Below are 144,179 nucleotides of genomic sequence, written 5' to 3' on the forward strand. Positions count from 1 at the left end.
GGGACCCTACAGAAAAGCTGGGGAGGGCCTGTTTACAAGTGCATGTAGTCATAGAACAAGGGGGGAACAGTTTTAAGTTGGAAAAGGGTAGATTTAGGTTATGCATTAGGAATAAATTATTTCCTGTGAGGTTGGTGGGGAACAGGTTGCCTGAGGACCTTGTGGATGTCCCATCCTGAAAGTGTCCAAGGCCAGGCTGGATGGAGCTTTGAGCCACCTGATCTAGTGGGAGGTGTCCCTGCCCATGGCAGGGGGAGTTGGAACTAGGAAATTTTTAAGGTCCCTTCCAAACCAAACCATTCTGTGATTGTATGTGTCACTAGATTTCTGGCAGATGCTTTTGGATAGGCAAAAACAGATGAAGTGTTTCACTCAAGAAGTTCCTTGTGAAATATGGTTTATTTAGATTACAGTTCAGGTTGCTCTGGACAGCTGACTGATACACTCTGAAAACAGAACTAATTGTAGAGGAAGTACTAAACCTTGCACAGATGATGCTGTCATCCAGGGGAAAGGCAGTACACCTGGTAACACTGACACATGAACCCCTCCCCAGCAGGACACAGCATGTGGGAGTGAGGACTGACCCAGCACCCCAGGGGGACAGCCCGAGGAGAGGACTTTTTGGGCAGGAGGCAGGTGTGCTTGGGGCTCTTCCTGCCTTGCTAAATGAAGGAGGACCAGGGAGCCAGCCCTGGTGCCAGGCTGCTGATGGCACTCAGCACCTGCTGTGCTTTAGCTCCTCAGTGCAAAAAGCATTCACTGGATAGGAGATAAAAATATGGATGCTGAAATGCTGCCCATAGAGAAATAAGGAACAGGGTCACAGGCTTCGGAGAACACTGTGGAAGGTGCTGAAAAACAGCAGGTGCATCACAAGCTGATGGGGATCACCCAGTTCAGCATCTGCCTGTGCAAAGGCCAGTGCCAGGAAAACCTTCCCGGTGACAGGAGACTAACATTGACTGAACAGGCTGAGCAGCTACTCATGGCTGTTACCAGAGTGAACTTGCTGACTGGGAACCAAAGGTGTTTCTTGGATGAGCACTGTGGGAGGGGCAGGGCTGGTGGCACACAGGTGCTGATGGGGGAGAGGTGTACCCTGTGGTACACCTGCTCCATGGGGAAAAAGCGAGGTAGCTTGCTACTGGTGGTTATTTCCACAGCTCTGGACCTCTGGTATCCCCAGTGTAGAGGAGCAGTGGGACTGGTTTCACTGTGGGAGGTACAGAGTTGGATCCTGGTCCATCCTCAGCCCAGTTCATATGTAAAAGGCACCAGGCAAGGAGAGGCTGCTCGTTTCTCCACTCATCTGTAGAGTGATGTGTTTGAGGCACCTCTGCCCAGCAGGCAGGGAGTTGTGAAAGGAGGCAGATGCAGCAGAAAATACGTGAGATATATCACATATCTCTCACAACCTATGGGACAGGTTAACTGGGATGTAGGAGGGGAACTGGCTGCACAGTTGCAACCCACCAGCAGCACTCCAAAATCTGCCAGCTGAGATTAACTGAGCTCAGTTGAAGATGAGGTAACTGCAGTTCAACAGGTTTCAGGATATTTGCTGTTCTGCCCCTGCATGGATTCACACAAATCTACTTTTCAAGGTTTATGGTAAAACTAATTCATGCAGCTCCAGCCAGGCTGAAGCTCATTTCTGCATAATTAGTTCCTTGGCTTGTTTTTCTTTTTCCAAAGTTCTCTGCAGGTCATTCCCCCCCCTCAAGTGCAGTGAGGGATGGAAGAGCATATTGAACTCATTATTGATAAACAGTTACATCTCAAAGCTACACAGAACCATTATTTCACAAAGATGTGAACAAAATGGATTTGCATTGTGTGAATTATTTTCCTATTTGAAACATAGAATGTCTCTCAAATAGCTTTAAAACCCATATTGTAGTGAAGCATCTAGTTTGTTCCATTAACTACTCACGGAGTCAACTGGAGAACCACTGTTATTAATTTCAGTGGAAAGCTAAAATTCAGTTCATTTTCTGTAATTGCAGGCCCATCACCTAAAGACCCAGGAAAAGCTTTTAATCCAAGGCATTTTTAGAAGGGTATGATTACATCGCATATCTTCATAAGGTGCATAATTACCAGGGTGTCAATCACAAAGAAACACAAAGAGGCAAACCTTCAAGGCTGATACAGAGCAGTCCCCTGCCACCACCCTGGGGACCACTGGTGTGTGGGGTGGGTGCTGAAAGTGGGGGGGCCTCTCTGGGACCCAGCTGGGTTACTTCTCATGTGGTGGGGAGCAGCAAACCTGTCAGCTGTTCCAAGGCTGCACCTCCAGTGACAATGGTTCTGGCCCAAAGCACCCCTTAGACCTCCCTGAGCTGCAAACAGCATGCTGCTTGTCAGAGGACAATGCAGAGACTGTGAGCTTGGAGGATGCATTGGTGGGCTGGAAGATGTCTTGGAAAAAGCAGCACTTAAAGGGTTGTAGGGAAGTGGCCGAGCATGAGAGTGGGACAGGGACCAAGCAATAAAAGTCATAAAAAATGATGCAAACCTCGAGAAGAAAAATCTATGGGTAAATACTCTTTAGTTTAAGGATGAGAAAGACTGTGAGGTACAGAATATTCAGGAGAATAAAATTTCACCCCAAGGGCACAGGAGAAGCCACCACAGCTGGAGAGCTGACGCAGGGCCCTTGGGTGAAGGCTGCAGCAGTGTGGTGGCTCCTGTCCAGCTGCCCTCCAGGACATCACCCTGTGCCACGCTGCCAGCTGTGCTGGCGCGGCAGCCAGGGGGACCGCACGTGGTAAAGTCAAGGTCTTTTTGCTACCTTGAATCCATTAAAACAAACCAAATGGCATAGCTCCTCCAGCCTGCCTGTGGGAAGAGGAAACTCCAGCTGGAGAGAAGAAAGGAAAACTTTTGGGTTTGAACTATTGCTTGGCCATGTCACTCCAGGAGGGAGAGCTGTGAGCGCCTGCTGCGATTCCAGACTGCTGTGGCCTGAGGTGTGGGCAGCACCAGCAGCCACCGGCAGAACTTCAGCTCAACGCCACCATTTCCAAGCGGGGTCCTTTGTACTCACAAATTTGAATCAAGGAGGAAACTCGGATTGGTGGAAACCCACAGATGCCAGAAGATGGAACCACTTAAATCAAGCATCTGACCTACATTAATAGCCCCTTTCCTTTGGCTTTTGTCTCCAGTCCACTCCTGCTTTAAGCACTGATGGACACTGAGTGGTGGCTGCAACAGCAGAGGTGTGACAGAGATGTTGTTTCTTTCCAGGCCTGCTTCACCAGCAGAGATGAGCCACTTCTTGTTATGTCCCACAACAAGGGACCCTCTAATTGACTGCAAAAAGAGCTAAGTGTACTTAGCACCTCAGTGGATGAGGACTAAGGTGGGTAACGGTGGCAGAAGTAGCTGTTTGGGAAGCAATTTAATTAATCAAAAAGTAAGAAGCAAAAAGGTCAAGCCTTGCCTCTGCTATGCTGCAGTTAATCTGCACATGTAGTCAGGACTTCATGCTCCTGAGTGCTGTTTGTTTTTTTTTTTCAGCTGGCACATTTCCCCAAACACAGGAACATTTTTTAACTTCAGTGGATGACATTTTGTAATATGTTTAAGAATCTGTAATACTTTATGCTTGTAGCTTTTTGTGATTGTTGTTCCAATATGGCACTGATGCCTGTATTAAAGTTTAATATGATTAGAAAGCTCAATTGTATAACTGCAGGGTTACACTCTTTATCTATTCTAATCTGATTAAAATGCTTCTCTTCAGTAGCTTTCTGCAATCGCTTTATAGCAAAATCCGGGAGCAAAGCCACCAGCACTTTGGATTGTCCCAGATGGAAACAAATACCAAATGGGTTCCTTAATTGCGTATTTCATTTGTTATGGTACAAAGCAGGGTCCAAACGGCAAACTCGGCTCCATTTAGCTGTAGTGGAGCTGCTCACTGAGAAAGGGCTTGCGCTGCTGTTCACTGAGAAAGGGCTTTGTGAACTGGTCTGATGCCCAGGCTCACCAGGAGGCTGGTTTTGGTTCCACACCAACCTGCTCTGGGAGCAGGAAAAAGGCATTTTGGGTCTTGCTGCCTGGTGCCGAGGTTGCTAAGCAATGAAGGCACTACAAGTAGCTAATGTCATGGCTACATCTAAACCCTGTCATAGCATTAAATTAATAATCCTAATTAAATTCTCTCACTGCCTATGATACCATCTCCCTTACATGATGTATCTTGTCCAGTCTAGTGGTAAACTAGTTAATGTAAGAGAACACATCCACTTCCAATTTGCATTGCCATTCACTGCTCATATGTCACAATTTATTATCAACCTGAAGGGACAAGACAGAAAATGTGCTGCAGAGAATGCAATAGTCTATTAATAGGAAAAAAACGGAAGAAAGAGCTCTGTTTTTAGTAAAACTTACCTCCTCTCCTTCAACTGCTCCACTAATGATTACCAACACCAGCATGGCAGGAGAGCCGTGGAGGACCAAACACAGCTGCTGAAACAGTGGTGGTTTTGCACCACCAGACATTGTGCTTTGGGGGCAGAGCAGAGCTGCTGGATGAACCCTTCACACAGCACAAGTTATTCTCTGTGCTGTGGATCAAGCCCATGTGCTATGGATTGCAAGATGCCTGAGAGGGAGCCACCACAGAGACCAGGACCCCTGCCTCTGGCATAGCCAAAGCTGGCACCCACCACCCTGCCAGGCTGTTGTGGGCTGCAAAGGGGCTTTGCTGCCACTGCCTCTGCTCTCTAAACCTCAGCCATGGTCTCCACTGCTGGTTACTGTAGCTAAGACAGGGTAGGAAAGATCTGGGAGTTGAGGTGTTTAAGGTAGCTACTACTACTTGGGAAAGAGAGTGAAGAGGGACAGCCCCTCCTAGATGCAATATTTGCCCCTAAGAGTCACAGAAGAGGCTCTCCCCTTCATGTCTTGCCAGTTCCTCCCCCTCATGCAATGGAAACAGTTTGCTCTCATTCCTTCTTTGGAGAAACAAACTTGGCTTTCCCCACTGAGGAGTGTGTGGTGTCTGCTTGGCTGTGCTTGCAGCCCACAGATTCCTCCAGCCAGCCTCCACCAGCACAGTTAAACAAGAAAAACAACCCCTAAACCCAAACACATTCCTTCTCTTTCTAAAACAGCTTCAGGCACAGTGAGTGCCACAGCTGATGCCAAGAAGGCTGCGCACCTTTGATGGGACTCTCAGACCTTGTTAATTTCTGCGTTCTCTGAAGTTTTTTGCATCACTCCAGGGAAGGAAGCTCATCACCATCACATCAATTGCAAAGCATCACTGACACAGACATTGCATCTATATTGCACTACTAATATTCAGGGGACCCAACTATTTGATAACAAAAAGGACATGAACTTACAAGGAAGCTGGAAAGGGACTTTTTGCAAGGGCATGTAGTGATATGACAAGGGGTAATGGTTTTAAGCTGAAAGAGAATGGATTTAGATTAGATATTAGTAAGAAATTATTTCCTGTGAGGGTGGTGAGACCCTGGAACAGGTTGCCCAGGGAAGTTGTGGATGCCCCCTCCCTGGAAGTGTTCAAGGCCAGGCTGGATGGGGCTCTCAGCAACCTGGTCTAGCGGAAGGTGTCCCTGCCCATGCAGGGAGGTGGGAACTAGTTGATCATTAAGGGACTAGATGTCCCTTCCAACCCAAACCATTCTATGAACACCATTTAGGTAGAATTAAGCTTTCCTACCCATATAACATTACTTTAATTGTTCCAGAAACAAAAAGCCTAAGGACTTCTCCATCCTCTGGGCAACAAGTGATCTAAGAATTGTTCTTCAGTAGCTAGACAAATTTATATCAGGTGTGGTGAGGCCATTGCAAATAATTTTCTGTCTCTCCTTTTTCTATGTGTTGGGGGAGATCTCCTTTTTAGCCAAGTAAGCTTACCTAGAAGTTGCTTGAGACACTGGGATGAGGATGTTTGCTGACCTTCTTGGGTGTTTCATCATCTTCTTGGGTCGTGTGTCATCCAACATGTGTGGTCTTAACTCCGTGTTTGCCACCATTGCTTCCCTGCCTGACATATTCATTCTTTTAACTCACCAGGACCTCATACCTTAGTTTATTAAAAAATCATCATGATCTATTAAAACTGCATCACAAGTAAAGGGTTACATTTTTTAACTAAAAGGGGCATCCAATATTATCTGTGTCACACTATATCTGAGAACAAGGCTTACATTTGCATTATACATGCCCAAATCTATTAGGGAATCTGCAAATAAAGAATTACTCTTTTCTGCAATGTTGAATTTGCCCCTCAGTTGTAACTGACTCCGAATAGAAATTTAGATCAGCAAATTAAACGTCTTCAGATTTTGCTTCATTAGCATGCCATGAAGCAGAAGAAACTGTTTTATGTTCTTCATGGGGGACCACAGGATTGTTCGAGGAAGGTGTTCCTCCCACGAAGTTCCAGCACACAGTTGACTAGGTCCCATCACCTCACACAACAGCTCTGTGCACCTTCAGCTGCAACAGTGAATTCATTAATCTGTCTATAAATCAAAACTGATGGTCTGTCTCCCTTACAGGAAGTAATAGAGCTAACAACCTACTGCTAGACATGGCAGGTTTCTTCTGTGTTTCTGCACATAGAAATGTGTTTTTTTTTAAGGAACTTGTCTGTTCATAGCCCACTAGCTCCTGCAAGGAATAAGTAGCCAGGTTCTCAGCAACTATACTGCAAATGATTAAGAAACTGCTTTTAGACGCACTCCAGCTTCGCAGACATCTAAAGAGGGAGAATGCTTGCCCACAGGAGATGGGGACTGATTACCAGGAGGCTCAAGTTTCAGCTGTAGAACTGATGTTTCCAGCAAGACTGTCTCCTTGCATCAAATCTATGCTGTGAAAACATCTTCCAGCTGATCAGTACCAGCTGGTGTTGAGGAAAGAGGAAACACTGCTTGTGACAAAGTTCCACAAAGCACAGACTTTACCTCCTCTTTAGAAAGACTTTTCAACACTGGAATTACTGGTTAAATAGCTGGTAGATTTTCCTGGCTAGATGAGCATGCCCTCAGACTCTTTTGGTACATTCACTAACTGTAATTTATGACAAATCACAGCAGAAAAGAAATATCTTTAAACTGAGTCTGCACTGAGCCACCCATAATCTTTTGTAAAGAGCAAGACAATACTTTGAGTTATCACAATGGGTAGAATGAACTTTTATTTTCATTCATCCTTCATTAATACCATACAATTAGATAGCAATATCTGGAAAAAAATGTCTTGAAATAATTTCAAACAGAAGGCACAGAAAACCAAACCCAACTACGCAGCTACAAGATAAAGAGGAAAAATTATTCAGGAAGGGAAATAATTCAGAACAGTTTTATCGCTAGACTTTCTGATCAAAAGCTACAGCACACAGAAACAAAACCACACAGTTTAAGCTAACCCACTCTTTTGTTACACACACATATAAAAGAAAAAAAAAACAAGGAACCCTAAAATTCTGATTTCTGCAGTTTTGAATGAAAATTGTAACTTTAAAAATAATAATTAAAAAACACTAAATCTAGTACGTATGTCAAAATCATCCCTAAAGTCTACTCAAAGGTGTACTTTAGAAAAAAACCTGCATTAAGAGCAAAGTAGAGAGTTAAACATCATCTGGGGATGGGAGGAAACTTGTTCTCAAATCAGACTATCAAAAAAGTTTGGTGTTTGCTTCAGAAAGATCCTCAGTACAGTAATATACTGTAGAGGACATTCTTTTGTATTTTAATATTATGAAATTAAATTGACAGCGTACATTACAGAGAGGAATAAAATCACTCCATTCATATAAGATTTTAACAATTTTTTTTGCAAAAGAGAACTTTATTTCTTTTGAAAACAAAGCTACTGGAGTTAATGACATGCAATAATATGCCCTGATATTACATCGGTTTGGTCTGAAAACAAAATTCATGCTTCATAATTGAAATATGCTGTGATTCTCAAATACATTCTCTGGTAATTAATAATACAATACAGAGGTCATTCATAAAATCAGTTCAGGTTGGGAACCTGGTTTATAAATGAAGCTCTTTTTCAAATATGTAGAACACTGACTACACTCAGGGTTTGCTCCAGGTCAGCACACTTCTTTCTGCGCTCCACCCTGCTTTTCTTAAACAAATGGGTGCTTAGCCTGCAGGTATAATGGAAAGGCAAAGTCTAGAAGTTACAGGTTCATTTGTAAAAATACTAAATACAATCCAAGATAAATAGTATTACTCTTACTGACAACTTAATAGCAGGTCCTCTCTAAAGGAAAAATATCCTGAAATACAGGAGATCGTTTCAGCATTTGATATCAAGGCATTTGCACATTTGTCAGATGACAGAATAAGAGTGAACTTTGCAGCTTACTTTGCAGTTGGACTTGAATTCAAAGAGCTTTCCTTCCAGCCTGCATACCTGTAAACCATAACCTATGTTTTCTTAATAGCTTGCTTTTTTTTTTTTTTTTCCCCTGGAAATAATGCTCTCATTTAGAAAGTACAAGTTAAATTATTGATTCCATACATGAGTAAAGAGAGCCGACAACTACAATAGAAACAGTAAAAATGATTTTTGTAAAAATGTTCATCAAAATTCTCCGACATAGCAAAACATTAATTTGTAAACTCAAGTCTAATACTGCAAGTCATTCACTCAAAAGCGACCTCGGGCACGTGTATTCTTGCCAGCGTTGCAACAGTAATTACCTCCATATTTCTTGTCATTATAGGATACAAACTCTAAACGTATTAAAGTTTCCTAACAAAGAGTCCAGTTATTGCACTTCATAAAAATTCCAGTAATATCAGGCTTTTGTCCTACTTTGCTATGAACTCTGATGCCCTGCAAGAAAAATTTGGGGGATCAAGTAACTTCTGAGGAATAAGATGGATTTCTGGAATCAGTCTGAAATATTGACTCAAAAATGGAAAGGCTTACAAAACGAAGAGACATACCTTTGGAAACAGATTTTCATTTATAGTAGCAGCCAGATGTTTCACTGCCATACTGATGCATGTTCTCTTTGCAGGGAAGAATGGGCACCAGGCTATTATGTTTATCTATCACACACAACTTGAGGACTGTGCAGAGACACCCAAAGAACCACTGAGTTCTTCTGCTGACTCTCCAAGCCTGATGGGGAAAGCTCCATGACAGCCATATTGGAGTGGGAATTTCTCTGTGAGCTCATGTATATTTGCACTTGCATCAGCAATGGATACAGCAAACAGAAATGGCTATTTCAGGATGGAAAGACATACCGAGTGAATCTGAGAGGCTCATTAAAAAAAAAAAAAAAGAAAATACAGCAGTTTTGGCCCTGCTTATAACCAGCTGTATCAATAGGGAAAAAAAGATAAGAGGATAAGAGGAGACTTTTTTTGCCAGCTACCTAGAAAAAGAAGCTGCTTCAGCTGAAGTGATTCACAAATCTATATGAGGCTTCCAGGCCAGCAAATCACCGTTAAAGTCACTTTGTTCCTCTGCTCCTTCAGCATGGGAACCAGTGCAGAATGGCTCATTCCAACTGTAGACAGTCCATTTACAGCAACAATCATATCACCACACCTAAAAACACAAGAAAAAAAAAAAACACAACCCAAATGATGACTACTGCTCTGCAGTAACTAGTACATACCAACAAAGAGCACTTCACCCCTGGGGTGACAGGTTTCCATCAGGTTCAAAGTGTAGCTAAAAAAACCCCAGAGGGTTCAATTTTAAGGCAGTTTTACTACTGAAACTCATCTGGAAATTTCCCAGATCACTAGGATTCAATTCTAGTACAAAGATAGTTCTACATTAAGAGGTGACCTGTACGGAAACGTGAGAAGAGAGTTGAAAAGATCTAAAGAAGTCAAGAGAAGATAATGAGATAACGTTTGCATGACAGAAACATTTGTTTGTTTGTCTGAATTATAACACATTTACACCAAATATGTCTTTACTGTAGGAGGTGTAAGTAAAGATACTTATGGTTACCAATCTCATTCCAACTGAGAGCCTTGTTTTCAATGGCTTATGATTTTGTAAAATGTAACCATTTGGCTTGAAATCTCCCTCAGCAGATGGTTCAACTGAGAAGCTGTAGCAACTCTATTTTGAAGCTGGGAATAGAAACTCGGGAAGGTGCTGTTTGAGAAAATTGACCTTAAAGGGTTATACTTCAGTTTTAACAAGCTCAAGAGAAACTTCAAAAAAGCACCTAAGTTCTTCCTACATTAAGCATGCTCCATCTCCAAGCATCTCTTCTCTGTAACTTGAGTGTGTATTTGGCATCCCCCAGAGCAGTGGGAAGTGACTCTGAACTTTTCCTGAAACTGATCTCCCCAACTACTAGGGGCACCAAAATGAATGGCAAAAAGATGCTCTCCTGAGCTTTCCTGGTGCCTTGGCTGGCACAGAGCAGAGGAAGAAGAGGTGGCATGACCAACACCAGTCAAACATGGATTCAAAAGCCTTTATCTGCCTGAATCAAGGTACCCCATCACCCAAACCACAATGCTACAGTTCACTGAGCCTTTCTGCTGAAATAATTCCAGCTTCTATAAAATGACACCAGACAGATAATGTAGGCAGAAAACTGTTAATTATTGAACAGGGAGGTTATTTTCTTCCTTCCTCTCTAGTCTAACAAAACATTTAGATAACTTAAACAAAACAACTTCAAAAATACCTGCTGCACAATAACTCATGGTGCAGATTCTAAGGAGTTCTCCCTTGTTGATGGCTCATTTATAAGTCCATATTCTCAGTTTACAATATCACACAAGAACATCTTTGCCATTCCTTAAAAAAGGGCAAGTGTGACCACAACCACACTTTTTCTCTCTTCTTAGGAATGACGTTTAAATTTCCATTTGTGTAAAGACTTCTAGTGATTCATTCCCAGATCTGAAATTATTTACTTTAGGCTGAACTGAAATCCTTCATTTAATCCAAACTGTTTCACAGTTGTCCAAAAAACTGTAATTTTGTGTTCAGCCAAGCTATGTTTTTAATTGATTTATTTAGTCATTGAACTGAAAAATCAGTTACTGGCAAGTAATTGATATGTCTACAATGCTGTAGGCATAACTACATTTTTTAAGTTACTTTTTAAGTAAATCTACATGTAAAAATCATGGCATAAAACTTCAGGTTACGTATTCTTTGCTGCCACCTTCACAAAAAACAGTTTATGAACAAGAGAACCTTTAATAGGAATTGGAAATCCTAATTCTGAAATAACCCTACACAAGGCTAAGATGCATATATGCATTAATAGACCTGGAGGTTGTGTCCAAACATAATATGGAAGTAGAATCATATAATCTTTAAGGTCAGAAAGGACCTTTAGTCCCACCATCTGCTCAAAGCAAGGTCAACTGCAAGATCTGATGAAGTCTCTCAGGGCTTTATCTAGTCAGGTGTCAAAAATCTCCAAGGGCAGAGACCATGCACCTTGTGCCACTGCCTGACCATTCTCATGGGGAAATAGTTTCTCCTTATAACCAGCCTCAACCTCTTACACTCAACTTGTGCCTGTTGTCTCTTGTCCTCTTGCTGTGCACCACTGTAAAAAGCCCAGGCTCTGTCTCCTTGATAATCTGCTAGTAGGTACTGGAAGGGGATGTTAGCTGACCCTGAAGCCCTCGCCTAGTAGGGCAAGTGCTCCAGCTCCCACCATTTCAAGGGCCTCTGCTGAACTCACCTCATTTACCAGTGTCTTTCCTGCCAGATAATGAGTCTCAGGGAACTGGCCCAGGGACTCCCTTTGTTAACAATCTTTTCAGAGATCTTTTTCACAGAATCACAGAATTATTGAGGCTGGAAAAACCTCTGAGATCATCAAGTGTGACCTATGACCTAACACCACCTCATCAGCTAGACCACGGCACTAAGTGCCACATCCAGTCTTTCCTTAAACACTTCCAGGGATGGTGACTCCACCACTTCCCTGGGCAGTCCATCCCAATGTCTGATCAGACACTGTCTGTTTTCATCTGCTTTCTTGCCCTTCCATTAAAGCACCAGCACCCATCTTCAGTACCAGAGTTTCCAGCACTGACTTCAGAAGACTATATGAAAGGATAAAGCAGTTTTCCCCACTTCACACAAGTAGGTCCTAATTTCCTAGTGGTTCTCTAGGAAGACAAATATGTTGTGCACTAGCCAGTTCTACACATATACATTTTGCAGTGTCTCTTGACCTAAAGAAAGAGGGAGATTGAGACAGTTGGTGACACCAGCACTGCAGCTGGGAAGGAGGACAGGAGATGGCAGAGGTGCCTAGGGAAAGACACCCTCCCCCTAGCAATTAGTTGCACCAGCATGTAACTATTTAAAAGTTGTTGTTGCTATTACTACTACTACTACTACTACTACTACTACTACTACGACTACGACTGTTATTTTAGCTTACTTTAATCTTCCATCAAAGTATGCAGGAGTTCCAAGAACAATTGTTTTAATGAAGAAAGGCTGGTTGGTGTGGTTCTCCTCGTAGCCACCGACAATGCTGAAACCCCAGCTCCCTAAATTGCTCCGCCGCAGCACGACGTCGTGGCAGCTATGTAGGCAGCTGTGGAATGGAAGCACAGGATAGCAAGAGAAAAAACGCTGTGTACACCACATATAGATATTTTTATAGTAGGCACAACACCTGCTGTCTCATCATTACCACCACGCTAAGCGTGGAAGAGAAGGGGAGGGATGGTGATTAGACTTCTGCTCCCACAGCAATTTCGCAATATTCAAACCAATTATAAAAAAACCTCCCACAATCCAGAGACAGAGAAGTGTTTTAAAAGAAATAAGGCAGTGCTAGAATAATTACTTAGCCACAGTTAACTCTGCAAACTGACAGTAATAGAATGGCATTTTAGGGATTTCACAGGTGGCAAGAATGTGGGTGGAAAACGGATACCCAATACGTCTAGTTTGCACGTCAAAAATGTGGTGTGTTTCTCTTCCACCCCCAGCCAGTTTATGCTTTTTCTACTTTAAGTAAAGATCTAAAAATCCAAGTATAACCTTCTCTACCTCTGATATGATGCATCACCAGTAATGAAAGCAGAAATGATTAACCAAATTCATTACAAAGAATGTAAAAAATCCAGATCATGCTTCACTAACTGTACTAGTACATGTCATCTCCCCTACTGAAAATTAACTCTTGCCAGTGAAGTTAGCAATAACTGTAATTAAAAAAAACCCCATCAAACCCACATAGAAATTAACTTTTGGGTTTAAAAGATGCCTAATTCTTTACTGATGTACAACATCCCTTTAAAGAACAGCAGCACAATGCATAGCATAACTTTAGGAGCCATGCGTGGGCATCTGTAGTGTATAAGGATTAAATAACTGCTGAAGCATGAAAAGCAAGTTCATTTACGAAAACTGAGAGCTGTTTATTGTGATTAGGTAACTCATTAATACTTAAATGGAAAATAAATTAACTGAGAGCAAAACTCAGAAATATTAAATGAAAAAGTGTGAAATCTTTGGAGGGTCAACCCATGGTTCTGGTGCCTGCAACTGCAATTCTGCTGACAATATGCCTGGTTGTTCTTGTGGTTTTATGCTTGAACTACTGACCTGAGCCTGGTAACTCTATCAGAGGGAGAGCAATTAACCTGAATGCCCTGACTGAAGTTAATAACACTATTTGCTGTAGTGGGAGCTGTTCTTGCTAACAAGTAATGCCAGAATGAGTTTATAGCTGTAGCCAGAGGAGAGTGAAAAATAGGAGAGTAAAAATGAAACATGGTGATGTGCAGCAGGCTGTAGGTTAACCAAGAAGAGGGAGCTCACTGCAAATCTTGAACAGTTTTTGTGTTTGGCAGAGACAGTAGTGGGTAGTTCTAAAAAAAAAATTTTTTTTAAAATGAGGATTTGTAACTACAGGTTGATACATGTGCATGAGACCCATGTCCAGAGTCTGTCAGAATGGCAAGTCTGATCCAACATGCTAAAATTATGTATTTGGCCTTGTAAATTTAGGTAGCAGACTAGCAAAACAGACACATGGGCAAATACTTCCTGTTTCTATTAATAACACACCTGGTTTTGGATATTCTACTGGAAGTTACGATATGCTTAAGCAATAGAAAAGATGACTTGTTTTCAATGAGAAGAATCCATGTGGGTAGTTACTACAGTTTGTGAAGGGATAAACCAGTATATTCATCTTCCAGTTTCCTAAGGAGACACTGCTCCTGTTCACAGTCCACTGGGCAAGCCCGCTGCCAACTGAATAGAGTGGAGATCATCAGGCAGGCAGAAATGAGGGCAGATGTGCTGCAACTAATAAAGTTCCTGCTTTTGTCACTCTCTTGGGCTTAGCTTAAAACTGTTAGCTAATTACTTTATCAATCAATTCCATACCTTGGAAGTCCCAGCCACATGACCCATGATGGTGACCAGCTGGCATCATACTCATTTTCACTGATGGTACTCAATTGCTCTTCATTAGCCTGGGGCTGTTCTTCTACAATCTGGACTTCCAGGGCTTTCAGGGCGACCACCGAAGAGGCAGCACTAGCTTTCAGCATGGCCACTGCCTCACTGTGACTTAGGTTAGTCAAATCAATGCCATTGATGTTCAGCAGCACATCACCTGTTCAAGGGCACATGTGAGAACATATCAGTCTGTCAGAGCCACTCCTAATGACAGCACTTCTCTCAACAGGGTCTCCTTTAACACTATTTTTTGGAGCTGAGACAGTCTGAACTAACAGCCTGGGAAGGTTCTGCAACCATATACTGCTGGTTTGAAACATTAATGTATTGAATTATTAAGCTGGATCAATATAATTTATTTCCACACAGTGCATCAAATGCTGCAGTTTCCATGGTATGTTGCTTTGAAAATTTGAGGTAGAAAATAGGTAAGCACGTCACCCCCTTGGCTGCAACTGTTGTTGCAGATGCCACAAGATAACAGTTGCCAGTGGTGGATCTTAGGCCCACCATAAATTTAAAAGGGAAGGAAGAATGAAGGAAGGAACAATACAGGCACCACAAACTCAGAGAGTAATCATGGTTGGAAAAGACCTCTAATATCATCTGGTCCAACCATCCACTCGGGAGGAGGGGGAACAACACAACCCACCCAAACAAAGAACAACAACAAAAAAACCCCAAACCACAACCACACACCCCACAAAACCAATAAGGCTCCATAGAGTGTTTTACATCTGCTTTTTCTAACATGTTACTTGGGAGAGCAAAATGGAATTAAAAAACTAATGGAAAGGTTGGTACAAAACCCAATCCACTAGAAGAAAGAGAGAACATCTCTACAAACATAATCTGTAAAGAGTCAAAGCCACTAAAAAGACTGCCACAATTTTTAAGTTATTTCAGATTATTTTTTTAAAGGCCTCAGGATGAAAACAAGAATGTTATTTACTATCCAAGCAGTGACAGTCTCCTCTGCCATGCAATGTCTCACTGATGAAAGCCAGAAAAAGCAAAGCAAAAGTGCAAACACCTGGGTCACATTTGGGACAAAACTCATTTTTTGAAAGCTTTTTCCTCTCAGGGAAAGCTGAAGTCGAGGTGCAGCTTAACTTGAAATTACTCTGTTGCTGCTGTGGCTACTTTAACGTTACACAATGAAAGAGCAATTGTGACTCTTCCATTGAGCGTGTTTTTCGTAGTAGTACAGAAAAAGAAAGCAGACCCATTGGTATGTGGGTGTAAATCTCCCTCAGAAGCATACAAGGATCTCCCACACTGTTCTTCTTAAATTTGTTATCTGTTAAGCTGTTTTTTTTTCCTAAGTTTCTCTCCTAAGACAATCTGTAATGCTGTGAATTCCGAACTGCAGAGACCCCACAGGCAGTCTTTGTTTCACATACAGTGCAGTATGTTTTAATCCTCAAATGCTTTGCTATCGATCAGGCAGGATTCACCTACACTGTCTCCATCTCCTTCCCTTTTCCGAAGCCAAGGACTGCAGATGGGTGCTGCAGCACCCCTGAAGACTGGGGAATGCAAGCTGTCCTAAAGGATAAGAAAGCATTCAGGAACCAGGGTCAACATCAATGTAGCTTCTGGGGTAAACTCAGCTCGGGTGATCTGTGGCCTGTCATCAGAGCATCTCTGCTGTTCAGATAATGCACTGACGAGTGGAAGTTCCTTGGACAGAGATGGGGCCCAGCCCACCACATTAAACACAAAAACAGGATGCGTGTGCTACAGTACAAAGCATCACACCAGACCCTCAGCTCAGGGGATTACCATAAGCTTTCAAGAATTTAATCAGACATTTCCTGGTTTTATCCTCTTCCCCGGCTATCATCCTCAAAACATTCCTCTCCTAGAAAAGGTGGAAGTGTGATACTAAATACTCTATTTCCATTATTGAAACGTGAAGAAAAAAAAAAAATCCACCAGTGCTTCCTTACAGCTGTGAATAGTCTTTTTGACACCGCCTGACTCCAGAGAACATACTCATCAAACACCAACCAGAGGTCACCTGTGCCACCAGGAGAGCCAAGCCCCACCTCGTTTAATCCTGCCGTCTCTTGCCAAACACCCGTGCGGCTGCACGCTGGTCACAAAGATGGGCAGCTCGCCACTTTTGCTGCCTCTGCCTCCTGCCACTGTCATTCCCAGAGATTCAAGGGGCTCTTTTTTCACCGTAATGTGCTTTTCTTGGCATGTAACACACTGGGAGAGATCCTATTTGACAAAGATAAATAACATTGTTAAAACTTTAGGAAAAAACAACAAACCGGGACAAAACACAACTAAATACACCCCAAAGCTGTACTTTGGCACTTTAACAGGATGGTATAAAAGGACTAAGTGCTGCAAATTGGCTTTGGCTGGATTTCCTCCATGTCAGAAAAAAAAAAATATTAAAATAAAATCAAAAAGCCACTCATGTAGATTCTTAAATATAGACAGAATGTTTGTAAAGGCCCATCTTGAAAATCTCACTCCAGCTTTTCTTAGCATCCTGCATAGGAATAGGTGAAATTTTAGGACTGGACTATAAAACCTCATGGTCAGAAGAGTGGACACAAGCCAGAAACAAGTATTTTGATGTCTTGCTGAACATCAGCATTACCTTATTTGTCAGCAGAATAACTACAAAAAAGCTCCTAAGAAATGAAAACACATGTGCTTTCATGCTGACAAAGAGGGACCATTTAAAGCCCTTATATGTCAAGGTTTCTTTTGTAGCTGGCATCTAGAATCTCCCAGAGCACAAACTGACTAAGGCTAGTCAATGCCATAGGCTGATAATGGGTCCCTTGTGCAGCCTCCCTGATGGTTACAATTAAGGCTCAAACTTGAAGCTGTTTCTATATTTAATTTTTCTAACAATTGGATTGTAAAATTTAGCCTGTATTTAGTTTTATCCCATCAAAAGACTCTCAACCTGAATCCAAGAATACTTTATTTGCTAAAGCTCTTCTTCTGCAGGATATTTAGTGATACATTCAAACCAGCGCACAAATACCTGAAGTAGCATCTTAAATCAACAGAATACTTGCAAGGAATCCAAGACAATGGAAGAAATAACTTGGGAGATTCTTCCAACTACAAACACTTATTTATTCTGCTGACTTCTGGAAAATGGCAACATTGCTCTCTTTGACCTCCAGTGCCACATGTTTCTTCTTACTCACTCTGCTCCTTACACATACATGTTAATCACATATGTAGCTATACATATGCTTATAAAGACAGCCTCTTCTTAAGTCTTCAGGCTTTAGGCCTCACTGGTTGGTGACAAACAATTATATAAACATTTTTTAAGCCACAAGACTTCTAACCCAATGGTAGGTTAATGAGACAGAGGCGAAGATAAAAGGTATGAAGCATGGGAAATGTCCACTTGTGGCTCCATGGGACCTCCCACTTTGAAAGACCCCATGGTTGGTATTGACACGTGAGGGAAATCAGCTCAGCCAACAGATCAGCTTTTGAACTGTGTCAACCCATGCTGGCATAGATCTACATATATATATATATATATGTATATATATGTATATAAAGCTCTGATATGGATTGAGCTGTAATCATGTTGATAAGGCCTAATCTTGTGTCAAGTACTAAGAGCTACCAACTGTATTCAGGAGCCTCACTTTTGCCCCTCAGAAGGCAAACAAGCTCCCTAGAGCCTCAACTGTTGATTTCTAAAATTATCCAAATTTTTATAAGAAAATACTATCAACTCATGTAAATCCTCTCAACAGAATCACAGAATCATATAATGGTTTGGGTTGAAAGAGACCTTAAAGACCATCTAGTTTCAATGCCCTGCCATGGGCAAGGACAGCTCTCACTAGACCACATTGCTCAAAGCCCCATCCAACCTGCCCTTGAACATTTCCAGGGAAGGGGCATTCACAACTATCCTAGGCAACCTGTTTCAGAAGTGTGACGGTGAACACAGATGCCAATCGAGCAGACAGGAGGAAAATGGCTTGGTTGACGTGGTCAACACCAATAACACATGAGCCACTGTCTTAGACACGGTCTAACAATTATGGCTGTATGAGCTCAGAGAACTTGCTGCTTTCACTGCAGTCAGCAAATCCAAATATTGCAAAGCTGGTGCATTTATTTTTTTTTCCCCACTTCAGACATGATACAGGACTTGAGTACTTGGAAGTTGCCTTTTTTTTTCTTAACTTAAAAATAGGTAAAGAAGCAAATATAACCCATTCTGCCAATCTTGCCTTGCTACACATTTAGACCACCACAGGACTGAAACTATGTTTATACCTCTTAGAAGGAGAAACACCAACCTTATGTGAGTTGGGTCTGCTGTGAAACAGCTGCTGGGACTGGTGTTGGTGTGGGTTGCTATTGTGAGTCCCCGTGTCTCGGATAATACTGACGGTCTGTGACTTCAGGGCTCTAGAGACAATCAAATTCACTCTCTCCCCACTAGCCTGTTGAATATATAAAACAAAGTAATGAAGTTGATAGGATATTGATGATTAGCACCGAGGAAGGAAAAAATGAGATGAAAGATGTAACAAGATAATAGCAGAACTTGTATTCCGTTCCTGGAGGTGCATAGACTGCACAGCCCCTTACTTGTTTCTTGCTGCAATTCCCTCCAGAATGGAGGGGATATTAACACTTCTCCTTTTCCCCTGGTGTTACATCTGTATTACCTGGAAATCCACTGCAAAAAGGACTGTTTCTCATTTTGTGTAAGGAAGCCTCAAACATTAAAAATCACCCAATTCCACTTGCAGCCTTTGTGAACTTCTGCCAACATGTAGCAATAAAAGAAAGAAATGCCCACACAATGGCTCTAGGGCCTGTGGATTTTGGTAAAAAGTCCCCAGTACCTCTAGTTTTTCCCAGAGTGACTTCTGAGAAAGTTGTATATGAGCAGACCATCGAATTACGGAGTTTGGGCAATATCAGGAGACTCAGGTACCAGATGCTAAATTAAACATCAACTAGTTCTATTGCCACAAAAACATAACTCGAGATAAAAGTTACCCTGTGCAAAACTCTGACAACCTCATTGTATCCAAAAAGTGGGAAACTGAAATTACAGTCCCAAAGATCATTGTTGTTTTCCTTTAACTGTGATAGAAGCTGTTAAAATGATAACTGAAACAAATAATAGAATCAAAGTATCACAGAATGGTTAAGGTTGGAAGGGATCTTAAAGATCATCAGGCTCCAACCTCCCTGCTATGAGCAGGGACACCTCACACTAGGCCAGGCTGCACAAAGTCTCATCCAACCTGGCCCTGAACACCTCCAGGGACGGGGAATCAACAACTTACCTGGGCAACCTATTCCAGTGCCTTATTAGCCTCATGGTGATGAATTTATTCTTTATATCTAACCTAAATCTCCTCTCTTTCAGTTTAAAATCATTACCCCTTGTCCTACCACTGCCCTCTCTGGTGAAAAGTCTCTCCCCATCTTTCCTAGGCTCCCTTTAGGTATTGGAAGGCTGCTTTGGGTCTCCCCAAAGCTTTCTCTTCTTCAGGCTGAAATATTTACTACTCACTTGTATTGCAGCTCTCTGTGTGCTGCGTTAAACAGAAACAACTGTGCTAGACTGAAAGAACCCAAAACTGGTCTATTCCAACTTTTCCTAAAACCAGAACAATTTCACCAACATCCCATCAGCAGGAAGCAGCAATGTCCTGCAGCTGTTTCCTTACAGACTGGGAGAGAGACAAGGAGTAAAGTTTTTCCTGTGGGAACAGGAATGGTCATATATCAGACTGCATCAAGCTTTGGGTAATATTTGTGTCCAGAGCAGAGCCAGATATTTGAAATAGCTCTTTCTTAAACACTTAGAAATGAGTTTTACTACACTTTTGTATTTTAACCCCAATTCCATGCACAGGCAAATCAATACAAAACAAAGACCACTTTTATCGAGCTTAGTGAGAGATTAAAACTACAATACATGCATAAACATAATAATAATAATCCTATTTATTTTTTTTTGTCTGCTAAGCTATAGGCTACGTGGTACACTATTTGTTCACATGAGCAGTCTAAGCTTCAGGCTGTATGCCAGGCTGTATGCTAAAGCACTTTTCACTTCTAAGGAGGTGAAGTTTGTCTGCTAAGTGTCAGAGCAGAACCTGCTTTGCAGTATTATTTCTAGAACAGAAATCACAGTAAATTGCATGGCTGCAAGCTTTCAGGTGTTACACAAGCTGCTCTATCTGGGACAGACTTTGCCCAAGAAACAAAGCTGAGCCAAGGACTTAGGTGGGGAATGCAAATTACCTGTATAACCTGAGCAGCAAGCTCAGGTGTTCCGTGCTTCAAGTCATGTCCATTGATGGCAAGGACTCGGTCATTGCTGCAGAGCCTGCCGTCTTGAGCAGCCAACCCCCCTTCCAACAGGTCGAGGATAAAAACTCCCGGCTCATCTGTTCTGCGTACAAGTTTAATGCCCAGCTGCTCGCTGGAGTCGCGCTTGTGCAGGGTGACTTGGAAGCTGTCTTCCCGCAGGGAGCCGGCGCCGTCCGCCTGGCCGTGCGCGCGGGGCCCGAAGCGCCGCTCCCGCAGCACCGTCAGGTGCAGCACCGAGCAGGGCTGCGACAGCACCGCTCGGGCCTGGTTGTGGGACACGTTGCTGATGTCAAAGCTATTCACCTGCAAAACAGCAGCAACAACGGCCAAGTCAGAAGGGTGTTTTCGCGTGTTTCGTTGTTGCTGGTTATGAAAATAAAGTCCTTTCGAAACTAAATTCGGAGCTCACTGCAAAACCAACCTTGGAGCAACCTCTGTATCTGGCTCTACCAGGCTTCCTCTCTCATCCCTCCATCCTCTACAGCAAACCTACTTTGGCTGCTCAGTCTACAAACCTACATTTAGCTTGGAAAAGGCCCTTAAAATCATCAAGTCCAACCATTAACCCAGAACTGCCACGTCCACCACTAAACCACATCCCCAAGTGTCACATCTATACATCTTTCAAATACCTCCAGGGATGGTGACTCAACTGCTTCCCTGGGCAGCCTGTGCCAGTGTTTGACACTGGTAAATATTTTTCCTAATCTCCAATCTAATCTAAACCTCCCCTGCTGAAACTTGAGGCTTTTCCCCACAAAGGTGACAACATCTCTAACAGTGCATAAGTCCAGGGTTTTTGTTCTCCTGGTCTCCTAGACTTGTCTTCCTTAGATCATGACACTATTTTTTTCTCCAGGACAAGAATTTTGCCTGTGCTTTCAGTGTTACACACAGAACCACTTAAAACTATAAAACAATAGCTTAAAAAGAACACATCCAAATGTCTGAAGAAAGCTCATGTCTAACAATATGCAGTACTCATATGATGTGAAAAAATCTTGAAATCCAGAATAATTAATTTTGTTCATTTGTAGAATAAGATGTTTGGACTAGCTCTAAAGTCTTGGCATGAACTTGGGAGATTTTCCATATACTTCAGCTAGGTCAGAGTTTCAGGCTTATAACCTGTCTCACTCAAAATTCAGTTCTAAATGAAAAACAGATTAAACTCCCTCCCTGTTAAGAAGCATTTTGTTTGTTAAGTGGTCCACTGATAGAAAAATCAGTAATCTTCAGTAATTTCTTGCACTATGAAGTTAAAGATCAAAACTGACAGTGCATTCCGATTTGGCAGAAAACAGGAGAACCACAAAAACCAGCACAAAAGCTGTATTTTCTCTTTTCTATAAGAAGGAGTTGAGAGCTAACACTACAACTCCATCCTTAGCATGTACTATTGTGCTTTGAAGGAGGAACCCTTGCCCTGTAACTTCAGCAGATAGAAACTAGCACCAAATGAATTATATTGACCTGCCTTTTAATGCTCCCCATTGCAACCTAATTAAAAAAATAAACTTGCAACTTTCACTGTCTAATAGTAATATTAACACTTAAAAAAACAGGAAGAGAAAGGACACAGAAATATATGTACAACAGCCACCACGTTTACATCAGGCATCTGAGCTGAGGTGCTCTGAGAGGTCAATGCCAAACCGTTTGGCCACGGTGGTTTCAGCAGGAGAAAGGGCAGCTGTGCCCTCGCTGAGCCACCTCCACCCTGATGCCCAGTAGAAAGCCTCGGCTCCTGGCAGCACCATGAGCTCCAACACTGAACCACGGCTGTGTCCTGCTCTGCCACTGCCCTTGTCCCAAGACAGGCTGTGACCTTGGGTGGAGGGAAAAGAGGCACAGCTAGGAGAAATAACATTTAGAGCTGTCACCTGCAAAACCCACCAGGGGTCATCTATCAGAGCCCTTAAATTAAATCCAGTTTAATTTTTAGCTGTTGCTAGCTGAAGTAAATACATAAAATATGGAAGCATTCAAAGGGCACTGAAGAATATATGCAATAAAACGTAACTCTTCTTTCCACGAGAAATAAATTTTCAGAATAAAACAGCCTTAGCATTTCTTGGGCAGAGAGATTCTCATTAGGACATGTTTACATGAATTACAGTCACAGCTCAGCATAAAAAAAGGGACAATTTGTAAAGCACTTTGAAAACGTTAGGCACCTTGCAGGCAACACATACTTTTATGTAGCTGTTACTAAACGTTGTTCCCTCAGATCTTAAAAGGGTAATACTTCTTGTTTGACTGGGCAACAAAGTGCTGAGTTTCACTTCACAGTCCTTTCTGGTTTTCTTTTAGTCCTGCACTGTTCATAAAAGGCTTTGAAGACATTTTGAGAAATGTCCTTGTGTCCACGCTGAACTGCATCTAACTCTGCACTCAATTACAGCCAGCAGAGACCAAGCCTGGTTATTTTAATACAACAGCTCAGGACCTGCACAGGTAAACTCAAAGCAATAAAGATACTGTATCTTCCAAGAAGTTTGGCTTTTACCTTCTGTACCTCTCCCTTGGCATGACAGGAGGGCAGAGACCCCCATCTGACATCCCCAGTGCCAGCACACTTACAGGGAAGACTCACTGCAGCTTATAAATCCTATTTATAGTCAATTTATTGCCATTTATGGCTCTGGAAACTATAATTGACCCTTGTTCAAACAGCAAGACTTTCCAAAGCTTCACTGGAGCTCAATCTCCCTATTCTGGCAACCAATGAGAACCTTCGAGTATCAAAATAAGTTAGGCAGCATTCAACCAGTGTTTGCAAATGCTTGTTAAAGAGGCAACATTTTGGAAACCTCTTGGGTTACTTTCTTGGTCAGTCACTATGCTAACGCTCCAAGCAAAGCAAAAGGCACATTTCTCAAAAGGGACTTTATTTTCTGAAGTGCAAACTAACTTCATTCCAAGGATAACTACAGTATTTAAGCTACTTCTATTGGCTCAAATTCAAAAAAGTGAAAAGAAAAAGGCTGCTATTATCTTTTGGACTGAGGTTATAAGATCAAAAGTAAACATTGTTACTGAAGTAATTTTGATATGATGGTAATAGATTAGTTTCAGGTTAAATGATTAAAAACAGAAAAAAGCTGGAGAACTGTCTTGTTTATGTAGAACTCAGTTCCTGCTACTCTTACGAGTCCTATAAACACCCCTTCCACCTAGTATAAAATTAAAACTTCAAAATTAATAGATTTTGATCTTTTTACACTGTCTGTGGCTAATTACTTAAAACCATAACAAAAAGATGTACTTAATAATAACCAATTTAAATTTCAATGGACTAATTTTTTAAAACAATAATTAGAGAATCATGCCAGTGGAGAACATCACTGACTCTTTTACACATACTGAAAGATGCAGGTCAACTGTCTAGGCCACTGCAAGGTAACATCAAAGCCAGATTAAAATAACACTTTAGATTAAGTCAGCCTTACTTCCACTTACAAATCCACAAATTGCTTTCTACATAGGACAAATTACACCAGCTTATTATCCAGTTAAAGTTCATATAAAGACCAAGTCTCACAACATTTAAAAACAGAAAAATAAACTCGTATTTTAAACATTGATAAGAGATGCTAAGGAGGTAAAATAATTCCAGGGTCTGGTCTGACAAACAACATAAAGCACCATAGTCAAAAGTGCTAGAACAACAGGCTCTGCTCTGAATATTAATTTGCCTTCCAACTGATAATTGCAAAGCTAACATTTACACAACATAGTCTGACAAGTAAAATCTCCCATCTCATTTAACAGGCAGTTCTGCAAGGAGTCAATGGAAAGCAAGCAGACAGAATACATGATTAGGCTCCATACTTGAAGTATCTGGTCTCCAGCAAGAAGTCTTCCATCTCTGGCAATGATCCCATCTCGATAAACCTCTTGAATGACGATGTTGATCAAAGGCGTTTCATTGCCACCCACTATGCTAATTCCTAATTCGATATACGGATTGGATCGATGAATTTCAATAGTAGTGATCTCTCCTTCAGGCAAGGTAGGTGGCTGTTGATTTGCTGCCAATTATTTTATAAAAAGAAAAATTATTAATATCCTTTATACCTCATTCACTTTCAGTAAAGCAAATCACCAAAGGACAATGCAGACAGGCCAGACAACAATGGTTTAACAAACTAAACAAGTGTAATTGGACTAGTTCCACTACTTGTTGGAACACCTAGCTCATCAAAAGCAGCTCTCTAGTGACTTAGTAGCATCCATGCTTCTTGAAATGGGGTTGTTTGTATTGGAAAAGGATATTTTGAACCTTTTTGATCCTGTTCTAATAAATTTCAGACACTTCTTTTCCAGTTGGGTCACTTGTGTATTCACAAGTGATGTGATGATGATATAAATGCATTTTAGGGGTTATCCCATGATGACTTGGTTATGCCTCTCCATTAGCTGGTCTTACAGCTGCTCTAGGAGCTGCGAGTAAGATACTGGGTCAAGAGAGTGAGTCCATTTCTGAAGCATACATGGAGACAACTAAAGAGGAAAAAGGGGGATACTAAAGGATGGCAAATACAGAGAAGGAAGGGGACAGGACCACCTTCCTCTATGGTAAGGCTCAGTGCTTCCTCTCTAAAATCCCAGATGCTAGAGATGTTACTGCTCATTCAGCGCAGATGGATGCAGGAGCTATTCAGCTGCCTTTTCATTTGAGAAGGACAGCACTCCATGTGTGGCAAGGCTGCTGATCCGGGCAGCAGAGAAGGGGGAAAAGAAATCTCATCTTAGAAAACAACCTTTGTAATTTTACAGAAAATACACTCCTTCCATTTCTGCTGCAAGGCCAGTGCCACTAGTAGATCAACATGAATTACTGCACCATGATATGATATGATAAATGATGACACAGCACCATGATATCCAGCACACACTCCAAGATGTTTCTTCCTAACTGTGACCTTAAACTAGTTGTATACTTGCATTCAGCAGAAATCCACTAATATTTTTCCAGGAATTGCAAGAGAAAAGAGCAGAAGATGAAGACGCGCGTTTACAGTTGGCAAGAGACAAGCTCTGACACCACAAATGTTTCCACATCTGATAAAAGGGACTTGAGAGTGCAAGTGATGACATACTGTCTGCCACTGTGTTCTCTTCAAAAGATGGATTGTCGATGCTGGGCTCATCTGTCCATGAGGGAAGAGAAGGTGAGGAGAAGTTCTGCTCGGCTGGCACTACTCCCTGATCTGCATCCGGAGACACACGGCCAGGCTGCTCCGTCCCACCAGGACCACTCTCTCCCTCCACTTCTGCTTGCAGCCTGCTCGTTTTCCTTCTCTCCAGAGCTACCCTCCGGTGAGAAGCGCCAGGACACCTGTGAAGAAAACATGGATACCATGCTTCAAGTCTGCAGTAACATTTGTAGCACAAAATGCCCAAGTACTCCATCAAACAAAATCAGTCTTAGAAAACCATAGAACGGTTTGTGTTGGAAGGTACATCTAGTTGAACTCTTTCCACGGGCAGGGACACCTTTCACTAGATCAGTTTGCTCAAAGCTTTATCCAGCCTGGCCTTGAACACTTCCAGGGAGCTCTTCTTCAAAGCCACAGCTTTAATCTAATAATAAAAAAATTTAAGTATGCTGGATTTCAAAGCCAAAATTTGTTTTTGTGGCCAGAACCCCCCCAAAATACGGCCTTCTTCACAAAACTTCTACTGCATAGTTTTTTGGCCATAAACCAGACGTGCTGTGTAATGTGGACTTCCTGTGTTATGTACATTCCAATTTCTGGAAGATATCCTTGCTGAAAACATTAAACAGGACTGGCATAAAACTCCACATAAAAGAAGCCCGCTTCAAAGACACATCTGGAAACCCCCTGAAGCAATCTACATGCACCTTAGTGAGCCAAGAGAGAAGGAAGCATCGTATTTTCCTGGGCTCATTCTGGGGGAAGAAATAGAGCTGAACTTTTTAGCTACACTGCCAGCAAAGAGTTAAAATATTGGGGAAAAAAAAAGTATGCTTGTCTAGAATTCATATGAAAAATTTAGCAAAAGTAACAGCTTTACTCATAATCTCTTCTTGAACCTGTAGACTGTGTTTCATTGTCCTCCTGTCTCTCTTTTTTCTTCCTGACTTCACACAAGAAGTGCAGGTTTTTTGCTTTCCCTCATGTAACAATGCTCCATCAGCATTTTGCTCTTCTCACAGTAAATTTATTTTTGTGTGTTCCTGGGGTTTTTTCCAATGATTTTTTTTTTCTTACATTTAAAAACCTACAATAGTTTATTGCAAAGAAGGGCTGCAATCTTGCAAATTCATGGAAAGCCTTTGTTTATCAAATGGTCTTACATTTATGTGCAGATAACTGGATGTGGACACCAATCTTTCATCTGCCTGTGTGACAGTTTTGCCAGCATCTGTTATTTGCCTCCTTAGAGTATTCAATGGCCTTCTTCAAGTTCCTGCTTCTGGAACTGCTGACCACCTAAAGCTGCTCCTACTAGAGCAGTGTCACAAAAAAGAAACTGTATCCTTGAAAGCACTCTCTGTTTGGGAACTGGACAGATTGTTACAGTAAAGGAAAAAAGGCTTTATTTTTGCAACAGGAGAAGAAATGTGTTAAAAGAGAAAAAGACCAGTGAAGTCTACTGGTGTCCTAACTTGTTAAACCAGAATGTTTTCAGAAACACAACTCTGTTCTGACATTCTGTGAAGGGGATGGGATAATTGCATGGTTAGACTGTTTTGCCATGAGGGTCTTTAAAGAAATGTTAACCAAGTGTTCAGCTCCAAAGAATGTTGATAAAGACACCTGTATACCTTTTGTGACCCCCAGCAATGTTACACATACATAAAATTATATATCTATATAAATATAGATATAAATCATCGTATGTATGTTTAGAAGAATAGCATAAGGTAACCCAAATGTGCTGTGAAATATACATAAATCAGAGATTATTTACATTATGAAAAAACATATTTAAGAAATAATTTCTTGAGGTATTCCCCAAGGTGACTTCTTGGTCTCCATGTTCTTCAAAGTTAACAAAGTGCAAGCACGAAAGCTGAAAATTACTTGAAAGGTTCCAAATAGAACTTTTTCTGATTTTAATGAAAAACAAACAAACAACCCCACTTCTTGGGTTTGCTCAAGTAATATTTATTACATAAAATTTTTGGCACAGTGGAACTGATCAGCTAAGAAATATCATAGAATCATAGGGGTTGGAAGGGACCTCGAAAGATCATCTAGTCCAACCCCCCCGCCAGAGCAGGGTCACCTAGAGTACATCACACAGGAAGGCGTCCAGGCGGGTTTTGAATGTCTCCAGTGAAGGAGACTCCACAACCTCTTTGGGCAGCCTGTTCCAGTGCTCTGTTACTTTCACAGTAAAAAAATTTTTTCTGATATTCACCTTAAACCTCCTATGCTCCAATTTGTATCCATTACTCCTTGTCCTATCACTGGTCATCACTGAAAAAAGCTTAACTCCATCTTCTTGACACTCACCCTTTACGTATTTGTAAACATTGATGAGGTCACCCCTCAGTCTCCTTTTCTCCAAACTAAAGAGACCCAGCTCCCTCAGCCTTTCCTCATAAGGGAGATGTTCCACTCCCTTAATCATCTTTGTGGCTCTGCGCTGGACTCTTTCAAGCAGTTCCCTGTCCTTCTTGAACTGAGGGGCCCAGAACTGGACACAATACTCCAGATGCGGCCTCACCAATGCAGAATAGAGGGGGAGGAGAACCTCTCTTGACCTACTAACCACACCCTTTCTAATACACCCCAGGATGCCATTGGCCTTCTTAGTCACAAGGGCACATTGCTGGCTCATGGTCATCCTCCTGTCTACCAGGACCCCCAGATCCCTTTCACCTACACTGCTCTCCAGCAGGTCAGCCCCCAACCTGTACTGGTACATGGCATTTTTCTTCCCCAAATGCAAAACTCTACACTTGCCCTTGTTGAACTTCATCAGGTTTTTCCCCGCCCAAGTCTCCAGCCTGTCTAAGTCTCTCTGAATGGCAGCACAGCCTTCTGGTGTGTCAGCCACTCCTCCCAGCTTGGTGTCATCAGCAAACTTGCTGAGGGTACATTCTGTACCCTCATCCAGGTCGTTGATGAAGATGTTGAACAACACCGGTCCCAGTACCGACCCCTGAGGGACTCCACTAGTCACAGGCCTCCAACTAGATTTTGCCCCATTGACTACAACTCTCTGACTTCTTCCTTTCAACCAGTTCTTGATCCACCTCACTGCCTGATCATCAAACCCATACTTGATCAACTTATCTACAAGGATGCTGTGGGAGACGGTGTCAAATGCTCTACTGAAATCAAGATAGACCACATCCACCGCTCTACCATCATCTATCCACCTAGTAATTTCCTCATAGAAGGCTATGAGGTTAGTCAAACATGACTTACCCTTGGTAAAATCATGTTGACTGCTCTTGATGACCCCCATCTCCTTGATATGTCTAGAAGTAGTGCCAAGGACAAGTTGTTCCATCACCTTTCCAGGGATGGAGGTGAGGCTGACCGGTCTATAGTTACCCGGGTCCTCCTTCTTGCCCTTCTTGTAGACTGGAGTGACATTTGCTATCCTCCATATGGCTGGTCTTAGTTTATTCTAGTGGTCAAAGGCATCAAGTTCCATGTGAAACTCAGCAGAAAGTTTTTATCATTGACCACTTCATAATGCCAACCTCAAAATAAGAATCCCAAAAGGCCAATAAAAGGAGAAATGTAATCCCTTCCCTCAGAATTTCTAAAATAACTTAACTTGATGGGTCAGCCTCAAATTCCTGCAAAACTTAGCACTGGCAACAGGGGGAAAAAAATGAATAAATAAAAATGACTGATCTCCAGCATCACTCACTCCTGCAGCAATACTCTTGCACAGGAAATCTGTCTACTGGGAAGCTCTGCCAGATATGCTTTCCCATACTGATCTACAAGAGTTTAGGACAAAGCCAGCCCAAGCTGCACCTCCTTGGTCTCCCTGAACTACTCTGCTATAGAAGAGGTAATTTTCAGCAAAGAAGTGAATGCTCAAAAGTGATGCTGTCAGAGGACCATGCTTCAACACCCCCAAGTCCAGCCTTACTGGACTACTTCTGTGAGCTTCATACTTCCTTAGATATCTTCTACCAAAATACTGTGCTGCTGAGTCTTAGCCAGTTCACGAGGCTTGTGGATCCCAAAGGAGCTGGTGGAGATGGCAAAGCACACTTTGGAAATTTATTATTTTTTAAACTGCATGAGACCAGGATGGAATAAAAATCACCCCTAGAAGTGTCCTATTCCTGTCAAAGCCTTCCAAACCCCAGCCATGTCCCTTCCCAGAGCACCTTCCCCCATCATCACCTGGCAGGTGTGTGGCATCATGTGAAATATAAATAAATTTGAGGTTTATTTTTGCCAGTGATATTTAATTACCATTTCAAAGACTAATATCAAGAAAAGTAAACTACCTCCTGAGCACACCTACTCAGCCTCAGCTGAATCCCTTTTGTGCAGCACTCTACAAGGCAAAAAAAGGAAAAAAAAAACCCACTAACAAAAACCAACAGAAGTAACACACTATGACTTTCAGCCTGGTGTAGTGGATCTGCATTGCCAGGAAAGCAGTTGTCTGAGGGAGATACTAATTCACAGGATGCCAATTCCTTGGTCTTTAAACATGGTATGCCACCTTACCAAGCCACAGAGCCCAGTATTGGTATTTGAGCCCATCTATAAGGAGATTTTTCATTTCCACTTGCAACATAAAAATATTTTTATTGGCAGTAGGAATGTATTATTCACAAACAGCAAAACCATACAGCAGTTGTAACATTTAACAAGTGCCAATAAATCTCTAAAGGTGCACACCTCCGCTAATACTGTTTTTGCCAAATACCTGGGATAAAGAGCATTTTGGACTAAATCTTGTAAGAAGTATGCAGATTTGCATACCAGGATCTAATCAAGAATTGAAGATTGTTTTTACAGGTACAGGAATCCATTCTCATAAAAAAAATTGCATAAATAAGGGCTGAAAGTGAGACTGAACTTTGTCTTACAGGAAGCGATATCTACCCTACAATGCCAGAATATCTTGGCCACGAGCTAGCAAAAAAGCAAGCATGTTTTTTAGAATCCAGAAATTATTTAATTTCTTTCACAGAATCATAGGGGTTGGAAGGGACCTCTGAAGATTATCAAGTCCAACCCCCCTGCTGCAGCAAGAAACCTAGGACAGATCACACAGGACTGCGTCCAGATGGGTCTTGAAAGTCTCCAGAGCAGGAGACTCCACAACCTCTCTGGGCAGCCTGTTCCAGTGCTCTGTCACCCTCACAGTAAAGAAGTTTTTCCTCATTTTGAGGTGGACCTTCCTGTGTTGTAGCTAGGTGCTGTTTCCCCTCGTCCTATCACAGGGCACCACTGAAAAGAGACTGGCCCATTCTTGACATCCACCCTTCAGATATTTATAGACATTAATAAGGTCCCCTCTCAGTCTTCTCTTCTCAAGACTAAACAGCCCCAGGTCTCTCAGCCTTTCCTCATATAACAGATGTTCCAGACCCTTAATCATCCTTGTAAGCCTCTGTTGGACTCTTTCCAGCATATCCCTGTCCCTCTTGAACTGGGGAGCCCAGAACTGGACACAATACTCCAGATGTGGTCTTACAAACGCAGCGTAGAGACAGAGGAGAACCTCCCTGGACCTGCTGGCCACACTGTTCTTAATACATCCCAGGATACTATTGGCTCGCTTGGTCACAAGGGCACATTGCTGTCCCACAGATAACTTGTTGTTCACTAGGACCCCAAGGTCCTTCTCCATGGGGCTGCTTTCTAGCAGATGTTGAATAAGACTGGGCCCAGTACTAAACACTGAGGAACATCACTAGTCACATGTCTCCAACTGGATTCTGTACTGTTGATCACAACTCACTATGAATCAAGATGAATCATGAATCAATAGCAGAGATACTGAAACAACCAGCTAAAGCAACTGAACAATGTATTTTATAGGGAAACCCAAAGGGCAGTTGCTCCTGGGATGTCAAATAAGCTTCTGCTTATATTCATTGACTCCCTCCTCTCCTTCCTTCAGCACCAGCTTTTGCTGAATTCTGGATGCTGACAAAGCATAACTTTTACCTTCAACTTCTCTTAATCCATATCAGACATAGAAGAAAGGTTTGTTTCCTGGTTTTGGTTTGTTTTTGTTTTTTTTTCTATTACAGCTGAGTCTGCTGGATTTCTCATTTAAAAGTTGACTTCTTGGAACACTAGCAGCAATCCCTCTCTGCAGATAAAAAGAGCTTTCATACAAAATTAAGACGTAGTTTACAGAGTACTCCATGGAATAACAGTAGGGGCTCAAAAACACATTTGCTCACTGACTACAGAAAAGAAAGATTTCTTTGTAACTTATGTCACCATCTTTTGCCCAGCCCAGATGGTCGATAAAAGCAAACACACCAAATTGCCTCAAACCAGTTGCACTGAATTGTTTTCCAAGCAGGAGCTGAATTCAAGCAAAGACTGCAGAGAAGGAACCCAAATGTCTTTGCTGTTGCTTGTAAAACTCTGCCAGAAAAGTGACCTAAAGCAGTAATTCTGGTAAGATTTACAGCTGCAATTCGGAGTACAACACAGTGCTGCTTTGGAAAGTTAAGTGTTTGGGTCTTGGTTATTCTTTTGTCAGACAAAAAATTAAAAAAAAAACAACAAACAAAAATAAATAAAAACAAAGAAAAGGAGGCACTAGGAGTTATCAAGATCTGGGAATCAGAGAAGACTCAGGAAAAAGAAAAAAAAAAAGTGCTTTTGTTGCACATTTCTCTCTCATATCCAATGATCTAAGGAGCCTACAGGGAGATGAGTGGCTTTGAAGCAAAGAACCACCACAGAAAGATCCTGCACCTTTCCAGCAAGGAGAGAGTCCATAGGGCATGGAGAAACTGTGAATCTGCTGTCTATCCATGATTCAGGTCTAAGAAAAGATCTGCCAAGAGAGTGTTAAATCCTACAGATTCTCTTCATTTCTCTTTGAGCTACAAAAAAGCAGGGTAGGGACGGTGCTTGAGCTAACATGGGGCCAGGGGGGAAGAACAGGACGCAGTAGCACTGTCATAAACACCAACTGGGATTGCCAAGAGTTTGAACTATAAAAGTTTGTATTTATACAACTATTGTTGCTCTGGAACTTGTTAATCTAAATCCATATATTAAGCATGTTGACTCACACAGTGAATAGCTCAATAATTTCTTCAGCTCCACAAAATACCATCCCATATAAAGTTCAAACCTAACTTGACATAAAATTGGCTTCAGCGTTGGTCTTAACATCAAAAATTTGGAAAATGTTTCCATCCAAAATAACTACCATGGCTGAATACAGGAGGGGAAAATTGAAGCCCAAGTCAAAAGTAATACAGAAAAGCAGTATCTAACCCTTGTACTAAAAAGTTGTACAGATTTCAGAATACATTTTTGTACAATGGAGTTTTTACAAGTCTGAATAATCCACAAGAATTAACTAAATTAAAATAATACACAGAAAAGTTAAGTAATTTTTTGACAAGTTTCCTTCTGATTAATTACCTTTGATATTTAGAAGTGAAATTGGCATCTACTTTAATAAGCATTAGCTATTTTCTAGACCAAGTAACTGGGAAAAACAGTACAACTCAGCACTACTCGTATTTTTTTTTGCTTTAAATGAGATTATGTGTACTACCTTTAACTTTAAAAAACAGTTCCCCAGTGAATGTGATGAAACTGAAGGACTGATAAATCAAGAACATTTTCTTTATGCAATGTTCTATCACGGAGTGCAATTAGTCACCGTGAAGTAATCAAGTTTGTGTCTTTTGCTTCTTATCTCCTTGCTGGAGAAGCCTGCAGTAACCTTACACTCCAAGATGTCTGGTGGATACGGTGACATTTTCTTTCAGCTTTTAGGCTCAAATGGAGACAATTACAGCAATGCTGGAAAACCCAAGTGTGAATGTTTTCAGACAGTGAAAACTAACCAACCATACTGAATTTCTTAGAAATACTACCTCATGTAAGGGCTTGCTGAGACTGGTTTATATTAACCTATGCTGAAAAATAATAATACTGAATTTTATATTTCTTTCCTACATTTAACGATCAGTAGTAAAAATTTTACTGGATTCACCAATCCATATAAGATACAATTCAGACTATGCAGTTGGTGCCATCCTTTATGTCAGCAGTGATTATTTACAGGTGTTCAGAGGTTTGCAAATAAGCTTAATTGAAAACCGTAAATCACCATATACTCAAAATGTGTATCAGCATCCCAAGACAACAGAGGGAATTGAAGATGAGCGGCTTTTTTCAACTGAAAGCTTTTTTCCAGCCGACAAACAGGAAAAGCTAGTGACTCAGCTCATTCAGATTTCATAACAACCTTGTGCATTAAGTAAATGAATTTTTCATATATACCTGAAGTGAGCATACAATAGTGTTCCATGGACAAATAAATTGTGTGAACCTGTTATAAACAGCCCTAATATTACTCAAAGGGATGCCAAGCAAGGAAAACTGACTTATATGGTGAGGGAAATGACAATGCAAAACCAGAAGATGAGCCAAATATGTAGAAGGAATCTTGCTAACATTTTGCCTTTTATTAAAATCTAGTCAGCTTAATACGAGGATTAACTGAACCAAAAGTTAGGTGGTCTCACCACCCCCAAGTCATCATATAGATCAGAAATTAAGTTTCCTGGTGGAAACAAGCCTAACCTCCACATGGGAACCACATAGAGAAATAAAAAAATGGAAGTAAGAGAAAAAGGCTCCTCATTAGTCCCCATACTTCCCTGACATAGGCACCATTCATGCTGTGGGTACAAGGAGCAACAAAACCCAGACAGCTCCTGGACCACCACAGTCCATTGGGTTGCTGCATGTCCTGCACGCCCAAGGTGCTCCCCAGCTCCAAGTCCTTGGAAGCCTTCAGGATAGAGGGAAGAAGGAAGAGAGCATGCTAGAGATACACAGATGAACCAGCTGCTTCCAAGGCAGGCAGTCACTGCTCTCTTCCCCTCCTCTGCAGAGCACCTGCCCATGCACACACAGGCACAACATCTGGCTGCCAAGCAACCTCCTTCACCATGTCACCCTGCACCCCAAGATGGTCTCCAAGAGTCTCTAACTGGCACAAAGACCTAGACTTGGGATGACATTCATGGGGTAGATTCATGCACCTCTCAAATAAACCTTTCCATCTGGATGGCCACCAGTGTTGCACACAGCTAACACCACTCTCCTTCTGGGGAAAGACATAGGAAAGGAAAACACTCTCTGTCCCACTGCAGCCACCAGTGTTCCTCCCTCTGAGCCAGGGTTTTCAATCCCAATGGGGAGGGCTTTCTGCCTAAAGAGCTGGCACAGTTAAGACTACCAAACCATGATGAAACATCCTCATGGTACTTGCAACTGCTGAAGTTTACATTGGCTGCTTTAAAAAAAAAAAAAAAAAAGTATTGAATTGAAACAAAGCAAAGCAGGTAAGAACAAAGCCCATGATGAAGTATGAAGTCATGGAAACAAAAAGATCTCATTGCAGCTGGTGACCAAGGAGACCAGAAAAGTTAGGACTTGCACCATCCATTTTCACACAGAGTTGCCAGACAATATGCTTGTTTTTACAAATGCTGCTGACAGAAACTCTCACATATTGAAATGTTATTTCACTAGTGCCCTTTGTCTGTGTACAATGGTTATGTGCAATGCTTATTCTTCTGGCTCTCATGCTTTTTTTGCAGGCACAGTTACATAATTTTCTGAAACCTCTTTCAGCATAATGAACATAGGTTTTCAAATAGCATTGGGTTGTACACAGGGAATATTTTCTGCTAGCAGATACAATTCACATGAACTAGATCCTTCAAAGTTAGATGCATTTCCTTTGAATTTTTTTTTATCTATGTAATTCTTCACTATGCTCCTCTTATAATTTCTTAAATATCTGAACAGTTTAAAGTTAGTGGGTATAGATATGCATAATATTTTTTTAGCCCTGACTCATTAATTTCACCCTATTTTAGCTTTAACATAAATGGCCTGTCCAAGTTTTTGTTCATGATTCATGCAGTAAAATAGTTGATGCCTAAAAAAAAAAAATATTTATTTCCTGAAAATATTCTCCAACCTATAGAGGAAAAAAAAGAAGTCAAATGTACCCCTCAAAACAGGTTTAACATTTTTCCATTAGAAAAATGGAAGAGAGGAATGACACATCATGTAGCAGGGTACTGCACACACGATACAGAGGCAACTCCTTTGCTGGAAGAACAAAGTGCACTGGTCTGCATTATATGAAGTATAATTCTATCTGAATTTGATAATCATAGAATGCCAGGTTGAAAGGGACCTCAAGGATCACCTGATCCGACCTTATAAATAATCTTATTTCCCTCTTTCTAATATGGGCTCCTTTCAACATTTAAATAGTTTGGGTAGGACAGCATAAAGCAGAAAGAACTACAAGAGACTAAAGACTATGAAGAACTATAAAATTATTAATGGTTCAAAATAAGGTCCTAAACATTTAGGTGCAAGGAATATGGAATGTATCTCTCTGACACAAAATCACTTATGAAAGCTGCACCAAGACTTCCCACTAGTGTGAAGTGATTAGTTTCTACCAAATTAAGAGGGTGTTGAAAGTGTTTTATAAGCAATCAAAACAAATAAAAAAACAATCCTAGAATATACAGCACTTGACATACCATCAACTTGTTCAGTAAACAGATATTTTTTTTTTAACACAGAGAAAAACAGGCCTTGCAAGAGTCTCAAGAGATACCCATTCACCTGCCTACCTCGAAGCAGAATCCATTCTGCAGTAACCATTCCTGATAAAGGCTGGTTTAACATCTTCAGAAACACTTCTGAAAACAGGGAATACACAACCATCCTCAAGTAAACTGTGCCAGTGCTAGACCATTCTAAAGCTTTTTTCCCTAAAATTTGAACTAAATCTCCTTTATTCCTATTGCACTATTTCCTTCCTCTTTGCATATGTGGTTTGTATGTCTCTTATTTTTCCCTTCTGTCAGCCTTTTTTCCCCTACCATAAACAACCCTGTTTTCTTCAGCCTTTTCTGCTAAATCATGTTTTTCAAAACCTTGAATGAATCATGTCTTTCTCCTCAGGACTCTAAGTGCTCCTCACTATTCTTGAAGTGTGATGTCCAAAACAGGATTCAGGGCTCCAGCTGTGCACAGTTACAGACTCACCATTTCCTGTGGTATTCTATTGCAAAATTAAAAACCACCAACAACCCTCTCCCCCATCCTGTGCCCAGTTTCTACTGCTACACAAGGGGCCTACCAAGCACGTAAGGAGCATGCAATGCAAGCACCTGCACCGCTCACCTGTTTTTGAGATGTGCTGCCAGGTCACATCGCTGCATGACTTCCTGACACACAGAAGAGAAGGGGCACAAAACAAATAGCTTGTCTAACAGTTTATGAACAAGAATGCTGGATTTTTTGCAGAGTTTAAAATGCAGTCTCTTTCGATCTAGTGGGCAGAAATCCTTCTCCTGCAGAAAGTTCCTTAGGCACTTGTAGCAGAAAGTGTGTCCACAAGGAGTGTCCAATGGCTGCAACAAGGGCTGAAGGCAAATGTGGCAGACCAAGTCATCGTCCACTTCATTCTGGTAGTTGTAGAGGTGGTTCTCCCTTGTCCAGTGCTGCTGGCCACACTCAAAGCACAGAGGGTTCAAGGAGGCATTCTGCTCCACAGAAGCCATGTCATCTCCAGTAGTCCCCATTGTACAGCTAAGAAGGCTGATGGATCCTTCTCCTGCTAGGATGGGCTTGCTCAGGTGAAGCTCAGAGAGAAGCTGCTTCTTCCAGGGTGACTTACACTCTTCAGACAAGTCTCATTCTCTGCAATAAATAAATAAAAATTTTTCATTTTGCATTAATTATGAAAGACCTTGTCCGAACTTTTGACTTCTGGGTTTACCAAAATATAGCAACTAGATAGATTAAGAAGAATATTTCTGTTTTCTGTAAAGCTGTCATAGAAAGCAGCAACAAAAAAAACCACCTGCAAGTACAATTCCTTTTACAGCATAAACGTTTTATGGCTTCATAACAGCTGCTGCACTGCACAGCTTTCACCTGCAAGATGACCAGTTTGTGAAAGTAAGGACACCACATTATGCAATGTCACACTACAAGGATGCAATTAGCAGCTAGCACAAAAAAAATACCCTATTGTGGAATAATGATTATATGACTAAGTAATTAAATGTGTTCTTTAACATGAGATTATGATTTTAATCTGGTCCTACTTTATTTTTTTGGATTTTGACTATTAATGTAGAATATTCCACATTACAAGTCTAAATATATCACATTAAAAAGAAAGCAACAGACCGATTACCCCATTCTCTGCCATTAGTAATATTGCGTATGTGTCACCTCTTACTTTCAAGTCTTCTCTGTGGATTGGTACACAGTAAGAGGGACTGACTCTATCCAATACACCACATTCGATTTAGTACAAAGGTCAGTAATAAAAATATTGAATAAACTAATCATATGAAGCTATTGGTTCCAAATGACTCATCTGTTTTGCTTTTTATTTAAAAAAATTACAGCATATTCAATGTAAGGATAATCATGTCAGTCAAAGGATGGTAGGTCTGTCCTCATGGGATTTATTTTCTACACTTTGTAAGCTATTAAACTTTGCCCCTCTTAAAATAGCTACCTGGCCAGGAAACTGTGCAGCCATAAGTCTGCAATTTCAAACACTAAATCCCTACCCCTCCCAACCTTATTTACCCTTCTCTCCTTTACAAAATCACATTGCTTGACACTCGTAACAGGATGATTTAGAAAATAAATCAAGTTTCCTCACATTCTTAAGAGACCTCCTAATTTGTTAGTTTTGGCAAATGTTCTCATCAGTGGGGAAAAAAAAAATAATCAAATTTAAGCAATGCCTACTTTGTGTCTTAAATTCTTTACTGCTATTCAAGAGGCAAGACGCCTGAGAGACACTTACTGTATTCTAGCAGAGTAGTAGCAAGCATATGGAGAAATAAAAACTGCTAGTGTAGGTACCAGCCCATCATCTTTAATTTTAGCTGCTGAAACATAGTCATAAATATATTCTGAAACTCATGTGGAGCACATGCAGTTCACCATGTCTTGCTTTTTAAGAGAATCTCTGTTTTGGTGTTTCTCCCTTAACCTCACACAGCCAAGCACAAGACTTAAAGCACATTTTACAAGGATTATTATATCCTTTGACGCAAAAAGGATTAAACAGTAATTTGTAATCCAGGCTTCTATTCTGCTGTGGAAATTGATGCTCATCATTGCCCTGCCTCGTAGTAGATAATGTGCACCTTCTGGAAAGGATTTCACGAGGGAAGAGCATAGTGGTTCTTTGTTACTGGAGACTAAGAATGCAAAATGAGACCCCAGAAGAGATTACTCAAAAAACAGTCTAAAACGTATTATGTAAGAGCTGCAAGATTGGAGAGCAGATCAGGAGAGCCATGCACGGGGCCCTCACGCTCCAAGCACAGCTCTCCTGCTCTGCCTTCATGCTGCTGGATTAACAGAAGGGATGAGACCCGTCTAATGGTCGCCCTTTACATAACGCACAATAAACCAGACACACGTTCTAGAGAAACACTCCACTGATTTGTGACTTTACCAAATTATTTTGCTTCCTAGGGCACTAGGAGAGGAACAGGAGGCACACGTCCTGTTGTACCTGGGGGCTCTGGCAGCACCATCAGGCAGGGCAGAGGAAAGGGAAATGCAGAATGGAGAGAAAAAGCCATTTTAAGTGTCTTGCCCAAATTCTAGACCCACTCCTACTATTGACTACCATTGGGATTATTCCTCCTCCAAGTAACCCAGGTCCCAAGAAAGGAGCAGGTCCACATCAGCAAGGTTTTGGAAACACATGGAGACCATTCTGCACACTGCAGTTATGAAGCTTCAGATACAGACGTATGACAGTGACCATCCTGAATTCCCCTTCTTGAAGGCTTCTGGCATTACTTTGAAGTCTATAGGGCAAGCTGTTTCTGCAGGCTGCTGACATTGCCTCTAGCCACTTCTCAGCACTGTCAGTGCCCTGTTAGCTTAAATCATCAACAAATACCATATAAACTAACCCCACCACCTCTTTTGCAGCTGACATGGCCACCCTTCCACTGCCTGCTGGCAGAGCTGCAGGAGATCTAGACAGTTGATTAAAACATAAAGATTAAAAAACAAACAAACAAACAACAACAAAAAACCAAACAAAAACAAACAAAAAACCCCAATAACCCACTGCTACCCCCCAAAAAAACCAAACGAAAACACAACAAACCCACTACCAAAACCCCCCCAAAAAACCAAAACAGAACCCAAAACCCAACAACTTAAACCCACTGAGATTTCTTCACTTTGGTGCTGCTGCCTGCATCCTTGACTGCTGTGCTGCATTTGGGGCCAGCCTGTTCCATGACTGAAGAACAGTCACCGTGATTTGTATTGATTATATACCAGAGCTGCCTAATTATCAATTCCAAGACCTTTCACAGGCTGTTCCCAGTACAAAACATCAGCTGATTTACAAAGCCCATAAACACAATATTTGTTGCCTGGGCTACAACTGGGATGGCAGGCAGGCTCTAAATTTCACTGATGTAAAGCACAATATCCCTGAAATCTACAATACCAGAGCACTGCCATTTATAATACCCTACTTCAGCTCTCCTTATGCATCTCTTGTATTATCTGCTGTATCTCTTATCATTGCAGATCATCAGGTCCACAGAACGGTATCAGCTCAGGAAGCTGCAAGCAGGAAAGTAGTCAGAATTACAAAAAAAAACATAAAGAGGGTAAGAGAGCCAGTCAGGCCTGTTATTCAAGTCATGTAATTCCCTAGGAAATAATTCTCCCAAGACTTCATTACAACAATAGAGCAATGCAGGTAGTGCCCTGCTTTCAGTTTTAAATCACAATCCACTTGGGAACTGAGGAAGTCTGGACATCCAACTGTAAAATTTATTTATTTATTTATTTAAAGTAGAGTGTGCAGGAGAATGATTTTAGACTGAAAAAGACAGTCTTATTGTTAGGCCTCCTCTAGTTCTGACTTATTGATTCAACTAACATTCTTTGGAGAAGCTTAACACATTTTTACAAAAGCATAAGATGTCAGGCTTTATACTGACATCAGATTTCACAATATTTACTCCTTCTGTCTGAATGGGCACTATTAAAAAAAAACAAACCCAAAACAAAACAAAAAAAACTCCACAAGCAAATCAGAAGTGTAGTAATAACTCAGCCCTTTTATTGTGGTTGTCTTTTTTTTTTTTACGTAAGTCACAAACAATTAACACTAGTTTCAGATTGAAATGAATGGAGATATGTATTTTGCAATTAATGCTGTCAGAGATTTAAATAATCTATTTCTAAATATGGCAAGTAGTTTCAGAGAAGTTGTGGATGCCCCACCCCTGGAAGTGTTCAAGGTCAGGCTGGATGTTACTTCAAGCAACCCTGTCTAGTGTAAGGTGTCCCTGCTTATGCTGGGGGGTTGGAACTAGAAGATCTTTAAGATCCCTTCCAATCCAAATTCAATGATTCTATGATAACAGTTACAGCAAAGGTTTCATATGACTCTAAACTCAGGCAGTCCCTTCCTGTTCAGTCAGATTTGTACTTGCAAGGGAACACATAACATGTATTGATCAGTAACTCTGAACAACAGTATGGTCATCATCCTGGATTTCAGGAAAGACTGGCTTAATTTTAAAATGTCACAAGATTTCTGAAGTCTTTTCTCCATGGCCACGGCACTTGAAGCTAGCTAGGAAAAATCTGGGGGTTCTCAAATTCCTCTGCCTTGATCAATTGCTGGGGCTGTGCACAGGATCTCTTAGTAGCCTGTAGTCGATCAACACAATCCCCAGGAGAGAGAAACCAGACATTGGTTACATTGTTAAAACTACATCATAAGAGATAAAAAAATGAGTTCTTAGTTCCCAGTCCAGCATCCTTCACAGAAATCAGGCTGATGATTCCTAACTGTTTTTAAAGCAGACCTTAGCTTGAGTGGAAGAATAAAAGACAGCAGAAACTGTAATAAAAAACATGATGAGAACAAATAGCTGATGCACAGCACTAGAGGGGAAAAGTGTTATTCCACATTTTCCAGTAAGCATGACCTAGCTCATTAGATCCAATCTCTGCTTTAATATTAAAGCCATACAGCAAACAAGTGAAGCAGAACTAGCAACTTGTATTGACTTTACAATATCCATGTTAATTATACTGGTATCTGAAGGCTGCACTGTCTTCAAACCCCAACTCAGTTCTAGACAAAGTTTATGAGAAAGTAATCCTGTTATGACTCTTCGTCTTTTAAAAACACAAAGACCTGACAGTGTTGTCAAAAAAATGTCATCTGGCAGCTCGAAGTCAGGAACAAACCCGCAAGAGATGGGCAGAGCACAGCATTTAGACTGGGACAGATTTAGGCTAATGCTGCAGCCACACTGTCACCGCATGCCAATTATTGTATGAATTTGTATGAATGAGCAACCCTCTTCTGTGATTTTTTAAGCTGTTCAGCAGAATGACTGGAATTTTTATGTTCAAACTAAATAAAATTGTGCCTGAACAGTGACTTGGTTCCACTGAACCACAACCGGGCAAGGCTGGGCTCACAGTTAAACAATCTCTCCACCGATCATTTCTTTGCCGCTGTGCTTGCCTTTGCACTCCATCAAAGCAATGCCCATCCAGCAAAGGTGTCAGCCCTATACCAGGTGTTGACATGGCACCATCACTGTAAAGGCAGTGGGTTGCAGGTGAACCTTCTCCTTCCCCACCTCGGGTGTGCTTTTTTATACGCCACATCCTAAAAAAGCTGTGCACACGCGCTCCCCTTGCTGGGTATTTCTGGAGAGTGGCATTTTTCCAAATTGTGGAATGAAACCCTGCTTAACCCTGGTGAATAAGGAGTGTTTGGGAAAATTAATAGGACCATAAGTTGCGTTCGTTATTTGCGGAGTGCTGTGTTTCCGTGGCGACAGGGGACTATGGGCTTTAATTACTGCCGCAATGTCAAGGGCCCCTGCTGAACAGCAGCGTGTGCGAGAGACGCTCTGCAGGGGGGACCGGCGGGAGGGACAGGCGCCTGCACTGTCCCCTCTGACCCACGGCTGCTTGAGGAGGTATGGGGGGGTCTGAGCAATGATCTCAGCAGGGAAGGAGGAGATGTAAAGAAAGGGGAAACCAAGGGGAAGCTTAAGACCATCTGACCAGAGAAGAAGGATGATGCTCACCTCCCAAAACCAGCACTTCAAACTAAGGGATGCTCAGCATCAGGGGATGACTGGAGGAAAGAGAAGGATGCGGAGGATGGAGATAAAACAAGTGGCCAGAAGGTTTTGCTCAAACACAGGAAGATCATCCTGCAGCCATTTTCTACAGCACAAACAGAATGGCTTCTATTTTGGGACCAGGAGATTAAAATAGCTTTACTTCAGTCAAATTGGTCTCAAATGAGACAGGCAAGATCAGGACTGTGACCCTACAAAGGTCTATGCAACAAAATATCCATTCTTTATAGCAAATACAGAGCTATATCTGACAAATCATCTCAGAATAGAATAAGACAAGAGTATGAATCTTTAACAAAGACACATCTATGCACCTGCAGATTAAACTTTGCATATTCCTACTGAACAAGAAGTGCGCTGAAAAAGGAAGAGGTAAAATGTGCAGGGCAAGCTAAATGGGAGCTGCCCAGGTTTGTATGGCAAGGCTGCTCTCCTGGCCTGCAAGAAACCTGAATTTCCCTCGAGGAGAAAGGACCTGACCTTGTACCCCCTCCTCCACAAGCACGGCAGCTACTGCTGCTCTACGTGAAGCCTCACTCACAAAGATTTACCCTTCTCTGACATTCTGTTTCACAAGAGAGGCAGTGGCCACCTTTACAATTTGCAAGAAGATCCATTTTCTGTGGGTAAACTAAATTTTCTGCTCAGTGAAAAAAGAAAAGCCTGTTTTGGGGGGCTAACTCTGCTTGGTTTCAGAAGCTGCCCCACTGCAGGAACCCCCAGAAGTGGGACAAGGACCTGGGGGCTTGAGATTCACCCAGGTCTCCCAACAACCAAGCAGGTTTGCAACTTTTAGGCCTGAGTGTACAAAAAAATTGCCCTCAAAACCTCCTTCAAGCTCCTAAAACCCTTTTGGGATTTTGCAGCAGTGAAAAAAAAATAAATAAGAAGCGAAGTGAAATGAAAGTGAAAACAACCCACACTTACCTGCTGGTAGAGCCAAAGACAAATTTCCTTCCTAGTGCAAAGAGCATAATGAAAAGAGTATCTCATTACCACTGTGGTAAAAGGTGGGCTTTTATATCCCGTGGAAGTAAAAAAATAACCCAACAGTCAAAAATCCACCACAAGGACACAATTAGCAAGGCTTTCTTCTCACTGACGGAGCAAAAGAGAAAGGTAAGAAAGAGTAAAACATTTGCTTCTCTGCCATGGTTATTTTCTGCAGTGCAATCTGTCTACCATCCCTTGCCATATGTGCCACCCTTTCTGTTTGGAGAGATGAAGGCTGCAGAAAGCTGTCCATCAAGATGCTAAACCCTCTGGAAAGCCCTCCCCTGCCCACTTTGTTCTGAAATGGGGACTTTTGTGGATGAACAGAAAACACTTAACTAGATTAAACGTAGCTGGTTCCCGGGTATGCACAGAAACTATTTGATTTGATTAATTCAAATTTTAACGAGCTGAAGCGATTCAAAGAAAAAGAAGGAAGTGGGGAACTATGTTCTCTTTTTCAGCTCTTCTGTACAACAATCCCCATCCCTATGGGTGTGCATGGAGAAAATTCAGGGAGATAACACAGCACTTGGATTAATCACAGCATGGCTTTGATGACAGAGAAACTAAGGGTAAAGAGATAGAAAGAAGGATAAAAGAACTTTATGGGTAGTTACATTGCAGGAATAACTATTTTCAGGGAGTAACACCAGCCCCATCTCTTCCTTCAGGCTTATGCTACCTAGCACGTGTTACAGCTTGTTTCTCCCATCAACCACAACCTGAGTGATGGTGGAAAGCTATTTTGAAAGGTAAACTATGCTGTTACTAAGCAGTTCTTTAACTCAGCCACACTATGAATAAAATTAAGCCATCCCTACTAAGCTAACAAAAAAGTGTGAGATGGACCCAAGAGGACAGGCTTTAGAGATGACTCTGATAATGGCAAGCCATATGCTGTCACTGCTCTGCATGAAAGCAGGTACAGTCCCTTGCAGGACCAAGTGTTCATCAGCTGTGAGGAACCCACGACCACCTATGCCCAGAGGAAGAAATCTGAAAGTAGAGAAGAAAGAGTGCAGGGGACGGTTTAGACAGGTTTGTGCCTTCAGCCTCCAGCCTCAACTTGCCAAACAGCACCCTGGCAGCTCAGAATTATCACTTGAAGAGCAAAGGCAATCCCCTAAACCAGTCTGCCCAGCCTCAAAATGGCTTATTTTCTCCCTGATCAAAGAAAACAAGTATAACCACATCAGAAATCTTCAAAAAATAGGAAAAAAAAAAACTTCTTGAGTCCACAGTCAAAATTATGTTTAACTCAGGCTACCTACCTGCAGGCCATATTAGCCAAGAGACATGGGTTGCTCGTGAGCAGGGGTGCCAAACGCAGAGTGACCAGTTCACCTGAGAAACCATCTCACCTGATCTGTTGCCCAGTGTGACCAGGCAGCCGGGAAAGCTGTGCCAGCTCCAGCCACCCCTTGGCAGGCAGGGCACTCGTCCTGAGCAGCCCCTGCCTGTGCCTGGTTAGCATGCTATCTGCTAGCTGTCACTTGAATTAACTCCAGGATAAAAGGAAATTCTTGGATTCTTAATGCTTTAGGGCTATGACTGCACCTCTCCCTATTAACTCTGCTGTACACATTTCACTTTGCCGCTGTACATAACATAATTACACCTAATTTCCAAGGAGGACTTTTCTTCTGATCCATGTCAAAAGGTTCTCTTCAGAGCCAGACACCTGACACAAAACACGTTCCTATTGTTTTGAAGGACACTTGTCAAAAAATTAAAACTTCACATTCAGATCTTCGACTTTTGTCTTCTATATGTAGGTGTACTGTACCTCATACACATGTATTCTGTACAAAGACACTGAAAACAAATGGCTTCATTCATCATCAGACTTTACATAACAGGAACTTGTTAGATCTAGAAGTTGTAGTCTTAAATATACAAATATTACCTTAAATAATTTCGGTATTTTGTATGTAAACAGGTCTTTACAGTAGACTAGTACTTGACCTGGGGCCTCCAGACAGGATTCAGAGGGGGAAGCAGACAATGAGTTGACTATGTAAAGTCAAGTCTGGTTATACAAATTTGACAGAGACAAAGAATATGGAAGCAAAGACAGCACTGCATTTGTTTTCAGTCCAAATGTAGGAATCACGTACTTTCTGCTTTGGCCCTTATAATGCCACAGTCACCAAGAAAGTGTGGAGACAAAATTTGTTGAATAAAAACCCTAGTTGTTTATTTCAATTACTTTCTTTACTTCTTTACTTTAGTTTGGCTCACTGAATGTTAAAATACCTACACATATGTATATATTTAAAAATCAGAATTTCAGCACCTATTAAAAAGGAAGGCTTTCACAGTACAGTTATTTACCTGCCTGAGGTGCAAAGTTTGGCTGCTGAAGTGTCCCGCCTGAATCCTGTGAGTGTTCTTAGAAACTACATCAGTAGGACTGTTGAAAAGCAGTCCTTAAAGATTCAAGTGAAAATCTTAGCAAAGATGCATAGTAACACACAGTAAGCCAACAGGTCCTGGTGTGTGTTATCAAAAGAGTGACAGGGCCCAAATATTAAGCAGCAATCTTCTACCTTCCCCTTGCAGAATGAATAATGTGGAGGAGTGAGCGCTGAACTGCTGTTATAGCATTTCTCTCTGCTTTCCTCAGTAGTCTTGTTCTCTTTGTTTAAAAACAAAAAGCTTCCTAAACAGAGGCAGACAAATGAAAATTATTACCTTTTAAGTGAGTAGTACAAATTAAATAAAATAAAAAAAATTACACTAAAGACACATAACTGGTAGCACCGACGTAAAACCCCAAACTGGTAGCCATACACAGACATTATATAGAACATAATATATTTATATAACTATAAAGAAATAAGCTAGAATAAAATTGTCCAAGAAAAGCACAAGAGGGCTAAGTGTTCAGACATGGATACTTGCCCTACAAGCAAACAGAGGGAAGGATCAGGAGAAGTTTGGTGGGGTGGGGAGGCATCAGGGCTCCAATTGCTATGCTTGCCTAGCAAACAAAAGCTGAGTTGTTAAAAACATGAAGACTAAGATTTATGAAAGAAAAATGTATTTCTGTTCTCAGATACTTATTCATGAATTTGCAAAACGTATAGAAGACATTTACTCACATTAGTAGGGAATTCTGGTTCACCACATTTTGGGAAGAGAGTGGGAAAGGAGCGATGCACTGAAGAGCCCCACCAGGTAGGACGTTCCTAACTTCAGGCACCACTTTTCTGTATCCGTGGTCAAAATGGCTCCAGCAACAGAGGCTGACAGAAGCATGCTACATTGGGAATGAGCCAACCTTCTCCTCCTCCTCCCTGTCCAATCCCTTCTCAGCATGCTGAAATTTTGCATTTGAGATTCTGTGGGGGTTGATACAATTTTCACTTCCTCATTTATTCTATGTATTCAACCCTTAAGAGCTAGCTCTTAAAATACCAGTCTTGCTTTGAAGGATATTACTTCATTAGCATTGCTTTCAGAAAAAGGTCTTTAAGACGCAGACGATTCAGCCTCAGGAGTGCCCATCTTTTTTGCACTCCCTAACCACAATGCTCATTTTCCCAAACCAAGCACTTCTCAACAAGTTAGGTTAGGTTCACAGACATAAAAAAATTCAAACTCTCATTTATTTCCATACTTTTTTTTTCACCCCTAGCCCATGCTAAATACTTTCACATGTTTTATGCCAGATCCTTAGATGAAACATTTTTTAAACTTTATAAACCTTGGTTTTTTTTAAATTGCTATATTGTCCAAGAGCCAGAAACCATCACAGACAACACTCCTACTCCACTGGGAGCTGTGCAAATGAACCCAAAAGATAATGCTGTCTCCATGAGATAAAGACTCATGTTCCCATGAGATACATCTCTTTTTCATAAAAAGGGACAAATGCTGTGCACCAAGATGATGAGACCCCAGAAATGCTACACAAGGTCCAATGCTCCTGTAGACACTGGCTTACCCTTTGCACAGAAGCAGCAGCAGTAGCAGCTGTGCTGGTAAGGCCAGGTTAATTTAATGCAATGGCACTGGTATATGATGGAGCATTTGGAAATAACATTTCCAAGCTAATCTGCTCCTCTCAAACTGCCAGTTCATTAAATCTTGTAAGAAATGGCTCAACTTTACTATCAAGTTCAGAGCAGTCCAGCCATTCACAGGAACAGGGTTCAATGAGTCAAAGAGACTCTGCCACAAGTCACCCTCACCTGGCAAAGTCACTAAAAAGCTAAGGAATACCTAGAAAATGAACACGCATTTAATCCTGAGACAGCTCCCTTTTGCATCAAGCTTGTAATGTGGAGAAGTACAAGGGAATAAACACAAAAAACCTAGTCTGATCTATGGTTATTAGATTCCAGCTAGATGTAGACATTTGGATCAGAAAAACATGTCACATCTCTCTAAAGATCTGTTCAGTATTGCAATAAAAAGCAGCCTTGATTTTTACTGGCTTTGAGAGTAAAAAATCTAACCATTACAATTTAATGAACAAAGAAGTGGGCAAACAGGGTCATTAAAAGCCTTCATCCTGTCCCTTCTGTGTGCAATCTGAAAACCAGAAGTGCATTAAAGAACATGATGTGATTTTCATTCAAAGGAGACATCTTACTGTAAAAGCAGTAGACTTAACTATAAGCAACACTGTCTCTTATTATCAGTTATGGGATGAGACCAGAGAAACAATAAATAAAATCCCAGGCAACCAGTCTGCCTCCACATGCTGAGTGAATGTAAAGAAAACATTCAGGGAAAGGAAAGAGTCCTGAAACGACAATCCTAGCTGAACAGTTTCAAGGTGGAAAAGGTAAAAACCTTCACAGAACATAGAAGTTACACTAGAAAATTACTGCAATAATATAATGTAATTTGGCTAAAAGGAGTAATTTGCATACATTTCCCTTTATGAACTTCAAAATGGGAAATATATGAACTTGGATTTACTGCTTGTCCACACAGACCGGTTTAACTGAACACAAAGCTTCACTAAAGTTGAATTCTGAACTGATACTTATTTAGTTGTTAAAGCACATTGCGTTACTGTAGTTTCAGCCAATCCCTACTACTAAATTGAAATAAATATATACTAAAAGAGTTTACAAGGAGTCCTGCTTTTCTTTTTCCACTAAGTATATGAAAATAAATCATTGCAACTTTCCCACAAGCAATACAAGATGGATTTATTTATTTTTTTTTTGTATGCTGGATTTGGAGAACAGCTCATCTGCTGAGGCTCTGGCTGGCTGGAGAGGCACATTCTCTACTGCCATCCTGACTCCCCTTCAGACTTGTGAATGAAACTGAGAGGACACTTTGGCTCAGAGATTCCTATTTACCTGCAAACTGGGGTCAATGCATGTGACGAACTAGCTATAAAACACACAAACAAAACTGCTGAACCTCACCAATGATTTTAAATCTTCAATTAAAAAAAACAACTCCCAACAGCCAAACCTGTCACCTCACTTGCTCCCCCATTTTTCTCTCTCTCCTTCCCCTCCCCAAATCCTGGAAAAACAGCAAAGCAGGACTTACTCTTCTAGGACAAACATTTCCACTTGAAAACATTGAATACAGTTATTTCAAAATACCTACACACTAGAGATCTTAACTTTTGTTTTTCCACTAAAAACTCTTGAAAGCCAACAGATTTAGTAAAAGGAAGAAACAAATGGGTGAATGATCTTCTGTTTCTCATTCTGTTTTTAGAAGAATATAACCTCTATTTGTTTTTACAGAAGTCTTAACTGGAGGACTTGTATTACTTGAAGTCTGCATGCACTGCAGAATGTCCAACAAAATGAGAAGCCTTTTTTGCAAGGTGGTTATAAATGCTACCCGGAAGTTTACCAGGGTTTCTAGGATGCCTGTTGGAAAACCTTAAGGATAACTCTACAACTATTACTGCATACGTATCCTAGGAGACCAAAGAGCTTTCACATTTAAGAGATTATTTCCTAGCCATCCTCTTGATACACATCTCATGCATTTATAAATAATACAAATAGCCATGAAATAGGAGGACATTGGTTTAATTTCAGCCAGAACATACACTGACCTCTGCTTATGTCAGCATAAGTGTTTCATTTTATTTCACTACTTCTTTCTCACCTTCTGACTACCAATATGGTCAGAAATCTCATGTAATTCATTAAATGCATTTTTAAACTTGAATTTTACAACTGAGCAAATAAAAAAAATAAAATAAAAAATAAATATACATACATGCAAACCACCAGAAAGAGCCTTTGTGTTCATGCAACTAAAATCTAGATTCCTGACTACAACATTCTGTAAAACATCAACCTGTTAAATCCAATGTATCAGAGAACCATGTAATTTAGGAAAAAACCTCAGAATGAGAAAGCAAAGAAAGAAAAACAAGAAGCACAAACCAGCTCTTTCAAGAGAGAGTCACTTTACACTTCAGATTAGAATAGCCTATGCATTTGGAATAAGCCATATCAAAAGCATTCCCTTCTTGTCTGTAATTCTTATTACAGGGTCTAGCCTGCAATTAAGCACTCACTGCCCAGCCTCTGAAGAAGAGCATCTAAAAAATGTCAAGCAAAGCCCTAGAAACACCCAGGTACGATTCCTCAGCAGTCGGCACAGAGGATCTGTGACAAAACCTGCAACACAGAGCATGACAGACCCTTCCCTTCATCACCTTTTTAGTCTACATTTCTTACCCTTCTGTGCCAGTGGAGGTGAGGAGAGAATACAGCATACCTGCCCAACATAAAGGAAAAGAAGAATATATTGTTGTTCTCCTGGAGGAGGGGTTATCACATGACAACAGGGAACTTCAAGGAAAAAGGCTGTCAGCATGCCATGCCGGGATACACAAATTAATTCACCGGTGGGTAATTCAAACAGGACCAGCCCCTCCTATAATCACAAAGCAGCTCTTGGGGTTTGCTTTATTTAAAGCAGTAAATTCATCTAATCACCTCGCATGAATACGAGGGAAACCCTAATCGCTGTGGCTCAGCAAACAGGAACCGGAGCAGGAGCCAGCATAAAAGATCTGCAGGCACTCTCTTCTTACACCGTGTTCTTTTCAAATCCTAAACCTAACACTAAAATTAACCGCAGGCTAAAATGCCGCCAGCAATTTCTCATTAACGCGGAATGAAACGGTGCTACTACATCTAGCACATCACAGGTCTGTAAGCACACCCAGGGAGCATGTGCAGGAGACACACACGCAGGAATACTTACGGTAACTCCACATTATATACAGTGGCTTTACAACATATACAGGACATTTCAAGCCCCTGTCATGCTCACTATGTGCTATATTATGTAAAGCAACACAAAATTTGCAAGACAAACAACACATTCGATTAGATAAGGTTATTTTTCTTTCCTCCCCCCCCCATTTAAGAAAATTCTTTTAGAAAAGAAAATTAAAATGAAAGGTTGAAACTGTTACCAAAATGCACATTCTTCTGAAAACATCTCAATTTCTGTATAGTTTTGTAATTCAGTATCTCAATACTAGGGGAGCATTCAGTGCAGAAAATCACTTTTACATCCTGAAATTACTCTGCTTTTGTCAATTAAAAAAAGAAGTGTGTGGGGGGAAAAGAATATTCTGTTTCTCTTTCAAATTAACTAACTTCCTGGGTTTTTGAATACTAGATATACCTTCCACAGCAGCTTTCATCAAGTCCAGTATCCTGGAACTTGAACAATTTTCAAATAAAATATTTAAGTATTATATTTCCATTATACTGGGCATAAAAAAAAAAAAAAGACACACAAGAGATTCTACAGTGAACACCACCATATTCCTCAAGACACTGTCCTCTCCCTTTACTTACCATGATGTGGATGAGAAACCTCATTAACCTACAAACACCACCATAAATCAGAAGTAGACAAGTATGCTCCTGCAGCGAAGGGTTCAGTTTGAGGTCTCAGTGAATGCTTCCGAAGACTTCAGGGTGGTCTTTAGACCACCCTTCTCTTGAAAAAACATGATTGCAAAGTAAGTTACTCATCTGAAAAACTACCAAAACTGTTTTTCTTGACTCCTCTTGGCTTGGCATGGTCTTAAACAGACTTGGATAAACAGTGTGATGAAGAGGACTGATGCCCATCTGGTTCACAGGACAGCTGCATGGCCTAGATGAGACATCACCCCTGGTGAGACCACCAGACCAGTTAAATAAACTGTCTGGTCAGAAGCAAGACCCATTCTGCTCCTTCCCATGAGAGAAAATCCACAATGGTATTCAAAGACCTAAAGAGCATTATGGAAACTTATGACATCTACTAGACACTTCCAGTGGTGCTAAAATGACAGCGCCAATTATATTTATGCTGGGCTATGGGCACTTTCTTTGGGTTTGAGCATTTGCCAGTAATATACCATTTCACCCCAGGAACCAATATAAACCAATCCTGGCAGAAGCATTCCTCTGTCAGCACACCTACGTTGCACCTACATGGGCCTCCTCTAGTACACAAGTGTCATTAATTAAAACAGAAATAAATTCATTGCTGGAAATGGCATTTGCTAAGATACCAAGATTTTTAGCACAAAAATCTTCTCCGTACTGCAAAAGAGGATGGTGGAACTCCAGACAGTAAAGCACAGGGGTAAAATCAGAGCCCTTGCCCTGCAGTATTGTCACAGTTTAACGCTGGGCCGGCAATTAAACAACTGACAGATGCTCTCTATTAACCCCTCTCCACTCCCCTATAGGAAAAGGAGGGAGAACAAGGGAGAGAGACTGAGGGGTTGGAAACTATACGACATCTTTAATGAAACAGTAGTGATGAAAATAATGAAATATGTACAATTATATATAAATATACACAAAACCACTGTCATGTCCTGTGTCCCATTTCCCCCCCCATAACACTCACATCACCACCGAGGCTGCAGGCAGGCCCTGGAAGAGTCCAAGACTTGACTCCCGGAGTCAGCAGCAGATGGGAGCTGAATGCAGGAAAGCACGGATTTGGGAATGCATGGTTTGGGATCAAAGGCAGATGAATGGATGGCATCCTCCAAGGACGCCATGGATGAAGAAGAACTTGACTCTTGTGATGCCTCAGATTTATACCAAGTATGACACATACAGGATAGAATACTTTGTTTGGTCAATTTTGGTCAATGTCTGGTCTGTTCCTCCCCAAAGGAGGGTCACAGGTATGACCCCTTTATACTCTTCTGATTTCAGAGCATAAGATGTTTTTCAGAACCAAGCAGTGGCTTTGGTTCTGCATACCATTGTCTAGCAGTAACTACAGACATCAAACATTAACAGTCGTGGAAGGAGACATTAACTGAGAAACATGTCGTTAATTTCAGCAAGTGGAGCTACTTAGAACAGACTTAACTGAAAAGTAAAATCACTAGAAAGAAAATTGGTTCTATCCTGGCTCAAATCATGACAAGCATAAAAGCTGCTCCCCACTCCAGCCCTGCAGCCACAGGGCTCCCTCTGAACCCCCAAACACCAGCACTGCTGTCACTGCTAATTAAGGTGGAGTAGAACAGCCAGAATCTACCTGCTCAGCCAACAGGCTGGACCAAAATTCAGGATTTGAGCCCCACAGTTGCCTTTGGGAACCATGTCTTCAAAATAATTAAGCATGTTCTCCTCCTGAATGATTAACTTATTCCCTCCATCAACAGTTTTAGCAGTGCTTTGCAGAAGGAAAATAATGATTTTTAAATTGGATTTAAACTAAGCATGCACATGATCTCAGTGAGCAGCTGAATAATAAGATTTCCTTAGAAAGAAGGAAAAACCCACCACAAAACCGCATATTATACTAACCTCAAGAAAAAAAGAAACAACAACAAAACATATTTCCAAAGGAAGAGGTAAATAATTTTTACCCTCATTAAAAAGTTGAGAAGTATGCACACCACCACTAAAATATAATTAATACACAGCCTTCAGAAAAGTCCGAAGGAGTCATTTAATTAACCACCCACTGATTTAATAAATGACAAGAACACACAAAGGTAATGGCACCTTATAATTGAAAATGTCCTGTTCATTTAGCAGAGCAGTTGTGCTTTTCTATGTTGTGCATAAGTATGAGGTACCATGTTTTGAACTGGTGACACTAACTTCATAAGCTGTGACGGAACAATGCACTGCCCATGACACAGTCACTGTACACTCCACTTACTTAATGCATCTACCTAAGAACCTCAAAGTCAATGACTACCATAAAGGTCTTAATCTTTACAAACTCTCTAGCGGGTTTTGTCCATGCCCTCTTCAAAAACACAGAAGAGTTGGGAGGAAACAACCCAGTGTTTTATTGGTATGTCACTTCAAAGTATTGCCTCATGTATAGTTGTAGCTTATACCTATAGTTCTCGCACTTTCATAGAACAGGATCCTCTGTAAGCCCCATGAAATATTTTTATTGAAGATCTCGAAAACTCATTTTGAAATTTCTCATCCTTGTCCTTCATGTGGTAAAAGCTTCCTTTCAGCTACTACATTCTTTATTAAAGCTGAAGAGAAGCAGCTTTTACCAAAGTAGGAAAACAACGTAACATGATATGTAAAAGGCTTTTCTTCCTCATTGTTTCAACTGGACTTTTCAGAATAAAGCTGAACTGAATTAATGTTCCATCTTACATTCAAAAAACACTCAGAATGCCTTTGTGCTGCTACATTACAGCCATCAAAGTCTATTTAACTGAACATGAAACAAAGCAACATCTGAATTTATGAGCTGTCCATCTCTCTGCCTAATAGACACAACAGGAGCATTCATTTATACCTGCTTTGGGGCACACATAATTTAAAAAAACAGACTGAAGGGATTCGTCAAGCATAGCAGTCTCCACTGGAAAGCTGATCACCAGACTAAAAGACTTTCCTTACAGGACTCAACTACCTCTGTGGTCCAACACTGCAGCAGCACTGGCATGCAAGGATGGATGCTGCTGCCTCACACACTGGCCTCAGGATCTCTGGTCCCATCTGCCCCCCTATCAGCAGCCCTGGGAATACTGTAATGACTTTTCATAGCCTTGTCTACCTACCCACCTACTACAGGAAAAGCATTCTTTAATAGAAGTTGTTCCATGAAGTGCTGATCCCAGCAGCATCACTGCACGATGTATCTAGCTGAACTGATTAGTTTGTGTGTACACATTAAATATACATTTCTGCAATTCTGCATCCAACAGTGAAATATTTACTTATTGGTATTAGCTAGTCATGTTTACTGTTCCTGAGGGCTTCCCATCCTTAAGTTTTTATGATATTTACTTAGTCTGTAGCAAACCATTAGCAGGCCTACCTAGCTGTATTAGCTGCCTGTCAGCAATGCCATCATAAATGTAAACATCTCTTTAAAGTGATGAAACCTCTCATTATTTTTATGCACTACAGTTTATTTACCAATTAGATGAGGAAAGCAGGGTTGCTGAATAAATACCATAAAGCAGCCTCTAATAATTTTGCAACTTTTAAAAAGTCTTTTCCGCTTTCATGATTTAACTCTTTAAGAGCATTCACATCAGAAACCAGCAGGTCCCAGGTACCACCTGTGCCCCCTACTCCAGCAAAAGCCACTTTGGGTTCCTTGTTAATATTCCCTTACATATCTTTCCTTAAAGGACTCCCATGCACCTTACCACAGAACTGAACACAGAGCTGTTTTGCAATGGTTAATCACAATGACTGCTGCATGTTTCCAGGATGCATTCACTCTGAAAATAGTTCTGATTTTCTGCTTCTACATGTTACAGAAAATACATTGCTTAAAAATTGAAATATATCATTCAACTGTCATCACTTCCAAAATTATCTGGACTGCTCAGTATTGCTGACTTGTTTCTAAGATTCACTATTGCATTGAATTTCATCTGAAACACTTGCCTTCTTCCATGTCACTAATATATTTTGAAAGAAAACAATGCTCCATGACTCCTTGAAAGAACTCCATTTACCCACCACATTCCTAACAACTGTACTTGAGGTTTCTCGAGGGGTCTGGTAAGAGCACATCCACACCATGCAGATTTCCCTCTGCTAGGTTAGCAAAGTAATAAGCATTATTTGTTACCAATATTTGTTACAAGTGTCATGTCTAGTGAAGAAAGCTCTTAAAGATAAATTATGCTTGAGTAACTCACTAAAAGTCACCTCAGATATGGGAAAAGGAACGGGAAGACCTCAGCAGTGCAAGAGAACTCTGAATTTTTCACAAAATATCAGACCCTGCCGTTGAAGAGAACAGAAATATCAGATCTTAAAGATGACCTTCCTCAATATCTGCCTGTACAAATTCCTGTTCTGCTCAAGCTTGCTTCTTTTTAAACAGGTTAAATGCTGACTCTTGTCTCCTACTGATAGGCAGATTATTTTTTTTCCTCTCCCAAGTTTGGTGCTACAGAAGTTTGAGGAGACAGAGCATAGTGGTCTGCAGCTTGTTTTTGAATCTGGCCCTTCTTATCCCTTCCAGGCAGCCTGGAGGAGCTGGAGGCAACAGTCAGACATTCTCTCTCCTGCCTCCTGGCAATGCCTGGGCCCACTTCTATGGGGACATGGTTTGGATGCAAGGAGGTAAGTTATTAGGTGATCAAAATACATGCAGAAAAATAATCTGGCTTACATATTACATGACGGAAGTAAGTAGCTTATTAATTGCATTTTCTAGATTAATTTCTGCTTCCATTAGGTCATGGCACAGTGAAGTAATTTAAATCAAGGGATTTACAGCATTTTGAATCAGTTTAATAATGCTAAAGCTTACTGTAAATATTCAAGCATTTAACTCACAAGAGCTACCTTTTTTCACTATTTTATAAAAATAGTTTAAAAATCAATGTATTTCATTATAATTTCTGGTAGAGAACCTTATTTACATTTTACAAGAATAATGCAAATAAACAATACCATTTCATGTTAAAATATAACTTAAACCTTGGAACTTAAAAGTATTCACTTAAACAAACCATACTGCTTATCACTACAAAATTAAGATTCTTTCAGTGCAGTAATACTGCTTTTTTGCCTTCCTGCCCTCTCTGCCACCAAAGAAGGCATATACTGAATTTCTACCACCAAAGAGCCCTTCCATTTGCTGGTATTTTGCTGCAGAAGGTAACTGTGGAAGTGGTAGAATCTTGCCTTGTGTTTGAATTATTGCCACCAAAAATCTCGTATTTACAAAATATCCTTTGCATCCTCAAAACTAGGATGAATAGAAAGTAAAGTATGGTCAAAAGTTTTTCCAGGTTTTTCTGCATATCAGCAGCTCAACGACCTCGACACGGATGCCTCAGCACAGGACCTGCTCTCATGCAGCCCACTCAGAGTCTTCAACCCAGTAGCTCAAACAACATTTGTTGTCTTATAGCAAATACCTGCTACTGCCTATTTGCACTTCACAGGCTTTCCCATCACTTCTGGTTGCAAGAGCAACCTTCAGGGTGGCTCTCACTAGCACTATCTCATTTCACATTTCAACAGACCAAGAGAACACAAATGCTCAACTTCCAGGGCTCAGGCAGGTAACTTATATCTCACAAAACCAGAACTTCTTATGCCATCTCCTTACATCTCTACTAGCATGACAGAGGGTTATTTTTAGAATGCTGTATGCACTACATGTTTTTAATGAAATAAAAAATTCTTCAAACATAAAACCCACCTGGCAAACAACCTCAGAATTCCTTAAGGACACCAAATGTCCTTAAATGGAGTTTTCTGAATTGAGAGGAATCAACTGTACTGCTACCATTTCCTAAGTAATTTCTTAGACAAGAAATACATTAGGAGTTAAGGTTCTTTCCATGTTGAAACCTGCATTCACTTTGTGGCTTTACCAACTCCAGAATTACTAAATACATGTAAACCCCTTAAATAAATCACCAAAGCACTAGGAAAATTTTTCTTCCAGAATTACTTTGCAGGGTAACTAGAATGGTAGTTCTCCTTTGCTGCAGTATTATGTTGTGGTACTAACTCAAAAGTTCAAACCATTTTCATTTTTTTATTACCAGTAGCAATCTAGGAAATGCTTCCTTTAAAATAGTAAATCTACATGAAGTCGCACTCCCCTGGTGCATTTTGTGCATAACAATCAGTTCATAACACAATCTTGTGTTGTTTAAAATTCAGTTTATTCTTCAATTACACTGCTAGCTCAGCTCTAATTTATTATATTTTCTGGTACATTTGATTTTGGATATTATGACATCCTGGCTCATGCCATTAGAGAGGAAACATAAAATGGCGAGAATGTCTATGGACAGCTGAGAGCAAGATAGCAACAGCCTGGAAAATTAACAATATCACCCTCTCTAAGCTCAGCTAGACCTCTCCTGCATTAGAGCTAAAAAAAATTTGGCTGTATTTCTCCAATATAGGCTTGACACCCAGGAATAGCCTCAGAGGCATCATAAAACCTCAGCTAGTGTGGCAGGCAGCTCAGGTGGTGGGGAGGGCAGACAGCAGCCTCTGAGCCCACTGGGACAGCTGAGCTGCAGAAGAAATGAAACACCAGCCCTGCTGCTGCTTGGAACCCACCAAAGAAACAAACCAACGCGGTTCTAAATGTCATTGGTTCTATATACATGGATTTATTTTTCTTTAGCTTTGCAATGCCTTGATCCTAGCTACCATTTGTTTCTGCCAGTACACAAGGTGAAATGAGAGGCAGCAGCCAGAAGCCTTCTCAGAGCATCTTTCTTGAGAACTCTATCAAAAGGGAGGGCTTCTCCTCCTCCTCCAGCTTGGTGACTGACTACATTAACCTTCAGGGCACACTGCCAGCCCCACCTGCTTACTCAGGCTTATGCCAGCAAAGTAAGCTCTCACTGCACTGATTCGTCCTTTGAAGATGCATCCTCTTTTGCTTACTTCTTACTTCTGCTACTACACTTGGCATTTGAACTCCTTCATCCAGAGAATGGAGGGGCAGTCCTGACTGGGACACATCAGGCTCCTGTAGTCACATATGACCTTTTCCCCTACTACAGATTCTTACAACTTCAAACATGAAAAATCCTCATGCGTCTACACAGCTTGCTCTGTCCCAAGAAACTCCGCATTGGGTTTTGAAAAAATACACCTGAATTTCCCTTATTTTGTCTGTTCTTCAGAAAGCCTGAAGACAGCTTGCCAAAGCAATAGCTGAGACCAAAGGCTTTGCAAGGACAGCCAAGCAGCTGGACCACTAGAGGCTGTCAGCATTGGAAAAAACTTGCAGTGGAGGAAACCTTTCTGGACCCAAACTCTCAATGATCATTTTCCTCCAAACCACCCCCCCAACAGACTACTCTTCCTCTACAGGTTAAAAGCTTTCCCCTGTCTCTAAGCTGTCTTGTACCTCAGGCAGTATTGCCACCTCCTTCTAAACCTCAAAAGCATTAAGGATTTTAGTAAAGATGTAGTTGCTGCAGCCGGTGCAGTAATTAAAAAAGATATCAAAAATTACATGTAGCAATGTCAAAACATGATGATTCAGGTTACAAGCTAATTTACAAAATTAAGAAATGCCATTTTTTAGCTTGCCTGCTGGCTTTCAGTTTTCTCCATCCCTCCTGAATCTGTTTTGCAACCCAGTTGCTGGTTTCTGTTTGGAAGCTTTTTATTTTCCAGCAGCCCAGTCCTGTGCAATGGATGGACACAAAAGGGAGTAGCATGAGGGATGCAAAAGCCTCCATCCAACGTCAGGTTGCTTCATTTCACACTTTAAAAAATCTCACTGAAAGAAAGTTATTAGTGCATGAGAAATCCAGAGTACAATTTTAGCTTGTGAAGTCTGATGAAGTCAGAGCAAATCAGATCAGGCCACACTTGGGTGGGACAGAGATCTTGGATAGACAGGCTCTTCTCCCCTGTTAAGAGTTATCCCCTGCCCCAGTGTAATGAAGTGTCACCACCATGACGAGAGAAAATATCTTATTTTGGTGTACAGGTACCAAGAAAACACATTGACCAAATCATTTAAAAGCACATGACAACTTCAGCTCCAACCATTTTCTCTTCTCAGTCCCATATACTCTTAAGTAACTTGTCTGTGCTTAGGCTGCAAATCAGTGCTCCTGTGTGTCCCTGCACCCGCTCTCATGACTCTCAGTTTGAAACAAACCATGGATTGAGACTGGAGACTGGATTTCACTTCCCACCGTCCACAGAATAATCATCAATAATTGATATCCATCAGCTTCATTTGGAGCACTGCCTTGGGCATGTAATGTAGACTTGCAGTATGCACCGAGAAAAGGAAGATTTGTATATAAAATGATTTGATAATCTGAAAAAAAATCCCTCAGAAAAGAAAGTTCACACATAATCGTATTAAAGATTAGAGTTGTTTTACAACAATGCAGAATGTATTTGACAACATCTGGAAAGAAACAGCAGTGTTAAAAGCAAAACCTTGGAGGAAAATGTTTTACCCCCTCAGACAGACAGCAGTAATTCACTTTATTAAATCCTAATCTTCTTCAATTCATGTTAAGGCAGAGCTTTTTTTTTTCCTAATAAAGAGTTTAATCAACCTATTTAAATGTTATAAATAAATACTTAAATGCATTTAAATATAGTTTTAATATCTGATTAAATTATTGGTTATTCCAGTTTTATTGATTGCTTCGATTTTACTTCAAATTGAAGCAGGCTAATTTTAAGTCAGAAAACTGTGTAAGCTTATTATTAAATAAGACTAGTATTTAACCTCTGGACTACAGGAAAATACATTATATGCTGATAGCAAAAGCAATTTGATGTCTGTCTTTTTATATGCACCTACTTAGCAGAAAAATGAAGAAAAGAACTCCTTCTACCTTATAAATATTACTTTTCCACCACTCATTTACTGTTTTCAATTTTTTTCTGTGACAATTTATGTGAAAATCCCCCAGTAAAACCCATATGTTATACATGATATTTTCTATAATCAGTGCTGCTAATCAATAATAACTATACAAATCTTCTATTTAAACCACACATTATTGAAGCTCCTCACTGCTATACTGCTGACAGCGCCAGAAGAGTAGTTACTCCCCAACTATGAAGTAAAAGCAAAAAACTACAGAACTGAACAATAATTAATTATGGATAAGAACACATTGGATCAGATTTCTAAATCATCTTTACCTACTGTTTCAACTTCATTCTTCCATAAAACATGCTTAATGTTAGAGCTAAATTTGGAAGGATTTTTAAGTTAAGATCTGAAAAGAAAGAAATGAGAGAGCAAAAAAAAAGTGTTAAAAGGAAAGAATAATTACAGGGTTTGTTTTTTTTTCCTTTTTATAGTGTTTTACATATTTATATATAGAAAATAATATTTATATACCCACACTTATGTAAAGTAAGTTCAATGACAAGTAGAATGCTAACCAGATTTGCATCAGCAGCAATAGAGCCTTAGCAAAGGAAGCCCATCAGGGATTTGCTCTATGTGCTTTGCTATAACCACATCATCATAGATGTGGTGAATTCAACAAGTTCCTCAGAAGCAGAAGCAGGCAGGACTCTGATGCCCACAAAGGATCCCATGGAGCCACCACTGCAGATTCAACTGCACAATCAAGCCATAGCAATGGCTAAATAAGACACAACATGTGATACATCATCTGAAAAATATCTTATACAGCATAGCAATTGCTCCTAACATTTGTGGGTGCATTGTACTGAAGTCTCTTCCATCCTACATTTCAACTTAACCTGCTGAGCAGGTTTTCAGGTATACACGACCTCACTTATATCAATGTTTTAGAACAAACCATATTTTTATCCTTAAAACCAGTATTGCAACTAGAACAGAAATCTTTTCTTTTTGACCCTTGAGGAAAAAATAATTTAAAGAAACCAACACAGCACAACGTTGAGATTACTACAGGAAATAAGTTGCCTTCACTAAACTTGAGACTTACTCAAAGACTAATGATACCTAATGTGGAATCCATATGTTTCTGACCATTTGTAGGAAGTAATATGTCAAGCTGTACCCAAAAGTTCTTCACCAAATATCTTCCACTTTATAAAGGCATGACACTTAGTTATAAACATTTCCTGCTTTTCAAACTATTCAAAATATGACTGAAGAATGCATTACACTTCTACAGCACTTCTCCAGTAAATGGCATACAGCCCTCACCGCAGAAGAAAAAACTGTAAGAGTTTCATTTCACACTCCAGTAACCCAAAATTCTGCATTACCATTCACTTTAGTGTTAATTTTCCCATAGATTCTCTTTTTCTGCTTACATGGCAAGACAGATCAGGTCAAGTGCACAGATAAGCTGTGCTGCTGATTCTCCTTTTTACCACCACTGAATCACCTTCACTTTTGCTTCACTGGAAAGTTATTTTCCCTGCAGAAAGCAGGAGAGCCACAGTCAATAAATAAGTCAGCAGCCATCAGTCAAAATGGATTTCAAAGTGGGGGAAAAAAACTCCTGACAACTAAAACGGCAAGTATGATTTATGCAGGACCATGTCCACTATGTGTAAATACACCACAACAAGTATATATGCTGCCCTACATGTGATGAAGCCAAATTCAGCCTGTGTCACTTCCAGCTGCAGACAGACAGGGATCAGAAGCTACAAAAAATAAAAGTATCAGCACCAAACAGGCATGCTGAGCCATCTCCCAGATAACAAGAATGAAGAGTGGTTATTTTACCAGATGAAGTAGAAAGATGTTGTGTTTTTTTTTTTTTAACTAGTGATCTGAAAAAGAAACACATTTGGTGATCGTTGCTGAATTCTTAAGAAGCTTTGCAATATGTATGTAAAGATCTAACTTACATACCTTTTTAAGCTCTTTGGATGAAACGCATCACAGATCCACAAATACAAAAACATATCTGTATTTTTAGCCTAATATAACCTGGATGAGATTAACCTTACCTTCAGCATTTAAAAGGAATTAAACCAGTTAAGAAGCAAACCTAAATTCTGCAGGTATTCAATACTGGACAAATAGCATTTTATACTGGCTTAGTAAAAGTCAGGAAGGAAATCCTGTGATTTTTAAAGCTTCATTTTTCATTAGAAGCCGCAATGACATATAAGTAATGGACTACTTGTAAAACCAGTTCAAGAATTGACTTGTACTTATTTTTAATTAACATAAATGCAAAATCTAGCACAGACACAGAACTATTTTACTAATTCACTGGGTGAGCCCTCATTAGCTTCTGTCTGTAACAATAAATGGCTGAGGAAACCCTTCTAAAGCAAACAAGACATAAAGACAGGAAAAAGAGGCCAGACAGAAGGAAACTCTCATCAATCTACTTGGAGGAAGCTTGACTGATAAAGGGGTTTTTTAAAGTTTGAAAAACAAGTTATTTCAATTAACAGTCAGGGCAACACCAGGGTGCAGTGGGGGGGTTGGATGATGGCTCTGGTGCACAAATACTGTACCAGCTGTTGATCAGAATGGGGTTGATAGCAAACTCCTTGCATGTGACCAGAAAGTTTAAAGAACACATTAGAATCTATGTGGTCTTGTGACGTATTGATCATCTTTCACTTACAGTTGTTTCAGTCTGGTTACAAACAAATTTTAAACAACTTGATTAAAAAAAAAATAGGAGAAAACAATTATATTGGGCAGTGGAACAGATTTAACGAAGAGGCAAGAACACAAGGAAGGGTGAGCTACTAGTAAATGCACAAAGCTGGAAATAACAATAAGGTATCCTCCTCTGCATGAAGTGGCCATCACTGTTACAGATTTTTTAAATAACTTTTAACCTCCAAATGTATAGAAACAACTCAATATACTCCATATTTAAGTATTTAATCTATTGCAGATATTCAGTGCACCATCCACAAGGCACATACAGATACCAACATCTTCAGTGTCCTCCTTGAAATGTAACTTCCTCTAATTCTAGGCTACCCAGCTATGATGGACTTTAATTGTTCTGTTATGCACTGGCTCATTCCAAAGGCAGTGGAAGAACCAACTGTGGTGAAGTCAAAAGGTGGTCATCTTAAGAGCCTTGCAGGGATTGTGGGTTCTCTTCCTGTTGTTGCTTGCTTTTGCTAGTGTAGCAGGTAGCAATGTCAACCAGGGGAATGATTTGGATGACATCGCTGCACCCACAGAAAACCCCACTATAGGTTCTATTCTCCTGCCATAAGAGTATGTCGCTGATACAGCTCATTTCATCAGGGGACTCATACAAGGTATGCAGACAAAAGCCCATTCATGTTATGACAAAGTAAAATACATTAACAAAGAAGGTTCACGGATACCAAGTGTTTTTGTTTTTTAGTGAAGACTTTGTTCAGGAAAGTCAGTCAAAATGTGAGTCAGAAAAATCACGACATGCCCAGATTCTGAAATGTTGCCTTGTGTCAGAAAAAAAAACAACCCATGGGTTGAGCCTTTCAAAGCAAACACAACATTCCTGTGGCAGAACACAACAGCTTATCCGAGCGCAAGAGCAGTCACTGAAAACTGCTTTCCACGAGTTGGTTTCAGAGTAGAAGTCAGCAACATTTTACCTCCGTTAGCTTCGCTTGAATTTCCATTTGCTTCTGTTGTGCCAAAAACCTCTGCTGCACCAGCTTTCTTGTTCTATGTATGAATTCAGAAACAAGGATGAGCACCAATCTGAAGAACAAAGAAAGCCACGGGAAGGTAAGAGCTTAAAATCCTCTATCACTAGTATTCTTTGGCCTTTCAGGGCATTAAGAGAAGGTTGTTAGTGGAGGAGAGCTTGGATTCAAGCAAAAATTGCATGCAAAGAAAACAACCTATAAACGAGTACTACTGCCAAGAGTCAATAGAAGTGTCAATGCATAGGAACACCAACTTGAACCCAATAATAAACTGTTCTTATTCTCAATCCTTTTCTAACCAGCCAATCTTCAGGAATGCACAACGCCTTCCTGACACCTTCCACTGGGCTTGTGCAACCTCTTCAGAGGTCATGGGAAACCCCCTCAGTGGGTGCCATCTCAGGTGTTGGGGTAGGGAGCACAGCATATGGCACTCTTAAAAATCACTCCCACTGCAAAGAATGGACCAATGCAGAGGGAGGCAGCTTGTCCCACATTTTTCCCCCCTGTGCTGAATAATATCTGACAGCATGACACCACTCCAGGCAACCTGATCCAAAAGCCCTGCTTTGCCTTTCTGCAACTACTTGGTTCCTCCCTTTGTCCAGACACATCCGAGTTCTCCTTTAACACACACCTGTGCTCTATCGCTTGGAAAAAAAGATCTAAAAGTCATAGTTCCTTCTTCTTCATTATCTAGAACTACTTATTACTACCATTTACAACAATTTAAAACCAGATCAGGTCATATATTGGATGTACTCCTTGATAAAACTGCATTTTCCTCTACAAACAGGGGTTCTTCATAAAAAATCTGTACACTCCATCTAACAGTGGTTAAGTATGACAAATTTCTGCAATGAAATATAAAAACACATTCTTTTCTCTGGAATGAAGGAAACACAGCCAGGCAAAATGCAACATCTATCACGCCACCCCAAAGTAAACCAACACTGTCTGGGCAAAAATTAACTTCTATGTATATGGAGCTGACACATTTATAACCTCACAATTACTTTCTTATCCAATTTGGTCTGTTTTGCTGTGATGACAGCAAGAAAATTGTAGACATTCTTTAAAAAATACCATAACCCCAGAGCAATATCACAACTTGCTTACTTAAAAATGAGACTGCAAATATTGAGCAACTTCATCCCAAGGTTCCATTATCAAAATAAAAATAGCTCCCACGAATTGGGTGGGAAATCAGAGAAATGTGAAACAACTCAAATGTCTTGCAAGTTCACAAGTTACCTGACTTTATATCAAACAACTGCATACTTAAGCTTTTCACTTCACCATCTAGTCAACAGCTCTGTGTGACAGACTCAGCAAGAGACTTCCCTCCTCTTCCAGCTCCCAAATTGCTTGTAAAACTAACATCAATTGAAACAAGCATGTACAAGGATGTAAAGGATTGACAACTATGCACATTTATGTCAGTAAAAACACTCTGGAAAGCAAAGTGATGTCTGTAGTACTGCAAAGCACACTGCAAAGATGAAGTTGGCTGAGGTACTCACTGTAACACAGCAGCAGGGCTGGGAGCATCTCTTCATGTGTCATTAGATAAAGCAGCCCCAAATTCCAAAGCAGAAGTCAACTACCTACGTTATCTCATGCAATATACAGAACAGTCAGTACGAAAACATGACAAGTTTATCCCATGAACTTTGCAAACATAAATCCTGACCCTGAAAACATTTACATGTAGGCTTAACATTAAGCCTAAGAACAGACCTACTCATTAAAAAAAAAATACTTTGGTGTTTAAACATCTACACATCTACAGAATTGGGACCATGAAAATCAAAAAGCACATGCTCCAATATTATTATTTTTTATTGCTCTGTAGACATCACGACCCAACAATTACATAATTCAATATGGATATTTAAAAGTATTTATCTTCAAAAGGCACTACAATTTCTAAACAATAAACTCCATTAACCTAGTAAAGCAAGTAAGCAGCATGCAATTCACATTAAAATTGCTTCTGGAAACCAAATCAGCAAAGAATTTTCAAATAGCAGACACAAGCCACTAGTGTTTCAAACCAGCAACCAGTTTCCTCTGGTGCCTTTAACTCCAAGGAACATTTTAACACTGAATGACTACTGTTTTCTTATTAGTTACAGCTCTTAATATCTAATAGCTCTTTAAATCTTTTTGATGGTTTATGACATCAAGTTATCTTAATCCTTACGCATTTTCCTTCGATATTGTTGGTATCGCTTCCTCACAGTTGTTTTCAGCAATATTAAGACATTTTTAAGAGTACAGAAAATGGGATAAAAGAAGAACAGGGTTTTTTAAAGTATTTTCAAGTAGACAGTTCTAACTAGAAGCTAACAAACTTCTGCTGGATTTTAGAGATACAGGCCCACAAATAAATACCAAGATTGAGACTGACACGCTGTTCAGTGCGCATAAAGCCTTACGAAAAAACAGTTTCACCAACATCATCAGCACTTCTACAAGAGCAGACTCCAAACAAATGCCAAAGCTTGCAATGTGGAAGCCAACATTTTTGTAATTACACGTGACAAGTTTTAGTAAGCTTATTTTTTAACCTGACTGTCTTAAGAGAACAGCACTTTTCCAATCAACCGTCAGATTACATCGCTCTTGCAAAGTTTCATCCCTAAATTGTAGCTTGTTTGTTTATTATTATTATTTTATTAAAATAGAATATATGAGTCCTGTGTTAGGAAATCATGCTGTGTTTGCAAATCTAAGACCTGAGTCCAAGGCCCTGGGCTATCTCCTGCTGAAGTCACTAAGCAAAGTTAAGGGTCAGTACAGTTAGAAATTCAGTACTGAAAACTGTGATTGTAAAATTATGGCTTGGTGGATTTTTTGCGATATCCAGAGATTTTAGAATTGCAATAATACAAACAGTTAAAAACACAACATTATAGTTTTATTTTAAAAAAATCTAATTGGAAACAATCATGCTCTCTGAAGCCTGCTGAACGTGAAGTTAATCACTTCATATAGCATTGTGTTTGGTAAAGAAGATTCCTCCCTCTGTGAGCTCACCGTTTAAAAAAATAAATAAATGAGTAAATTATAAGGGACCCTATTAAGTCATGGTTCTAGCAAGTATGTTAATGTACCTTGTTTCCATTTTGAGGAAATTTGTTTTAATAAAGTCAGAGCAGCATATGGTACTAACATGTTTATTTTCCAAGTTCTAGGGACACTAACCAAAACCATCTGATGTTTCTTTCTAAGCCTCCTTGATCTGCTGCTGGATTGCAGCTTAGAAAAAAAGCATCCCAAAGCCAAAAGGAATTGGGTAGAGTAAAAAAAAAAAATCACTAAAAAAAAAAAAGGTATTTCAAAGTGTTTATTTAATGAAAGCCAAGCTCAGAACAGTTTCTCTTTCGAACAGAAGCTCAAATACATTTATGAGCTGAAATTTATTTCCAGAAACTATCAAACGTACCTCAAAACTAATCCCTAACAGACATTTTGTATTTTGCATAGAGACAAAAACAAACACAAACCTACAGTATCATGTAATTAGAAAAGGAATTAAACAAAGCTCAGAAGTACTTAATAGTGGATTTCTACAGAAGTAAACAATCAGCACTATGCATTAGGAACATGGCAAGAAAAGTCACAAGGGACTGTCAGATTTGTCACTATCACAGTTCCAGCAACGGGTTTTTCAATTAGTTGACCAAGTGCTAACATTCTGTCAAGACCAATGACAATTCTGAAGTATGCCTTGTTAAAGTTAATAGAGACAAGGTTTTAACTCTGTAAACCACGTTTTCAATGATAAGAGCTAACAAATGGGGGAAAAAACAGAGCGCCAAGGACTAGAGTTAACCTTTTTTAAACAGCTGCCAACTACCTCGGCTTCAGAGACATTTCACGTACAGCTCCGAGTCACTCTGGCGCAGCTGTAAAACACACAACCTGAAACCAGCTCCTGTAGCAGGGTTTGCTTGCAGCTGTTCTTCTGCCTCCCCCTCAGGCAGTAAGTAATTCGACTCCTTTTAAGAGAGCAGCTTCTTCAATAAGGCTACACGAGAGACCTCACGACCAGGTGCCTTTGGAGCAGGTCCTCGGCGCCTGAGCTCCCCTCTCAGCTTCGCCGGGAGGTGCCGGGCTCGGGGCTGGCGGGCAGAGCCCCGCTGGCAGCGGCACCCGCGCTCCCGGAGAGGCCGGCAGGAACCCTGGCTCCCCCGGGGCCGGGGCGGGCCAGGGCCGCGCCGCTCCTCCCGGGGCTCCCGGGCGCGGGGCTCCGCTCGCAGGCGCAAACCCCTCAGCCCCGCACGGCGGCTCCGGGGCCGCAGCCTTTCTCCCGGACTTGTTGCCCTCCAAGGGCGGCCCACCCCGGCGTCCGCAGCAGGCCCGGCCCCGCCACCCCCGCGGGGAGCCCCCCACCGCCGCGGCCGAGGGGAGGAGGAGGGGCTGCGGCCGCCGCCCAGCCCGGAGCCTCTCCCGCCGCCGCCGGTGCCCGAGGGCAGGCTGAGCCGCCTGGCGCGGTGGCGGGGCAGAGAAGTTACTCACCGCCGCCGGCTCCGCGCCGCGCTCTCCTCAGCCGCCGCCGCGCCCCTCAGCCCGGCTGCGCCCGCCCGCTCCGCCTGGCGGGAGCCAAACTCCAGGCAGCACTTGCCGGAGCGCGACTCCGCCGGGCCGGGCCGGGCCGGTGCTCCCGCCTCCGCCCCCCGCCCCAAGCAGCGGAGCGGCCCAAGTGACAGCCGCGCTCCGCCACTCCGGCTGCAGCCCGGGGCGCGGGGCCGGGCGGCGGGGCGGGCCGCAGCCTATGGGAGCGGCGCCGGGGCGGGCCGCGGCGGAGCCCCGGGCCGGGGTGTCCCCGCCACTCGCCTGATCGCAGCGGGGCCGGGGGCGGCGGGAGGGGCCAGCGCGGAGGAGGGGCCGGCCTGGGGGGGCTGCCGGCCTGGGGGGGCTGCCGGCCTGGGGGGGCTGCCGGCCTGGGGGGGCTGCCGGCCTGGGGGGGCTGCCGGCCTGGGGGGGCTGCCTGCGCGGGTCATGCCGCGTCCTGCCCTGCCTGGAGACCTGTCCCCGCCCGCCCGAGTCCCGCGGCCTTGCTGGCCCGCCAGAAGGCCCCGGTGCTGGTGGGAGGCGGCAGCCTCTCCCCCTTCCCGGCGCTGCCGCTGCGCTCTCTCCCGCCCGTCCCCGCTCGGCCCCGGGCGAGGGAGCGGTGACAGCCCCACACTTTCTTCCACCGCAAGCTCAAAGGCTTATGACGGGCCCGCTGGCGTGCAGCGGAGCTGGCAGGAGCCCACCGCGCCAGCTCCCGCCCCGCTTCTCCCCTTTAGGGTCTCGGGGGACCCGGTGCGACCGCCCGCGGCCGCAGGTGCCCGGCGGGGTGTGGCGGCGGCCCGGCTCGCACCGCCCCGGCTCCTCCCCCGCCGGGGTCCTCGCCGTGCTCTGCGCTTGCCCCAGCGCTGCGCTCCGCCCTGGGCCGGGCCGTGAGCGGGGCATGGCGCCGGCCTTCGCTTGAGAGCTGGGCCGCAGGAAGGGAGAGCGGGCCCCGCCGCCCGCCCTCGCCGTGCCGCCATGGAGGAGGACCCGGAGCTAGAGAGGTGAGGGGCGGGCGGCGGCCGAGCGGCTTCGGGAGCTCCCGGGCTCGGCGGGGCTCTCCCCTGAGCAGCCCCGGGCAGCGCTGGTCCGGAGCCACACGGGACGGGCTCCCGGGCTCCGCGCAGCACAAGTCGTGCTGCGGGGCCGGTCGTGGGCGGCCGGGCCCCAGCGCTGCGCGGCGGTGTGTTCGGAGCCGGCTGCGGCCGTGGGGCCGGCCCCTCCCGCCTGAGGGCCTCGGCTGCCGGGCGTGAGGCGGAGGTTGGGCGGGCGGGGGCGCGGAGGGAGGGCCCGGGCCCGGCCCGGCCCCGCCGGCGGCGGTGAGCGGCCTCGGGGGGGTGTGCGGCCTGCAGCCTGTGCCCCTGCCCTCGGGACAAAGCTGGGAAGCGCTTGCTGAGGGAGGTGCAGCCGGAACAAAACCTTCCTACGTAGAGAGAAAAAAATAAATAAATCTGTTACTTTGTAAAAAAAAAAACACCCAGTTTTTCGTGTGATAGCACGTAGATGCCAGTTAGAAACAAGACTGACAATCGTTAGGTGGCTCCTCTCTCATCAGTTGGAAACTGCTGATTACGTGTACTTGATAAAATAATAAGTAAAAGGTTATACTTCTGCTCTTACTAATTGTGACTTTGAGTGTTGGAGTTGTGCCAGTTGACTAGTTGTTGAAACTGCCCTGTTATTTGTACGGAATTATACAGAATGCTTGCCAGTTATTTTAACAACGAATGAACTTGTTTTTGCCTTGCCTTCTGTTGGGACGACAGGACTCATCTTGCTGCGTGTACTGAGCCACAGTGCTCCCAAGCAAACGCCGAGGGTTCAAATGCAGATTTCTGTGTTTAGATGCTCAGTCAAAGCAGGCATCTTGTTTTCAAAGTAGACTTTAAGTATTTATATCACAGATTTGGGGGGTAATAATCCTGTTTGTAGGTATTGGAATTTTTTTATATTTTTTGCAAGCTTGTTTGTGATTAATTGCATCTTTCTTGTGGTTGTTTAAAACTGTTCTGGTGAATCAATGACCAGAACCTTTCTGAACTGTGCTCCCTGTGGCTCTTTCCTTTAACTTTTAAGAAACTGTGTCCAAGAGTGCTCATTGAAAATAACTTGTACATGCTTATATCTGGCAAGTATTTTAAATGTGACAAAAGCCATGACAGTGGCATGGTGGAAGGGCTAGAGAGTGTGATGCTTTCTAAGAGGCCTCTAATGCTTGGTAAGCTACTTCTGCTCTTGGATCATCAGTTTTAATTATTCAAGCTTCTTTCTATATAGGCATTATTTTTACTACTGCCAACTTTACACCTTTTTTATTCATCAGGAGTTGGAGCTTTCTCACTGTTCTTCCTTGCTGTTTGGCTGCTAGTGCTGTGCTGGGGACTTGGGGTCCTCCAGGCAGCCCAGGCCATAGCCACTCACTCACAGGTTATAACTGACTGCTCCACAATCTCCTTGTGGTGTTCTCCTTCCCAGAAACCAGATTTGAAGTTTTATCCTTTTTATATAGCTTCAAGCCTAGTTAGAATTTGTTACCTCTTTTCCATGGCAGCATGGTAGATAATAAGGATGAAGCTCAGTATTACTTATTAAATGTGGTACACGGTAGAGTTTAGCTGTCCAGTGTCTTCAACCCATGCTACTGTTCACCTCCTTATGTGTTTAATTGTCTCTGAATTCATTGTAAGTACAATGTACTGTACTTCCTTCTGTCCTGGATCATTAGTTACTTTTTCATACCCTCAGCTTTCGTAAACAGCTCACTTTGCTAGCAGCACCCTGAATTTAGTACATGCTACATGCATTTGGATGTCGTGTTTGGCTCTTTGTTGCTCTAAACATGCTTCTTCATACAGTCTTCAAGAGTCTAATACAGACCTTTTTTTATCCTTTTCCTTTGTTTTGTGGACATTAATCCTCTGTTTCATAATCACAGACATGTTGATCATACTTTCTTGTAAGTAGCACAGCAATGGTAGTTAGGTTTTATAATTTTTAGGCTCTTCATAAAGAAAAAACAGCCTTGGTATACAAATAGTGGCATTTCTGTTCTTTAGCCACAGTGTTAACTCTTCTAGGTAGATTTTGAGTGTTTAAAGATGTTTTCATTTAGAATTTTGTCAGTAGTCTCTCTGAATTTAGGCTTCTCTCACAATACACAAGTCTTAAATAACAGCTTAATTTTTTTGTATGTGCATTTATTTAACCTGCCACAAGGGAAAGAGAAGCATAACTATTTTTATGAGCGTGTTTTGAGCTCTGAAGCAATTATTTTTGTCCCAGCATTCTAAACAGTGAGCTGTGAAGACAAGTCAGTCATGCTGGCTTTCTCTTATTATCTAAGGAGAGGACTCTTCATCTTGCTTGTTCTTTTTCAGCCTTATTACCACATTTTCCTGATACTGTTTTTCAGTTTTACTGTTTCTGACTCTTGCTTGACCTAGCGTTTGATGCTTTCCTCACTTTAATAGGAAGTGATAGTTGCTATCAAAGCTGAATACTAACTCCCAAATTAACTTGTGACTGTTGTGTACTCTGAATTTTAAAGCTGTAAATACCACAGGTGTGTAAAGTAATAATTTTGTCTACATTTTACTATTTTCTGCTTCATCTCACCCAATTGCCTTTGAAAGTATGAACTGACATTTTTTCCAGAGAACTTGCTGGTACGTCAGAGAAGACCCAGAGTCTTGAGACACAGTGTGATTCTAAGAAAATTCTTGGCTGAATTCTGTTATTATATAGTTAACTGTATTGTGAAAATAGACTCAAGAGTGAGTAGAAAAAAAAAAAGTTGGCTACTAGGGTCTGTTCAGTTTGCTTTCCCACAAGCTTATGTGCCTGCTTTTCCTGCTTAATTTCTACTAAATATCATTTGCGATATTACAGAGTTTGCCATTTTCATCCCTATGCAAAAAAAAACCCAAATGAACAACTTTTTTTTTTCCCCTCCTCCCCTTCTTAACTTGTCTTCGTGGTCTTTCTGTGTGTTTGAATCACAGAAAATACATTGCTTCTCTGAGAATGTAAAGGAAGTGGCTTCCTTATAATGTGTGTCCAAATCCTTCCATAATCCCTTCTGTCTTTCAACAGCTATAAATATTTCACAACCTTGGATACCATACTGTGTTAGAAGTGCCTACCAAGCTTATTTAGAGCATCATTTACTTGGAATTGTTTCCTAGGGCCGTGCTGCTCTGAATCACAGGGAGTGCTGTAATTCTGTAACAAGAGACCTGTAGTTGAGAATCAATGATCTAATGTTTTTGCTGTACAGGCATCCCACTTAGACTTTTTAACAAGTAAGCTTTGTGCCTTGAAGAATGTAATTTATAGTTCTTGTTTTCAACAGTTAAAATCAGAGTATCAGGATTCAGTATGCCATTCTTTCTCATTCCTGACAAAAAAGTGGTCTGCAAGCTCAAGTTGCTGTGTGAAATGGAGTGGTATGTACAGTACTTAAGCTGATGGGAATATCAGCACAGAGATGCGCTGCAAATAGCACTCATGGCACTGACAAATAGAATATTTAAATGAATAAGAAACCTAATCAACAAGGAATGAGAGCATTCATATGCCTGATGTGGAGTGTCTTTTCCTTTGAACAAACATTAGGAAGTTTGTGGCATAATTTTTACCTTCTTTTCATTCTTGCTTTATATGATGTGGCTTAGACTTTATCGCTTTTCATCAGTTTTCTTAGTAAGTGTGAGCAGATAGGATAAAACAGCTCACAGGAGTCAATTATGAATAACACTGACCTTCATTACCATTCCTTTATTGTAGAAGGCAGTATCTTTAGTCCTTTACTTGACTGAAGGTCTTGATATTAATTATTCAGATGTAATCAGAATACCAATAGCCACTTCTATTTCCAGTTTTATGTGAGGTTAAAAATAAGTTGTATAGTCAGCATAAAATTACTTTGAGAAAATTGGTTTGAAAAACTGCTAATTTTTTTCCTGGCCTTGCAGCCTGCTGCCAGGACCTAGAGTGACTCAGGAAATAGGTTTAAAGCATGATTTTGGGGATCTCAGTAGCTGAGCAGCCTGGCCTTTGAACTTGAATAGTAGTGGTATAGACTGCAGTTATTAATGCTGTGGAGGTCTTTCATGAAGATGTGCTTGATAAAGATGTCCCTTCTCTGACTCTGGAAGATGTTGAATGTGAATGCTGCCCTCCTGCTCCAGGCCTGTGCACTTTCGTAGCCAATTGCTTGCTGTAAAGCAATTTCAGTAGATATTTTTTTCAAAGAAGTTCTCATCAGGATCTTTAATGAGATGATGGCATGGGTGGAGATGTCAGTTTGGTAGGTTACATGCTGAAAGCTGCCAGGCACACCCACAGAGGTCTGAAGAGAAGCTGGAGCCTTTCTCCCTCATGGTGTCCAGTGGAGCCCAAATGGTGCTCAGCCTTGGCTTCTCACAGGCCTGTCGCAGGAGCCACCAGGCCATCAGAAGTACATCTCCGTGAGCCCAGAAGAGCACAGGGACACAGTGGCATGTGGGAACCCATAGTAAGTACTCAGAGGAATGAGCATCTTCTCAGGGCCCCTCCCAGGGCTGGTCCCAGGAGACAGCCCAGGCCTCCAGGCATAACATCCATCAAGATGAGTCAATGCTGGAGCACCTTTGGGACTTAAGGGTGTTGCTGCCTAGGGGTGTGGGATGCGTTATGGGGTGCAGAAGAATAGTGTTTTGAGATTGCACAAGATTTATTATGGGATATGTAGGGAAGGAACCAAAGACAGGGAAAGGGATGGGTTCAGGTGATTTGAGGAGAAGCAAGACTGGAAAAATTAGGAACAAGGGAATAAAAAAGTTTGGTCCTGTGTAAATAGGTTGGTGGCTGGTACACTTGACTGACTGTGCCCTGCAGTGTAGTATGTCCTGTCTTCCTGTTAAATTAGTTTCTCACTCTTTCTTGGACTTCGTTTGAGGGGAGAGGATGTGCATCTCAGTGCTAGCAACTGGAGTTGAACCGGGAGTTGTAGGGACCAATTGTCCATGGTGTCAGCAACTGGAGCAAGTGCAGGTCTGGATGCCAGCAGTTGGGCTGGGACCACAGGCTGGAGGATTGGGTGGTAGTAACTGAGGAGACCTCAGAGGATGAGTGAAACTAAGTGTAGGCCACTGGAGTGGGACTGAGTACCCATTTATCTGTGCTGCAAGGCACGGTGTGGATGAGTGAGAGACCATGTGGCTGCTAGTGAAGATCCAGTCAGATCAGCTGGTGAGTGGGTGAATAAGGTGGGAGGGTGAGTGTTTGTCTCTGAGGGCAAGACCACAAGAGGAGCTAGGTGTTGGAGGCAACAGGGAGTCCTGGACAGTTGCTGGAGAGACTGTAGGGCTGGGGGCTTTCCATATATGTGGAAAGACATGTATGTGCCTGTGTCTACAGGCAGGAGTGCAGTGGGGTTGGGTGCTGGGGAATCGGGGGAGTCACAACCAACTCTGTGTGAGGGTCTGTACTACAACTGGAGTTGGACTGAGGCAGTGGGGTGCCTCTGGTTAGAGAGAAGAGTAGGATGAAGCTGTTGGTGCAGATGCCCTGTGTGTCTGTGATCAGTGTGGCCAGCAGTGTGTGTATACATGTGGTGTGTGTATGTGCCTGCTGGGAGTAGATTTTCAGCCTTGCTACTGGATGAACCTGGGCATGGAGCTGTCAGGTCTCTCTCAATTGTCAGATCCAGCATGATAGGTCTTGTCCTAATGGAATGGTCTATGGTTACAAACACTGGGAGGTTTCTGTAGTGATATGGTGTTTTCATTGCTTTTAACTGTATCAAATGTACCTCTTCACTATCAGTTATTCATTCTTCAGTCTATCTGTTGGATCTTTCAGAAAAAATTATGAAGCTCTTTCCCTGAGTGAGGAATAGAAAACATCTGTTTTTTCCTCACTTTGGAGCCTTTAACATTCTCACATTCTTTGGCGTACATTTATGTTAGGGTTTATGCAATGGGAGCTATGCTTGTAACCTTAAAATATAGAGGAAAAAATGTAATCCCTCAGAAATATAAAAAGGTCTTGGCCCATACTCTTGAAGATAAAAAACATTACTGTAGTTCTGCAGCTAAGCTCGATTGCTCAAAAAAGATTGCCACAGCAAGTTTTAAGAGAGGCTTGCTATAAAAGGTGCCAGAACGAGGAGAGTGTACTTTAATGTGCCCCTGTCCCTAATTTTCCCTCCTATCAATCTGGTCTTCCAGAGTTTGGGTTCTTCTCATGCAAAAGTTGCATGCTGCATTCCCTTTGCTCATGCCTACTGCTCTTAGAGTTGAAGCTGACAGCCACAGGACTGTTTGTATTGTAACCAAGCTGTAAAAATGAAGAGAGCAAGGAATGCTGAGTCCCAAGAGGCCTCTAAAAGCAAATATAAAAACCTTGTTTGCATAGCTTTCAAGCTTTTGGCTTACTTGTGTAGAGGATATAAGTTCAGTGAGTGGAAACACATTATTTCAAAGAGGATCTGAGCATTTTTTCGTTCATTTGCACATTTCTCTGTGCAAGTCAAAAGGGCTTTGTAAAGGTGCAGTGAATAAGAGTGATGTTGAAAGACCAATGTTAGGAAACAATGTTTGATAAGAAAGGAAGATGTCAACTAGTAAGGCTGCCAAGATGGATGCCAAGTCAGTCTGATCTTTGATATAACTAGTGCAAAATAAATGTCTCACATCCTTAATTGCTTATAATTCCTACCTAAGTTAACAGAATTGGTGTCACCATATCAATTTATGACAGTGTTTCCTCTAAAACTGAATCATAGCTGTTTAAAAATGTGTATATGTGTGTTTTATTAATGCTTTGTAGCTCACATAGTTTGGTTTATGATTTTAATTATAATATAATGACAGATACAGTGGCTTTAAGTCTGCCTCCTAGTCAGATTCCTCAAAACAGAATCATTATGTTTGGTATCTGTTGAGTAAAAGTCAGACTTTTTTTTTCTCCTCTTTCCTCCTCTTCATGTGACATTGCTGTTTGCAGGCTCAGGACGAGCTTATATAAAGGCCATGTGTTCCCACTGTCATCACTCTGAACTAGCTCAAGCTGCTCAGATACCAAATTCTGGGTCTAGACCAAAAAACATTATGAAAAAAAAATTCATGGAGACCTGTGCAACATATCCCATGTTCCAGTGACAGAGCCTGTGTTTCTTACTGGGTTGGTTTTTTTTTTGTTCTTGGCAGTAGCTGTCCCGTGTGGCCCACTGCTTCTACCTGGGCAGGCAGCAGGAGCTGGCAAGGCTCCTGGCACTGTACATAGCATCTAGGTGCAGGTAACTTAAACAAGTGACAGCTTACCTGGATAGATGCTCAGTTTCCATGAGTGCCTGTGCTATTACAGGATATGCAGCATATTCTTGCAGTCAGATACATGCTTAAAAAAGGATTTGAAATAACCCAAACTCAGCTGCTGCTGAAATCATACTAATGACCTTACAGAAGAGAGAGAAACCTTAAGCCAATGTGCCATAGACTAGTGCATGGAGAATCAATACTACAGCTTTGGTGTGTTTCCCTACTATTGGTTCAGTGGGAATCTAAAATGCTTTCCTTTGCAAAACCTTTCAAATGCAAATTCTCAAAGGAAAAAGCTGACCTGTGAGTATTTGCTTGTGTGTCTGACGCAAATCTCAGCTTTTGCTGGATGAAATGATTGCCCTTTGGATAAAGGTATCTATCTATCTGTCTATCCTGATCAATATGGAGAACTTGAGTGATTCTGGACACTTGATTAGGAATCTTTAGCTAAGGTATTGCTTCCTGGAAATGACACTAAAGTGAGGAAGTAGTTCCATGATAGCTAGCTGTAAGTATAAAAAAACCCCTGTTCAAGTAGAATTGCAAAGTACCTGTAGAAAGTGTAGCAACACCTTTGTATATGTTACACTCATTTAGCACAGGTTTTTTTTTTCGGTTACCAGGGAAAAACAAACGGTGCCCAAAAGCAATACAGACAGAAGAAAAAGTTCTGTGTTTATAAAATGTCACCAACCTATCCTGACAAATGAACAAATTCACAATCACAAATGTGAAGAGAGGCAGTAAAGGCTTATGTTAAGGTCGTAACAAACTGAAGAAAGTTAGACGTAGACTGACAGATGTAGGCAGCTATGTAACTGCATAACATTTTCGTATTAGCTACTGAAGGAAGTTCTATTCAGCTTATTTTCATTCCCTGTTGTGCATGTGCAGTGTATTCATTTAAAGCTGATACCTCTTGTGTTTTCGGTGTAGACTTTTAACAGCCTAAATGGTGATAAACCACTCTGTTAGATGTTTAGAGCCTTGTTAGATCTTCACATAGACCTGCCATATAAATTGCTTCTTTTTCTTCTCAGACATGTTTCTGCTATTAGATGATGACTTCTCTAGTCTCAGTTTTGGCTTCACAACAAAACTGATACTCAGGCTTTTTTTTAACCTGTGGCAAAGCATCAAAATCCTGCTTTGTTGATAACACTGTAACAACATGATGGGACATGGCTTCCTTGAAGTTCGAGTTGAACCCTGTTGTTGGTTACCTTTTTTGCACAGTCTATGCACTCATACTATCAAGATAATGATTGTGTTGTTCATGTAGTCCAAATGCCAGCAGCCATTCTGGCACATCATAGCTGGGAGAGCTAAACAATAAATAGTCTCTTATTACCTCCTACTTTCAGTTCCTCAAGCTTTCATTCTTACTGTGTCAGTGTTGTTAATGCTTAGCTTCATATACTGGGTATTACAGCCAGGTGCATAACTTCCGTATTCTGTCTTGCAGATATTTTTTGTTGAGATATATAGCTGTTTAGAGTTAACTAACAGAATTGTTAGTTTATGCATTCAGTGTATATAGTACATGGCTTATATTATCTGCTCGGTTGGTTTTCCCATTAACTTCAACCATGTACTGTAAAGCAGTTACTGAAGTTTTATTTGAGATTGAAATTAACTTGTAAAGAGAACTGGAAGACTTGTCTTTGCAGGAGTTTTCTATAATTTTTATAATTTAAAGTCTCCAATGACTTTTTATGTGAGCATAGTTATTTAATTGTCTTAGTGTTAGCCTGGTCAGATTGTTCTAGAAAATGCTTATAATATAAAGGTTGGTCGTTTTGGATGGTAATGGGTCATAGACAAAAAGATGAACCCTCTGTTTTATGAAGCTAGTGCAGTTTGACAACTGGTAGTTGCAGTGATTTTACTGTAATCTGACTGCTTGCTGTTTTGCTGGTGGTGTTTACCTGAGCTCAAAGTAAGTCTGCTGTGGTTGAAAGACTTTAGGAAGAGCCTAAGTGAAGTGACAGCAGGGAGGGGCACTGGCAAAGTGAAGTGACAGGAAGTGTGCGTTTCAGGGTAGTACACCAGTGTTACATGCTTGATTTCTACTCTTCAATTCATATTGCAATTGTTATATTTGCAACAGTTTTAATTGCTTTTAATATATCAAAATGTTTAATCTTGGTGCATAGGAAGCTGAATTGTCTTACTAAGAAAGTCCAGGTGATTCTGGTAGCCTCTTTAGTGCTAAATTCATTGCAGCGGAGAAGCTCTCCACCTTATTTACCTAAGTGCAGAAAGTGCCAAGTTCTTGTGTTCCACAAGTGGTAACTTTTTTCTTTTACTCATATTTAGGAAGGCTGTGGAAGAGCTGCTTAAAGAGGCAAAACGTGGGAGAACCAGAGCTGAAACAATGGGAGCTATGGGCTGGTAAGCTGTGCCAAGACGAAATGAATGCTATGACCAATGCCAAAATAAATTTTACATTTAATGTGTGACAGAAATCTTCTCTACCTTTTAATTTGCTTAATGTTTAAATAATTTGTCTTTATCCAGATACTAATTTGCCTGGGCAAAAATTTGAGTCCAGATAAAAAAGAAGCTGAAGTAAATTCTTGCTGCATGAAATTGCTTGACTGAACGTGTTGAGGTCAAAGCAGTTGGAGAACTGGTAGTAGCTTCTGTAATAGTGTTTCCTTATAATAGACTGAATTGCAAAGTTTGGATTGAAACCTCATGAGTCGTTAAAACAGTGGGTAACTTCAGGGTGCATGCTGGGTTGGATTATGTTTAAGTTAAAAGAACTCATGGCCTGACAAAGAAACCTAAACCCTTAATAAAACCAATAAATTATCCTCCAGTAGAGAATCCATGTGTAAATTGCAGCCAAAAATGAACTCAATGTATAATCCGATTTTGGAAGGAGATATTTTTAAATACCAAAAAACCCTGTTAAAACACATGGGCTAATTTGTATTTAAATCTTACATGAAATACGGTAGTAATTCTTCAGTGCAATATTTCAGTTTTTACTGCTAGATGATCATGACATGCAATGCATGTAATTGCAATTGACAAAGTAGTAACTTTCTGAGAAGAGTCATTCAACTTAAAATACCGTGTATGACACTGATGAGAAGCTAGTGGAGCTTGAGATGTTTACACAAGTAGTGCATCAGTTGATTGTGTTAAACTCCGTTGTAGATATGATTTGTTTTCCTCCACCAACAGTAGTAAAAGATAAGCATGCACAGTTAGTGAAGTTCTTGCCTGATTTCTTGGCTCTGAGTGTTTTAGTAGCTCTGAAGAGATTCAAATGGTGTCATGTTGAAAGCAGTTAATTCTTTGTTTTCTAAACAAGTTTTGGGATTTTCATATATTTTACCCAGTATTTCTGCTAGGATTGCTGTTTATACTCTTTAATGTTAAAACAGTTACATTGACTTAATCCCCTTGAGTGGTTATAGCTATACTCATACAGCAGGACTTTACCCTGTCAGCTTTGCCAAATGGCCAGGGAAGCCAGTGCAGATAATCAGCACCAGGAGATGTTACGTGCATCCAGTTACTGTGGATTTGCAAGTTACTTCCGGATATGGAAACTGAGGATTTCTGTTGGGAGATAACCAGGTGTCCCTATGCAACTTCTACTGCTGGTTGTGCAGTCAGGAATACCTGCCAGGAGCGTGTATGGACTTCCACTCCTGGCTTTGGCTACTTCTTCCTTGTCTGTAAAAGAGTAGTGGTCTGCTCAGCAGGCTATGATGATCAGCTCAGGGTAACATGCAATTTGCTAAAGCCTGGTGTCCAAGACCTGCCAGAGGAGGGGATAGCCAATGGTGATCTGTTCTTCAGAACAGCTGAAGATTTCACTAGAGTGAAAGAGTGGCTGGCTAGGCCAGGGTTGTGCTAGCTGTGTAGGATGAGGGGATTGTCAAGAAGCCTTCAGGCAGAGGAATACTGTTTATATAAGGATTGAGTGATATCCTGAACTGAGACTGTTAAAGTAAGCATCCTTTCACCTGCAGTGGAACATGAGACTAGCTATACTGGGTCAAACAAAGGATCCATGTCTGCAATGTCCTGTCTCCGTCAGTGGTCAGGGAGGAAGTGACGAGAAGTACAACACGGTAGCTGTGCTTCCTCCAGGTGCTATCCCAGCTTTGGGCAGTCTGCAGCTCAGGATATCCTGCACTCAGAGATTATTTTTTTAATGTATGATGCTTCTCTAGGGAGTTTTCCCTTTCTGAATTTAGCCTTGGAGAGACTGGTAGTAATCTAATTTGTCACAAATCTGCTGCCAGAGAGTTTGGCATAGGTTAGTGTACAGCTGGTGTGTGCGGCCATAAAGAAGCTATAAAGCCCGCCATAGACAGGCTGCCAATAAGTCTTTGTTGTCTAGTTCTGCAAGTGCAAGAGACAGAACAGCAGCCAGAAGCCTACACTTGTTCTCTTCCCTTTAATATTTTTCATACCCCATTATGCTGTTCTGGTCCTTCTGAAAGGGCCCAACAACTAAGTATTGCATGTACACATGAGAGATGACATAACCCGTAAGATATTTGAAAGGAGTTAAGTATCACACTTCAGCAAAATGGGAAAACCTGAAGGGCTTTAGTAGTTAAATCTAGGACTGACATGTACCCTTGCAATTGTAAACTACTGTGAGGAAGGTAACTTCTGTGAGCTTTGTGGATACCAAATGAAATTAGCAGAAAAGTTAGTTCATGAAAATGTATGTTAATAGACCCAATCCAGAAAAGCATGAAGGTAGAAGCAAAGAGACAAGGTCATCATCAGCTTGGCTAAAAGCAGTCTTAACAGGTAAACACAAAACCTTCCTTCCTTGCCAAACTCGAAATGCTTGCAGGTGTGTTTCATGAGGACTTCTGGGATTTCCTCAGCCCTTTGTCAGAGGAGTCCTGGAGAAGAGATGCACAAACCCTGGAGACATCTAGTGTAAGGCCATCAATCCTGCATTGGCACTGGATAGTTGAAGCAACTCGGCCTATGAAGAAAAGATTTGTTCTGCCATCTGTCTTTGGGTAAGGAGAAGCAGAGGCTGCTACTGCTCATACTTCACTGATTCCAGTTTATGTTGGGCACCAGCCATTGCTGGATACTGGGAAATAAATTTTTGAAGTCAGTGGCATTTCACAGGATTTGGTTAAAGGGAGGTGTGTGGGGAGGTGGCATTCCCTGGGAACAATATTGTGCATTCCATTACAAAGGAGTAGTGTCTTCTGGTGGGTGTTGATGGAAGCAAAACCTTAGCCAGCAAGCCTCTGAACATGGTTTTGGGACTGCTTTCAGGTTCAAGCCACTGCTTCATTACTGCCCAGAGCAAGTAGTTCTCCATAGCTTGAGTGCACTGCTTGATGAAGTTCCCCAGGCAACCCTACCTAACTTTTTGTTGTCTTCTTGTGCGAGATGGATAGTCAGCTGCTGTTTGAGCCCAAGTTGCAAGCATCCAAGCTAGCCTAGCTGACAGGTACAGAAAAAATATACCAAGTGGTCATCCTTTAGCCCACAGTCTTATACAAAGACTCAGCCTTGAAATATGGGACAGTGTTACTAGTATTCCAGTTTGGGAATGTTTTACCAGTGTTACGATGTCTTCCAAGTTTGCTATAAAGTACATGGGTAGGTGCTGCAACAAGTAGGGATTAGATGACGGTAAAAGGCAGGCTTGTCCCAAACAGGGAGAATGGTGGTGATACCAGGCAAGAGCATCTGCAGGAAGGGAAATCACCTGAGACTCTCTGCACCTGGAGTAACTATCAATATTGCCATTGGGCTGCATGAGCTCTTCATTGATTAAGAGTCTCATTGGCCTCCATGCTCTCAGGACTGCTTAGATTGGCAGTTATTAGGTTCATAGCAAGTTAATCCAAGAAATACTGGATATTCCTATTTGTAGATCTCACAATATTGCCTTTCAGGTATTGAGTTGTTCCTTGAATGTCCTCAAGATTCTGGCTCTCAACACTACAGTATTCCTAGTTCCTCCAGTGCTCCGTTTGTATGTACTCTCTGTCCATAATGATTCTTGTTGGGGGTCTCCCATATCCTTATGATCCCACATGATGTAGATTCTGATTATGATGTTTCCGTTTCAAGTGTTGGTGGAGCTAATTGCAAGTAAGAAAAGCTATGAGAGATGGGTAAGGAAGAATCCTCTTCTTGAAGTATCTTAATCCTGCAAAAGTTGAGCAAAAGAGAGCAGAATCTGGGGCTAAATCTTGGTGATGCTGGAACTTCTGAGATGAGAAAAGACAAGAGAGCAGCTGTCAGAAACACTTGAAGGGCCAATTGGATCCAGGATGGGAGGTGATGGACAGATAGAGTAAGAACATTTGAAACAGATAAATATGTCCTAGATTCATCAGATAGACGAAAGCTGTAAGGTATTGGGATTTTTATTGTGTGTCTAGGCAAAGTCAAGCTAAAAACTTTAATGGAGAAAAGCATTTAAAATGCCACACAAGAGCTACTGTGTGGACAAGTTCTAGAGGTGTTCCCTGCTCCCAACCCCCCCAGTGTATAGGTCTGATCTTCAAAGATTTGGTAGCAAGTGAGCTAAGGCTGAACTAAATGTAATCTTCTTGGCTTTAAAAGCTTACCTAAAATAAGATATGGAAAATGAGATATTTTAGGATGGTTTGTTCATCTCTGCATTGCAAGATTAGATGAAGTTGCAGAAAGAAGATAAAAGTTGGAAGCATTAAATTATTTTTAACCCTATTGTAAAGTAATCCTAAAATTGCTTTCATTCCTATAAATAACTTTCTGTTGAGTATCAAATATGTTAGTCTGAAGTAGTGCAGAATACAAAATAACAAAGGTAAGGCTGAAGGGTGTGAGAACACTGGAACTGCAAAATACTGTATTGAATCTTGTCTTTGAATGGGTGTTGCATGACTGTGCAGAAATACTGCACTGTGATTCCACTATATCTCTTTCATTTGAATGTGGAGAGAAGGAGAAACTGAAATCTTGGAATCAGAGCACGGTTCCCATCCAAAGTTCTGCCAGCTACATCAACTGCCAAGACCATACATAAAAGCTTTCAGTGTCATCCCAGGCATCTTCTTTTGTGAGATCCCCTGTAAAAAGATAACAGCCCAGATTAGCTGGGTTGGCAAAACAACCTCTAGCAGCTCTGTTTGTTTTGCTTTCAGTCACTCTTCTGTTAAGTACGGGGTATTTTCCGTGGCAGTTTGGAAGTGGTAGAAATGTACTTGTAAATTCTCACATAATGAACTCTTGTTTCCTGGAAAGATCTGATTTATGCTGTGTGCTGAGGCTGACTGTGCCAAGCCTGTTTGATGTGTCCAGTTACTCAGAAGAGAAGAGACTGTGGCTCATGGCAATGTACTCTTGTGCCTTAAATGGTGTCAGCATGTTTTACTGTTAAGAGCTTGTGTGGTACATTCTCTGCTAAACTGCACTACTACTCTTGGTAACAGGTATTGGCTGGAAATTCTTTTATTGCGCAGAAGTTGGCTTAAAATGTCAAAAGTAGAGTTAAAGTTTGACCTGTGTTTGCAATAACAGAGTTAACCTTTTTTCTTGCTCAAAATGAGATGGTGACACTTCGTCATTCCATTCTGGAGAGATTTTTGGGGTTTGTGGGACTTACCTGTGGGTAAGAATAGCTTGATTTAGCTTACTGAAGCATGCAAAGCAGAAAGTGAACCCTTACATTGAGTGAATACATTGCCACAGAACTGAAGTTCATTTTGTAGAGAAGACTGCACTAGAATTGCAGGCTGCATGCTTGCTCTGGTCATACCTGCAGCTGGTCTTCAGGCATGCTGCAGTTTGGAACTTTAGTGTTCTTATAACATGTGTTTTAAAAATATAATAAAGAAAACCTGTTCATATCTGTACTGTGGCACTGTTAGCTAGTCAACAGTATTTCAGTCCACTTTACATAAGCTGATCTTGCCTCCCAGCCCTTCAGAACTTACAATGATGGCAAAGCTATCAGAGAATCATAGAATGTTAGGGGTTGGAAGGGACCTCTGGAGATCAAGTCCAATCCTCCTGCCAGAGCAGGACCACCTAGGGCAGGTCACACAGAAACTAATTTAGATGGGTCTTGAAAGTCTTCAGAGAAGGAGACTCCACACCTCTCTGGGCAGCCGGTTCCAGTGCTTCATAATGCTCACAGTAAAGTTCTTCCTCATGTTGTGGTGGAACTTCCTGTGTTCTAGTTTGCATCCATTGCCTCTTTCCTATCACAGGCACGACTTAAGAGACTGACCCCTCCTTCTTGACACCCACCCTTTAGACACTTGTAGACATGAATAAGATCCTCTCTGTCTTCTCCAGACTAAACAGCCCCAGGTCTCTCAGCCTTTCCTCATAAGACAGGTGTTCCAGTCCCTTAATCATCCTCTTAGGGGTGTCTCAAGTAAACCCCTATCCTTCTTGAACTGGGGAGCCCAGAACTGGACACAATACTCCAGATGTGGTTTCACTAGGGTAGAGAAGGGGGGGAGGAGAACCTCCCTCGGTCTGCTGGACACACTCCTAATGCACCCCAGGATACCATTGGCCTTTTTGGCCACAAGAGCACAATGCTGTCCCATGGATAACTTCAGGGCTTCAAAGTCCTTCTCCACAGAGCTGCTTTCTAGCAGGTCAGGTCCTGAGCTGTACTGGTGCATGTTGTTACTCCTCCTCAGGTGCAGGACTCTATTTGCTGAACCTCATTAAGTTCCTTTTTGCCCAACTGTCCAAATCTTGCTAAGCGGTCACACAGCTTTCAGGGAGATTGGAACAGAAGCTAAGGTTAGAATGCAAAAAAGGTAATCTTAACAATAAAATATACTACTTGTAGTTAAATTAAACAGTAAAGGATAACCATTAAAATGTTGGCAACTTACTTATTACTAAGTTTTTTATACCAGGCCTAGAACATTAATTATCAACTTTAAAAGGATTCTAGAATCTTAACATTTAAAACTTAACTATGAACAATTGCTTAATATTAAAGTGCACTAATAAAGACCATAAAGGAGTTAATATCTTGCACCCTTGCCCAGCTGCAGCTGGGTGTCCCTGGGTGGGTCTTAGTTCTTGAGAATTGATCTGTCCTTCCCACTGGAGAGAAGATCCAGCAACCTCTGGGGAAAGTGTATGGGAAGTCTGCTGATCAAGGATGGGACCAGACTTTTACAGAATAAAGTGGATTGACTGCTGTCATTTAACTATATAGCTGTATCTCCAACGTCTCTCATTGGAGAATAAAAGGAAAACAGAAAAAAGCCCAAAGACCCTGTTCTCATCAAGCAAACTCTTGTTTATCTGTTCATTATTACTTTATCTCTGTTTAAGGCCTAGTTGTAACTCCGTATTCTTTGACACCAGAGAGCAGTTGGTGTTATGAACGTCAACTTGGTCCTCTATTTATACCTTTCAAGGTTGTTACCAGCTCAGAGCTTGTTATGCCCTTTCCTTTCCCATGGGAATCTTTTCATGCTAGGCCTGGGCCTGTAAAATTGAAAGACAAAAAGCAATTGAATCACAGAAGGAAAATGAGGCAGGCATATTGAAAGATGAAGCATCCTGCTACACTAAGGTCTAAGAAAACCAACAGGATGCTGGGTCACATGAGCAAGTTCATCACCAGCAGAGATAAAGAAGTCATCGTTCCACTCTCCTCAGCACTTGTCAGACCACACCTGGGATACTGTGTTCAGTTCTGGTCACTGCTATACAAAAAAGATGTAGACAGTCTGGAGAGGGTCCAGAGAAGGGCCACAGAGGTGGGCCACAAAGGGCTTCAAAGGACTGGGAAGCCTGCCCTATGAGGAAAGGCTGAGATAACAAGTTCATTCAGCCTTGAGAAGAGAAGGCTTTGGGGAGACCTTATTACTGTGTTCCTGTACTTACAGGGTGGCTACTAAGAAGATGGAGACTCCCTATTTACAAGGGGTCACATGGGAAAGACAAGGGGTAATGGGTGCGAGTTACTCCTGGGGAGATCCCGATTGGACGCCAGAAGAAAATTTTTCACTGTGAGTTGGACATTGGAATAATCTTCTCAGCGAAGTAGTGGGTTCCTTAATATTGGATATTTTTAAGACTCAGCTGGACAGGGTGCTGGGCCACTTCACCGAAGTCATGTTCCATCCTAGAAAGGTTGGACCAGATGTTCCTTGTGGACCCTTCCAATCTGGCAATAGAAATTCTATGATTAATGATTCTATGACTGATGTTTGTTTTCAGTGCTGTAACTTAACTGTTGCTCTGTGAAAGCCTGTTGGCTTCCTTTTGTCACTGATGGTAAACTAATGGCATGTCTTAACTGACTCTGAAGCCCTGCATTTCTCATCAGTTTTCATTCTTAGTATAGCCCAGGCAGTTCTCATTGTGCTTAAGCAAGGTGAATTTATTTAGGACAGATTGTCTCATTCTGGTGCTGTATATATTAGTGCTCAATCAGTGCGTTGCCCCTTACAGGGCAAGATAGCAAATGAGATGTATATGCACAAAACCAAAAGTTACTGTAAGTAGTAGAAGATCTTAAAAATTGGGCTAAAAGGCATAAATCCGATTACCCAAATGTTAGGATATTAAGATAACAAAACAATAAGGCAACCTAACAAACAGCCAGATAACCAATAACTGGTACAAAGGCTAATTGTTTGAGTGCTAGCAACTTTCTTAATACTCTAGAGCAGTGATAAAAATAATACCTTAAGGCAATGTTTAAGACAGTGATTGCAGTCTTCTCTCCTAGAGTCTTAAAGTTCCAAAGTTTAAAAGTTAAAGCTTTCTTTAAGATTTAAAACTAGTTAATGTAGATATGAATAAAAATTCATATATTAGGATCTGATATTTCTTATCCTTCCTCTGGGTGTGCTGGGGTGTCCCTTCCAGCCTCCTAAGGAGTCACCACTCAAACAGGCTTCCCTGCTGGAGGAGAGAAGGTCCAGCACACCACCTAGGCAAAGCGTGCAGGAGTCTCTCTGATAAAAGATGGAACCAGGCTTTTATAGAATAGTGATTGACTGCTGTTATTTAACTACTTACCTGCAAAATCCCTTCTTGGAGAACAAAAGGGAAACACAGAGAAAAAATGAGAGAACCTTTTTTCTCACTTTTCTTGGTTGTCTAGCCATTCTTGTTTTGTCTCCCTTTGGCCTAGCTGTGGCTGAGCTCTGTGTTCTTCAATGCAGGAGAGCAGCTGGCAGCACAGACAGCAACTTGGCCTTCTGTTTGTACTTTCAAGGTTGTTACCAGTTCAGACTTTGCTATGTGCTTTGCTTTCCCATGGGAACCCTCCAACTCCAGGCTAGGTGCAGTGAAACTGAGAGACAGAGATCAATTGAATCACAAAGGGAAACTGAGGCAGGCACATTGAGACTGAGCCCTGCTACATGCTTTAGCTCTTTAAGAAAAAGCAAGAGGAAAGAGACAGAATTGAAACAGCTTTTGCCTGGAAAACTGCCCTTCTTGGCAGGAAGTGTTGTGGTACAACAGTTTAATGCTGGCAGAAGACATACAGAGGATGTACTTGTTGGCTCATTTGTGTTGTGTCTTGAGTGGAACCTGTGCCATGGCATGTTCAGCACCATGTTCTAGCTAATGTACCTTGAAGTAGAAACCCCATTGTACTAACATATGTTAGCCTTGTGTTTTTCCTTAGTAATACAGTTAATGGATAAATGCTATCTCCCCACTTTACAAAACTGCTATATTAGATACAGATCTAGACTTTTAAAGTGGGGTATTTTTTTAATTTTTTATCAAGATTTGAGCAAAATGGTGTAGATTTATGTGCAGACAATTTACATAACTCTGGAACTAGTTATGCTGTAGGATTATGTCAAGAAGTACCTAATGGAAATAAAACAGTGTGGCTGGTTAATGTATACTTCTGAACTGACTCCTAAGTTCTTTGAGGATTTAAGACAAGAACAATCATCAATAATACCTAGCAGGCAGACATGAAGCAAAACACCACAGTAATTGGCATGTCCAGTTAAAAGTCATCAAGCACGCTGAATAACCAGATGAGATCTTCATTACAATTTTCTTCTTGGTCTGATACCTCAGTTCTTCAGAGGTGTCCAAGGATTTTTTAAATGGCCAGAGGAAAGTTTCTATGCTTACACAAAATATTTGAGTAGTTGATCTTAACGTTGTGGTGTTAGGTTTCTTTGGCTCCATAGTTGATTCAGTAAGTGGTACTGTGATTTCCAACAGCTCTGCTTTTTTACAATAATCCTGTAATTTCTCCATTAGCATACAGACTCAAAAATGTTGTGAAGCCAAACACCACGGTAGCTCCTACTATAAACTAAGTCTTCAGAGTGATTTCTGCTTACTGCAGGAATATATTGAAACTTATTTTTCTCTCAGTCCCTTCTTTTAGACATGATAAATTGGGAATAAGTAGCATACAACTGATACCAAATAGCTAAATAAATGTAGAGTAATGGTTTACTAAAACTAGCTAATAAATTATGTGCAGAAGTGTTAAGCCACAAGAGGAGAAGGTTAGAAACAATAGAAAAGAGTTGCATAAGTATCCTTTCTGTGTGAGAAAAAGAAAATATTTTGTTTGTTGGTTGCCAAAGATAAATTAAAATCTGTATGCCTTGTGTCTTGTTTTTTACTACAGCTGATTGGGTTCGTCATGCAAGTGTATTTTTTTTTCCTTTCTAAGTATTTCAGTTTATGAAATAATGCTGACTTTAGCAGATAATCTTGTAGATCATTCTGATTTAACTTAGAATATGTTATTAAATGTTATTCCCAAATACCTAAGATAAGCACTCTCAACCTTAAAATACATAATATATTGTCATCCTCTGCTTCCCTCTGCACACACTACCTTGTGATAATAATGTGGATTTTCACTGTACAGAAATAAAACAATTTACATAGAATCATCAAGGTTGGAACGGACCTTAAACATCATCAAGTTCCAACCCCCCTGCCGTGAGCAGGGAGCCCTGCCACTAGACCAAGATGCATAAAACCTCATCCATCCTGGCCTTAAAAACCTCCAGGGATGCGGCATCAACAACCTCCCTGGGCAACCCATTCCAGCTCCTCACCACCCTTATAGTGAAGAACCTATATAATCTTATAAAGAGTAAGATAAAAGGAGATTGGAGACAACCTTGAGCATATCTTTCTGTACTGAGAGTTTACACTAGGTGGCATGCAAGGAAAGCCAAAAGCACAAACCTGTCTTAAAATTATTGAAGTTAAAAATCTCAAGAGTTGTTTCCGGATGTTTTTATTTTGTGTTTTGATCACTTTTAAATGTCTTTACAGGTTGAAGTGTCCTCTTGCTGGTACAAATAAAAGATTTCTTATTAATACCATCAAAAACACGTTGCCGTCTCAAAAAGAACAGGACCAAGAACGTGAGCAAAAGGAAGACAGTAAGGAGCCCGAGCCAAACAAAAGCAGGAAAGAAGAAAAACCAAAGAAGCGCAGAATTCATCCGTACACACCCAGCTTTCAGTCCAGAAGGAGAGTCAGCTACTCTCCTCCGAGGCACCGAAACAGGAACCAGCACACAAAGGATAAGCATGAAAAGCGATCAAGCAAACGATGAGGAGAGAAGAGTGATGAATGTGTTGTTCCAAGCCAGGAATGTTATTAAGCTTCAGACTGCAGGGATGTCTCAGTTTGTCAGGAAAAGTTGCTGTTCAAAATTGAATTTTGAAGCAAGTGGCTTGTGTGAGAACTTGAGGTAGCTTTAGAAAACCTTTCTTTGGGACCTTCAAGGGAAAAGCATAGTGCAGCATAAATCTTTTCAGTTGTTTCAGAACAGACATTCCTCTCCCTTTACTCCATTCCTCTCTCCCCTTCTGACTAAGCTTAAGGTCTTGGTGATGGAGCATGATACATGTGTCACTGTCCAATACAACTCGTTTAGTCATGCCTCTTTTTGAAATAAATTTAAATTGAGCAGAAATCTATTTATTGTATACATTGGGCAGAACTTCCTTGCTGCTAACCAACAGAGAAGTTTTGAGTGTTTGGGTTAGTTTAGTTTTACAGAATCTAGAAGGGAAAGCTGGTCAGTGCCTGGCCAAGCTCATGCATTTTGTATAGAATATAAAAGTTGCTTTCTTCAGTATAGAAAGAAAAAATTTAAAATTTGTTAAAAAGGATAATGCTAGTTTTCCTTTCTAGGAGGAACTACCAGGATGTACTGATTCTGCTTGTTATTGTATATTCACAAACCTGTTGTAGATAGTAATAAACATTACCCCTAAAAAGCCATAACTGCAATAATTGTCTCTGTTTAGGCTTCCCTCTGTAAGGAAGTAGTTTGAACAGTCTGTTGTCATGGTGCTTTCAAAACAAACCTTGAAAACAAAATTATCTTGTCCTCTTTCCATTGCTAGGAAGTTTCCAAGTAAATGCATAATACTAGAAATGCAGAGGTGATACTTAAAAACAGTCAAATGCTCACTTTTCAAGCCTGTGTGGCAGTTCTGTAGTGGTACAGTTCTTAAACTTGTGATGACTTGGAGCACATATAAAACACATCAGCATATTCTGTGTCTCACTTCTGTTTGTGTTACAGTAACAACCTTGTGTGTGAAATACTTTGTATTTCAGTATTCTCAAAAAAAATTGTTTCGAACATAGGTTTCTGGTTTTAAGTGTGTTGAAAATAAAAGCGAAAATGTTCATGAAAAGTGTTTCGTGGAATTAATGCTTTTAGTGGGTTTTTTTAACTGACAGGGTCTTTCTCCTGTGAGGGACAGAGCTTCAGGGCCCTTCAGTGTTGTGTCAGGGCAAGAGTGCCACCTATAGGCTTATCCTCTCTTATCGCCTCGTCTTGTTATCCTGTCCTCTCGGAGGGATCACGCTAGCTAAGAGATAGGGAGACCAACGTGGAGATCTGCCGTGGCTGAATTTTGATGCATGAGCTGGGAATTACTCTTCTGAATAATGGGAAGACAGTTAAGCAGACGCTGAGGCCACTCTTGGCTTCCAGGATCAGCACATCCATCAAAGTGAGATACTTTCATATTCCCACTGAGGAGCTGTGGATAGATACTCTGTTATCCTGCAGGATCCATAGCACTGTAATAGAAGTCCCAGTCTTTCGGAAGATGTCAAATTGAGTGGGATCAAGGAAAAAGTAGTATTTTTGGAGAATGTGGGAGTATCTTTGGTTTAAGTGAACTGATGTTGTTTGCAGTCCTTATTTTGCAGGACACTGACTGTGTTCTCTTTAGTCTTTTGGAAGGACAGCAGCTATAGTGCCAGCCAGGTTCTGCTGCAGTGGCACCACTGGATGGATGTGGCTGTGCAGCAGAGAATTCATCTTACCATTGGTCAGGATTGGGGTTGGAGATGTTCCCTGTGAATTCTTGCTGGTCTGGTTTGCAGTGACAATATTGTGTCCTGAGAGCTTTCTGCGCTCAGGCCTTCAAACACCCTATTAGGATAAGTGCTGCTCTTGATTCTATATTAGTTTAAGCCAAGGCTTTCAGGTAGGGAAGGTGATTAGAGTAAGCTTTCAAAATGAGTCTGGATTGTTGACAGAGTGCTTCCATACTAGAAATGCTCAGCTAGAGGATCTGACATGACCTAAACCAAACAGCTGGAGAAAGCCTGACTTCATCAGTGGTGGTAGTTTCAGATCTAATTCCACTTTTTTCTGACTTAGTGAATTTATGAGAATTACTGATCTTTCATTGGTTCATTCCATATTTTTAGTGCTGACATTTGTAAGTATACATAATAAAAAACAACTGCTGCTTGTTAACTGTTCTTAAAGCAAGTCTTCACCTGCTAATCACTTTTTAAATAAAAAATTTTGTTCATAAAGCCAGGTTTGCCTTGCATCTGCAATTGCTCATGTTGTGCAGCACACACATCATAGTTATATCTTAAAAATAGGATTTTAACCCTGAAGTTTAAAGCTGAATATGACTTTGCCAAGTATGTTTTAAACTCCTGTAACTTAGAACAGTTGTTACTCGTTAAAGTGTCTAGTCCTTAAAATAGGTAAATACATAAATAAATAAGTAGTATATTTTTGGTCTCAGCTTCCCACAGCAGCGTGTTGCAGCCTATTTGCTCACGTGGGAAGGAAATGCACCTGATGTTAATGTTATTGCAGTGATACTCCAAAGGTGTTTATCTGTGAGCTACTAACGTTCTCATTGTTTAGCTTCAGTGCACAATGTATGGACAGCAGAGTTTATTCAGGTAGGGCATTCTCCTGCCATAGCCACAAGAACTTGTTAATTACACATTATTATGTTGGACAGGAATCTTTCAGAATTGTGATTTTCATCAACCTGATAATGAATATAGATCATAAAACAATGTGAAAGAGGAGGAGAAAACATTTTATAATCAGGCTTTATGAAATACTTTTATTACTTTTGACTGTCAGGGATTATAATAATGTGCAGTTCTTAGTCATTGTACAGCCTCTCCTCTTTTGTAAACCAGTTTGAATTATTTACAATGAATCAAGAAGGTCCAAGAAAATCCCAGCAGATTTGATGTATAACATAGCTTAAAGGCAAAAACAGACCCTGTTTTTTAGATTGATCCAAGTTTGCTGCAAACAAGTTTCTTTAGGTGCAGTTTTAAGAGCATTCCTTAGTGATTTATTAAATTTCTACGGCAAACTAGTTAACAAAGGAGATGTAAATGTTTGTAGATCAATGGAATAATGTAGCAGGAGGGGGTTGCTTTTCCTGCACAAGCAGAACTGGTTTTTGTATTGTGGCTGCGAGTTGATCACTGAGAAGCATGTTTACTCTCCTGCCCCATCAGAGCTGTCATTAATAATTATGTGTTTTCAGTTAATTAAACTGGAACAACACAAAAATAGACTTGCTTGGATAAGTAGTAAGAAAACATATTTGGATGGTGTTTGAAGAAGGGTTTTATTCATTTTATCAGTAGAGTCACTGATCCACTGTATCTTTATTCATGTGAGTGATCTTTGCACTTGCAAATAATCCTGTTGTAGCTTACTATCTATGAATGGACCTCTCGTCTGCATTAATATACTTTGTTTTAGCAACTGTCAATAGAAAATAGTCAAGAGTAAATGCTAAAGAGGGCATAGCTCCATTTAAAAAAAAACACCTTACAAATTTTGCAAACTATATTTATCCACACCGTTGTTTCCAAATACAATAGTCTTAATACAGAAAACAAACAAACAAAACCAAAAAAAAGAACACTCAAATACTTTTATGCAAAATATTTAGCAGCTTCTCACAGTCTCAAATGAACACTGTGGATGTATCTTCCTTATTTGTTACATATGTGTTCAGTGTTGCTTAGACTCTGAACTTACCGAATGCGGTTTTGGTAACTCTCAGGCAGCTGCCTCCACCTTGTAAGTTGTTTCTAGAAGGCTCCATCCATACTGAATCTCAAAACATTGAAGCTCCATCTCTGTGCAACAAAAATAAACTTCTGTTTGTATGGGAAAGGAAGAAGATTATGCTGTTTTTACAAAAAAACTGCTGGTCTAGCTGCACAGGGACTGTGTGGGAAGTGACAGGGCACCCTGGAGAGGGGCTGCAGTGCCCTGTCATGTTGCTCTGGGTCTCTGGAGAAAAGTTTAGTTCCCATCTACTACTTCCTTATAGAATCTTAGGCAGGTTTTCTTGTTCTAGGCACGTCTGTACCATACAGAATAGGTTTTGCATGGTCATAAGCACCATAGGCTGTGTTTCTCAGCCACACTCTGTCCTCTTGGCTGCTCTGCAGATGACCATCAGCTTCCCAGTGTGGCTGTGTTTGATATGGTAACAGGTTTCTGTAGCCAAGTGGACAGTGAGGTGGATTGAGAACTGGCTGGATGGCAGAGCTCTGAGAGTTCTCTCTCAGGGTTCAGTACTGGCTCCTGTCCTGTTCAACGTACTCATCAATGACCTGTACGAAGTGACAGAATGTACCCTCAGCAAGTTTGCTGATAACACCAAACTAGGAAGAGTGACTGGTGTACCAGAAGGCTGTGCTGCCATTCAGTGAGACCTGGACAGGCTGAGGAGTTGGGCAGAATGGAACCTAATGAGGTTCAACAGGGGCAAGTGTAGGGTCCTGCACCTGGGGAGGAATAACCCCATGCACTGGTTAGGAGCTGACCTGCTGGAAAGCAGCTCCATGGAGAAGGACCTAGGAGTCCTGGTGGACTTGTGGCCAAGAAGGCCAGTGGTATCCTGGGGGCATTAAGAAGAGTGTATCCAGCAGGTCAAGGGCAGTTTCCTCCCCCTCTAATCTGCCTTGGTGAGACCACATCTGAAGTCCTGTGTACTGTTCTGGGCCCCCCACTTCAAGAAAGACGAAGAACTACTGGAGAGAGTCCAGCAGAGGGATACAAAGATCATTAAGGGACTGGAGTATCTCTCTTATAAGTCCTCCTGCGTCCTCCAGACCTGCTAGCCACCACTGTCCTGCGTGTGACTGTGGATGTGGGCAAGCCAAAGCTACAATGGCTTTGGCAGTGAGCAGGGCAGAACTTGGGGCCTAGTTTCTTCTCTATAAATGGGGATTTGAGATGTGAAATACCCAGCATAGATACATAAGGATGCTTTGAGAGGATCACATCACAGCCTCATGACAACAACCTCAGGCAATCTGTATCACCTGTGAAGCTCCATCATGTCTGGAGTATGGCATGTCAAACAGACTCATGTTTGCCATCTCTGTCATTGTGGACTGGGATGTGGGCACAAAAAGAGTATTATAAGGATATGATATTACAGTCACAGAGGCAAACATAAAAATTTGTCAGAAAGTGAAGGCAACAGCATCTTTAATGGTGTGGATGAGAATAAGCTGTCTAGACCATGGTAGGAAAGCAGTGTAACAGGATTTAATTGGACTCTTAAGTCTGGAAGTACAACCCCAGTGAGCTGACAGAGACTCTTGCTAGCAAGCAGAAAGGAAATTCTGCTGCCATCTTCCCACCTGCACTGGTTCTGCTTTGTGTAGAAGGAGCCATGGCATCACACCCAGTTCAAGTTCCCCTGGCTGGCAGACACAGGGCAATTAAAGTCTTCCTTGCTTTCTCATTGGTCCTGACCTGTCTCAGGTCTATGCTGAAGTAGCAAAGATCCTTAATGTTTGTCAGCTTTAAGGCTAAAGGCACAACCCCTGCAACTTCGTAGGGTTGACCCAGGTGCCTGTAAAAATTGTATGGTAATTGGAATAATAATAAAAAACTAGCACGTACTGTAGCTACTTAATCACTGATCTATTTAAATTGTTCAGGAGTTTCAGCTGAGTTCACCTTGTGGAGATCGTTCCTTGGTTTGTGCCTGCATGGCTGCAGCTTGAGCTTGGGGGAGTTCCATTTTGTCATAAGGACCTGAAAGAGGAGCATGAAAACAGGAACATGGTATGAGAGGGAAAGTGCAGGGATGTGGCCTGGTGTTTGCATAGGCAGTTGGCAGCTGAAATAGTCTTAGCTCAGTGTCACTTCTCCCTTCTGCCAAGTAGGACCATGCTTGATCACCTCCAGCCAGACATGTCCCTGGTCCTCTGCTTGCCACGAAACCCATGGCCTGGTCAAGCTGTCTGTGCTTTCCTGGGGCACACAGACAGGAATGAGGAAAGATTACAGAAAGTGCTACAGGACCAGTGTTACCTGCACCTTCATATCAACTGTGTAAACACAACACAAGTCTGGTTTTGGGAAACATGGGCGGGCATTCTTCTTGAGACTCTGTCTTCTGAATTCCTCAGCTTTTCCTGGAGAGGAACTGCCAGCGTCTTTTCAAACATCCCACAAAGTTTGCCCAGCACTAGTCATTCAAAATGTCTCGGGGAGAGAAAAAGGCCAGCAAGCAGCTAATTCATCAGGAACAGCAACAACAGACAGCTCTTGTCAACAGTTCTGTAACAAAACTCATTGTTTAACTTCAATAATAAGAATATCAAGAAAGGAGTATAACACAGGAAGAAAACAAAGGCTGTATGTGAGCTTTTGCTTTGTTGTAATTCTGTATGTTATATTCACATGCCATCTTCTCTCCCTACCATATTAGCAGACACTAGAGTAATAGCAAATGCCAAAAAAGAAGGTAAGCAAAATAGTTGGCCTAGTCAATCTGGATATTTAAACTTGGGCAACTCTGCCCACAGCAGACCCCTAAAGAAAGCGTCGCTCTTCGGTGTAATCCACTGTGCTGCTAAAGCAGCAGAGACAGGATGTTGCTGGGGTTTCATGGCATTGCTGGTTCAGTTTCTAATCCTCCTCCCAGCAGCGCTGTGTGGTTAGTGCTGCTCTGAACCCCACCACGCATAGAAAGATGGAATACATTTTGTCTAGAAGTGTTTGATGCTGAATGTTGCCTCCTTCTTTCTCTCCTGGTCTCAGTTTGCTAAGCTGGGGGACGCTTTGAGGAGAGGCAGGTGGAGTTTCCCATGGGCTGGCCCTGTGCCTCCCTCCCAAGGACCCATGCAAGATGCTGCATGGGGCATGGCTACCTCAAGGACCCTGTTCATGTCAAACACCTGAGACTGTTCTGGTTAACTAAATCTACGGGAAAAAGCATAGGCTTTTAGGAAAGTGGATGGTGCTATGTCCATGGGTAAATCCGTGTCTGGTATGAACCAGTAAAGTTGTGCTGCCATCAGCAGAGCTGGGCTGGTTAGCACCATTCAAGGCAGGAACTCCCCTAACTACATGGGAAAGAGACTGCAAATGTGTTTTCCCTCCCTGTCACTGGGCTTATATATTCAGGTTGGTTATTATCTTACTGAAAATTTTGTATCTATAATGTGATTTGCAAATGTATACGAGGGATTGCAGTCCTCTGTGCTAACACTTGGCTTTAGCAGGGTGTTGGGCCAGAGCAGGGTGAAGCAGCTCAGGCTTGGTGCTGCACTGGCTCAGCTTTTGGTCTACCCTGAGCTCCTGCACACATCCTGCCTTCCAGAAGCCCTGCAGGTAGACGTGCAGCTCCTCGTGATGTCTGCTTGGTGAAGGGAATGAAGATCAGCTCCACCACAGGGGAATCCCTTCCCAAGGATGGCTCTGTGCCTGCCTCACCAACAGGTTCCGTTTGGCCTTGGATCCCTGCAGGAATCTTCTGGCTACAAGGAAGGGACTGGAAGGCAAAGCTCTACGTTTCTGTAGTAGGACCTATTGCATCCTGCCTAGTAAGCTCCCTGCTGTATAAGAAATGAGGTAAACTAGCAATAAAAGTCCACAGGAATTAATTTTACCTAAGTTTCATTTCTCTTTGCCTGCTGAAAATAATTTCCCAGCCACCTCCATCCTTGGGAGGGAGCAGAGAGCCCCCACTGTGCTCTCATTACTTGAGATTCACCTTCAGCCACCGCTGCCAACTTTTTTTCCTTTTTTCTCCTTTCAAGGTTGAGGTCTTTAGTGATTTTGTGTCTCTTTCAGCCTGGGCTCCAGCCTGGGAAAAACAAACCTGCTAGCCTGGCGAAAGCCAAACCCACACAGCCCAATTACCAGCTTCCCCACTGTTCCTTTGGGCTGGCTGGTATTCTCCCTGCCTTTGTTTGCTGCCTGCTCCCTGCCTCTGAGCAGCTTGCTTTGACTCCGCTCCATGCAGCCAGGCAGAACAAGATCCAGCAGGTAAACTGAGGAAGGGCTATTGTCCAGCAGGCTCTCGCCCATGGACTGCTGTGGTTTATCTGCTGGCAGAGCTCCACACAGGCGTACCTCTATGAAGAGCTGCTCTGCTTTTTAATTAGGGGAAAGCACATTGTTTCTTTGCACTTAAAATACATGTGCATAGGGAAGGCAGCACTGACGTGTCTCGGTAACAGCAGACTACGTGTCATGCTTTAGGTGCTGGGTGTGGGTTGGGTTGCTTCATCTCTGCATGGTTGTTGTCTGTCTGGCAACCCTTGCCTTGGCTGGTCCTGGTTCTTGGGAAGAGCTGGAAAGGATGGATGGGTCTCCCTCCACAGCCATGTGTTCCCACAGCTTTCCAGGACAAGGGAAGGTGTGTGGGAGCAGTAGTGTTAGGACCTGGCCTGGCTGTCCTGCGGTGGGGACAGGCTGGTGCCCATCATTACCTGGCAGCACAATTTGGGATATGGGAACTGGCAGAGCTCATGCCACTGCCAAGCCAAATTTTGCCTTCCGTTTTAAAGGAGGGCAAACTGTTCCTTAAACATGCTGCACCAACTGAGGTCCCCAGAAGAGCTTCTGGGGATGAGGAGGAAGAGTGGCCAGCCCTATGTTCCTTTCTCAAGCAGCACCAGCTTGTCCTTCTGCCCCAGCTACCCCAGCTTACCTGAGCACCCTGGAGCCTTATACTGTCCAGGTGATGAGGGCTTGTGCTGAGGACCAGCTCTCCACAGTTACATCTGTCCTAATAAATAAAACAGGGCAGGAGTGGTCCTCCAGCCCCAGGGCTGCTGGGTCACATCTGACTGGCAGCAGTCCCTTAACCCAGGGAAGCTGCCTATGCTGAGCCTGGGCACCCTCCACAGTGATGCTGGAGGGGCCAAGGCCATGCCAGGGTGGCACTGACCAAAGGTGGTGCCAAAGAGAAAAGATTGGAATTAGATGGGTTTCTCCCACCGAGTTGGTGGAGTAGCATAGAAATACAAGGTGTGGGGCATGCAGCTGGGCATTGGTACCAGTCCTTGAGAGCAGAATGCTTCAGGAGATGCAGTGGATGCCCTGAGACAGAGTCCCTGAGATGTGCAGCAGCTGCACAGCTGCTTTTTGAATCAGCAACTAAAAATCAACTTTGAAGGGTGAGAACTGACCGGTTACAAAATATCTTCCCTGTCTTCCATTAGGATGGCTGCAGCTGCAAATGTGCTTATTCTGCTCAAAGGATTTACAGTTCCTGAAGGATTTGTGTGTGGAGAGGGAGCTGGCGAGGGGAGCACTGGGGAGAAGCTTAGAAGTGAATTGTTAGAACATATCTCTATCTCAGTGCTCAGTTTATAAAACAAATTCTTCAGGCAGGTGCTTGAATTCACAGCCTCTTTAGAGGGACTTTATCAGCCCAAGGAATATACTGGTTAAGGAAAAAAAAAAACAACCCACAACAACAACAACAACAAAAAAAACCAATCCACAACCCACACCACAAAACTATCAGCATCAGCTGCTAGGAGGGAAAAGCTAATCATCTAAACTTTACTGCGGGAGAGGTGCAGCTGTCAAAGCAATAAGGTAAATGAGTCTGAGGCTGAAATGGTTTTTGCAACAGAACTCTGCTCCCTGCTAAATAGGGGAGATTGAACTATAGCACCATTCCACTATTCCCTGGTAATGCACCATTTTGGGGCTGACTGGGTGGTCTTAAGTCCATTGCCACAGTGGCTATATCGCTGATACCAATCAAGGCCCCGCAGCTGAGACCCTGAGTGACCTGCTTCAGCAGCTTTTTTCAAACCCCAATTCACTCATTTGTGTGGGATGCTTTTCTGCTACTTTATTTATGGGATTACATAAATGAGCCATTAAAAATGTAAATCTTCAGAACAGTTGAATAATAAAGATTTAAACAATAAGCTCAGGGCGGTACAGTACAGAAACTTCCCTGAACCAGCAGTGCTGCACCATCGTGGCTATGGCAACAATAGTGGGTTAAGGGAAAGAGAGAGCAAGGAGGAAAATAAAACGTCCCAGCATTGTTACAGTCACTGGAACCACAGAAAGATTAGGGATTTTTTTTTCTTTTTTCAGAGTATGAGAACAATAATGAAGATGTGCCATTATGCACCACAAAGGAGACCATGCCATCCCTCACATAGTGCAGGTGTCAAAACAATCAGGCTGGCCACAGATTTGTGTTTAAGTGAAGTTTGTCCCACCTCACCACAAAGTGTTTAACCCTTCCTGGGCCAGAGCCATCTACAGACATGCCGTGGCTTCTCCTCTCTCCTGTGCCATTGGACATCTGGTCTGAGCATCTTTCTGCATCAGCACGGGCAGTGAAGCTGTGTGCTATGTACCTCTCTGATGAGGAGTTGACTGCAGGTTTTATTTGGCTTTCCATGTGTTTATATCATCTTTAAGTACCTGGCGAGGCAATAACACAAGGAAAGGTTGTAGTGAGGTTTAGTTAAGTCCCACTGCAGCCTTCTCTCTGCAAAGGATAAATGAGAGTAGTAGCTTCTAAGCACTGCTGAGCTCAACATTTGTGAGACAAAATAGCAGTCTACTGCTATGGAGTCTCACAAAAGCACTTTACTGCTATTTCATCTGACAAATTTTCAGCATAGCAGAGCTGATTTTCCCTGTATAGCTGTGTGTTTTCGGTGTCCCATAATAATCTTCATACGATAGCTGTAGTGAAGGAGACTGGTATTTCATCAACATCTTACATGTGCACACCTGGAAGACAAGCTCTGAGACATGTCAGTGCTCCCCCTAGAAGCAGATTACATCATATGGTGCTCTACTTGAATAAGTTTTTCCTATCTATCAGTTCTGAGAACTGCATAGGGGTATTTTGTAAATAAGTATATTTGGGAGTTTATTTGGGAGAGTACATTTGGGAATTTATATAAATGACATATTACCTTCCTATTTCAAACGTCACCATGCTCTAGATTTTCATATTTCTAACCTAAAGGCAAACATAGACCCCTACCACCCTAATTTCTACACTGTAAGAAAGGCAAGGCTGGGGCCCGGCATCCATTGCTGCCCAATGAATCATGACTCACAGAGAAGACAATGATCCCAGCAAGCCTGAGCTCTGTTTATGGGTCTGAGCATGATGAGAACAGCTGCATTCAGATACAACATTTCAAATCATGTGGGCTTCTAAAATGTATAATAAAGTGCCATGTGAAAAAGAAAAAAAAAAAGTTCAATTATTCTGCAAATAATAAAAGTAGGCAGGATGGGACATGACATGTGAAGTTGCCTACAACAGGTTTTCATGCATCACTGTATTTTAATGACCTTTTAAAATTTTTTATTTCAGAACTGTGGGACTTGGACAAGATTCCCATCTTACATCTGTGCAAATCCATAGACATCAGAAGAGTCACTGAATTCATGCTGGTGAAAATTAGAAGTGAAGCTGTTTCATAGTCTGTCTTATCCTTAAAGATCAACATCCTTTGTCCATTCTTGCTATCTTTACTTTCTGAAGACTGTTTACAGCAGTGTACCAATCTCATAATGAGATTTTAGCAATATTATAACAGCTAGCATTCAACATAGCATCACAGAGAGTCTGAAGCTGGAAGACACCTCTGGAGGTCACCTGGTCCAATCTTCTTGCTCAAGTAGGGCCACCTAAAGCTGGTTGCACAGGACTGTGTCCAAACAGCTTCTCAATGTCTCCAAGGAGTTATGAGTATCTCCAAGCATACAGATGTTACATTATCATATTGTGATGATTTATTACAGGTGCAATTTCTATTGACAACAATAGGACTGATTTCACTTTGTGTAGACAACAGACACCATAAAAACATGGCAGCCCCCTAAAGGTTTTTACCTGCAGTAAAGGGAGAGGAAGAATTCCTGGTACAGGAAACAGGAAATATTTAAAGAATACAGTATGTCTAGTGTGATGTCTAGCATGATGAAGCTTATTCTCTAAATGGTGTGCCTCCCAATGGGATCATATGTTTGGGTCAAAGGAAGGGAGAGATGAAAAGGGAAAATTGATTTATTGGTGAAGTTAGAGGTCACGTGAATGCAAGATGTAGACAGCTTTGGGTTAATAAAGAAAGTCTTCTTCTGGGTTGCATGAGAGACTTTTCAAGATCACTGAATTTATCTCAGGGCAGAATTCAGATTTTAGGATGGATAGATCCTGTTCTTAGGCAGGGTGGTGAACTTGGTGGTACTTCCAGATGCTTCTGCCATATAGTGTGATTCCCTTAGGTACAAGTGGTTATTGGGTTGTATGACTGTGGGCACTAAGAAGGCAGGTCATGGATTGGAGCCCCAAAGCAGAGCAGAGTCCTGGGGCAGAGTGACCGGCCATGCCTGCTCCAAACCAGCTGCCTGTGCATGGCAGGAGTGCTCTCTCATGGAGCAGGAGGAGGTGATTCACATCTGAAGCTTATTCTTTGTTGCATTTAGTTTCTACATTCATTTGCCACATTTGAGTCTCAAGCGAGCGAACCTATGCAATGGGAAAGGGATGAGGTTGCTCAGAGCCCCATCCAACCTGACCTTGAATGTTTCCAGGGATGGGGCTTCTATCACCTCTCTGGACAACCTATTCCTCCATCCTCATAGGAAAAAAAATTCTTCTTTATATGTAGTCTAATTCTACCCTCTTTTAATTTCAAACCATTATCCCTTGTCCTTTCACAACAGGCCCTGATAAAAAGTTTGTTCTTGTATTTCTTATAGGCCCCCTTTAAGTACTGAAAGGCTGCAATAAGGTCTCCCTGGAGACTTCTCCAGGCTGAACAAACTCAGCTTTCTCAGCCTGTGTCCATTGGAGAGGTGCTCCATCCCAAAAATAAACAACATTCTAATTTGATTATCAACATACCACTCGCAGAAAAATTCTCTCTTTGAATCACCAGATTTGGTTACTGATAATTTTGAGTATTATATCATTGCTTCAGTCTCTGTAAGAAAGTAAATAATTTTATTTCATTTCCAAAGTTAATAGAAAGATAACTGCTGTCTTTGTCAGTTTTTCTGACATCTCACTGGTGATCCAGGAGCTGGACCCTGAAGATATTAGGACACCAGGCTGAGGAAACTCTGATATACACAAATGGCAGGTTTACAAGGTGGAGTGCACAAGTGATTAAAGGTTTCCCAGTAGTTTATGTGTCTAAGGCAGAATGTGCTGATGTTTCCAGTAGCACTCCTTTCTCGCACCCCATCTTGCTTCTTCTCCAGGCAGCTGTAAGGCTGTAGAGAGAATCCCCTGCACCCAGGAGGAGGCTCCACCAAACTGCTTCACACTGCTGTCCTGGACTGGGGGAACTCATAAAGATGAACTTCAGTGGGGGAGAAAGATCAGTGTGTCTGTCTCCTCTAAGAAATATTTCAGGGAAAAGAAAAGCCAAATCTCACATCTGGCTTCATAGTAGGAAGACATCCCATACAGCCTTCCCAAGGTGCCAGACTTTAGGTACTTTGGCTGGCATTTAAGTGGAGCTGGAAGTCTGCAGGGAATGTGGAGTCCTAGATTGGAGATGAGTCAAGATAGGTCTGGGGGTCTCTCGAAGCTTTGCTGCAGGAGCCAGGACGTGGGTAGAGGAGGTGTTGGGACACATGGGACTTGCACCCATGTCCTGTGTTCCTTGGAGACTTCAGGACAGCCCTGGCCTTGGGACTAGCTCTGTGAAGGTGGGGATGGGGAAGGAAAGCTGACTCCCTTCCCTGCACAGAGTTATGGTAGCAAACTGCAACCCTGGGCCTGATCCACGCTGGCCTTGCTCCTTTGCATTATTTCAGATAGGACAGCAATTGCTGCCTGACTGAAACAGGAATGTCCTCTGCTTACCTGACGCCAGCATGAAGGCTCACCAGAGCCAAAGGCCGTGAGACTTGCAGCTGCAGAGCTCCCCCACATCCTCTGGGTGGAAAACTTGCTGCCAGGGTCAACATCCTCTCTTTCCCACTTGCTTCAGTTTAAAAATGCAAAACAATACAACAGGCCCTTTTGGGGGGATGGAGGATTGAAGGATGAGCCTCATCACTATTTCTCAGGTGAGTCAGTCCTTTCACCCCTGAGGTGCTTAGCAGAAAGTGTGACCATTAAGTAGCAAAAAACAGAACTCCCCTTGATATTGATAGATTGAAGGAATCTTTCCATAAGCCATTATTTCCCCCCTCCTGCCTACATTAGTGCATCTGTGTCCAGTCCTCTGCTAGGACCCATTGCAGAAGGTGGCCAGGAGCTGAGGTCAGCAGAGCCATTGCTGCTCAGTTAAAAAAAGCTGGGGGGCTTTCAAGTAGCAGCAGTCATGGCTGGGATGGCCTGGAGGTGTGCATGGAAAGCACCATTTTCAGAGAGAGGTGGTGTCTGCCACAGCCTGGAAAAACAGGAAGTTCTTGGAGCAGCATGTCCTTCTTCTGACCCAGAAAGGAGACAGAAACCTTCTCAACCTGAAGGCTGCAGCTCCTGTTTCAGTTCTGAAGAAAAGCTCCTACGTCTGAAAGTCTCCATTTCCATTGGTCTAATAAAAACCTTTCACTACACTGACATAAGGTGCTTTCTCTGCTTCTTTCTCCTTCTTAACAGGTTTACCCCTAAATGAAAGTCTTAACTTGACACCCCAAATAAAGCTGGAATTTCCCCTGTCATAAACTGTGAACATATTTGCAGGAACAATGTTGCCAATCAACACACACTTCAGAAAAAAAAAGAAAAAAAAAGAAAAAAAAAAAAGAAGACTCCAACAACCAAAAATAACCAGTGTGAATTCCAAGTGAAAATGAATGGAGTCTGCCTCATTCATAAATGTCATACGAGACTTTGGTTAAAAAGGCAAGCCTGTCATCCCAAGGCCAGCAGCTGTTGTTATGTTGAACAAAATGGATACAAATGGGTATTATTTTAAAGCAAAATGCTTAATCCCAGGCCTAACAAGCCCACTGTCCTCTCTGTAACCCTGTGTCATACAAGCCATGATCTCCAGTAGAGGGCTTGATTGCACAGGAAATAAAATTCCCTGGCTGTGCCCTACCAAACCAACAAACACCCTGGCAATGTTTGAGTTACTATGGCAATCACAAAATAGGAAGGCCTTTTCTTCTTTTCCCCATCTCTGCATGCAGCCGCAGGCTGCTCCTGAATAGCTCACATCTGCAAAAAGTTTTAACACGGTACTCAGATAAAGAAAAGGATCCCAAAAATGGGCACTGACCCGTCTCAAAAAATGTTGCAAATTTTATATACAAGAATTGGGGAGCTGTGCCACTTTGCACAGGTTATGTCATAATGTGAACAAAAAGGGATAAAAGCTGATGAAGGCTTTTGCTGTCAAATATGGAGAGAGGGGAAAAAGCAGAAGTAAATGACAGCTTTAATGCAGATGTAAGAAGAAAAGTCAAAGATGGGTGACAGAAAGTTGCTGGTCAATGAATAAGGGAAAATTTTCAAACACAAAAACCAGACAAAAGGATAAAATACAATAAAAATCTTGCTATAGAGAATACTGAGAAAAGTCCCAAAAGCACAGTGAGCAAAATCTTGGAGCTATCAAACCATGTGAAACGGACATGTGGTTCTTTAGAACGGCCCATTTCAGGCATTAATAGCTCCCATTATAATGGGGGAACCTGATCTCTGGCCTGGAAAGCTTTCAAGAAGCAGACTTTTTACAACAAAATTGAAAAGCAAAACAAGACTGAACCTTTCTGCCTTACACAAATTAACTAGGATTTTGGTCTTTCTAGACAAATTCGATCCTGCATAATGAACTCTTCCATATTTTACCAGTTTTTCTTGGACAAATGCTTTCTAGTAATGGAGAATAATTGTGTATTTAAAGGGGATTTGCTTTCTGGTAGATCTTATGATCATGCACTTTCTGACAGCACACTTCCCACAATTTAAAATTAAATTTATTTATTGTTAATAGTAGAAACCACAACCATCTAATTTAGATGCCTGTGTAGAGTATATGAATGTATGTTAAGTGCTTGATGGTCTCACGAGGCTATTTAATCCAAATGAGAGGAAAGGTATGAATCTGGAATTAACATGCAGGTCTACTGTTCTGCACTGGTTTTGCCTCAGATGTCTGGATCTGTGGTGTGGAGCTGGGAAGTGCCACCACCACCTCCACATATGTTAGCTCCATCTTGCAAGAAGATTCAGCAAGATTAAATTTAGCCTTAATTTGTTCTTAATCTTAGGTTCGATTGACACGTTATAGCTTCTGAAAGTATCATTGCACTTTAAAAGCTCTTACTGACAATTCACATTAATCACTAGCATCTGAGAAAGGCTTAATGTGGGGAAATGAATGAAAATGGTATAAACAGTTCACAGAAAAAGTCCAAAGGGCCAAAAGAAGCCCCAAATCCAGTAAAAGTGGGACTGCATTATACATTCATTGACTCTTGTTCTTTTGGGGGTGTTTTGGTATGAAAAGAAAGAGACAATAGAAGACAATAGCGGTACCTTATCAAAGTTCATTCAAGCAGCTATTTCAAATACTTTTAACGGCTTGTCACTGGGTCTTGCAAGTCTCAGAGAGTCTAAACACTCTGTCACATTTGTGTACTAACCACTTAAAGTGCTGCTAAAGCCTTTTGACCTGGACTGACTCTCCTTTATCTAGGTCAAAATGCAAGGCAAAGCCTTTGTGTTTCAGGGCCTTCATTAAATTCATTGATTTGACCTGTATTTTAAAGACCAAAAGTCAAATGGAATGGGAAGTTAAAGTTCCCATACAAAATCTTCCACCGAGCACTTCACTGCCTCCTTGAACTATGTAACATTCAGAAAAGGCCATCTCACGGCCATTTGAAGTGTGGGCTATAGCTGGAGTGGCAGTTTTGTCCATTTTTTTTTTCAAGAGCACTGAAGGGATTCATCAGAGCTTTCCCTCTCTTAAATGAGGACAAAAAAGTTGAAGCTTGCAGATAGTCCCACTGACCATTTTTTCTTGCTCCAAATCATCTGCTCAACAGGGCATAGCAAAGGTCAGGGGTAGATAAATATTATTTAAATCTCTATAGCATGTGGACAGGCAGGGGTGAAGTTTGTTGCTTTACATTGGACCCTCCATGTGCTTATGGTCAACTGTACTATCAAGGAAAAAGAAACAATCAGCATTTATGTGTCAAGAAATAAACTCTCTTCTGTGTTTGGAGAATACATTTCAGAACTTGTGTTTCCTCCTTCTGTGAATGCAGCAGAAACTCCAAGGCCTTTAGAAAACAAGCTTAGGGTTTAAGCCTAAATTTAGTTTGCAACTAGCGTTCACTGCAGGTGGGTTGGACTGGATGACCTCAAAAAGGTCCCTTCCAAACAAAACTGTTCTGTGATTCTATGACTCAGATGTTGAAAAGCTTGAAACCTGGGGGTTTCATTCATCCCTAGTAGAGTACGGTCTTGGACCAAAAGGTTTTCCTGCATGTGTTAGGTTCAACAAGGCCAAGTGCCGGGTCCTGCACTTGGGTCACAACAACCCCATGCAATGCTACAAGCTGGGGGAAGAGTGGCTGGAAAGCTGCCCAGTAGAGAAACACTTGGGGGAGTTGGTTGACAGCCAGCTGAATAAGAGCCAGCAGTGTGCCCAGGTGGCCAAGAAGACCAACAGCATCCTGGCTTGTATCACGAATAGTGTGACCAGCAGGAGTAGAGAAATTATTGTTCTCCTGTACTTGGCACTGGTGAGGCTGCATCTCCAGTACTATGTTCAGTTCTCGGCCCTTCACTACAAGAAGGACACTGAGGTGCTGGAGCATGTCCAGAGAAGGGCAATGAAGCTGGTGAAGGGTCTGGAGAACAAGCCTTACAAGGAGCAGCTGAGGGAACTGGGGTTGTTTTTCCTGGAGAAAAGGAGGCTGAGGGGAGACATTATTGCTCTCTACAACTGTCTGAAAGGAGGTTGCAGTGAGGTGGGTGTTGGTCTCTTCTCCCTAGTAACAAGAAACAGGACAAGAAGAAATGCCCTCAAGTTGCACTAGGGGAAGTTTAGATTGGATATTAGAAGAATCTTCATTGAAAAGATTATCAAACACTAGCACAGGCTGCCCAGGGAGGTGACTGAATCACTATCCCTGACGGTGTTTAAAAGACATGTAGATGTGGTGCTTAGGAATATGGTTTAGCAGAGTAGTCAATAGAGTTAGTTTAATGTTTGGATCTGATGATCCTAAAGGTCTTTTCCAACCAGAACAATTCTGTGATTCTATGTGGCTGACCCATCCAATGTTGTGGGTCTGAGAAGGATATGCCTTATTAAAAGTTAAGTTTTTGCCCTGAGAACAACTGGAGGTTAGAGACCTCTGTAAACTGTCAGAGGCAATCCAGGTTGACCCAGAAGGCAGGTCCTGCCCTGTGGGAATGTGGATGAGGCTGCAAGGGCCCCACCTGCCCTGGGGAATGCACTTGTGCAAGGCTGAAGCAGGCTGGTCACCTTGTCTTGCACACACCTTTGGCTGAGGTTCATGGCTTATCTACACCAGGAAGAGTAGAATGAAAGAAAAATAAATTACAAAGATGAAAGTGAACTTTAGCCAAGTGACAGGCCACACAGATATTCAAAATAAACAACTTGCCTTGACAAGATCTGCAAGCTTATAATTTCAATAAAAAATATTATCCATGATCTAAATGTTTTGTGCAGATTTCCAGAAACTCTTCTTTTCATTGACAAAACCCTTCTTTGGCATTAGGAGTGGGATTCAGCTGCCTAGAGGTGTTAGGTTATGTGGTTAAAAGCTCACTGCCTAGAGCTGGGGGGGCTCACACATCCAGCACATGGAGGGACTTATGGGTGGGATGGTGTGGGATTAATACGTTTCAGAAATGTAGGTGATCCTTCCTGCTGAAGACATCAGCTGGAACCTGAAGAGGGTGGGTCTCAGAGTATATCTACACAGGATCTGGAGAAGCAGATTTTATTTTCCACAGATGTGACTTTTACTTTTGCATATCTTTCCTGCTTGAACCTTGAAAGCTTTTTACAGAAATGAAGAAGTATGAAGTTAAGAGATGCTAACGCAGTGCAGAACCCAGAGACATGGTGGTGGTAAGATGGCAGAAGGAATAAGAGGAGGGAAAAGGTGTGAGCCAGTGCTGTGTTTGGATTCCAGCTCAGAAAAAACGCATGGAGAGCTTTCAGTGTTGGGAAGTGACAGGATGTCACTGTATAGAAAGACTGGCTGGAAAAATGGAAAAATAAAGGCTTTAAGATTAATTGTCCTTAAAAAGAAGAGGCCTGTATTTCCCAGAAAATCAGTCTTGCATCTTCTAAGGGCATAATGCTCTTTCAAAAGTAGCAATTGCAAACCTTAGAGAAAAAACAAACCCAGATCCAAACCAGCCTTTTGAGACATTATTTTATGTTATTCCAATTTTGTATGGAATCTAGATTCTAAAAGCTATAACAGGACTCTTAAGCAAGGTTGGCTTGTTTGACATCGTTGTGTTTGCAAAATAATCTGTAAAGGAATTTTGCTTGTCTTATTTATTATTCACCTGTATTGATTTGCTCAGCAGTTGTGCAGCCTCTGGACTGTCTGCTGACTCCTTTTCTATTGTTTTGTGCATTCCTAAGATGTTTTTTTTTAATGTTTTGTGAGTGGGTCATAATTGGTAACTTAGAGACACTTTTTTTTCTGATGTCAAATTGGGCAATTCCTGGAGCTTTGAAGATTTACCAGATGATCCTTTCCCACTGTGACTCTTCATGGAGGAGCATGCTTGCCAGAGACTCTAAGTCCATGAATATCCTAGTAAACCATATTCTCCTCACATCTCTGGAAAGGAATGCAATGAAGAACGAGCTAAATGCCACCAAAGCAGACTGATTACTTTGTATTTGGGAAAACGTTTGCAAAAATCTGTTTGGAGTTGGCTGTAAACAGAGTCACTCTAAACCAGCATCTCTATTAAAGGGTATTGTTCCCGGCCACCAAAGCAGAATAGAAGTAACTCCAGGACCACATTCAGAGATCCATCTAGCCCATGGCACGCTCCCCTTTCCTGACAGCCCATGGTGGTCTCTTTGCAGTGAGAGTTTTTTTTGGCCTCTGAGGAGAGCAAGAAGATGCTGAGGGAGAAACTGCAGAAGGCGAGCTTGAGAAACACCCTGCTGGATCAGAGCAGTGGTCCTCTGTCCCCCAGCTCTGTCTCCATTGGTGGCAGCAGGAGCCTCTACAAGGCAGAGCACAGGAGTTTCACCTCTTGCTGCTGTCCGTTTGCACTGCTGGGAGCCCCCAGCCCTAGAAGTGATGGATGTTAGTGGGAGGTAGCTGTGCATGCACCTGAGTACCACCTCATGGACTTGCTGTCCACAAATGTGTTTAGTTCCCTAGTGAACCTGCTGATACCATTCACCTTTACAGCCTTCCATGGATGTGATTTCCAGATGTTTGCTACCATCCAAGTACTGTCATGTGTCTGCTTTAAACTGATCTCCCCAGTTTCCCTGAGTGCTCTCTGGTGCTTGTGTTAAGGGATTTGATGACCAACAGTTCCATGTTTGCCTTACCCATCACCCTCAGGATTGTGTGAACTTTGTACATATCCCTTCAGCTTTCTGTCATCTAAACTGACTCTTTTTAGTCTCTCCACATGAAGTGACCAATTCACCCCACATCCATTTTCATTGCCTTTTTCTATATCTTCTGACTTCACTATGTCCTTCTTGAGATGCAGAGACCCAAACTGCACCAAATGCTCCACACATGTATGTGAGACATGAAGTTTTCAGCCTTCAGGAAACAAAAAAGCATGCAAAAAGCCCCCTTGAGTTAAATGTAAACCACACTGTATACTAATTAAAGAGGATTATTTTATACCATGAACACCACAGTAACACACTACACTGATGAACAGCCTTGGTTCAAACAAGGCTATCCCAGTGGGCTGCATTTAAGGCTCATTTTACACATAAAAAAACCCAGTCAGAACTAGAGGCATGTTATGCCAATTGAAACACATGGCAGAAAATATTCGCTGCTTGAAGAACTTACAACCAAAATGGGCAAGGGAGGAAAAGGGGGAGCAGGACCAGCAAGGTGAATGATGGTGTGATGTGGGGTACCAGGAAGATGTAAAACCTGGCTGATTTCTTTCCAGGTTTATAGTCTTGAGAGGAAAGATTTTTCACACAAGGGAAGTATCTTCAAATGTTCCTACCATTTTTCTCCCTGTCCCGCCCTTTTCATCAGAACATCTTACAGCTCTTAAGAAGTGCACCTTTCCTCTCGTAAGTCACCTAGTGAGTATCCCACAGTTTTTCCTGCTCTGCAGAAACACCCAGTGAAATCACTCACTTGGGGCGGAACTGTAGCTCAGGCTGCTAACACCCTTCACCCAAAAACGCAGCACTGCCAAGTCCAGTGCCCAGCTCCTGGGCTCAGTCACCACCCCAGCACAGGCTGGCATGGCAGTTCAGCAGTGAAGTGGCTCCTGGCCTCAGCAGTCACCCCTCCACTCTGCTGGTGTGAAGGCAAGGGTCACCTTTTGAAACCACTCAGCACTTCCTGTGGGACCCAACATGGCAAACAGCACAGGAGACCACAGTGGCCGCTGTCACAGGGGTAACAGCAGTGTGTCTGGGTTTGCTGTGGGCTTGTACTGGTGTTAGCAGAACAGCCTTTTAGCCTTTTACAGACCCATAGAGCTTTCTCTTTCTCCTTGGTTTCACTTCTCTCTTTGGGCCCTCTCCAAAAGTTGCACTTCTACAAACTCATACAAGCAGCAATCAGCTGTGTACAAAAAAAGGCCTCTCCTCTGCAGTGTGACGACACACGATGGAGTAGCTCATGTTTTCAGTGCAACAACAAAGTAACAGTGCTTGAATGCAAATGGAAGCACCTGAACCTTTGTTCTGGGCTCTGCTGCCATTGTGGGAATTCCCATAGCTCCAGCACCCCATGCACATCCTCCCAGGCAGCTGGGATGAAACCCAACAGGTTCCGCAGAAGCACAAAGCCTGGTTGTTTTAACTTTGTCACCTTAGCGTTCATAAGGGAAAGGCAATCCCTGCAAAGCACCCTGCTTGAGCCCCAACAGGTGGGACCCCGTGGCTTTTTGAATTAGGGAGTCAGGAGAGTTGTATTAATCCACTGAACAGCCACATCATCTGACAGCCTTGCTTGCCAAGCTGCGAGTAAGTGAGCAGCACGGCGCGTACCAAGCCCTAGTGCTGTACCACCAACATCCACGCCATTTAGAGCAGAGAGACAAGCTGAGTTAGCATGAAAGAAGAGGCATCAATCACCATTCCCCCAAGACAATGGCAATAATTTAATGGCTGTTTTTACGAAGAACTGACACTATACAAAGATTGAGGAGAAAGGTCTGGTAGGCTTCACCTGCAGCTGAGAGCTATTTGTTCCCATTGTGCCAACCAGAGCGAGGTTTCAAATGGCAATTTCTGCAGCTGGCATCGTATGCATCAAGTTATGCTTGCAGCTAAAGGTTTACTTTAAATTGCTAGATTTTCAGGCTGAGGCTGTTATTAGTCAAGCTTGAGTGACTTTACTAATGAATTAACTTTCTGTTGAATTTTATACTAGTCTACAGAGTTTTATAGCATGATTTTACTTCTGTTAAAATAATTCAGCTCATTGGAATTATTTCCCTTTAATTTACTATTTCTATGACAATTTTCTGTGGGGTTCACAGAGATCAAAGTCAGATTTAGGGTTTGCAAAACTATTACATTTAGCTGAGTTGTATCCACATACTACAGCCCTTTATTTGACACTATTTGATTTTTTAGAGAGATGACCCAATGCAGACATCCTTAGGCATGGTGTGAGGTGACTTTACATGATCAAACTAGAAGTATCTGGAGAGCTGAAGTCATCAAAGTAGATTCACTCTGAAAGGTTACCAAAAAAAGCAAAGTATTGCAATAAGGCTGGAGGGGTTTTCAAGCAGTCTTTTACTCCAGACCATTGTCACAAGACAGAATCACCCTTACCTGTCAGATGGCATTTTCTTCAAGCTGTTATTAAAGATTTCCTGTGATGGACAACACACACCTCTCTAGCACAACTTCACTCCTTCAATGTCCATAACATCAGCAAGTGCTTCTAGGGTCTTACTGGAACCTCCTCACTGCACCTAAATTTGATATTTCTTGTTCTATATGGGCATGAAGAGCATTTTGCTCCTTCTTTGCAGCAGCTCTTGGAGTATTTGAAAAATATTATCTGGAAACCCATGGCATACACTAGAAAAATCCCAGTTCTTTCATTGTTTTCTGGACTTACTGTCATTCTCCTCTGGGCTTTCTGTTTTGCCCGCAGCTTCCCAGATGTGAAGGTCCTTGGCTGAACCCCAGAGCAACATGGACCACTGCTGAGCCGGGAGACAGAGTTAGCCAGGGTCCAGCTCAGCCTGTAGCTCTCCTTGCCAGATGTTTGAATAAACATTTCCTGTTTTTCCTGAGTCCTTCTCGGGATTTCAGCATAAATAACGAATTTTGGCTTTTGCAGTCTCCAAGGATAATGTGGTAAGGACACTAAAATGCTTTGAAACAAACTATCTGGGAAACCAGCAGTGCTTGGGGTCCTGCAGTGGGAGCCGACTGGACTCACCAGTCTCAGAACTGTGTTTAGTTTATCTGACGGCTTTTAGTTTTGTTCCTAACTGTTCTTCTGAGGGCTACACTTCATACCTTGAACTGAGTCTCTCAATTTCCTCCAGTAGCTATGACTTCTACTCTTGTAACCCTTGTTAGTGATAGCTGCTGAAGAGCACGCCAAGAGACAGCAAGACTCTTTAACCATACCGAGCAATTTCTGAAAGAAATCGCTGGCTCTCACAGGTGTTTTCATTTTTTCCAGATTTTAACTTCCATTTCTACTCTCCTCAACCAAACTCCTCCAGCATGAGCTTCATGAGCATGATGGACCAGAGAGCAAGCTCTGTCTGACATCTGCCCTGATTTGGCTGTGGGCACCCTGCAGAGCTTTACAGGCGGGATTCAGGAGGCCCAGCCTACTGCTGCCCTCAGGTATGGTGTGTTGAATTCAGTCTGTCTCCACATTGCAGCTGCCCCAGACAAGGAGTGGTAAGAGCAAGGGGATTTCATCCATCATTGAAGTGTGGAACAGGCAACTTGGTGTTGAGCATCTCTCTCACCCTACAGATAGGACAGCACTGAGTCAGCAGTGGTACACCTACAATTAAAAAGCACTGAGTTCACCTTAAACATTTTTCTCCTACACTGTCAGTATGCAGAGGAGGCAACTTGGGTTTTGCATGTGAGTTTCAGGCACCAATCTAAATGTAGCTTAAGCACTGCCTTGGCATCAAGGTCTGCCACACACAGCTCTAGCACTGAGCCCATAGTCAGTTGCAAAGTGGGACTGGATCTGCACTGAGAAGGCTCCAGAAGAGACAGAAACACCCATATCTGTAAGTAAGTTTGTCTGAGTGATGTGGAATGTCCACCCAGATCTTTCTAAGTCTTTTACTCTGTTTCACTGTTGAGCCCGCTGCTACTCCCAGGGAAGCATCCTGCAATGAAGCCATTGCTACCCACACTGGGAAGAGCTGTTTTAAACTTCCTCAGGGGCTTCTCATGTGATTCAGGGTTTAATGTAACTAGTGCATCAGTCAAATGCTTCAGCCTCCACATCAAGTCTTCTCCTCTCCAGGCTCTTAAGTAAATAGGAGCATGCATGCAATTAAAAGTGTTTATTAGAATCATTCTAGAATCATAGAATCATTAAGGTTGAAAGGGACCTTAAACATCATCAAGTTCCAAACCCCTGCCATGAGCAGGGAACCCTACCACTAGATCAGGTTGCACAAAACTTCATCCAACCTGGCCTTAAAAACCTCCAGGGACGGGACATCAACAACCTCCCTGGGAAACCCATTCCAGTTCCTCACCACCCTTACAGTGAAGGATTTCTTCCTAATATCTAACCTAAATCTCCCCTCTCTCAGTTTAAAACCATTACCCCTTGTCCTATCACTATCTTCTCTGATGAAAAGCTCTTCCCCAGGTTTCTTGTAGCCCCTTCAGGTACTGGAAGGCCACTATAAGGTCTCCCTGGAGCCTTCTCTTCTCCAGGCTGAACAGCCCCAACTCTCTCAGCCTGTCTCCGTAGCAGAGATGCTCCAGGCCTTTGATCATCTTGGTAGCCCTTCTCTGGACCCTCTCCAACAGGTCCATATCTTTGTTGTGCTGCGGGCACCAGAACTATACACAGTATTTCAGGTGGGGTCTCACCAGAGCAGAATAGAGCGGCAGAATCATTCTTGAACACTTTGTTCATTTAAGCAAGCCAAAACCACTCCTACATCATGTGCTCAATCCCTGTGAGACAGACACTACCCACAGTCAGCATCTTACCCTTCTGCAGTGGAGTGCGAACAGGGTTCTTGGAAGCCACATCAAAAGTACTGATCTCTTCCTGTCTTTCAGAGACAAATAATTCAAGGATTTGCAGTGCCAGAAGCTCTTCCAACCACCTTCAGTGTTGACAGTGATTATGCATGCTGCCTTATGGTCCTCAGGTGTAATTTCAAGTTGGTATATCTTAAGTATTTGGTCTTCAGAACCACATAAATCTTGGTTCCCTCATAAATATTTGTCATATAAATTATTCTAGGTTACTAAAAGGGCCAATGCCAGAACAAGAAATGTAGCTAATGACCTTTTATTTTCTTCCATTCTTAGCTACTGAACTGCTAACAGGGACATTAGGAGCAGTTCATGACTTCTGACTGTGCTTGAAATGTAAATTAACCAAATCTGATTTGCATGGAGGACTGTGGACAAGTGCTTTATGTAAACTTTATAAAATCCAAGCTCAAGTGTGACCATCATAGCCATAGGAAGGAGTAATCCTTGAGACAACTTGTGGCTGAGCCACTGATGCCTTGGATGACAAAGACCAGGTCTCTCTCTGGCTTGTAGCAGGGACCAGGTGGTGTTTAGGTCATCTCAGTGGTGTACTGATGTAGCCCACACTGCTCAGCAGTTGAGCTGCTATAAGTTGGCCAGGTTGGACAGGACTTTGAGGAATCTGGTCTAGTGGGAGGTGTCACTGCCCATGCAGGGGGTTTGGAACTAGATGATCTTTGAGGTGTCTTTCAACCCAAGCCATTCTATGATCCTATGATTCTGTAAGTTGAACCAACTGCAAGACTTCAGAGAACCAAAACGAGCTGGAAAATCGCAGATCTTTCTTCATGAGCTGTCACACTGTTTCCACAATTCCATGGTTTTGTCACTACCTCAAGCTCTTTTTATCACATTTCCCAGAAGACAGAATGAAGAAAAAAAAAAAAAAAAGCCTGTGTGAGCCCTGTAATCCAAGGGGGCTAGTCCAGATTTACACACGCTTTTATACAAGTGGAAATCAGAAGCAATTCCACAGAAGTTGCTGGGTTTAATTCCCCAGGACTTGCACTGGGAAGACTCATTTGCACGTGTTTAATAGCTACCCAGAGCAGAGGGGTTAGCACACTGCTGCTTGAGGTGACAAAACCACAGAAAAACAGCCTTTACAAGAAGATGAAGCTTCACCCTGACTAGAGTAATGCTGGTAGAAATGAAAGACCAGTTGGTTCCACCCTGCCAGGGCAGCCTGGAGGTAAAGGGCAGCATCTCCGTTGGTGTAACAGGGATATAATGGATCCCCAGCCATTTACTCCAGTTCAGTGCACTTCTGGGGTGTCATGAAAATTTATGGCTGAAGGTTCACCCCTCATGAAGTACTTTTGGTAATGTCATTATGATTACATTTTATATCTACCAATTAAGTAGATATGCAATCAGCTGACCCTCCATGAGGCTGCTTAAACCCACTTGCTCTGGAATAGTGTCTCAAATTACAATGCAAAAATAGGTGGAATCTGAAGTGCCTTTATTTTTATTAATTTTAGCTAAGCTTGCAAAGCAAAATAGGTGAAAACATGAGCAGATGGTGTAGAATCACACATCACTTGCATAAATATCTACGCTTTGTCCAAATGAGTAACAGTCACACAGATATTGTGCATTTGAGCAAACACATGGAAATACTGGACTTGGACAAATGCATAGCAAATCATTTTAGCTTTTTCTAAGGAAGTTTATCAGATTTGGCAATCAATCATCTAGGTTGACCAAGGATACTGTGTCTTTGCAATAAACGTTCATGCTTGTCGTCATTAACATCATTTAGATTTTAGACTTTTTCTAATTAAGAAAGGTTCCCACCAGCAACGGCAAAAATCCCCACCACCTCTTTCATTATCTCAGCTTTTCTTCCCTTTAATTACTATTGAGCTCCTGGCTGATTAAATTAGGGTTTTTAGGTCTTTTCTGAAATCTTAGGGAAATTATCTAAAAATCATGAAATCAATTCCCTTACGCTGTTTTAATCTTTTATGTTTCGGGCTCCAAGAGGGACGGGCGGACAAGCGCAGCCCCTCGGAAAAGTGTGCAGCACTAGACTGCTTGCCAGCCTTCTATTGCCTTTGTGGACCATCTGGGTCAATTTCCTTCCAACTAAATGAAATGCAAATAAAAATTCCAGCAGTTTTTCAGCTGCAGGCTGCCCAGCTGATTAGCATGACAGAGGCCGGGAGATGAGGCCTGACCCTGTGCACTTCCCCTCATCTCATTAAGTTGTAACTCTACCGTGGCTGCATTCATGGTGTTTATTGACGCTGAAAGGCGTCTTTATCCAAAACTAGCTAAATTCACATTCAGAGTTTTTCCATGAAGGCTTGCCTGCTACAGCATCCACATGAAAGTGAACCTATTGTAGCTCAGTGATGTGTCCTGCTGATTCCTTAACAATCTGAGCTTTCTCCAAAAAATGTTGGATTCACAAGTTTAAGTTCCCTTTTAAAAAAACAAACTGGAAAGCAAAGGTTTTTACAAGTTAATAGTTAAAACTGTTAAGAGTGTAAACATGTTTCATTCTGATGATGACAGTGTGTATATGAAACTGCCACACGTGAGGAGACAATCCAGCCAAAGTACAGTAGCAAGAGAGTGCCTGTATCACGTAGGACTGCAGACAATGGGTTATTATATTTATCCTCACATCCATCAGCAAGGAGAAGAATACAAGATTCAAGAAGACACCATCTTCAGCAATTCATAGTACTCTGAGAGTCGCAGCTGGACAATGAAGAGAAATACATCTTCTAGCTACCCACTATTTTGTGCCTTGTCACAATTCTACATTAAAATGAGAGAAGTACTGCAGAACCAAGGTCTGGTGGAAATGTGCATAATTACGATCCTTTCACCTTCCTCTTGAGCACCATAACTAGCATCCTAGCTGGACAACAACAATTGTGTAGCTAAAACACTGATGCTAAAGCTCTAGAGTGGGCAGATCTAGTGGGCAGCACATTCTCTCTGCTGTGATGTCTGAGAACCAGGTAGGTACTAAGGTAAACGGGCTTTTCCCAGGAGACATGGAAAGGAATAGCAACTACCACAGTTTTTGGAAAAGAAAAGCCAAACTCTGATGTGCTACCTACTATTTGGGTCTACAGGTCTACACAGTAAAGACTAACCACGCTCTGATGTGGCCCCCAGCCTGCAAACAATAGTCTGGGAGGGTCCAGCCTTGGCATCAATGCACTCTTGGAGTCACAGGCTCAGTTTTAATTATTTTTGCTCTGGGTAGCTGGACTGTAAAGGGAGGATAGGGACATTTTCACTGAACCACTGCTAAGTCTCTCAAAAGATATTTTAAGGTTCAAGAAGACTCTGCCAGGTCCTGCACTTGGGTCACAACAAACCCATGCAATGTTACAGGCTGGGGGAAGAGTGGCTGGAAAGCTGCCCAGTAGAGAAACACCTGGGGGAGTTGGTTGACAGCCAGCTGAATAAGAGCCAGCAGTGTGCCCAGGTGGCCAAGAAGACCAACAGCATCCTGGCTTGTATCACGAATAGTGTGACCAGCAGGAGTAGGGAAGTTATCGTGCCCCTGTACTCAGATCTGGTGAGGCTGCACTTCAAGTATTGTGTTCAGTTCTTGGCTTCTCACTACAAGAAGGACACTGAGGTGCTGGAGCATGTCCAGAGAAGGGCAATGAAGCTGGTGAAGGGTCTGGAGAACAAGTCTTACAAGGAGTAGCTGAGGGAACTGGGGTTGTTTTTCCTGGAGAAAAGGAGGCTGAGGGGAGACCTTATCACTCTCAACAGCTGCCTGAAAGAAGGTTGGAGCAAAGTGGGAGTTGGTCTCTTCTCACAAGGAAATAATGATAGGACCAGGGCACATACCCTGAAGTTGTGTCAGAAGAAGTTTAGATTGAATATTAGGAAAAATTTCTTCACCAAAATGCTTGTGAGACACTGGAACAGGCTGCCCAGGGAAGTGGTGGAGTCACTGTCCTTGAGGATAATTTAAAGACATGTAGATGTGGTGTTCAGGGACATGGTTTAGTGGTGGACCTGACAATGTTAGATTTACAGTTGGACTGGATGATATTAAGGGTCTTTTCCAACCAAAACAATTCGGTGATTCTATGTTTATAAAATCTCACTGGGAAGGAGAGGATTTTTTTTTTTTTTACATGGAAAACTGCTTTTTCCCTTCCACTTTTACAAGGCAGTGATAGGTGAATACATGTAGGGAAGTCAGTCAGAGATGAACTCTTTGGATGGGGTCACAAAAGGAAGTTACAGGGCTGTGATCATCTCGTCAAATTGATTTAGACCTGTGCAGGTCTAAACAGGTGAAGTCAGTGTTTAACAGTGACTGGAATCACAGGCTGTGAGGAAAAAAATTACATCATCTGTACTCCATTCAAAGGTCACATGGAGCAGAGAATATTGAAGATAATCTCTGGTCTTCCCACAAAGAAGAAATTCAAGAGTAACTTTCTCATGGCTCCTCCATACACTTTCCATCGCATCAGCTAATGAGTTCACTTTGCTTCATACATACAAACCTAGACAAATGTTAGCTTGATCAGAGAGCTGATACACAACTCTTGGGCAGGAAAATCCATTTTTAAAGTTAATGGTATGTTGCTGTCATACCACTGAGCCACAAGCTATTGTTAACATTAAAATAATGTTTTTGATCATTTCTCATAATCCTATTGAAATCAGAGATGTTATGTTAATTTCCATAGTGTTTTGATTATATTCTTCTCTAGTTTGGCTTAGTTAATTGTTGCCACAGCACCACATGAGGTGGTAGGCACTGACTGAACAAACATCTCAATGCTTGGCTTCTCTGTTGCTCCAGGTAAGTGTTTGCAGGATAGACGAAAACTGCTCAAACATCACATCATGCTGAGAAGTGTTGTTCAAGCATGTTCTTTGATTAGGGATGTGTAAACAAGGATTTACCTATTAAAGGCTTTTACTTGGAAGTCAAGGTGAACATGTAGGAGGGCAGTGGAAGCATGATGTGTTTTGACCACATGTGTTTCAGCTTTGCAGGCTCTTGGAGACTTCTCCCTTCTGTATATTAGTTCAGCCTCATTAGTAAGAGAACATAGATAGGACTTGCCTGAAATTAGAAGTTTAAACTGCGTTAGCTCAGATGGTGGAAAAGCTTTGTGAACATCCTTGTTTCCTTTATATGGCCACCCCATTTTAATAAAAGTTAAGGAGGACTTAATGTGATCAAATTGAAACCAAAAAGCTTGATCTGTAGTGAGAGAGTCATCAGTGAACTCTGCCCTGGTGCAACTGGATGAGTATGAACACTTTGGTGTTTTATTAGGCAAGCTGCATGGAATTCTGCCTTTCAGAAGTTAAAAGAATTTGAAAAACAGGCAGATAACTGCCTTTTTATCTATTCTGCACTGCTATGAATGTCATTCTTTTTCTGGGTCTTCATTTGTACAGATTATTTATTTAGTAGTTAAAACCTCCAGAGAAGAAACCGGTGACTTTCCCATCAGTAGCTCTAACATGGTTTGTGCTTGATACATTTTGTTATCAGCCTTGTTAACTTTAAAACCATATTCAATATTTCATGTCGAACTGTAACCAGATGTAAAGCCAGCACTTTAAATTTCCTGCTGAATTCAGATGTTAATTTGAAAAGTGTGATTTAGAATCCTTGAAAGATTTTGCTTTGGTAATTTAGCACATTTTCATTTTACAATTCATTCAACTTCAATAAAGTGAAAGTATTATCCTGAAATGTTAAGTTATGATATAATAGATGTGCCACAATAACACCAGTACTGGAATAAAAATATCAAGCCATTATATTTTTACTTAATCAAAATGGAATATTTTACAATATTATTAGTCTGGAATAATAAACCGCAACTTCTAACTTAAAACTTTTCAGGCTTGGTGTCTTCCTTGGACACATTTTGAGTCTGATAAAGCTGTTTTTATGATAGAAAATTGTCATTTGGACTTTTCATCCAGTCTCTGTTATCACTGTTGTCCATTTGACAGAATATGGGATTTTGGGGGTTGGTTCACTTAGGAAGGTGAAAGCAGTTGTGCTTTTTTCTTTTATGTGTTAGTTGATTTTTTTTATGGAAAAAGAGTCAAATATTATTTTTTAGAGCACAGCAGGAAGAAGTAAAGAAAGAAAAGTGAAGAAAAAATACAAACTTCATTCTGAGACTGAATGAGGGTTGGAGCTGGACTTGTCCTGTAGATGAGAAGCAGAGCAGGTCCCACCACAAGCCTTGGGTTCAAGGTAACAGAAAGAAGGGACCACAGAAAAAGAAACAGAGTGGGAAAAGGCTTGGGGACACAGAGTCAGGAGAAGAGCCCTGTGCAAGGGGCTCACAAAGGGACAGAAGGCCCTAATCAGGGCTACTTTCTGACAGATTAGCTTAGCAAACAGGACAAGGTGATCTGGCAGCAGCAGCAAAAAGAGGAGTGAGCTTCATCTTTTGCTAAGTTTGGAAGACTTGATGAATGTCTCATGACACTTATTTTTTTCCTCAGTCCGCATTCCTACAGTTCTGAGTTATATGATGTTCCCAGCTTTGGCTAAGAAACAACCATAACGTGTTGGGTGGTGTCCAAATCATGGACATGAGTTTGAAAAGGTGGCCACTATTGCCTAAAACACAGCAGAAACAGAAAAGACAAACTCAAATTATTATTACAGACCTAATTTCTGGAAGCTGGTCATACTATTTACTAAGGTCTAAAGCTCTCTATATTGCTTAGCTTGGAGTGATGTCTGCCCTCATTCTGAAGCTGAAGAGCATCCTGACCCAACAAAAGACACTGTCTTGTCAGGAAACGTGAACTAACTCCCCAGAATGCACAAAAGGGAGTTTGCAGATGTATGTACTGCATTGCAGTGCTGCTGATCAAAAGGAAAAGCACATCAGAAGACCTTATTGCCTCTCAAAGTGCAAAGTAAAGAGGAAGAAAAACTAGAAAGCCAGTCTTTGAGTATTCTGGGGAAAAATGCCCAGCTTGTTGGGGGACACTGCAGGGTTAAGCAGAGGAGCAGCAGAGGCAGGTCCTGCAGCAGGATGGGTGCAGGACTGAGTGCAGGCAATGGCTGACAGCAGTAGCTCTGAGGTCCTGTGGCCTTACAGAGCTGCTACTACAAATGCCTCACTAGCACTTCTTACTTCTTGGTCTTGAATCAGGAGTGCTAGTGTCCTCATGCTTGGCGACTGTTTTTATTTCCTGCTGTGTTTTTGAGGTCCAGATCAATGCAAACATATTTGTTTACATCAGGCCAAACATACTCTTCCTGGGATTGGATCCAGGTTTCTTATTCCTTTGAATTCAACTTTGGCAGCTTTAAGGCAATGCTTGCAATGAATTGCAATTTAGCAATTAATGGGTCTGAAGTGTGCTTCTTTTCCTCTCACTTTGCAGAGAGTGCTTTGCAGTAGGTACATGAGAGCCCAGGGTATCCAGCCACGCTCCAAGTTCACAGCAGCTTTGCCCTTCCATGCCTGTCTGACCCGTTCTGACCATTCTCCTTATTTCATTTCTACTAAACATCCCAATTCATATTTTGGCCATTTCCCCCCCCATTTTGCCTCTTTCGAGCCTGTTGTTAGTCACTGTCATGGGCCAGTGACAACGTTTCTGTCACAGGCTCCTCTTAAGCCTTGCTGGCTAAGTCCTAGACTCTCTGATCCAGGCTCTGTAGCTGCCCATGTTATCCCATGTACCAGCTCACAGTACTCACATCTCCACCATACATCCAACACTGCCTCTGCAGCTTGGTTGTCTCAGTGTGTTCCTACCAGCCATCCCCTGCAGCCCAGCTCTTACCCAATCCATTCTCCACCTGCTCCTCCTTGATTGCAGCAGAGTGAGTCCACAGACATGACTGAGTCTCTTTGAACTTGCACCCCAGGATGGCCCTGTCTGACCCTGAGATGGAATTGAGTTCAGAAAGTAAAAGCTGAACAACTCTTCCAAGTCACTAAACATGTCCTAAAGGTCTTCCTCAAGTGTCTGAGGCAAAATGAGGTGATAGCTAGTGGAAAGAGCAAAGGCGTAATAACACCCCTTCTTTTCCTTTCTCTGAAACGAATTCCCAGTCCTTCTCAAAAGCAGACGGCATGTATTTTTCTCAGAAACGTCCAGCTTGCTATTAGTTGGCCACGTGTAGTCATACACATTATGCAAATTTGGGTGGTTCAGACTTCATGATTACAGGGCAGCAGGTTGACAAGAGGTGGGACCGAGGGTCCAAGGAGAGGTGCCAAGCAACCTGTGGTATGGACACACCTATCAGTGAACTTTCTGCTAGCAGGCACATAAGGCTGTGTACAGGACAGCACACTTCTTCTAATTTGTTGGTTTGGTGATACGTTCCACCACTGTGTTTTTTGCACTTCGAGATCTGACTTTTCAACCTTTGCATGCATTTCATAGGACCACACTGCTGCAGCTGGCTGGGAAGGACTGGGCAGGGGGGTCAGATACTTCTGTGTAGGGATCTTGCCCTGAGCTCAGTGTGAATGGAGATGTACTTAATACAGCCTGTGGAGTTTGGAGGGCAATCCTCTCATTCTTAAACTCAATACTTACCTTTCATCCTCTTGGATCACTCTTCATAGCTGCATTTTTCTCATGTCCATTTTTCTTCTGGTAAAGATTTCCTTTTTTCAATTGAGCTGTTTTCAGGCTGGACCTAGACCCTAGTGATACATCTACAGAATCAAGGAAATTAGAGTTTTTAAAAAGGCCAATATTCTAGAGATATACCAGCTCATCTATGTATCCAAATCATAATAAAAGAAAATAAATTGAATAAGTCAATTCAATAAAGGATGAGTCTTTTTTAAAGCCGCTCTGATTTCATTGAAGGCAAAATTAACTGACAGTTGTCTTAAAGGCTCTCTGACTTCAGTTTTCCCTCTAAGAACTGCTTCTGATTTGGCAATTCTGCATCAAATAAAGCAAAACCCCTCAAAAAACATTTATAAACAAATTAGGATTATTTGCTACTCCTCCAAACTTGGCTCATTTCGTTGGTTTCATTGGTCCACACATTCAACAACTATAATCTGAAGATGCTATATGGCCTACCAGTTGGATTGTGCAATGCATGCAAATTGTCATGTGCATTAAAATTAACAAAAGAATGATGTTGATATGAAAATTAATCAGCTCAAGATCATTATAGAGCTCAGCATATTACCTCAGTATTTCATGAACCTATTTTCTTCCAGTTTTTATACAGGATCTGTACTAATAATTCAGAATTATTTAGTTATTAGACATGCAATGATTGATGCATGTTCTTAACTTCGGTAAGGAGTTTTAATACCTGCTATGTTTAGGTAACTGTCAGGCAGAGGAGGATGTCTCTGTCCTCCCAGGGAATGGCTGGGCCCACCTTCAGAGGATATCTACTGCTGGTTCCCATTTGACAGTGAGGGTCAGCTAGCCTTTCCCTTCATCCCACTTTCTCTTTCCAGCCTCTGTGTGTTGGAGATTATATGTTTGGTGTTACATTCCGTCACAAGCCTAGTGTCTGCTCTGCAAAGCTCGTGCTTCAGTGTCTTGAACTCCCACCTGCTGAGTCACTTTCACCATGTCAGGGCTGGTTGCCTGCCATGCCACTCTGTGCCATCCGTGACCAACAGCCAAGACAATGGAATGAGCATCAGCAAAAAGCTGTTGGTTTGATTACATCTCAGTGCAGTTCAACACCTCTTTGCCTCCTGCCTCCCACTGCCCCCATCACTTCCCCATCTCAGCCAGACCCAGCTCTGGCCCTGGTTGCTTTCACAGAGCTGCAAGACACAGAGATGGGTCCCCTGTGACCAGAGTTGTATCAATTGTCCATCGTCTTCTCATCCAGGCCTGACAGCCCTTAACTTCAACATGGAAAAATCCACTCAAAGGATCAGTACAAATATGAACCCACAGTCAGTTAATCTCTGATACGTTTATCACCCAGTTTTGGCACCTGTCTCTTCCCAAAGCCCAGGACCAAGGTCACAAGTGTCCCAGCATAACTGTTTGTCTGAGACCAAGGCTCAAAACACCTCAGAGGCTTTCTCTCCCTTGTTGCTCAACATTCTTCACCCACAGCCCCTTGATGGCCATTCACAGGGCAAAGGCACAAGCTGTCTTTACCAACCATATAGCTGTTCTTGCTCTCCCAGCAGAGGCACCAGCACAAGTGCTCTTGCTTGCATTCAGTTGCCAGCCAGACCTTCCCAAGGCCTTATCACAGACAGCTGATATTTCCTCTCCAGTCTCCATGAGTTTTGTCCATCAAAGCAGCAGCCAATGTTGTTTTTATGATGTGTTGTAAAACTACCATGCTACCCTGCGTGTGCTCAGGGCTGCCTCATTTATCACTGCTCAGCCTTCACACTGGGACATCATCCATCACTGCCTCCTTAGAGCTGAGAGCCAGACCCTGGTCTGTATTGCTGCCACGGCCCAGAGTCGTGTGAACACTCATCAGCAGGTCCCTTTGTCCTTAGGCTTTTTTTTTTTTGGCTTTTTTTTTTTTTTTTTTCCAGGAAATGTGACTTCTTCTTACATTTAGTTCCCAACCAAGATTTCAGAATAGAAAACCAAACTCCAAAATTCAATTGACTGTGCCTAATGGAGGGGATTTTAATGTGCAGCCTTTGACCCTTATCTATTATCGATGGAAATAAAGACCTTTTTTGTTCCATATTTGAAGTTAATTGCAAGAGAAAAATTTGGACGTTTTAATTTTTTTATTCTAATAGTGACCTCCATGTCCATTGTGAAACCATGAATAATCACTGCTTGAGAAAGGCATTTCTATAAGCAATCTAGAAAGTGGACAAAGGAACCTTTGAGGCACTTTCATATGCAGGAAAAGAAGCTCAGAAATATGCCTGTGTTTGGTTTTCTTCTGGTACTATAGAAAGACAAGTGTCCTTCCTTTTATTAGTTGTATAATTGCATTGCACTTCTCCTTACATCTCACAAAGCTGTTAATTCTATTCTAACAACAAAAGTAATAAGCAAAACCTGTAAAATGTAAAACCTGTAAGTTCAGAGCCTTCTACATCTCCAAGTGTCATCAAAGGTAAAAATAACATTGATTTTACCAAGTCTGTATAGTAAGGTGGGTGTTTTGTTCTGGACTTAGCTTGGAAATGGGACTTCTGCTGTTTCTGTGCTCTAACATGCTTGTTCTTCAGAACTTTCCTACTTCAGGGTGCATCACTCTGCCATGGATGATTAGGTAGTGAACATCACTCAGGCACCTCCTAATTCTCTCTTGGGGATTTAGCCTCCTGTGTTGGAAGAAACACTGTAATGTCCTCCAGGAGAAGCCATGGCACATAGCAATGAGTGTGTATACTCTGCTTCATGCTCTTCTTTTGAAGGTGGATCTTCAGAAAGGTGACCTTCCAAGAAATAACCAAAAAAATAGGTTGAAGCTGTGAGGAATAAGAAATATCTAGTATTTTAATTTGCCACTAGACCCTTCAGAAGGTTATTTTTCCTACAAGAAAGCATAATCCATACATTCAAATTGGAGAAAACTGACAACTGTTCATGTCTCACTCTGCCCAATTCATGGAAGTGCTGGTTTTCACTTGAGAGTGATGATGAACACATGGAGAACAGCAGTGAGCAATGGCCAACTTGAAAAAGATAGGTTTGTGTTGGTTTGGCTTGTTTGGGTTTTTAGGTTTGTTGGCTTGGTTTGGTTTTGGGTTTTTCTTGTGGGTTTTTGGTTGGTTGGTTGTTTTTTTGTGGTGTGATATTGTAAAGCTACTGAAAAATAAACTTTTAAACACGCAAACACTGGAAAAAAACCCTTTTTCAATTTCCATGGAGTCATAGACTGGTTTAAGTTGGAAACTCTGTAGTTCTAATCCCCCTGCCAGGGGCAGGGACACCTTCCACTAGACCAGGTTGCCCAAAGCCCCATCCCACCTGGCCTTGAACACTTCCAGGGAGTGGGCACCTCTTCTTCCATTAAGTACTTATCAGTGCTAGTAAAAATATGAATAATTCAGATCACAGGACACAAGGATCAGTGTCATAAGTGTAGACCAGAGAATCATTTCATGATCCTAGTCACGTATAAGTAGCCAGGAGTGCTGAAGGACAAGCTATGACAGAGATGGGTCAGGATCTGTGACTCCACTGACAGCAGCTTCTGGAGTGACTGGAGGTCTGCAGAATGTGTTGGTCTCAGCAGAGCACGAGAGTGTTGTGTTCAATCCTAACAAATAAACTGAGGTAATTCACAACTAGGTGAATTATATTCTGCATGCTAGTAGGCTTCATGGGGTGCACAGTTGTGATCTTCAGCCTCAGGCACTGCATCTTTGTGTGTGTGTGTGTTTGTGTCTTCCTTTTTTTTTTTTTTTTTTTAATGTTTTGCTGGTGTCCTGGCTTGAGTCAGGATTAAGCAAATTTTCTTTTCACTGATTTTTTTTTCTTCAGTGAACTCTCTTTTCAGCAACACACTTGCTGAAACTAACAGCAAGTTTTCCAGCTAGTGGACTGATAAGGCCAGAATGTTTAGAGTTACTGCTGAGAAACCAAGGACACTTTGCTCTGCTTGTTGAATCTGCTGCTTTGGACACTAAAGGAGCAGAAGAATCATATCTACACCCTCCCATAGGAAGGAGCAGACTGGTTTCATCGAGCAGACTGTCTAGTTTCATTTTCAGGCTGGAAGCTTCTCTCCTTATTCTCTCTCTCCCTATCTGGATGGGAGGGGGAGGGGATAGAGAGCATTATTGTCATTGGTTTAATTGCTGATCCTGAGTTAAACTGTGACAATTGGCATCCTTGGTGTTTCTTTGACTTTGTTTTTCAGGGAGAGGGAAACATGGTTGGACTCGGTGATCCCAAGGGTCTTTTCCAACCTGAATAGTTCTATGATTCTGTGGTTTGTCATGACTTGGACCCTGTATTAGCAGCCTTCACCAGGTGTTCAGTGTATTTCTGGGCATGCTTTACATTGGATTAGCTGTCGTGTCTGCAAAGCATTTTTGGCATCTAATTTAGATTGCAAACACCAGCCTCAAAGGAGCATTTCAAACAAGCTTGGGACAGTCCTAAATACACAGGCACAAATGCATACATTCTCTTGTCCTCCTTTCCCTATCACATGCAACTAATACAATAACTGACTCTAAGGTCTCCTCCCTCTAAAGGGAGATTTTACTGCTGATCTAAATCATGTTACTCCATGGAGAGGCAGAGGAGCCTTTCAGAAATATGCAGCAACATGGAAGTGGTGGAGCTATTGCCACCATGGAACTGAGCTTGAGGGCTCCTCCTGGCTGAAACCCAGCTGACAGAATCTGCAAAGCCACCAGCACTCAGTGACTGTACCAGAGCAATGTCCTCAGCCTGCTGCAGCTTGTTTCTGTGTGTGCTGCATGGGAACAGCCACGGGACAGCCAGGAGACCCCCTTTCACAGCCACACAAAAACATCCCCTGTATGAGAATAAGCGGAGGTGGAAAAAAGGCCAGCAGGAGAGACCAAAGGGCAATAACAGGGCTGCACCCTCCGGTCAAGCATGTGGCCAGGGGAAAGCCATGCCCATGCTTCCTCTTTGCACTCTTGCTGGGGAGAAACAAATTACTCTGACCACGACGTGGGCTCTGGGACTGCTGATCCCTCCAGAGATGGCTTGAGAAAGTGAGGCAAGGACTCCCAGGGAGCCTCTCCAGCCACCACAGGCATGGCATCGTGCCTGGCTGTGTAGGGGAGTGATGGGTGAGAGCAGGGCTGGCCATGGAGCTGCTCCACTAGGTGACCCCAGGCTGGGATGTGGTCCCTCTGCTGCATGCTGACCATGGTCAGTCCTCAGGATGACCTGCCATGCTGTGCACTGCCATCCCCACGGGTCACAGCCCCTTAAAGGAATTTCATTTTTCCAAGAATGGGACAGACATATCCCTCGGAAAGCATGTTCCTGCTGGATCACCCACCACACTACAGAAGTGAACAACTGAGAGAGAGATACACACCCTCATGCAACAGCATGGCACAAGGCAACACAAGTCCTGCACTTGTGCCTCCATACAATAATGCTTTTCTCTTCCTTCCTAATCCTTTTTCATTACCTCTAAGGAACACACCTGTGCTCTGCTGAATATATTGCTTAAATCACAGAATCACAGAATCACAGAATCTTAGGGGTTGGAAGGGATCTCAAAGGATCATCGAGTCCAACCCCCCCTGCCAGAGCAGGATCACCTAGAGCACATCACACAGGGACGTGTCCAGGCGGGTTTTGAATGTCTCCAGTGAAGACAGCCTCCCTGGGCAGCCTGTTCCAGTGTTCTGACACTCTCACAGGAAAGGTACCACAGAGTAAAACCTGTCAAATACTTCCTCTTACTTTTAAATCCAGCTTTTATGAGCTTGAAAAAAGTTGATTAACCCAACCATGCCTGGCTGTGCATGAGCAGGTGTGAGGGCCCTGAAGCAAGGACGACACATGGTCCAAAGCCCCACGAAGACACATCCCCAGGCCAGGGCAGTAACAGTCTGCAGCTGGATTCACCTGGTGAATCCTGATACACCAGGGGAGCAGAGCCTAAGCCACAAAGCCTGTAAGAAATAAGTCTAGCAGTTTTGTGCCCTGGCAGAAACACATATTTGTGCTCACTGTCTGCCTCTGTCTATCTGTGTGTGTATGAAAAATTATACATGCTGTGAATTGTACCTAATGGGATGCCTCAGGGAAGTCCTGCTAATCCCACATATATGAGTATCTTTTCACATTAAGTATCATAGTAAAGCCAAAAAAGTACACAGGAGTAAAATTCTTAGTAATCAAACCTAAAATTAACTGCCTCAAAATTTCTAAAGTATGGGAGAGCTATAGGATTGCTTTCTCCCTGTGGAAGCACTCAGAGTTGCAAATGATTTCGTTGTTATCTCTTCTGAGAGAAGCCAAGCTTCTCCAGGCCAAAAATGGCACTCTGACCAAAAGGTGGCTGGACCAGCCAATAAAAAAGACCTGTGAGCTACAGATACCAAAATGACTGCTGTACCAGAGAGAGAAGACCAGCAATAATTCAAGCTGGTCACAGACTCCTCCAAAATGCTGCTGCCTTTACAGAGGCGCAAGGTGCTTCCTATGCTGAGAGATGCTGCAGGATCTTACCTGGAACAGCAGAGCAAATTGGGCTCAGCAGCCTTCCTTCAGTGTCTTAGCTCCAAAAAGAAAGATGTAGTTTTCAGGCCATCAGTGGGAAAAGAACTGCCATCCCTTCTGAAGGGAGGAGTATCTCTCCTGACATGAGGTTGATTGTGAGGGTGATGAAACACTGGAACAGGTTGCCCAGGGAAGTTGTGGGTACCTGATCCCTGGAAGACTTCAAGGCGAGGTTAAATGGGGCTTTGAGCAACCTGGTCTAGTGGGAGGTGTCCCTGCCCATGGCAGGCAGGTTGGAACTAATGACCTTTGAGGTCCTTTCCAACCCAAACTGTTCAGTGATTATATTGCTGGAAAGGAAGAGATTCAACTAAATGAAAGACAGAGAAGGTTTACAGGACAAATGAGACAGAAACTCATGGCAGACACACTCCAGTCTGTTTTTTTCTTGCTGTAGGATGGCTCATCTGTTAAAGGGTGTAAAACTGAAAACACAGGTAGGAAATTCAGTACCACTTTTCCTTGCTCTGCCTTTGCTGGTACTGAGGAGTCTTCATGGGTAGCACAAGGTGGCAGAGAGGGCTCTGCACTGCACACATCCTGCCAGGCCTAGAGGTGGCCAAGGAAGAGGTTCCTGTGTGATGACAATACTGGTGAGCATTTCCCAGGATGTTTAAGATGCTTTCTGTGACTCTGCTTCCTCTATTTGGTCAAACCAAACCTGAGGCTATTTTAATGACAAAACAGTTGGAGAACATGTATTGGCCATAGTTTTACCCTTCAGACATTGTCATAATAATGACACTCTGCCTGCCAAGATTCCCATCTTTTCCTTAAGCAAGCTGGCCAGGATACTACTTTAAAAAGATCTTGTAGATAATAGGTAACCCAAGATATGAATACAGGCTCAGGGAGGTCACACTTGAGAGGAGTCCTGTGGAAAAGGACCTGGGGGTACTAGTGGATCAAAAGCTGGACATGAGCCACCAATGCGCAGTTGCAGCCCAGAAGGCCAACTGCATCCTGGGCTGCATCAAAAGAAGTGTGGCCAGCAGATCAAGAGAGGTGATTCTGTCCCTCTACTCTGCCCTGGTGAGACCTCATCTGGAGTACTGCATCCAGCTCTGGTGTCCCCAGCACAAGAAAGGTGTGGACCTGTTGGAATGTGTCCAGAGGAGGGCAACAACAAAGATCCAAGGGCTGGAGCACCTCTTATGAGGACAGGCTGAGGGAGTTGGGGTTGTTCAGCCTGAAGAGAAGGCTCCAGGGGAACCTCATAGTGGCCTGAAGGGGGCCTACAGGAAAGCTGGGGAGGGACATTCTACAGGGGTTTGCAGTGAGAGGAGAAGGCGTAATGGTTTAAAACTGAAAGCAGAGAGATTTAGGATAGAGATCAGGTGTAAATTCTTCAGTGTAAGGGTGGTGAAACACTGGAACAGGCTGCCCAGAGATGTTGTGGGTGCTCCATCCTTGGAGGTGTTCTAGGCCACGTTGGATGGGGCTCTGGGCAGCCTGTTCTACTGGGAGGTGTCCCTGCCCATGCAGGGGGGTTGAATCTTTCAGGTCCCTTTCAACTCCAAACATTCTGTGGTTCTGTGATAATAGGTACAGTTAAAAGGTAACACGCTGAGAAGAGTTTATGTACCCACAGTAGCACTATATGGACAATAAAGTTTGACTAAGATTATTTTGTTTCCTACAGGGTATAAAGAATATTTTGAATGGCTGTCAGTAAGAATTTATGCTGCCACAAAAGTATCCTTTCATAGGTCAGAAATTCATACCCCCTGTTCAAGGGTCTGACAAGCTCTGTGGGATTCCAGAAGTCCATGATATCCAACTTGTGTTTTGGGGTATGCTGTCTTCCCATTGAGCTTCACTGGCATAAGGCCCATAACTTGAGATATTCTTTTTGTAGAGGTATCATAGCTCACAGCTTTGGGTTACCTTCTCAAAGCATAAGGCAGCTCTGCTGAGAATCATGTGATGGACAGTATCTCTGAAGTACTATGGAAGGAATCACCTTGGCCCACAATGACAGAGACTGGGACGTGAATCTAAAGCCTAGAAGTGAGCTCCTTCATGGGAAACTTTGAGCCTCCTTGTTTGCCCACATCCCCAGCGGTAGCTCAGCTGTGATTCTGTACACCAGGTACACAGGGCCACAGGAGAGCAGACTCTTTGTCACCATGCTCCAAATGTCAAAGCTGAAGATCTAACAGCAAAAAGGGCATGAAGCATGAGTCAGTCAGATTTGTGAAGTTCACATTTCTGGTAGGAGACTCCCAAGTTCTTTTAGTAACCCAGGACAGATTATTAGGCCTACAAATCCAAACTTTGTTGTGTTGGGCCATTATACTTACAAGAAGTGGAAAAATGAGGTTCACAGGCTCTACTTGCATGTGAAACACACAAGTGCAGTGCCATCATACATTTGTCATACACTGACTTGGGTATCACTATTGGGTTTGAGTTTCTAAAATATATTCTGCTGGTTTTTTTGTGCTCTGTGCTCAGCTTCTAGGACATTTTTAATAATAAATTGCTACAATATGGTGGTGTATGGCTGTACACTTCCATCCTATACATTTGATATACTGATAGATATACTTAATAATATAATATACAAGTCCATACCCATATATGCAGACACAAGCACATGTAACCCTACATGTTCTGAATATTCCACTGTATTCAAAAGGGGTTTTTGAGGCTTCAAAATGTAATAAAAAGAACATTGTTTTGTCTGCTCAGTGTTCCTCTTCTCAGTCTGCTGCCAGGACTGGCAAGTTAAGTTAATTAACACACCTTGGTGAGGTCTGCTTTACACAAGCTGAGTAAATATCTAAGATGATAATTTCACATTCAAGTGTGATAAACATTTAAAGAACATGCATTCTCCAACATCAAAGAAGGAAGCACGCTACACAGTTCCCATCTGCAACTTTCAGGCTCTGTCTCTACGCCACCAGCAACGACCAGCAAGCCCTGAAGCAGGCAGGCAAACCTCCTTCCTTTCTCACAACCACTATCACTCACTGTGCACAGCCTACCAACCATTGATCCTGTCCTGGTTTGAGCTCAAACCAGGACAGATCCAAAGCAGAACACCCTGTCCCATTTGTCATCCTCCTCCCTTGGCAACACTCATGGTGTGTTTCTGCATGTGGCTGTATAGCAGCGTTGCAAAATCCCCTAGGAAATGTCTTCAGTGTGTTGGGAACCAGGAAGTTAAAGTCCTGATATTCTTCTAAGCAAAGAGCTTAACCTTGAGAAGCTTCATTGACTCAAGTATCTTCTCATATCCATCTCCTTTTTGCAATTCCTTGTGTTCATTACTCTCAAGGACTTCTCCATCCTGTGTATCCTATGTCTTACAAGGTCATCACCAATTTGACATGCAGTCCTTCTATAAAAGCAAAAGTCTATTTTAAATTGTGTATTTCATATGTTACTTTTTCTGTTACCTTTTCACCATTTATGTCCAACTACTTCTTTGACACTTCCTGAGTGAAAGGCAAAATCACAGAGGGGAAATGTAGCAGCAAACTGTCTTCTTGGAAGGTGACTATAGGATTCTCTTACAGACCCACCCTGTTAGCAAGCAACAGGCCTGAGAAAAAACTAAATGACAAATGTCTACCCTAGATATCTACTCTTGAAAGTGATCAAAGGAAAAAAAAAATAGGTCCTGGAAACAAGAAGCTTTGATTTGACCCTCCTGTGGTCCAGATTTTACTGGCATAGATTAGTTCTAGCTGTGATAGCTTGTGATGAAACTAGATGGAACTGGATGAACCAGGATGGAAATGTAGCATGGCTGCATGGCAAAGATGAACTGAAAGAAAACTGAGGGTAGCTTCATGACAAAGCAGGTTGTGGTGTTGCCTTTATTTTGTAAGAACTGTAATTAAACACGAACATATCACCTATGTTTCTGGATGCCCTTGCATTACGGATCCCCAAAGGCCAGCAGTAAACCAGGAAAGGATCACCTTTCACTTGCCCCTTTCCATAGACTTCCTTAGATTTCCACTACAGCCACTGCAGCAGAGAAGTTATGGCTGTAGATGGGCTTCTGGTCTGATGTGATGTGGCCTGTGCTTAGACTGGGTTTTGTTTCTGCTTCTCTGACTGTATTCACCGACAGCACAAAGTAGATCACTGAACAATTTATAAAAAGTTGAATTTTTTTCTGCAGATGGTCAATGCTTGTGTTCTTCTCACTGTCTCACTGACTGCTTCCCTCCCCTGAGCCCTGGCTTTGAGGGTGCCAACGACTTTCAGCAGTTGACCAAAATCAGTGCACAAAATATACACTGCAGCTTTCAGACACTGAGCTTCACAAAAACATGGAGTGATACAAGAACTACACAGGCATAGTTTTCTGCTGGTCTCAGATAGCCATCAGCCCTCATCACTTCACCTTCATAGTCCATCAGCAGAAAGGAGCTTGCTCTGCCTCTCCTCTGAGATGCTGTTGAAATAAGCACTGCAAAGCTGGCTGATCACACAGGCACTGTTATGCCAGTGTGCAAGATAAGCCCATGAGGAAACATTCATTCTGTACAGAGTATGGTTTGAGTCAGGAGCCAAAAATAACATGTTTTGGATATCTGTTCGTGTAGTTAGTCCTGTTCAATGAAGCAAGAGGCTAATGATGAAAGTCCAGCAGATACAAAAATCAATTTTGCTAATAAACAAGTGAGTTTTTAAAAATATACTTCTGGTTACACGAGTAAACAGATTCATTTTGTGAACAAGTTAATTAAAGGGATGCACAGGTACCTTATGGGCTATGGGGTGTGTTTGTTCAGTGTGAAAAGGCACCTTTGTTGGACCACCCACCACACAGTGTGTGGCTCATTATTCAGTATTGGCTTTGATTTACAGTTGTTTATTCGCCATTAGAAAATAATTTCTGGGGTTAGGCTGGGGAATATTAATTACAGTCACTCAGAAATCCCTTCTCAGCTACTGAGGACACGGTGCCCTTGGAAACAGACATTCTGTCCCACCCCAGCAGGATCCCATCCTCACCTTCCTCTGCTCCTGAGCTAGTGCATCTCTTCATCCTCTCCTTAGGGACTGATGGTGTATGTCACGTCCCGTCCCCAGTTATTAATGGCAGCTACCCCAGAGAGGTAACGGGCCCAAAATGAAACGGGCTGGTCCCTGAAAAGGTTGAAGGACCTCTCCGCAGACAATGTCCGTACTGTTGTCCCCAGGCAGTGGCAGTGTGACACCTTCACACCTTCTCCCCTCGTAGGCGGCGGTGGCACAGCCTCCCAGCCCGCAGGGGGGAAGACACGCCTCAGTCCGTGCTACCTCTTTTGCCCTCTCTCCCTTTTATCCCTGACAATGGTACCTGACACCCCCCTTGTTGAGGGTCCCCCCAGCTGGTGGGCACCCTAATGTCTCCCCTTCCTCTCCTCCGCGGAGTGTGACAGCCAGTGCAGGGGACCCGGGCGCGGGGGTTGCATTAACCTCCAGGCATTTCTCTCCGTCCGAGGGCCCGAGGCACCGGGGACCCGGTCCCGGCACGACCCCCCGCGGGGCCGGGGCAGCCCAGGGAGCGGGGCCACCCAGCAGCCCCAGAAGGGGCTTCCCCGCGCCCCTGCGTCCCCCCGAGCCTCCTGCAGCGCGTACCCCGTCCGCCACAATCTTGCCCCCGCTCCCGGTGCCGTTTTCGTTCAGCGGCGATCTCTGCGAGCTGGCAAACATAGGAGGCGAATTTCCTCTATTAAAAATAAAAATAAATTTTAAAAAATTGGGGAATTCGGGGAGAGGAAGCGGAAAAGAGCACGGGAGGCTAGTTTAAAGCTCTGGGATTAAAGGTCTGTGCTAGTTTCAAGCCCTCATGAGACGGCCTGAAGGATGCTATTTTGCTGCAGTCTGGGTTAGCTCAGCCCACAGTTGCACAACAAACCATTTAAACATTTCAGCACAAAACAGATTCCATTGTTGAGCTTCACATTAAAAAGTGTTATTCGCTTTGAAGTTTTTGTCTAATGGCTCTAAACTGAAAGAAAATGTTTTCCTATTACTTAATTCAATCATAGCGAAGAGGCTTGGTAAAAAGCCCACGGATTTTGCCCAAAGTGTGACAGAGTTCTCTTTGTGTTTGCTTATCCTCTGCTGTCACACACTTTAATTCGCCTCTCTTTATCTGGCATTCAAAACTTTCTTCAATGACATTCAATAAGGTCCAGCGGCTGGAAAAAAAAAACAAAAAAAACTGGTTATTTTTTTGGATATTCTTTCCCAGTAGCTTTGGGCTTGGTGTGCATTCAGGAGCTGTTAACCCTTTGCCTCCCTGCGGCTCGGAGCCCTAGGGTTCAGCCCCTGGGCAGCGGGAATCCCTGGCGCTGAGGCTGAATCAAACCCCCCAAGGAGTCTGGCTGCTTCTCAGCGGGGAGAGGTGCCCCTGCCCGGGAGCCAGCTCCTGGGGAAAGGGCTTTAAATTACGAGTTCCTTCGAAACAAAACAAAAAACCCATAACCTATTATGGCTTTCAGGGGAAGAACATTGGGAAATCCTTTCTAAATCATTGCGAGACTGAGTTTTTGCTTGCATTCGTTTTCGTTCGTTCTGTATTTCTCACCATTTATTCGTGCACGTACATTGATTTCTAGGCTCAGTCATCAACAGTATCTCGACAAAACTTCCATAGATTTCAGCGAGAAATGCGTCCGAGGACAAGAACAGCCTCTGTACAAGCCGGAGGCACGGGGTTACACTGTTTCCAAGGCTTTCCTTTGCCCTAATTTAAAAGTCCGTTGGTTTTTGAGGCGGGCAGGTTACCGTAGGGAGAAATCTCCACATTTCGACGGGAGTCGGCGGGTGCGTTTGCCTTTTTCCCCGGCATATTAAATGGGAAGATCGGGGAAGAAAATGCATCACGAATAATTTTTTTTTCTTATTATTTGTTAGCATCACTTATTCACCTGCTAAATCAACAAGCTCCGGGCAGCCCAACGCCGAGGGTTCCTGCGGGGACTGGAGAAATGGGCCGTTTCCCTGCCGGTCCCCGCAGCCCCCGGGACTTCCCTGCGCACTTGTGCGCGGCGGTGCCGGGAAGCGGGCGGTGCGGGACCCAGGCCGGGGCAGGGGCCGGGGCCTCCGCACGTGGTGTGACGGCGGGTGTTGCCGCCGAAGCGGGGCAGAGGGACGGGGTACAAAGAGGTACGGAGTGCGCCGAGCGCCTCTTCTCCCTCCTCTCGTTCGCCGCCAGCACGGAGCGGTGTCTGTGTTGGGAGTTCCGTCGGAGCGCAGTTGTGGCTCCCTGTTCCCATTATCCGTACCCGGGTGCCCGCGCAGGGTCGGGGTGGATGTGCCCTCCGGCCGAGCCCCAGCAGGCACATCTTGGTGGCCGGGGGTCTCGCCCGACGGCGGTGACAGTGATAAGAGGCAGGTCCCGACACCGGGCTGGGAACAAAGACGAGGGGCTTGGGACGGCGGCTGGAGCAGTAACGGGAACGAAGCAACCATAAGCGAGCGGAGAGAGAGAGGCCGGTGGGGCTGGGGGGCCGACCTGGTGCCACAGGTGGGAAAGGCGCCGGGGGGCTGGCAGGGAAAGCTGGCACCGGAGGACACCGCGGCTGCAGCCGGCAAAATAAACAAGGGGAGCGGACTGAAAGCTGGGCTGAAAGCGAAGGAGAGCGATAAAGAGAAAGAAAAGAATATTAAATCGCAAGAGAATGAGAAAATAACCCCGCCAAAGGGAGAGGAGGGGAGAGGCCGCCTGCTACGGCGTGGGTGGGGTCGACAAGAATAGAGTACATTATGCAGTTCATTTAGTTAACAAGGGAAATAATGAGGGAGCGTGCGGCGTGAATGCCAAGAGAAGAGGCACAGAAAGCCTATTGAGCGCCCCGGCGCCGCCATCACATGGCGCGGGCGCTATTTAAGGCGGGCGGGCGCCGTTCAGCACCACTCGGGCTGGCCAGCGGCGCTGCGCGGCTGCTGCGCGGCTGCTGCGCGGGGCGCTGCGCGGGCGCTGCGCGGGGCCATGCCGCGCTCCTTCCTGGTGGACTCGCTGGTGCTGCGGGAGGCGGGCGAGAAGAAGGGGGAGGGCAGCCCGCCTCCGCCGCTCTTCCCCTACGCCGTGCACCCCTCGCACCCGCTGCCCGGGCTGCCGGCCGGCGCCTGCCACGCTCGCAAGGCCGGGCTGCTCTGCGTCTGCCCGCTCTGTGTCACCGCCTCCCAGCTGCACCCTCCGCCGCCAGCCATCCCCCTCATCAAGGCCTCCTTCCCCCCCTTCGGCTCCCAGTACTGCCACTCGCCCCTGGCCCGCCAGCAACATTCCGTCTCCGCCGTCAGCGTGGGGCACGCACCGGCGCTCTACCAGGGCGCCTACCCGCTGCCAGACCCCCGGCAGTTCCACTGCATCTCCGTGGGTAAGGCGGGTACGCGTGGGGAGGGCGGGTGCGTCTGCATGCTAACCGGGATCGCTGCGGGAAGGTGGTGGGGATCCCGAGGTGGAGGAAGGCAGGACCCAGCAGAAGGCGCATGGGGCTGGGGGGTCCCCGCCCAGCGCCCGCAGGCGCCGTGTCCCTGCACCTCTCCCTGTCGCTGTGTCGGGAGATGAGCAGGGGAAGCCCCGCTGCTGCCCACCGGGGCTCGGACCCCGGCGGTGGGAAAGAGGGCAGACGGCCCAGGCATCCCGTGAGCTTGAGCTGCAGTGCCGGGTCTCCAGCTGCCGGGGAGAGGGGATTGCGGCCCCGCAGAGCGGGCGGCGGGAGGGCGCAGCAGGGACCGGTGGGTGCGGGCCCGACAGGCCCTGACGGTGCGTTCTGCTCTGTTCCGCAGACAGTACGTCCAGCCAGCTGCCCAGCAGCAAGCGGATGCGCACCGCCTTCACCAGCACGCAGCTCCTGGAGCTGGAGAGGGAGTTCGCCTCCAACATGTACCTCTCCCGGCTGCGGCGAATCGAGATCGCCACCTACCTGAACCTCTCCGAGAAGCAGGTGAAGATCTGGTTTCAGAACCGACGGGTCAAGCACAAGAAAGAAGGCAAAAGCAGCTCTCATCGGGGCGGGGGGGCTGGCCACAGCTGCAAATGCTCGTCCCTTTCCACCAACAAGTGCTCGGAAGACGACGAGGACTTGCGCATGTCTCCGTCCTCCTCGGGGAAGGACGACAGAGGCCTCGCAGTCTCCCCGTAGCCACCCTCATGCCCACCTCGGCTCCTCAGGAACTGTGGCTAAAGCAAGAGGGGGAGTCCTGCCTGCTCCGGTGCTGGCATGTAGCCGAAGGATTTTATACCGTTTTGTATAATCTATGTAATTTACGAAGGACTTTCTCGGCTTTCCAGACCCTTGGCCCATGGGGGCAGGGATCTGTGCGCCCTGTTGTAAATAAACTGCTCCCTAGGACCCCAGGCGTCCCCCAGTAGTACTGTCTCACTTGTCAACCCGCACGCGCAACCCCGGGCCCGGGAGGCTCTTCGCAGGCCCCCCCACGCACCGAGACAGGCGCGGATGTTGCGCGGCGGAGGGCGGTATTGGCAGTCCAGCAGGATGCTCTCCCGGGTCTTCCTCCGGTGACGGTGGTGCCCGAAAGCGGGCAGGCAGGGAGGGGCTCGATCTTCGGTTATTAATTTTTCTCTTTCCTTTTTTTTTTTTTTTTTTTTTTTTTCTCCCCCCAAAAAAACCCACCTGTTCTCTGGTTTGTTTTGACTTCGTCGCTACCTGGCGCGCAGCTGTGGTTGTATCGTTCCGTCCCACTCCCTCCCCTCGGGAGATATTTATTTATTTATTTATGTGCAGAGATATTACGATGGCGATGATAATAATGATGACGATAAAAATAAAATCTTGTTGCTGGTTTATTTCCCTCCCTTCGCACCGAAAGCAGCCGCACGGTCCCCGCGGCCGTGCGCCGGGAGCACCGTCGGTCTCCATCCCTCTCCGCCGTGGCCCGACAACGGGACTCGCCCGCCCTGGCGAGCGCGGATGAGCGGGCTCTGCCTTTCTCCGGGTGTAGGTGACCCCTGTCCCCGTGCCGGAGGCTCTCCCAGTCCTCCCCCCGAAGATAAAGTTCGGGTTAGCGTCCAGCTCGGCTGAACACATTTCCCGTCCCATCACGCCTCCCTTCCCCTTTGCAAGCCTGCGAGAGAGAGACACACCATTCGCACACACCTACACGTACGGGGTATAGGTGAATACAAACACCCGGACGGCGCCCGGGCTCGGCTCCTCTCTCCGGGTTTCCGCCGCCGTTACCCGGGAAGGACGGACCTGGCCTCCCTCTGACCTGCCAGGGCTGGTGCCGCTGCCGGTGTCGGCCCTGCTGGGGCTCCCTCCTGCCCCGGCACGGGGTCCTCGCAGCCTCCCGGCAGCGCTTCGCCGTCAGGGAAGGGGAGCGTCTGTTTTTACGCGCAGCTTTTCGGAGGAGAGCCTGGACGGAAAAGCAGCCAGCAAGGCCCCCAAGGCCCGCTACCCCCGGAGGTGCCATCTGCCTCCCCGAGGGTGCGGGACCCCCGCGGCCGCGCTCTCCCGCCGCCGCTCCGTTTGTGCAGGGAAATGCCCACTGTGCGGGAGCCCCGGCTCCCTCTGGGCTACTGGGGACGCGCTCTCTGTTGGCCGGGAGCGGCTGTCCCTGTAGCAGCAGCCGGTGCCCCGGGTCTGCTGGCGGAGACGCAGAGACTGCACCGCCTGGTTCGGAGCCTGGGGAAAGGGCTGGGCTACCATGGAACCCTGCCGGCACTGGAACGGGACCTGCTTTTCATCCTGGAGCATGTCCGAAATAACCACCGGGAAGAGCCAGGAATGGAGATGTCCCTCCTGGAGATTACCTCCCCTTGGAGAAGGTCTATGCAGCTCTGCACATGGGCCGAGCTCGGCGCGGCCATCTGTGCTCTCGCGATCTCTGGGCACCGGAGGTGAAGACAGGGCTGGTAAAAGTGCCACTGACGGGAACAGCCTCATGTCCTGTCTGTAAAAGAAACGTGTCATGCTTTGCAGGTCCCTGCAGCTTTTTGTACAGCTGCAGGGCCCGGAGCTCTGCAGGCTCCTAAAGCTCCATCCCATGAGAGAGCAGAGAGCACAGCCCTGCAGACCCCAAGGCATTGTGGACCTCTGAGGACATCAGGATGGAATGGGGTGTGGGGAACCATGGGGACATGGCAGTGCAGGACAGGCACAGGCAGTACCCATGCCCTGCTGAAGTTGTCCCAATTTTTGTTCTCTCTGGCTGGAAGATGACATGGACAAAATATGTGGGCTACTCCTTTCCTTGGGGCACCTGCCTTCACCCATTACCTCATGTTGCCCTTAGATGTCTTGCTTCCCCCTCCCTGCTTCCTCATTTTTTGGCTCTGCACATCTCCCTGCTGAGGTGGGACAGCTGGGCAAGCTAGTGGTCAGGACACTCCATGGGCAGCCTCTTTCCGCCTCTTTTTGCCATGGCTATTGGAGATGAACTTGACAGATGAGGGATCAAAACCTGACCTTGCAACAAGAGTCTCTCAGTCTCTCCTGGTGCTTGGCCCCTTAATGTTCCCTGTATGTCCCTCTCAGTTCCAGCAGGAAAGACCCCTCCAGGTGACCCTCACTGGCTCAGCAGGGCACTGCTGCAACTCCAGCCCTTGCCTCCCTTCCTGCCCACATTTACCAACCACGTCTTGAAAAGTCATTGCAAAACAGAGAGACAGAAGCAGCCTAACATGGGTTTACCAAAGGTTCTGGTAATTTATTAAACAGGGCCCTGGCACTGAAGTCAGCGAGCAGCCGTAGAGGGTGTGTGTGTGTGTCTGTGTGTCTGTGCGTGTGCTCCCTGTGCCTGTTCAGAGCCGCGGGTCTAAGCCAGCTGGCTGGCAGTGGGATGTGAGAAACACCAGCACTGGGCATCTTCGGAGTGCTGCTGTTGAAGTGCTGCTGTTGAAGTGCTGTTGTGGCAGCGGTGTTCAAACTCTCAACACCCTTCTCTGCCACCACATCTACACCATCTCTCTGGTCCTCCATGGCACAAGCACTGATCTGAAAATACGTACCTGCTCGTGCTCCTGTTCTGGGGCTGGGTGGAGGCAGGCTGGGACAGTTTTTTACCCTTATGAGAGGTTAATGAGGCAGCGGCACTGCCCACCCAGCTTGCCGTGAAACCTGGGCAGCAGTATTGCCAGCACCTGGGGGTCAAATATGTTTTGTCCTGTGGTACTGGAGTTGCTGGACTTCTTCTGGGAAGCAGATAGGAGACTTTCTGGGCATGAAGGTGCAATTCCACTACTGCATCCTCACTGCAGGCACTGTGGCCGTGGGCTGCAAGGCAGAATCCTGCAGTGATGCTGTCCCAGTGTGTGCACACATTATAGAGAAGGTATGCACACATGCGCCTGTGTTCTTTCTGGAGAAAGTCTGTCAGCCAGACAATTTAGCACTAATCCTCAGTCCTAAAAGGTACCTTATATATGTAAAGTAGCAAAGAGAATTCCCCCATATGCTATAATTTTGTCTGAACAGCAGTAGAGTTATCACAATGGATGCCTCCAACAAGACAGTATTAATATTCTCTGATACGTGCTGGCCT

The 144,179-nt window shown here is 43.0% G+C and overlaps 3 protein-coding genes across 12 annotated transcripts; 2 read left to right on the plus strand and 1 right to left on the minus strand.

The window, feature by feature from the left end:
- Positions 1-7,169: 7,169 nt before the first annotated feature.
- Positions 7,170-69,474, minus strand: LNX2 (ligand of numb-protein X 2). 7 transcript variants are annotated; one of them, XM_051633989.1, is made up of 12 exons: positions 69,274-69,474; positions 66,270-66,353; positions 64,690-64,762; positions 37,218-37,736; positions 25,920-26,158; positions 24,649-24,848; positions 20,746-21,117; positions 18,774-18,920; positions 16,515-16,692; positions 14,389-14,620; positions 12,422-12,580; positions 7,170-9,585 (listed from the first exon to the last, which is right to left on the minus strand). In XM_051633989.1, the coding sequence occupies exons 4-12, from the start codon at positions 37,616-37,618 to the stop codon at positions 9,450-9,452; spliced, it is 2,064 nt and encodes a 687-aa protein (XP_051489949.1). In that variant the 5' UTR covers positions 37,619-37,736; positions 64,690-64,762; positions 66,270-66,353; positions 69,274-69,474; the 3' UTR covers positions 7,170-9,449. The 7 variants fall into 7 exon arrangements, with proteins under 7 accessions (XP_051489949.1, XP_051489958.1, XP_051489940.1 ...); XM_051633998.1 differs by lacking the exon at positions 66,270-66,353; XM_051633980.1 differs by lacking the exon at positions 66,270-66,353 and having other exon boundaries at positions 64,690-64,798.
- A 693-nt stretch (positions 69,475-70,167) lies between these two features.
- Positions 70,168-92,263, plus strand: POLR1D (RNA polymerase I and III subunit D). Of its 4 annotated transcripts, none has more exons than XM_051636174.1 (4): positions 70,168-70,313; positions 79,935-80,009; positions 87,485-87,607; positions 90,882-92,263. In XM_051636174.1, the coding sequence occupies exons 1-4, from the start codon at positions 70,288-70,290 to the stop codon at positions 91,165-91,167; spliced, it is 510 nt and encodes a 169-aa protein (XP_051492134.1). In that variant the 5' UTR covers positions 70,168-70,287; the 3' UTR covers positions 91,168-92,263. The 4 variants fall into 4 exon arrangements, with proteins under 4 accessions (XP_051492134.1, XP_051492151.1, XP_051492142.1 ...); XM_051636182.1 differs by lacking the exon at positions 70,168-70,313 and adding an exon at positions 82,450-82,624 and having other exon boundaries at positions 79,939-80,009; XM_051636191.1 differs by lacking the exon at positions 87,485-87,607 and having other exon boundaries at positions 70,172-70,313.
- Positions 92,264-139,662: 47,399 nt separating this feature from the next.
- Positions 139,663-140,818, plus strand: GSX1 (GS homeobox 1). Its single transcript, XM_051633955.1, has 2 exons — positions 139,663-140,050; positions 140,463-140,818. Exons 1-2 carry the CDS (start codon positions 139,663-139,665, stop codon positions 140,816-140,818), a joined length of 744 nt encoding a protein of 247 aa, XP_051489915.1.
- The last annotated feature ends 3,361 nt before the right edge of the window (positions 140,819-144,179 follow it).

The sequence above is a fragment of the Apus apus genome, chromosome 1 (genome assembly GCF_020740795.1).
Source record: "Apus apus isolate bApuApu2 chromosome 1, bApuApu2.pri.cur, whole genome shotgun sequence".
Classification (NCBI taxonomy): domain Eukaryota; kingdom Metazoa; phylum Chordata; class Aves; order Apodiformes; family Apodidae; genus Apus; species Apus apus.

Coding starts and splice junctions, on each gene's coding strand:
- POLR1D (XM_051636174.1), top strand. CDS start 70,288: ATGGAGGAGGACCCGGAGCTAGAGAG. Junction 80,010..87,484: donor ACAATGGGAGCTATGGGCTG/GTAAGCTGTGCC, acceptor CTGTACTTACAG/GGTGGCTACTAAGAAGATGG. Junction 87,608..90,881: donor CCAGAAGAAAATTTTTCACT/GTGAGTTGGACA, acceptor ATGTCTTTACAG/GTTGAAGTGTCCTCTTGCTG.
- LNX2 (XM_051634008.1), bottom strand. CDS start 37,618: ATGGGGACTACTGGAGATGACATGGCTTCTGTGGAGCAGAATGCCTCC. Junction 24,849..25,919: donor AGAGAACACAGTGGCAGACA/GTATGTCATCAC, acceptor AATAATTGGCAG/CAAATCAACAGCCACCTACC. Junction 18,921..20,745: donor TTGCTGCTCAGGTTATACAG/GTAATTTGCATT, acceptor TATATTCAACAG/GCTAGTGGGGAGAGAGTGAA.
- GSX1 (XM_051633955.1), top strand. CDS start 139,663: ATGCCGCGCTCCTTCCTGGTGGACTCGCTGGTGCTGCGGGAGGCGGGC. Junction 140,051..140,462: donor GTTCCACTGCATCTCCGTGG/GTAAGGCGGGTA, acceptor TCTGTTCCGCAG/ACAGTACGTCCAGCCAGCTG.